General features: G+C 42.0%; 1 long non-coding RNA gene across 2 annotated transcripts; it reads right to left on the bottom strand.

The window, feature by feature from the left end:
* Positions 1–14,452: 14,452 nt before the first annotated feature.
* Positions 14,453–76,973, bottom strand: LOC123362720. 2 transcript variants are annotated; one of them, XR_006576534.1, is made up of 6 exons: positions 76,682–76,973; positions 66,741–66,891; positions 27,803–27,863; positions 24,560–24,646; positions 18,625–18,748; positions 14,453–15,394 (listed from the first exon to the last, which is right to left on the bottom strand). It is a non-coding gene; the product is annotated as an uncharacterized LOC123362720 (long non-coding RNA). The 2 variants fall into 2 exon arrangements; XR_006576535.1 differs by lacking the exons at positions 27,803–27,863; positions 66,741–66,891; positions 76,682–76,973 and adding an exon at positions 26,256–26,559.
* Positions 76,974–144,179: the final 67,206 nt, after the last annotated feature.

A 144,179-nucleotide genomic window follows, 5' to 3' on the forward strand; every position in this document is an offset into this window, starting at 1 on the left:
GATGGTCCCTGCCCCTGAGTGTTTACAATCTACTGATTATGGTTTGCTAGGGAATATTTTACATACTAAAGATAAAATATCAACAGTGTAAGTTTGAATGATTCAGAACAATCAGGCTATGAATAGTGTCACCTTTGGTATCAGCAGGATTTTATCACTGTTATCATCCTCCTTCCCCTCACCCTCCTTATGTTGTCATGTTCCCATGTTGTATCTTGTATCAGTGTTGCCAGCTCTTGAGATTTTTATCATGAGTCCTGCAAAATCAGGTGTTTGTCTTAAAGACCCCGCTTCTGGAGTCCTGTGACTACGTATAACTCTAGCTTGCTTTTTTTTTTAAAGTAAGGCTGTTTATATATGGGAATGTTTACCAATTATATCAATATAGGCATCCCACTGTAACCCACCTCCCTCTTATGAACGCTATTATTGTGGTATGAGTGCCTTTTTTTGGTTTAGGTTAATCCCCTTACCAAGTGACATAAACTAAACCAAAAATATTTACTTTTATACTGGAATAAGTGGCCACATGGGGCTATACCTGTGTAACTATATCAATTTAAATGTGTTCCCGAGATAGTAAAATGATGATTAAAAAGGCATGGAAATACCTAGTGCCAGCCTTGGAAATGAAAAATGGATTCTCAGGGGTCAAATCCTCGCCCAGTGCACAGACTGTGTGGGCCTTGGTCCTCCCCAAAATTGTGTGAATCTGTGTATGGGAAGATTGTTCATACTTTGACTGCATCCTCTCCCTGGCCCTTCACAGACTGTGTGTCACCCTGGGACTGTAAGTTCTTTAGAGCAGAGCTCATACCTTTCTGTAAGCTTGAATGGTGTCTAGCACCCTGGGATTGCGAGGGCCTTCCGCCTTAGTGTGACCTATGGCTGCTGTTGCAATCAATAGAATTATTAAATAAAACAACAACAATAGTGAAAGGAACTGATTCTTTACATCTAACTCACCGGAGAGCAAAAGGGAAGTAAGACTATCAGCATGCCAGCCCTTACTTCTTGCATAACTTTCCTATGCTGTTCACCACTGAGTGAAATTTACTCAAGTGCAGAGGGCTCACAGTAGGTGCTATGCACCACTTGAATCATAATTAACCCCTTAGCATGGGGTTTGAATGGTGCAAGTACTATGTTTTAGGAGTGAATTTTTCCTAGTAGTGACTATTATTATTGTTTCTATAGCAGGAGTGCCAAGAGGCCCCATTGTACAGTCCTGCACATGAACTGATGTTAGAAGTTTTAAAACATACTGAACCAGAGCCTCAGCCGGTGTAAATCGGCATAGTCCCATTGACTTCGATCTGACCCACTGCTTTATGAGTGGTATAATGATGTAATCTGACTGATAACCGACGAAAATCAAGACCCAGGATATGTATAAAGCAGGGACCATCTTTGTTCTGTGTTTATTCAGTGCCTAGCAGAATGGGGTCCTGGACTACGTTAATATAATGATAAATAATAATATTAATGAATGACCTAACTGGAATTTAACAAATTACATTACATTTATCATATTCTACAGATTCTCCAATGGATGAAAACGTTCATTTATTTTATGTCAGAAGGCACAAATAAGAACATGGGACCATAAGATTGGCCATACTGGGTCAGACCAATGGTCCATCTAGCTCAGTATCCTGTCTTCTGACAGTGGCCAGTGCCAGCTGCTTCAGAGGGAATGAACAGAATAGAACAGTTTTGAATGATCCATCCCCTGTCGTCCAGTCCCAGCATCTGACAGTCAGATGTTTAGGGACATCCAGAGCATGGGGTTGCGTCCCTGACCATCATGTCTAATAGCCATTAGTGGGTATTTCTTCCATGAATGTATCTACTTCTTTCTTGAGCCCCGTAATACTTTTGGCCTTCATAACGTTCCATGACAAGTTCCACAGGTTGACTGTGCGTTGTGTGAAGAAATACTTCCTTTTGTTTGTTTTAAACCTGCTGCCTATTAATTTCATTGGGTGACCCATGATTCCTGTGTTATGTGAAGGGGTAAATAACGCTATTCACTTTCTCCACAGCATACATTTTATAAACCTCTATCATATCCCCCCCTTAGTTGTCCCACTCTTAGTTGTCCCAAAACGGTCCCACTCTTTTTAATCTCTCCTCATATGGAAGCTGTTCCTTATCTCTATAATTTTTGTTACCATTCTCTGTACCCTTTCCAATTCTAATCTATCTTTTTTTGAGATGAGATGACCAGAACTGCATGCAGTATTCAAGGCGTGGGCGTACCAGGGCTTTATATAGTGGCATTATGCTATTTTAAATGTTATGATTAAGTATATTTCCTTGGAGAAAATGTAAGCAAAAGTACTGAGAAAAATCCTACAGGGTTACTGATCTGAGTAGTCCTGTTGTCATTAATGGTGCTGCATGTGTGAGTACCAAAAATACTTTCAAAAGATACTTCAGATCTAATAAGGAGCAGTTTCATGGCTTTAGTCATGAGACAAAATTACCTTTTTGCAGCCTTTGCATTGCAGAGAACAGCTCTAATAAACAGATTCAACAACATTTTATTCCTATTCATAACAAGTTAGCAAAAACAAAAATTTAAGGTAAAGTGTTTACTTGTATTACAGTACATATATCAACATATAATCGGTTTGCAATTCAATCTAATGATAGTCTGCCACCCTTTCATTTTTTTATGCTCGACTCCTAGCAAACATTAAAGGGTGCAAAATTATCAATCCAGGTGTTTCATTTAGTATTGCACTTTTATAGCACTGATTCTAGTAATTCAAACTTGTTTAGGGAACTTCTAGACCATATATTTTGTGCCAGACTAAATAGGCACAGTTAATATAAAGAACATTATGCACTAAATAACGCTTTGATAAACTCAGCACCTTTTTCTATTTCAGAATTCCCCCACACTTTATCCTCCACTGAGCACTAAAATGGCTTTATTTTTAAAACCCGTCTAAACAAATAGCTTATGGCTCTAAGTCATCATGGTCCCTCAGGTTATTGCAAAGGCCCAACGAACAACCCATTTGATGGTGTGCTGGCAAAGCGGTAGGCAGGGAGTTATTCACATGACTCCTGCTACCAGTAATGATACAGTAATTCTTCTCCGTGCACTGCCTAAAGCAAAAGCTTGCTCCGTGTATTTTATAATTATTGTCATTAAATGTGATTTGGTGTGTCTAGGTGTTATGTTTGGGTGCGAACGATTCCTCTAGCAATAATAATTGCTGGAATTAAAATGTCAAAGCTGCCATTTAATTTGGTGTTTTCAATTATATAAATTAATTTTTGATTTGACATTCTGTAACTATCCATATTAATTAATGGGAAAAGATGCTAAGATTAACTTGTTTCAGTGATGAATCATGAAAGACGACATTTCAACAATAACTTTTTATTACCAATCAATATTTTCCTCTCCTTCCACTTTATGTCTCATCATTGTCACTTGCTTTAAACTTTTTAAACCCACTTTGGGGCTTCTGCAAAAGACACCAATGTAAAGTTGTGGCTGGCTGAGAAGAAAGAAATATTTTCTGATCTCTTATTCAGGAACTGAAGCCTTTCTGTAACTGAGATGGAGAACAATGTACTGCTTGTTGGGTAATCATTTAACCCACAGATGTTTACTGGCTAATCTAGACTCATGAGGCCAGATTCTCTGCTGGATCCATGGCGTGCAGAAGCACAGTAGTGAGAGAGAGAGAGAGAGAGAGGCCACCAAGGAGCTAGGGTTGGTTCTGTGTTGTCCCCAGCCTGAGCATAATATAGAGCAGCCTGGAGGCTGGTTATGGCCCACAAGGTGCTGTCTGCCAGCCAGGGATTTCCTGGGCTTAGTAGCACTTTCATGACACCCCCTTGCACACTCAATACACCCACTTATGTGCTGGGGGGTTGCAGGAGGATGAATAGGAGCCAGCTAGGGACTCCCCTCACTGAGGGAATCCCAAGTCAAGAAGTTCAGACAGCTTTCTTACTTCTTTGTGCCTCCAAAGCAGCACCCTAGGGGATGGAACAGGGAGAAGAAAACTGGCCCAGAATCTATAGGATTGTGAGACGTTTTAGTATGGGACTAAGAGAAGGACTAAAGCGAGACCTATGAAATCTTACCAATCGATGTGACGGGTAAACACACTGTACAGACATTGTGAAACTGTATTTATTTTATGTTTTACGTCAGCAGAAGGCTCAATGGTGAGACTTTAGCATTTACCCTCAGGCAAAAGCCCTCTCCCATCGAGTGTGCCATCACTTCTGGAACTACAGTACCGCCTCCTCATAGAGACAACAAGGCTTAGGTAGCTAAATGCTGTCTTACCTATGGGTTCAGTCACAACAAGCACCTGAGTGTTTGCAGGGAAAACTCTGATCTATCTATTTATGAATTGCTGCCTTATCATCACCTCTTCTCATGCCAATGCACACCCTGTGGCTATTGGCCAAGTCATTGGGCCTTCATGTGCCAAGATGTGGAAAGTTAATTTCAACACTTTGAGAATAACAACAGTGCTTAAACCTTTTGCTCTTCAAAGTGCGCCTCAAACATTAGCTAATTAGTTAAGCCTCAAAACACCCCTCTGCATTATTATCCCCATTTAGCAGAGGGAGAAATTGAGTCAGGGAGGTGAAGTGACTTGCCCAAGGCTATAGAAGAAGTTGACATCAGAGCTATCATGATGGCGAATTCCTGGCTATGAAGCTGTCAGGGCTATCATCGGGAATTCCTGGGTCCTTCTGTCAGGGCATGGAGCCGTGTGGAGACTTTCTGTGGCTGCTACTGCAAACTTGAAGCTGCAAGAACCCATGCTGCTCTGGCAGCAGCGCTCTGCAGGAGGCAGTGGTTGGTGGATCTGCACAGAAGGGGATCCACAGGCCCCTAGCCTCCAATCCTCTGTGCATAGCAGCACATAGGGAGTATCTAGTGAGCTAAGCTTTGCAATGTGCCAAGGTCTAAGCTTTGGTTTGGGCTCCCCAAAACTTGCTTCCCCCATCCCATGCAATGGACTTACTGATCTGGCTTTGCTTGGAGGCCTCTGTAGTTCCAAGGGAGAGCAGAGGCAGAGGGCAACGAATTTTCCTCTTTAAGCATCTATGCAGACATCAAACTGATTCAGCTAATTACAGTTCATAATTATACTTATCCTAGTAGTCCTACATTTAATAGGATTCAGCGATGATAATTCCTTATAGTGTGCAAAGAAAATTAGAGACTATTGCTCAAGTTCCATAAAAAGTTTGGGATGATAATCTCACACAAATGAATAAAATCATAAAAATAAACTGCCTTAACTTCTTTGGCTCTATGTATCCTGACAAACTACACAGTATTACCAGATATCCAAGATGAAAGAGACCTAGGGTTTCAGTAAAAACTAACAGTAGTTAAAAAAAAATCCAGGTATGCAGTGGATGTTTATAAAGGGTCACAATAGTGAAAGAAGCAAAGAATCCTGTGGCACCTTATAGACTAACAGATGTTTTGCAGCATGAGCTTTCGTGGGTGAATACCCACTTCTTCTTGCATCCGAAGAAGTAGGTATTCACCCACGAAAGCTCATGCTGCAAAACGTCTGTTAGTCTATAAGGTGCCACAGGATTCTTTGCTGCTTTTACAGATCCAGACTAACACGGCTACCCCTCTGATACCTGAATAGTGAAAGAATTGTTCTCAGGTTAATACAATAATGTGGTATGAAATTGGACTCTAGGGATGAAGAATAAAATTGAATATTTCTTTGTGGGAAATCTCTCATTTCTAAGTGATTATGAGAACCATTTCTGAGTTATACCAAGAGGAAAGGTTAAATATAGTAAAATAGCCCCCCAAATGCATGAGACAAACACACAGAGCTCATCTAGGTACAAAACAAAAATTAAAGGAAAATTACTTCTTTTTCAGTGTTCAAATGTTAAAAAACCCCCACCCTGTGTAATGATATATGCTATTCATTTAAAATGGCAATAAAGATTTCTTTAAATCAAAATGGAAGCCTGGTGTGAACAATCAATGATGTGAATGTCTTTCAGTGTATTGTTAAGAACTGATTTAAGAACAGCCAGGGGGAGCCATTTGTAGTACACAAGTTTTATTGGTCTAACAAAACTCCTGAGCTATGCTATGTATTTGTGAGTGGCATCTGCTGGCACCTTATCTGTTAACTAGCTATTTACATATATATAGAAAGAGCACTCCTGTAACAAATAGAACATTCCTCTGTCACTGGCTAGGTAGTGAATGCACATCAACAATGGGAGAAGAAAAGCAGAAATTGTTGGTTAACTAAGTGAACCCATGTACACTCTACTCATTGGGCCAAACACAGTTGCATTCTCGACCTTTTGCGCTGCTCTGGCTGTGCGAAAGGGCTGGATCTAACCAGCTGAGAAATTGCCTCACATGAGGAAGCTCTCAGCTGGTGTGGACCTCTGTATCTTGCGCCTGGCATCACCCCCCTCACCTGGCCATAGCATAAGGTGGTGTGTTGGGTGTAGGGAGGCACGTTGAAGGGATGTGGCTGTAGCTTGCTGCCCTCTGGTGGTCTCCAGCTGGCATTCCATCTCCTGGGGACTATTGTCACTTAGCATAGATTAGAAAAGCCTGGAGCTGCACTGTTTATCCTACGCTAGTGCCAGTGCAGAATGAGGCCAGAGAATCAGGGCGCCATTTTCTGAGTTGAGCAGAAACTTGGTCACAGATCATCTGGATCAGTCACCCTGCTCCATGTGAAAGCAGCCACAGTCTAACTGACCCTCATCAGAGACTTCCACTGTGTCTGCAGAGATACATTACCCAAAAGGCATCCAACCGCCTCGCTGTCATCTGACTCAGGAGGCAAGTATAACCACTTTGCCCCTGTGTGCTTCATCCATGCCTTTAAAATGTTTAGGTAGTTGCTAGGACCCAGATCAAGTGGGTCTCTCTAATTGTTAAGGGTCATATCCTACAGCCTGTGGAACAACTAACAAAGGCTCTACGGGCAGCACAGACAATGTGGGGGTTGCTGTGCACTGTGAAGATATATCCAGGGGTAGCTCTTTCCATGCCACCCAGCAGGCACTTTGGGATGGCAGAGCAGTGCATAGGAAATAGGCTAGTAGGACTGTAAATAGGGATGTCCACGGGCCAACCCCTGCCCAACACAGGCTCAGGAAATACAACACTGTGGTAATGTAGGCTGCAGAGCTCATCCACTGGATGCTGTCCCCTTGTGGCCCTACAGAAAGTGCTCTGGTAAAACCCAGAGTAAATGGGATTTGCACAGATGTCAGGGTTTGCACATAGAAAATATGTTTCCTTCTGGTATCCATTGTGAGACTGGGTTAGCTGAATTAAGAGCTGCTGCTAGTTCCAGCAGCAGTTACCTACGGTACTATACAAATAGAGACTTTAGCTGATATAAAATGACTGTAGCAGGTACATATACATTACCGCTACACTTGTGACTGTACGCAGTTGCCTGTGTTGTTCTGCCATAACTCCCCACCCCTTGACCACATCTGAAGCCCTGAAGCACATACCTGCAGGAGACTGCACAGCACAAAAGCTAGCAAGGATGACGGGTGTAGATATGAGCATGCCTCCATGGTGGCATGGCCCTGTACCTCTTCTACAGTGCAGTGTGGATGGGGCCAAGTGGCATGTACCAGGTCGTGGGTATCAACAGTCCTCCAGGGCCATTCCCACAATGCATTGATCCCTTTGCTGCTTGGCCTTTGCCCAAAGGTAAAAAGGTCCCTGGCCCCCTCCCCACCATTGTCAGTAGTGGTAGTGACCTGTGCAGAGCACCTCAGAGCAGCTCTACTGTGAACTCTGTTCATGAGCACATCAATCATGGATCATGTTCCAAGAGCTGCTGCCTGGTCTGTGGAGCACGCCAAGGTGCTGATCAATGTCAATGTATGGTCAGCGAACCCCATCCTGCACAACATACAGCTGAGCTGGGACATTTCAGGCAGGCTGGAGCAGGTGGGCATTCCAGTGTCAGGAGTGGATGAAGCACCTGACGCTCCTGTGCTGGAGGCTGAAGGACTCCAACAATCACTCCAGGATGGGACCTAGCATATGCCTATGCTACAATGAGCTGGACTGGGCGCTCTTCAGGCCAGTGTGTATGGAGCCTGAAGTGTTTCATGAACCCCCCACTTTTTCAAGCCTGTACGTCTCATCCTACAACTGGACACCAATGAGGGGCAGGGCCAGGAGGCAGCAGGGACCTCAGAGGAAGTCCTGGAGGAAGCCCCAGGAAACCCTGAGAAAGAGCAACATCTGCTTCTGCATCTCTGCCCGGCAGACACGGTTGGGGAAACCACTCCCAGTGGAGCCTGAGGAGGACCCCAGGCTGCTGTAGGAACCAGACCCCACAGCTGGTATGTTACAATACCCTCCCACACTCACCAGAAATATCCCCTCTTGCTCTGGTAATACATGCCTGAAGCTGGCAGCCAACCCTGACATGGTCCCTGAGCAAGACATGGCTGTAAAACAATGTCTTTATTTCAGAGTGGTAGCCGTGTTAGTCTGTATCAGCAAAAAGAACGAGGAGTATTTGTGGCACCTTAGAGACTAACAATGAAATCCCAAGAACCACTGGGTGGGGAAATAACAGTTTTATGACACTCATGGTTGTGCAATGACCCAACATCACCCTTCTCCCACTCCCAGGTTTTTCCTTCCCCCACCAATGGGAGCCACATGGAAGAGGGTTTGGGGTACTTGGTTGCTTGTGTGACAGCAGGGAAGGTCCAAGGTCCAGGAAGGGAAAGGAAATCATTTAGTTGTCCAAGGAAAGTCAGAGCAGTCCATTCTTGCTGTGATCATTTCAAACATTAATTACCGTTCCCTGTCCCTGGTGTCTGTCCTCTCCTTGCACAGAGCCACTCTGCAGAAGCCAGGAGAAGCAGGGGTGGGTGGAGCATCCACTTTGGAGGTTGCACAAACACAATGCTGTGTCTCTCAGCTGTGGAGGGGCAACAGGCTTATAGAGTTAATCCAAAAGTTCAGGGAAGAAAATACACTTGTGGTATGACTGGTTCCCTGTCCCTTTCAGTGCTGTTTCCTGGGCACAGGGGCCAGACCTTTTGGTGAGGCGGGGAATCTAGGCAGTGGGTGGACATTTTCTGTGGATCTCTGTTCCTCTTCCATAGGAACGCCATCTCCTAGCATAGAATACTCAGAGACTTTAAGGCCACAAGGGACCACTGTGATCATCTGGTCTGAGCTCCTGCACATTGCAGGCCACCGAACCTCTCCCACCCACTCCTGTAATAGACCCCTAACCTCTGGCTAAGTTACTGAAGTCCTCAAATCATGATTTAAAGACTTCAGGTTTTAGAGAATCCACCATTTACTCTAGTTTAAATCAGCAAGTGACCCCCATGCTGCAGAGGAAGGCAAAAAAACAACAACCCGGGGTCTCTGCCAATGTTACCCAGGGGAAAATTCCTTCACAACCCCAAATACGATGACAGTTGAACCTGGGCATGTCAGGACGACCCAGCAGCCAGACACCTGGGAAAGAATTCTCTGTCGTAACTCAGGGCCCTCCCCATCTAAAGCCCCATTTCCAGCTGTTGGGGATTTTTACAATTAGCAGTTGCAGATGGGTCACATGCCATTGTAGGCAATCTCGTCGTACCATCCCTGCCAAAACCGTATCAAGCTCAGTCTTGAAACAAGTTAGTTTTTTGCCCTTATTGCTCCCCTTGGAAGGCTGTTCCAGAACTTCACTCCTCTGATGGTTAGAAACCTTCATCTAATTTCAAGGCTAAACTTGTCGATGGCCAGTTTATAGCCATTTGTTCTTGTGTCCACATTGAGGCTTAACTTAAATAACTCCTCTCCCTCCCTGGTGTTTATCCTTCTGATGTATTCATAGCAAACAATCATATCTCCCCTTCATTTGGTTAGGCTAAACAAGCCAAGCACCTCGAGTCTTCTCTCATAAAGTAGATTTTCCATTCCTCTGACCATCCTAGTAGCTGTTCCCTACACCTGTTCCAGTTTGAATGCATCTTTCTTAAACATGCAAGACCAGAACTGCACACAGTATTCCAGATGAGAGCTCACTATCTCTACTGGAAATACCTTGCCTGATGCATCCTAAGATTGCATTAGCCTTTTTTACAACCGTATCACATTGGCATCTAATCGTCATTCTGTGCTCACCCAATACACCCAGGTCTTTCTCCTCTTTTGCTTCCATCTGATACGTCCCCAGTTTATCGCTGTGATGCAGTAGGGAGTGGGGTGGATTGGCCTGGAATGTTTAGTTTTACTGGGACTATCTGCATGGGGGATGGGAGAGCAGGGGATGACTTTAGGTGAGGGATGGTACCTGAGCCTGTAACCTGAGCCAGGAAGTGGGAGTGGGGGGATTCGACACCGGGCAAAGGGAGAGGGGGAGAGAAAGAGGGGGAGAGAGCCTGCTGGAGGGGTTTTTGGTTTCAGTTTTGGGCTGGCTGGGCAGAGACAGGGAACCCCAAGTCTGGGATCTAAGATCCTTGCCCCGCAGAGGGACCTGACTGAGGGGTCCTGGTTGTACCTACAAGCCCTGTTTGGGACTGTGTTCCTGTCATCTAATAAACCTTCTGTTTTACTGGCTGGCGGAGAGTCATGGTGAATGGCAGGAAGTGGGCGGTGCAGGGCCCTGAATCCCCCATACTCTGTGACAGTCGCAAAAAGTCTTTAGTCCTTGAATCCATGAGTTTGCACTGTGCACTATTAAATTTAATCCCATCTCTATTACTACAGTTTTCAAGGTCATCCAGATCTTCTTCTATGATGTTTTGGTCTGCCTCCGTGTTGGCAATACCTCCCACCTTTGTGTCCTTCACACATTTTATTAGCACACACCTACTTTTGTGCCAAGGTCACTAATAAAAATGTTAAATACGATTGGTCACAAAACCAATCCCCAAGGAATTCCATTAGTAATCTCCCTCCAGCCTGACGGTTCACATTCCAGTATGATCCGCTGAAGTCTCCTCTTTAACCTGTTCCTTATCCACCTTTTAATTCTCATATTAATCCCTATCTTCTCCAATTTAACTACTGATTTCCCATATGGAGTTATATCAATTGCTTTTCTGATATCCAGGCAGATTAGATCTACTGCATTTCTTTTGTTTAAAAAATCAGTTATTTTCTCAAAGAGATCCAGTTGGCCTGGCATGATTTACCTTTTGTAAAACCATGTTGTATTTAATCCCAGTTACCATTTACTTCTATGTTCTGTGACAGACCCAGGCCAGTGGGGTACAGGAGTCTGGTCGAGGGCAAATATACTGGTCACTGGATGAGTAGTTTTCTGTTCCCTGAGTGACCAGAGCAGGGGCTGCACTAGAGTAATCAGGAACTTGCTAGAACCAATTCAGGCAGACAGGCTGATTAGATCACCTGCAGCCAATCAAGGCAGGCTAATCAGGGCACCTGGGTTTAAAAAGGAGCTCACTCCAGTCAGGCCAGGAGGAGCCAGAGGAGAGGAAGTGTGTGTGAGGAGCTGGGAGCAAGAGGCGTAAGGAGCTGGGAGTGAGAGGGTGTGCTGCTGGAGGACTAAGGAGTACAAGCGTTATCAGACAGCAGGAGGAAGGTCCTGTGGTGAGGATAAAGAAGGTGTTTGGAGGAGGCCATGGGGAAGTAGCCCAGGGAGTTGTAGCTGTCATGCAGCTGTTACAGGAGGCACTATAGACAGCTGCAATCCACAGGGCCCTGCGCTGGAACCCGGAGTAGAGGGCGAGCCCGGGTTCCCCCCAAACCTCCCAACTCCTGATCAGACACAGGAGAAGTTGACCCAGACTGTGGGGAAGATCACTGAGGTGAGCAAATCTGCCAAATAAGCGCAGGACCCACCAAGGTAGAGGAGGAACTTTGTCACAGTTCTTAACTACTTTCTCTTTCAGAATTTGTTCCAAGACGTTGCATACAATTGAAGTCAAACTAGCGTGTCTATAGTTTCCTGAATCACGTTTTTCCCTTTCTTAAAAGTCGGTACTATATTAGCAGTGCTCCAGTCATAGGGTACAAACCCAAAGTTTACGGATTCATTAAAAATCCTTGCTACTGGGCTTGCAATTTCATGTGCCCATTCCTCTAACATTCTTGGATGGAGATTATCCAGCCTCCCCACAGCCCTCACCATTTGGCCCCATTAAGCTATTTGAGTTTCACTTCCACCTTGGATGTGGTAGTTTCTACTTCCATTTTCTCATTTCAGTTAACCACCCCGCCACTACCCCTAAGTTCTTCATTTCCATAGGTGCTGAGTTCTGATGGTGCCAGTGGGTGCTTGACCCCCACCTGCCCTTGGCTCAGCCCCAACTCCACCCCTGTCATGCCCCCTCCTGCCCCTGCCCCAGACCCATTCCAACCCCTTCCCTAAAGTCCTCACCCCGGCCCTGCCTCTTCCTCGCCTCCTCCCCTGAGTGCGCCATGTTCCCACTCCTCCCTTCTCCCTCCTGGAGCTTGTTATGCTGAGAAACAGCTGTTTTGCGGTGGCAAGCGCTGGGAGGTAGGTGGTGGAGCGGGGACGTGGCACACTCAGGGGAGGAGAGGCGGGGACAGGAGGGAGATAAGGTGGGGCAGGGAGGGGAGCTTGGCTGCCAGTGGGTGCAGAGCACCCACTAATTTTTCCCCATGGGTGCTCCAGCCCTAGAGCACCCATGGAGTCGGTGCCTACGCTCATTGCCCTTATTAAAAACTAAGGCAGAGTATTCATTTAGGTGTTGAGCTATGTCTAGATTATTCTTAATCTCCCCCCGGCTCCATCCTCAGTGTTTAGTGGTCCCACTTCTTCTTTTCTTGCTTTCTTTTTATTTATATTGCCGCAGAACCTTTTACCATTGGTTATAATTTCCTTTGCAAGGTCCAACTCTGCTTGGCTTTTGGCAGTTCTCACTTTATCCCTACAGTTTCTGACCTCCAAGAGGTAGATTTCCTTGCTGAGCCATCCCATCTTCTATTTCTTGTCGGTGTTTCGCTTTCTCTTTATAACCTGTTGGAGAGGCTTGTTCATCCAGTTTGGTCTGCAACCCTTCCCTAAGAATTTTTTTCTCTTGTTTGGGATGCCAGCTTCAAATAGCTTCTACAACTTTGACATAAAGTAATTCCAAGCCTCCTCCACATTCAGATCCAGTCCAATCCACCTCCCTAATTCTCTTAATTTTTAAAAGATTTTTAAAGTCTTCCCTTTTGAAACATTTTAAGAACAGCACTGCAGGTATCACACCATTTTTATCCTCAGCTCCTTCTTCATTGGCTGCACAAGTAGTCTGGAAGAAGGAGGCTGTAACAGTAGCATTCCTGGGATGCTAAAAGTACCAATATTGTGGGCTTTGGAAGCATATATTACATTATATGGGGGATATTTCCCTCAAAGGAGAAATGAGATATGATAGCCTTGTCTTTGACTTGCCACGACATTCTGAGGTTGACAGGGAAACTGTTCTGCCAGTAGAGCAGAAACAGCACCTCAGAGATAACAGAGGCTGATGGAGAAGGACCTTGGCAGACTTGCTGATTGTCATTGGCAGAAGAACTCAGGAGGAGTTTGAGTTCTTTAGGGCAAGGGAAGATTGGACTCTTAGGCTGGATGAGGCACTGCTGAACTGGTTCATGGATCCTCAAAGGGAACAGGACCATACACTCGTGCAGTCACAGGTACAATGGTGGCAGAACGTTTTGGGGGCCTGCCCACTGTCATGGCCACTGCTTCTCTCCAGGAACAGGCAATACCTCCTCCTCTTCTTCCTCCCACTGCTCATCCTCCTCCAGCTGCTGCCCAGGCTGCTGCAGTGGCAGTGAATCCACCCATCCCATTCCGCCAAAGGGGAGGAACATGCTGGACACCAGGCATATCATCCACTGACCCAAAACCCTTTTCAAGGGAAACCCCCAGAGCATGCAGAAGGGGAATGAGGAGACCTACCCAGCCCCTGTAGCTCAGCCTGCGTTTGGCCCCAAACTCCATGCAAGAGATATCCCCATTTCTCCCCCTGAACAACATTCCACAGCCATTCCCTGCTTGTCAGGGCAAAGGAGAGGGAAAGGGCCAGAGATAGTAATGTTTGCCCACCTTTTCAGGGAATTTGAGCAGGTATTTTGTTGATTTGTTCCTGTTGCAAATGGTTTTAGCTCTACAGTCAATGTATGTCTGTAAATAAAAGTTACTGTTTGCTTCACTTGTGTGTTCACTTTGCATTCTGAGTACAATCAATTTGGTATTTTCTACACATTTGGGATGGGTCAGCAGGATTCATATTTGGGATGGGTCAGCAGGATTCATAGTACATGATTGTGAGTTCTGTAAATGTGCTGTGACAAAGAAAAGCAATGAATTCTGCCCCCCCTCCATAACCAGCCATGAATTTCCTACTGTTTTTGTTTTTAAAAAATAGATTCCATGACAATAAAGTAAGCTGTGAAACAACTGTTGCTGTCAAAAGCACCAGAATGCAAAGCAGAAGTTATCAGAAATGTCCTTATGGCTTTTTTAACAACTTATTTGACAATATAGACAAAGGAAACAAAAGGAAATGAGCAGTGACCAGAGCTTTTACGGTCCCTTCTTCCCTCACCCCCACCAAAAGTCACCACTCGCAACCATGGGAGTACTCATGGATAGCACCTGATAAGTTCTGTGAGCAGTGGTGTCAGAAAGCATTGTGAAGAAGGAATTATGAAGCACCCTCCAAAACCTTGCAGAACTGTTTTTAAATTACTTTAACAATGCTTAAGTGCATCCATAAAGCACCCTGAAACAGAGCTGTTAACATATAACAAAAGCATTGCTCAATAATGGCGTTAAACTGTACAGACACTTTCCACAGTACAAAACCGTGGCCAAAGGTGTTAACCTTGAGGCCCCCTCAGCCACTTGTTTGCTTTCAGTTGGTACTTTAATATCAGCTGCAGGGGATCAAATCCTACTGTGGTATGTCACAACACAAGCATGTGACGATGCACAATTGAGCCTTTGCAGTAGCACCATAGTGTCCCATGTCACCTTCTGGCTCCACGCTGATTCACAATGTGCGACCAAATGGCATCATGAATTTCCCTTGCCCACTGGGAACCAGGAGCAGCGTGCATGTGGTGGGATCCATCTGCCTGTACAGGCATTGAAGAACAGATCTGTTCTGGACTGATTTGCTTTAGCTTCACATATGTTGTGCAAGGCACAGAAAACCACAATAATGTGAACTGCACTGGCTACGTTGACATCCAGACAGGTCTACAGGCATCACCAACAAGTTTTCAGATGCCCAAAAGTGGACTCCACTACTATTTGGCAGATGCTCAATCTATATTTGAATTCTCGTTTTCTTGGATTGGCAATGTTGGGGTATGGCTTCATGGGCCATGTTAGGAGCCGGTATGCAGGGTCTTCCAAACTAACTGTGGAGACAGAAACACCATACAGAACCACATCAGTTGTGGAGAAACTAGTCCTTTCTGCTCACCTGTGGTACAGACCCAACACCTTGGCATCAAAAACCTTTCCTGTGTGTCCAACATTAGTGGAACTGACCCCTGTGTGCCATGAAGCCTCGGAGAATTAGTGAATAGTAACTTTTTGGTTCACTTATTCACTTGCCCCTTCCGGTGGGCAAAGCACTGGGATGTGTGTTCCATCAGTTGCCCCTCCACATTTTGGAAACCCCATCTTCTGAAATCCCACTATAATTTCAGAGATGTCAGTTATGGCAACCCCCCATGGCAGTATTGACAGCATTGCAAACCTGTGCAACCATAACCTCGACAATTGACTTCCCATCCCTGAACTGGTTTTCAACTGACTGGTAGCTGCCAGGTGTTGCCAGCTTCCAAAAGGGCAATAGCCAACTGCTGGTATAAGTTTCCAAAAAAAAGTGGTCTGGTCTGGAGGGTTGGTGCAAGCTACTCACACAACTCCATGAAGGTCTGCTTTCTCATTTGTAAAGTTATCATCCCAGGTTACTAAGGAGACGTGGTCCCACCACACCAAGCTGGTTCTATGGGACCTGAAGTTCCAGTCGACCCATGAGCATGCCATTGCAATCTAGGCATTCAACACATCTATTCCATGGGACCCCAGTGGATTTTCATTCACCCTCTTGGTAGATTATCTTTGGCGTCTCAAACTTTTCTGAACCCATTCTGTCCTGTATCCAGTACTGGTTCATAGGAACATTTGTTCCACACGGAGTAGCAGGAGCAGAACCACATCATCATGGACTTGATCCATGTCTTGAAAGCAGTTTGACAGAAGGAGGAACTGACCAGGAGCTGCTGTTGCCAAACATGTGAAGGCAGCATAATGTACCAGGAGCACTCACCCAGGCAGATTCTAGAGTGTCTCCTGTGAGTCTGCAATACTCTCCCTGAAATGGGAGTACTATTGTTTGTACCAAAAAGGGGCAGTGCAGACATGGTTAAATGCCTGTGCACATCGTAGACCCATGCCCAGCACAGTATATGTGGACACTCAGTGCATGTGCGGGGTACAGGCATTAGCAGCATATGGCCAAATACTCAGGGACATGTGCAAGTGTAAACGTAGCCATAGTACTGGGGAAAGTTAGTATTTTCAAAACAGACATACAGTGGGTCCATGTGTCTCCAGACACGGAGAGATTTTTCTACATTTTTTAATGTTATAGTGGAGCTATATGAAGTTCAATATGTTCATACTTTAAAAGAATAGTTCATGTTACTGGCAAAACCAAACTGACCTGGGAGTTTCCTTTGTTGGGAATTAAAGGACCTCACAAAATTATTGCCAGCTGGACATCTTCATGGTACTAGTGTGTTTTGCTATAATGATAAAATATAGTAAAGGCTTCTAACATGGATTTGGCAAGCTCTCTGAAGGGAAAAAAAGGTTCCCATTTGCAGATTTATCTTTTAAGCAAAAGCATAAAATTTAGCCATCATTTACCCTCAGTGTTGTCTGATAGTGTTTCCTGGAATGAACACTGACAGTTCCATGATTAAATGAACGGTGTGTATTCTTGTTACTCAAGGGTTAAAATAGGCCCCATAAATAAATTATGGATGCATTTTTAGAGCACTTTGCTAAGAACAAGAATGGCAGAAAATATCACAGGGCTGTCAAATCAGATTAAAGCCCATGTGCTCTGAGTAATCTGTGGGGAAAAGTAACAAACTGTATTTTTGTCACGTATTAAACATATTTTTCTAAAAAGCTGATTGGCTGAATGTATGAAAAAGTCCACAATTCTTTTCTCTCCCTCTCTCTCTGATAGGCCTAGCTTTAAAGTACTACTTACAAAATATCTTCAGTGAGCCATGTATCCCATATAGGTGAAAAGAATCCATTAATGGCTATAAGAGTAAGGAGAGCACTATTTTAAATGTAAGCATGTGCATAAAAAACCACACAATCTATGTAAACTACATCAGTAAAGTTTTCTACCCAATAGCTCAAGCTTGCCACTCATGATGTCTTGAAAACTGTCTTTACATCCTCTGCTGATGGCTCCATGGCATATGCTTGGGCAACTGAACTGGGGTCAGAGGCAACAGTGCACTTCAGATTTAAAGAAGATACAATGTTTGAATGTGATGGACAAGCAAAGCTCAACAGTGATCGAGAAAATGAGATAATTGAGAATCCTTGATGGACTATCACCTAAGATAGGGACTCTTGGAAGTCAGGAAATCTAAGGACTTGGTGAACACTGAGTGATATAGATGCCTGATGGCCTAGTCGAGATCAGACAGAGGAGCTGGAGATTCAAGGAAGGGAAAGGAAAAGGTTTTGGTTGGATTGGGAGGAAGTATGGAAGGAGAGAGTGAAGTGTCAGATAAGTTGGGGGAGAAACAAAAAGGAGAACTCAAAGCTAACTTTGGATAAGCATCTGAACATTGGGTGATTTCTGAACCTTCAGTATCCTCAAAGAAGCATTGAAAACAAGGGGCTCGTCTGAACAAGAACTCCAGATACAGGTCACACCATAAAGGGCCAATTCTAAGGTAAATCCTGAGTAGCTGTTAACTTCAGGGGAATTGCTTTGGATTTTCATTGACAGGAGTGAGAGCAGAATTTGTCATATATGTATAGTGGATACAACAAAAACTTCTGATCCAAACTCTCAAAAGATTTGAAATTCTTGTCTGAATCTGAACTTTCCCACAGTTTAGAGTGTTTGAATTCAGCCTATTATGTGGTGAATTTGTAACCTGATCTGAGGTTTTGGTTTGAGTCCATTACTATAAGAATAAAACCAAAACTCTTAAAGGAACTAGAGAAAATCACGTAGCTCTAAAAGGTATCTTCCAAATAATGAGCCTGTATGTTGGCAATGACTTGCTTCCTTGTTGGTAAAGAAATGAATCCTAACATTTTGGAAAAGTCAAAAATTGAAAAACCCTAATGTTAGTTTATCTTGTAAACTGAAGCATTTCCTGAAGAAAAAGCCAGTAAATAGCTTTCAAAAACTGAAGTATTCTGTATATCACTAGCTATAATAAAACTCCTTTTCCTTAAAGTCACTGTTCTAGTATAGTGCTTAAATTATATCTCATTTTGTTGCGTTGGCCTCAATCTTGCCAACACTTGTGCGTGTGATAAATGAAACACATACCTGACAAAAGTCCTAGTGATTTCACCCAACGTTACTTACCTATATAAATGTTAGTGGGATCAGAGCCATCACCTGTAACTTTGCAGTACTTTAAATACACTGTCCACGGATTCTCCCAGTTTAAGATATAAATCTTGTTGCATATGAAGTTCAGATTCCAGTGCTGCGTAATTCAAAGATCAACATAAATATCTGAAGCACGAAGGTGAATAGAAATGTCAGTGGTTCCAAGATGAAACCTGATGTCATGGTATATGGATCATTTAGGCCCCCATCCAACAGAGCACTTAAGTAAGTGTGTGCTTGAAGTTAAAGACATACTTAAATGCTCTGCTGGATTGGGAAACAAGTAAGGTTACTGTGCTGCTTTCTATAATTAGATATAGACTTGAATCAAATTTTGTTTTCAACTCAAAAGGACAGTAGCCATTACATCTTCCTCTCCTGTACGTTGAGATTTATAATTAAAAGCTTGCATGTTTTCACATACTAAAAATCTACTACCAGTTCAAATAATCCCAGTAAACAATTATTTTATATAACCATAAATATAAAAGTTTCCACAGCACATAGAATCATATGCTTAAATACCAAAAATATGAACACAAAAAGGAGACTCTGAAATGCAAACAAATAAAAACAATCATTAACAATGGCAACCAGTACAGTAAATGGCTGAGAATACTCAGCATTAACAGTGAAAAACATGAATTAACTAACATCTCTTTCACACAGGTTAAAAATCCCGCCTTAAAGTAAAATTTTAATTATTTCAGCTGGCATTTTTCAGGTTATTTAAGACAAATCCACAACACACAAACAAATTCTTCAAGTAATTTCACTTGCAAACTTGTTAAAAATTTAAAAAATGTACAATCTCATAATCACCAGGAAGAAATGGAAAAAATATTGAAGTAAATGCTAGTGCACAAATACAGCAGTGGCACAGAGAAACGTGCACATTTTACTTAGAATGGGTAGCTAAGGTTAATTCAGTAATCGCCAGTATTCCTTTCCTTGTACTTACTAGAGGAAACACCCAGAATGCTGTACTGACTAAGGTCAAATGTTGAACTATAATCACCGCCAAAGAAATTTATCAGCTATGAAAAAGGTAATAGCTTGGCATGAAAATACAGACGACAATTCTAATTAGAGATGGATGAAGCCCAATTCTGAACTTCTTCAGCATTCAAATTTGAGTTGACTATCTTGCAAGAATAGGCCACATTAGGACAGCAGCAGCCATGAGTTAAGAAGCAGAAAGTCACATCCTCACATGCCATCTAAATAACATCAGAACAATGTAACATTGGGCTGTTAAGAAAGTGCTCCCAACCTAACAGCACCCGCCATCACCAGATAAAGAAACAGATCTTAAGATGTTTACAGAAAACTTTGCTTGATAGAATTCTGTTTGGCAAGGAACCACTTATCAACAAATGTGATTGTGAAACCTATACTGCTTTATTGTTTTGCCTTTATGGTCCCTACTTCTCTGTTATTTATCTGTGTGGTTTCTGTCTGATTCTTTAATTGTTTCTGTCCATTGCATAACTAATCTTGCAACATTTAAATCAACTAAGGTGGTGGAGTATGATGGGTTAAAGAATTGTTTCGTGATGGGCTAGGGCTAGGTGAAAAATACTGTTTTGTAGTACTTTGGTTTAAAATTATTGGTTAAGGTCTAGCTAAGCAGGACTCACATTTTACTATATAAATTGGGATCCAAACGAAGTTCTTTGGAACCTAACTCCAGGACAGAGCCCAAGATCAGAGCTGCCAAACCTCAATATGCTGTCAACTATACCGTGCAGAAGCTGGAGTCCCTAGATGATCTAATCTTGACTGGCCACCAAGAAAAGTTCATCTGCCTTATTGGGAGTGGTGAGCACTGTATTCTTAGCATATGTATTCTGTTTGGGTAACTGTTAATAAACAGAGATTAAGGATATTACTGTACAAGGCTCTTTCCCTGGCAGAAGGCCCCGCAAACCCACAGAAGATTATGCCCTGAGCCCTAGGAACTGGGTAAGGATGGGGACTGAAATCAACCAGGTTACGCCCAGAGCCCTAGGAACTGGGATGGGGTGGGGTGCCTAAATTAACCAGGTTACGCCTTAAACCCACAGAAGGGTAAAGGTGGGTGCCATAGAGTGTGTGGGTAACAAACTACTCACAGTACATAAGATTAAGCGTGTGCGTGCATTTCTGCAGGCTTCAGAGGTTCCAAGGCCAGAAGGGACCACTGTGATCATCTTGTCTGCTCTCCTGTGTAACACAGTCCACCAGACTCTTCCTGTTTGAACTAGAGCAAATCTTTTAGGAGAACATCCCATTTTGATTTTAAAATGTCCATTGATGGAGAATCCATCACAGCCCTCAGTAATTTTTTCCCCAGTGGTTAATTATCCTCATTGTTAAAAATTATTTCCAGTCTGAATTTGTCTAACTTCAACTGCCAAACATTGGATCTTGTTTTACCTTTGTCTGTTAGATTGAAGAGCCCATTGTCAATTTTTTGTTCCCTATGTGGGGACTGATTGGTCACCTGTTAAACTTCTTTTTGTTTAGCTGAATACATTGAGATGCTTGAGATTATCAGGCAGATTGTTCTGATCATTTAATCACTCTTGTGGTTCTTTTCTGAATCTAGGGCTTGTCTAAATGAGGAAATTTATTGGCATGGTTCTGCTGCTATTAGGGCTGGTTGGGAATTTTTTGACAGAACATTTTTTCCATCTGAAAATGTTGATTTGTTGAAACCAAAATTTTGCAGAAATGTACTGGTTTTAATGAAACTTTCATTTTCAAAAGATTCTGTTTTTTGTTCCTATGCAAAATGAAAATAATTTTCAAATCCCTGACATTTTTAATGAAACAGAATTGTATTCCAGCCAGCCCTAGCCATTATACTTACACCACTATAGGAGTGTCAACATCGGGGAGTTATACTGATACAACTAGAGTAGAATAATTATGCAGGTAAATTTTCCTATGTAGCCAAGCCTTTAAATATTATGGTGATTGGTGCCATAGAAAAATAAATAGATTCTGCCCAACTACTTGCATTCGAGGCTGGAAACATTATAAGACGAATATATTTTATTTCTACTAGTGATACAGCACTGAACCACTCTCCCGCAGCATGATGGTTTTTAGCTACTCAGTTCTGACAGAGCAAGTTAGAGAGCTCTGCATCCCAGTCTGAATCTGGCGCTGATTTTTTTAGTGCTAGAGCTGTTCAAAGTCTTGATCTGAAATGGTATTTTTCCCAAATGAATGTTTTTGTGAACATTTTGCTTTTTTGAAAAAAAAAATCACCACTGTAATGGGGGAAGGGCAGAAAAAAAGATTGTTTTCCCCAGTTTTTCACTGAAAACATGATTTTTTTTAATGGGAAATGTAAAAATATTTTGTTTCTATTTTCCATTGGAAATAATGGACATTTTTCAGCCAGGCCGAATTCACACTCTTTAAAATGCATATATCATGCTATAGATGAGCTTGGTGCTTTACATAATGAGTAAAGATATGACTGTTGCCCTTAAAAGCTTTCCACAAGAAATGATATTAAGTGGGATGGGGGGAACCAAGGGAGTGAGGATGGATGCCAAGGACAATGCTTAGGGTATTGTTTAGACTGAAAGCTCTTTGGGGCAGGGACTACCTTTTTGTGCTGTGTTTGTACAGTACCTAGCACAGTGGGGTTCTGGTCCATGTCTAAGGCACAATGGCAATACAAATAACAATGGCTAGCTTCTTGGCTGGCATAGATTGACCCAGTGCCCTCCACAGCAGAAAGCATAAGCACCTACAGCTTCACTACAGAGCCAGGGCTTCTATCAGTGGGGGCTGGAACAACTCATACCCTAAGTGGTTTGGCTCAGAGGGAGGACTTGAAACCCACATTTACCAGTGGGTTACACTTGAACAGCACAGTAAGCCTCAGGTTAAATTCCTAGCTTTTTGTTGTTGTCTGTAATTTATAGGGAATTAAAAGGCTGCTGTTTGAGGGAATTATAAAAAAAGGTGGGGTTTTAGCAGATTTGAAGGATAAGAGAGAGGCTGGATGGCATACATGGGGCAACTTCCCCAAATTTTATGGGTGCTTGGATTCCGAGTTTTAGTTTGGGCCCATCTCTATTTCTGTCAATCGTTTCTAGCATTTTTGCATCAGTAACAAAAGGCGTTGGTGAGGAAGACATCAACATTAGTGATCTGCACCTCAGGAACATTCTTTTAAAAATATTAATATGCAAAGTCAGTTGAGATAAGGTTTTCAAAAGAGATTACTGATTTTGTTGCCTCATTTTTTGCATGCCCATCTCAGACACCGTAAAAGGGGCTTGATTTTAAGATTCCTGTAGGTGAGTCAAGTCAGTTACCGAAAAAGTGAGGCACTTTTGAGAGTCTTATCCTAAAGTAGGATTTTGGGAACATGCTAGGAATGAAATATGGTATTTGTGCATAGCTGTCATTTAAGACGGAAGCAGATGTATAGTGATGTAGCACTGCAAAGTAATGACTAAAGGCTACGTATACCATTTACTACCACATGGAATGTTGTACCAGCTAAAGTGTGAGTCACATTTATGTGCATGTGATTGTAGCTGGCATACTAAAGATATGAGGCCTAATGACACTACAGATAATGGAGATCCTCTTTTTAGCAAAGAGTTAGGGGCCTGTGATTTTTCAGGCGTTCTGATGCCTGGCACAAATCATTGTGACCTTCCTCAGGGTGCAATCTGGACAGCCATGTCCCTTTCCTGCCTGAGATGCCTTTTACACTGCTTTGCTGGTGAATAGCAAACCCCTCCAGGCTCTGCTCACTCACTGCCATAAGCATGTAAATTTGCTCCCAGCTGAGTGCATGAATGCTATGCTCAGCCATCCATGAATTACATACAGGGTGACACCTGCATATTCCCAGTCCCAGCCTTGCTCCCCAGAAATATGCATCTTATACTGTTCAGTACCCTCCTGGACAGTCTAAGCTCATAGATAGTCTGTCATTCCAACATTGGGAATGATTATGCATCAGCCTTTGTTATCTCAAGTAGAGGTTTCCCAAACACTTCAATCAAACACACTGGTTTAGATAAAACTATAAAACAAGTTTGTTAAGTAGAGAAAGATAGATTTTAAGTGATTACAATTGGTAAGGCAAAAAACTCAGAATTGGTTACAAAAATATAAAAGGATAAACACACAAGCTAATTCCTAAACTTTAACAAGGTAACAGGCTTAAAAGCAAAAAAGTTTGTCTCTTCATGAACTGCAATACATTTCACAGGCTACGTCCCTTTCCAGCCTGGCAGCACTCCCCCCTTTTGTTCAATTCTTTGAGCGTTGTTGTTGTCATGAGCTGAGAAATGGAAGGAGGAGAGACATGGCTAGGGACATTTCTCTCCCCCCCCACCCCCGGCCTCCTTTTACTCCCAACTCTTTGTGCTGGAAAAAAATCATTTCTGGGTCATGGGGGCAGGCAGTTCCATGGCATATGTGAGCTCCAAACTGTCCTTCAGATGAATTGTAAATTTCTTGTTTACCTTCCCCCCTTTTGGAAGATGGCTGCTTAACTGCGTGATAGCCCACTTGACTTTGTTGACACTTGTCTAGGGTTGCCAGTGTATCTTTGTCCCTGAAAACTTGCTTTGTGGGTGTTACCCAGAAATACAACATATTTCAGTAACAATCATATAGCAAAATCTCATAATTGTACATGTAGTGTTGTTACACACATTTCAACAGGATAATAATAGTCAGCAGATTATGAGTTTTCAAATGATACCTTACAAGGCATACTTTGTACAAAGTATAACATAATCATACAAAAGTAGTGAACATGGGGTACAGGGTGTCACATGGGGTACAAGGTGTCACAATCATCACACCATAAGGATGCATATTAGGATTGATTTTTATTCATTTTCTGTTTCAATGGTCTTGAAAAAAACAGAATGCTTACCAGAATTCACTGATGATTCAAAAAAACTAAGAGCAATGCAATTCAAAGTGACTTGGGAGCACGCCCAGACAGGTGCAATTTCTGCAACTGGAGAGAGAGAAATGTAATGAAATGAGGACATAGACATAAGGGAAAAAAGAAGGAATAAATTAAGGAAATGGTCGTTTGTTACTGAAAATGCTGTAAAAATGTTTTGCAAGCTGGAAAGGGCTCCAAAAAGCTCTAAAAGAGTGCTTATCATGAATTTAAAGAAAGGTAATAAAATGCCGGTATTCACAGACAGCGGCATAGGATAAGCATTTGAAAATTTCTTGGACCTCTGAGACCTTCAACAGAATACAGGTGGTTTGAAGAAAAGTGTCACCTGTCTACAACTGCAGATTTAATATGCTGCTGAAATAAATTTAATATTAGAGCTGGTTGAAAATTTTTTATCCAAATTCTTTTTCAAAGGAAAATTACTATTTGACTAAATAGATTTTTTTTGCAAAAAAAAAACCAAACTTTTTTTTCCAAAAAATTCTGGGTGTTCTCTGCCTGGAAATGTTTGGTTTTCAGTTTTTCACTGATAATCTGTAAAAAGTCAAAGACAATTTTAGGTAAAAACAAAAAAAATGTAGAAATCATTTCCCAAGCAGCTTTAATTTTTGATATCTAGATCTAATCTATATCTATCTATTCCTATAAAATAACTTGTGGATTAAGTGTTTACAGAGATCAGTACTCTATCCTGGTGCTCAGCTCCATCCTCTCTCTACTCCGCTGGTAGTGCAAAGGGGATAAAAAGCTGCCTTAACAGGGCAGCTAGGGATTCCCTTGATGATATAGGAGGAATCACAAGGTGGCAGACAGACAGCAATGTCTCCGCCCCCCAAGAGTAGGAGGCATTCATAGACAGAATGGGAATGGAACCAGAGCACATTATACTCCAATGATTCCCAACTAGTGGACTAGTCCCTGGAAGACTTCTCTAGGACCCATAATTTACAGCAGGCATTAGCGTCAAAAATCAGGGGAGTGGAAAGACGGTTTAAGGTTTTACTGGACTCAGGGATATGGCTCATAGAGTTGAAAAAGGCAGTAATTAGGGAGATACAATTAATATTAAAAACAATGGGGAAGGACTGCAATCCAAAATAGGGAAAGAATAGGTTAAAGAACATTTAGATAACATAGATGTATTCAAGTTGGCAGGGCCTGATTAAATTCTCCCTCGAGTATTAAGGAATGAGCTGAAGTAATGCTGGAAACATTAGTGATAATCTTTGAGAGCTCATGAGGATGGATGAAGTCCCAGAGGACTGGAGAAGGGTAAACATAACACCTATCTTTAAAAAGGGAACAAAGGGGACCCAGGGACTTGCAGGCCAATTAGCCTAACTTTGATACCTGGAAAGCTACTGGAACAAATTATTAAACAAACTATTTGTAAGCTCCTGGAGGATAATAGGGTTATAGGTAACGGCCAATGTAGATTTGTCAAGAAGAAACCATGCCAAAACCAACCTACTTTTTTTCTTTCACAGAGTTACTGTACTAATGGATAGGGGGAAAGCTGTTGATGTGATACATCTTGATTTAAATAAGGCTTTTGGTACAATCCCACATGACCTTCTCATAAGCAAACTAGGGAAATGTGGTGTAGATTAAATTAGCATAAAGTGCAGGCACAGTTGGTTGAAAAGACCGTACTCACAGAGTCAACCTGGAATGATATATCTACTGGGGTCTCACAGGGGTCAGTCCTGGGTCCCGTACTATTCCATATTTTCATTAATGTCTTGGATAATAGAGTGAAGAGTATGCTTATAAAATTTGCAGATGACACCAAGTTGAGAGGTGTTGCTAGCACTTTGGAGGACAAGATCAGAATTCAAAACAAGCTTGATACATCAGAGTATAGATCTGAAACCAAGAGGATTAAAATTAATAAAAAGGCAAGTGCAAAATACTACACTTAAGAAGGAAAAATCAAATGCACAACTACAAAATGGGGAATAATTGGCGAGATGATAGTACTGATGGAAAGGATCTGGGGGTTATGGTGGATCACAAATTGAATATGAGTCAACCATGTTGCAAAAAAAGTCTAATATAACTCTGTGGTGTATTAACAGGAATGTTTTATATATGACACTGGAGCTAGTTGTCCCAGTCAATTCAGCAGTGGTGAGGGCTTAGCTGGAGTACTGTGTCCAATTCTGGGTGCCAGACCTCAAGGAAGATGTGGACAAATTGGAGACAATCCAGAGGACAGTAACAAAAATGATAAAAAGTTTAGAAAATGTGCCCTATGGGGAACAGTTTAAAAAACTGGGCATGGTTAGCCGTGAGAAAAGAAAACTGAGGGGGGACCTGATAGTTTTAAAATATGTTAAGGATTGTTATAGATTCATAAATTCTAAGGCCAGAAGGGACCATTATAATTATCTAGTCTGACCTCCTGCATAACACAGGCCATAGAACTCCCCCAACATACTTTCTAGCGCAGATCTTTTAGAAAAACATCCAATCTTCATTTAAAAATTGGGAGTGATGGAGAATCCTTGCAAATTGTTCCAATGGATAAATTACTCTCCTCACTGTTAAAAACGTATGCCTTATTTCCATTATAAAGAAGATGGTGATCAACTGTTCTCCATGTCCGCGGAAGGTAGGGCAAGAAGTAATGGGCTTAACCTGAAGCATTGGAGATATAGGTTAAATATTAGCAAAATTTTCCTAGCTATAAGAATAGTTAAGCACTGGAATAGTCTTCCAAGGGAGGTTGTGGAATCTCTGTCATTTGAGTTTTTTACAAACAGGTTAGACAAACGCCTATCAGGAATAGTCTAGCTTTCCTGGGTCCTGCCTTAGCACAGTGGGCTGGACTAGATGACCTTTGGAGGTCCCTTTCAGCTGTACATTTCTATGATTCTATGCTATCTTGCCTCTTCTGCATGTTCTATTCTTCAGTGCCTCACAGCAACAAGACTCTTGCCTCAGTTCTGGTATCCTGCAGCAACAAAAGCAACAGTGAGATTCTAATTTTCCAGGCAGGTTATTCTTTTCTAGGCCACTCTGCCCAGACTCCAATCAGAGAGATATAGTGGCTGGCTTTGTCTGGGGGCTTTTCTGGAACTTACAAATTACCACATCATATCAGACAAAATTACCACATCGGATCAGACCTATCTAGTCAGGTATCCTACAGCATCTAGTACCGGATACTTCAGAAGAAGACATAAAACTTGCAAAGTGTACCTCATTATGTAATACTATATCACAATGTCTTCTTGATCCCAACTGGAGGTCATCTTTTGCCCTGAAGCATAAGAGAGAGAGAGAGAGAGTTGCACATGCCTTTTTCAGAAAGACCTTTTCTTCTTAAGTCTGCTCAGCCCTCATCAACTGCCACTCCTTAGTTTACTTTTAGTCTTCTAAGATGCTTTCCCATTATGGCATTCCCATTTGCAATCATCTCAGCAGAAGGCATGCATGCTTGACTTGGACAGGGTCATTTCCCTCTTCTCTACTGAATGATAAGCTCATCTCTGGCAACCAGGATGAACTGCAAAGATAGCTCAACCAGGTCAGGCAATGATACTCATAGGAGATTACATTTTTAAATGGCTTTCTTACCATTTTTACCTAAGGAAGAGAATTTACAGTCAAATTATTACGAATCTGAACACTAATGATGACCTTTTACCACCCCTCTAAAAAAGAGAAAGAAATACTAAAATTTGAGCTGGATCGTTTAATACATAATAAACTGTATATTCAAAAAGCAACACGGATACAAAATTCAAAGTAATCTTCTTTTCAACCCATATTCCCAGCATGTAGACCAATGCATGTAACATTTATATCAATGTAAAAATATTTTACAACTAATAAAGTCTTTAGGGGGACGAATCAGAGCTCTTTGACCCCAATCAGCTGCAACTCTATTGAATGTAACTCAGCCTCACTTTACCTGACACCTCTGAACTTGGCCCATTGAGTCTGCATATAAGGGGGACGATATTCATGTATCCTACTTGTTAAAGCTCAGCAGAAAGGAGCACAGCAGGAAAAGTAAACAGGAGAATGTAATAACATCTACATTAAAGTAGGTCACCCTTGAGCACAAAGACTGCAGCTGATCCTAGCCCCTGTGTTGGCACACTTTTTACAATAAAGAGAACACCATCTACTGAACTCACCTATGATCCCTGGGAAATTGGAATGGGTTGTTAATTTGTCATATTGAGTTTTTCCATCCCTAATGTTTATGCTATTTAAAGCTTGCTTCCTCTTTGTATTAGAGTGATCTCATAAATAAGACTGTAGGAACTTCAAGGGAAGATAAATGTTTCTTTTACTCAAACTGTGATAGAGATCCACCTGGATATTATACTGTATTATATCTGGGTGGATCTCTATCACAGTATATATAATTATTATTTATGTATAAATAATACATACTATTGTATTACAATATATATATAATATTGATTGATTGATATATAATATATAATTGATCAATTGATGATTGTTCAATTGTTCTGAAGATTTCAAAAATTTATTTCTTTATTGTTGCAGATATAGTGTCTTTTTGTTGAAAGAAATTTTTGAAGTCTTCAGAACAATTGAACAATCATCAATTGATCAATTCAGTCTAGCATGGATTTTTTAAAATTTGTGAATCACTTCAGTGCTGGTAAAAGCAGTTGTATTCATAGCCCTGTAAACTGATTTTCCTCTACTTGCAAAAAGAACAGATCCAGTATTAGCAAGAGACAATGCAAACTTCCCCTCATGGCTTCAACAGCGTTCTTGCCAAGACCAAGTTGGGGTGAAAGGGTGGTTTTGGCATCTCTGGGGAGATTTCAAGTGACAGCTCACATGCAGGTCCGCCGACAGCAATTCCGGGCCCCAGGGGCAAACAGTCAATGGGCCCCCAAGCCCGGCATGGCATCACCACATGAGCGCAGAGCTGGACCACGTGCGGGAGCTGGTGCACGCACGCACAGGCCGCACCCACATGGATGTGGTCCGCCTGACATTTGGGTGGTGCTGTGCCTGCACTGGCAGGTGCCCAGCGAGCTGCTGGCTGTGCTGCTGGACGTGCTGTTCCGGTACGGCCAGGGCTTCAACATGGCCGCCCCGCTGCCTTCGCTGCCTCCGGTACCACCCCACATGTGCCTTGAAGCCCTGCGGCCTACTCGGGTGATTTAAAAGGGTCCAGGGCTCCTGGCCACTGATACTGCGGCAGCAGTGGCAGCCAGGGCCCCCTGGATCCTTTTAAGTCGCCCAGGCCCCTGGGCAATTACCTCTGTTGCCCGCCCTGTCGGCAGGCCTGCTCACATGTGATGTAGATACATATTCACTAGGAACTGGATCAAAACTGCTAACTCACTCTACATAGACTAATGAACAGCCCTCAGACAGTAACAATACTTTGGTTCAGATCAGTTTGGGCTGGCTTCAAGCTGGTTACTTGGAGTGACAGACTCCATAGCCAATTATCACCCCCGTGAGCTATCCAGTCCCACGTTAAACTAGTTATGAAAGAACAGAATAATCCAATTCATTAGATAGTCAGTGAGTTTACTATCATCATGTATGATTTGAGATTATGCAGCATACATGATGCATGAAAAGATGTGTTGGAATGTCACCCCCCATGCTTGAATACATTTGTCTGCAAATGCTTCAGTGATTTATAATGACCAATGTAATGAAATCCCAGGAGCCCCTCATTATCAACAAATAATCTTAATAAATGACCTGAATTTTATTGAACTTTGTTGACTGAATTCCAGAGCTATGGTCCATTAACAATAGCTTAAAGAGAGGAGGGGGACAGCTATGATGTATAGACATTGATGAAGGCACAATCTACCTATCACATTCATTCATTCAGAGATAATCCTATTAGGGAATGTAGTAAATCTGCAAAATGCACTTTCTAGTTTGAAAGTGAGGTATTAAAAAGATCAAGAGGGACAATTCACACTGGGGGAAAAATTCTGTGCAGAGATTTTAACATAGTGGGATCTAACTACCAAAGTCTCCTGATTTATTCTTTTAACTCTCTCCTTTTCAGAAAATATGAGTTACATTTTCATTATGGGATTGATTCTCCATTGCATCGAAACTCTGCTCTTAAGCACTGGGGAGTCAGGTGCAGCTCCTTGGTTCTTAGTCATCCAATGCTCAAGACTCAGGGGAACACCTTTAAGTTATGCCACTGATACAAGATTTCTCTGGGACCTCTTGCCAGTGGAGAAGCAGGAGTACTGGAGTCTTGCGCTGCTATGCCCCCTCCCATCTCTACTGCTTCCTGGCCCCTGCTGCCAACATGCTCCTTCCCTGCCCTTCCCTTCCAGAGAGGGCGTTCCGGTGCTGGAGGTGGTGAAGCCAGTGGCAGAGTGGTCACAGGAGGCAGCAGAGTCACTTCTGACACTTTTACACTGGCAGAGATTTCCCCTTACACAGGGAGCATTCTCCAGAGGCAAGCTACCGCTGCTGTAGGTTTATATGGCACAGAATGAATAGAGAATCCAGTCCTCTATAACGCTCCATACATGATATTGCTGGATTTGTGTAATACCCACTGCGATACACATAGAGTGTTACTGCTTTTAAAAGGTCATTTGCAATCTCATGTATTTATAGGGGATTTGGGTGCACCGAAGATGAGTTTATACTGCCAGCAATGTGGTCTTGCTGAGCTGTTTCCTCTCTTCATCCCACTTCCACACCCACATCTATGGCACTCCCTATGCATGGTATAACCTCCTGATCTCAGCTCACCAAGCCAGCACCCTCTCTTCATTCAAGTCCATCCTAATAATTAACTTCTTCCACAACAACAATTCCCACCACCACCGCCACCACCACCAAACACATCTTCCAAGAGCCAGAGCCAACAGCCACTGAACTCAATGGCTGCGTGTCCATTAACTTCAGTTTGAGCACTGGCTCCAGCCCCACGTTAGTCACTCCTGGGTTTCCAACTCTGTCCTGTCTTCTTGTGCCGGTCTCATAGCTTGAAAGCACCTTAGGGCAGGGATAGTCTTCACTTTGTGCCTTGTACATCACTCAACATACTCTCCGTGCTTAACAATTAATAAACTAATGACAATAAGATGATATAATACAAGTCTACTGCTTTATTCTCTTAACTTTTATTTGTCCTTTTCGGGAACTTTTGTATCATGCCTTTCACATTATATTTTTAGTTCCAAGACATCATAAAAGGTTAAGTTTACAATAATCCATAATTATGGGAAACCAAGGTACCTATGCCAGAGTAACAAGATTAATACCTTTTTGACAGAATTTAATAATATGGTTTTATAATATTTAATTTTGTTCCTAAAATCTCTCTCAGTGGGAAACTTTTTTTTTTACTTACCTAAACATTATTGCTTTAAAACAATTTAATTCATATTTCCTGGCACAAAGCATTTATTATGCAGGCTTGTTGGGAACTGATTTTTATAGGATCGTGAAAGGATTAACTTCAACTTAATTTGGACATTCAACCAATTTTGACAAGTATAGTTCTCTGAACCTGGGCTAATAACAAAATCCTTAATTCATTCTCCTCTTTTAAATGCCCCGAGTACTTTAAAATATTGATTTATATGTTGCTTTGGTTAACACAAAATGTTGTTGCTCTTGTTTTCACTCATGAAATGAAGAACCCAACAATCAGTGGAGCTGATGACATTTTCCACTCTCCTTGGGCCAAATTACACCCAACTGGGGTGAAAATCAGTGAGACTATAACCCCTTGCCTCATATAACAGAGTCCAGTCTATTAGCCAAAAGTTTAACATAATATTCCTGCCAAACCTTTTAATCATTGCACTGTGGGGCAGAAAACACCAATTTGTTACTGTGTAAAACTATACGTGTGCTCTCCTATGAAGTTATCTCTAGTGCAGCAAAATCTGTATCCATTATGATGCACACCAGTGAGCCTGCAAAGCACTATCTAAAAGAAAAGAGAGACCTATGTCTCTTCACAATTCTCATATGGGACAGACAATTTTATTTCAGTTCAGACCCAGCCCAGTTTTGTAGTGATGAGCATGTTGGTACCATTTGATGGTTGTTTGGTGGCTCATGTGGAATGACTGGGGTGGTCTCATTCCAGTAGATCACTCATTGGTACCTCTGATAGGATTCTCAGGAGAGATTCTCAAGAATGAAAGGGGTATAAAGGCTGAAATTGCCTAACCTGATAGAAGGGTAGGGGTCTGACTAATCTGTGGGACAAGGAAGAGACAGTTCCCACTGAATCTGACTGTGCATAAATACTACATGCATCACCCAACATACTGTAAAAATCTGAACAAATCCAGTAAGTGTGCAGTTTATATATCAATGGGATTTATAACTCTACTTTTAGTTACAGAAAATCATTGGCAGGTGCAAAACAACGGATGTCAATCAGAATTACAAATAAAACCACAAACCAAAACGCAGTATTTTGCAGACCATACCTAGTGCTGGTCTACCCCTCTCTATATTAATCCAGCATATAGTTAATATTGTTCAAGATAAAGAAGAAAAAGGGATTGGGCAAAAGAAAATAAATTTACATCAGATTGTCCAGTGATCAATGATCAAACAGTAGAATTTTCACTAGCAATAAAAATAACCTGCAATCCTTCACTACTGCTTACCTGTCAAGATGGCATTGTCTGTTCCAGAGACTTTCACTCCACTTTTCTTGCAGTTATTTTCTAATCAACGTCTATAGAGCAGTGACAGATAATCTTCCATTAGGTCACTGTACTTCCACATTCTAAACTAACAGAAACTGTGATAAAATGGATGATCCAAGTCACTATGCAGCTACTGTGGTCACCATTCATAAGCTTTGCAAGTAGATAACGTTAACACAGCATTTACTTGCAGTGATATCATTTTAAAGATTTTAGTGACATCCACTGTACATAGTCACATGTTCCAACAATCTCATGCAGAGTTCCAAGCCTGTGGGTGCTGGACTGCAGGAATTAGAGAGACAGAGGAGTTTGTGAATCAACAGGACGAGAAAGAGGTAAGCTAGAAAAATAAATCAGTGTAAGCGAGGAAAAATAATTGGCCCTTTATCAGAATGTATCTGAACATGTTTGGCTAGAAATTTTATGAGAGAAAACTTTAATAAGAGCATTTGTCTAAGTAGGGTGCAAAAATACAAAAACAAGTTTACCAAACTTTTTTCCAACCCAATAAAATATTTGACTGAGGTCCAAATTTTGGTTGCAGCTTTAGATCACTTCTGTTTTAATGCAATCCTGTTCACACATTCCTTAGAGCAATCACACATTTCTCTTGTAACATAATTTTAACAGAAGTGATACTGATCAACATGAGATTCTTGGCAATGCTTGGCACTTCTTAAAGCCTGTATGGGCACGCAAGGAGGGGATTCCTTCTGCTCATATTTGAGAAACACCTTTATACATATTTAGCCAACCCTTCATAAACTTTTTGCATATTTTGAAGGCTTTGATTAACAAATAGGCTTCTGAAAACGGTCCTGCCTGGATGCCCTGCAACACTGTAAAAATGAAGGTATGGGATGCCAACAAAAGTGAAAAACTGATTAATAAAATCCTTGCAGATATGGGTAGGTGATTTAACAAGCGAAGAGCAGAAGCATCTCATTATAGCTGTCCAGAGAATTATGCCGTGTGTACATCTGTGCTTTCTTTTCAAGTGGGTTTAACTTTCAAGTAGCAGTATATTAATGTTATTATTAAAACTGTGCACAGGCCTCTTCCAAAGCCAATATATATTTTAATTATGGCCACTTCTTTTTAAGCTTTCCATTGTATTTTAACATCTTTGCTTCTTGGCTTACTACTAAGTAGTGTGAAGGTCAGGGCTTAATGTAGACTTGCAGTAAATTACACTTCTTCAATTGCACTTTCAATACAGCTCCGTCGAAAGTCTTCTAGGAAAACTGCCATTCCCACTAATGACACATTTCATATGCTGCCTAGTCTCATTCTCACTAGGGTCCATTCAAGGCTCGCATTCAGAAAATGACTCAATTAGTGCAGACTTACAGATGCTTCTGCGGGAGATTTGTGAGGAAAAATACCAGTAGATAAATTTATGTCTTTCTTCAGCTCAGGCGAGTTCAGCTATGATTGTGCAAAGTGATGTCACTTAATTCATAGGTTTTTTTTTCAAAGCAGGCAGCAGGTGAATAATAAAGGTTCATCTCAGCAATGCAAAAATTGGAACATTCTCATTAAGGTGGTTCAAACTTGAATATATTTGCAAATATCTTTGCAAATAAAAGGGCACTGATTTGTGAGGTCGTATTGTTTATTCAATGCCAGTTTTCACACAACTATTGTGTGAAAATGCTAGTGAATCCCAAACGTTTCATGAATATTGGTGGAACTTATGATCATCTATCCCAAAATTCATACCAGAAAAGTGTTATTTGTTATTCTCTAGTTTGAAAAGGTTACGTCATCCAGTCTGGGAGCAGAAATAATATGTAACTTAGAAGATAGACCACACAGCATCCATAATGAATGGTGGATACTAGAAGTGAACAACCCAACCAATCCATAGTCTAAAAAATGTTGACCAAAACTATCTGACAAAAATGTATATTGATGAATAAAACTGATCAGTTCACAGACTATTCACTAGTCAAAAATGGGGCTAAATTTGTAATGAGTATAGTTCATTGTGAATAATTCAACCACATCTTTTTGCCATAATGAAGTCAGCATTTTCCCATAATTGCCACACAGTGGTATGTGACATCTTATCATTTTCCCCTATGCAGTACTTTGAATAAGTATTAACTGTGTGGCGTGCATTGGTAAATGTTTACATTTTAATAGTAACCACTACAGAGTACCTGTTCATGGTAAATTGCAAAACAATTCAAATACACAGCACCTATGTAGTGAGCTACTATAGTTGGTATAAACATTGAGCGAAACCCTTGGCTGGTGTAAATTGGCATAGTTCTGTTGACTTCAGTGGAGCTGCATCAATTAACACGATTTGAGGATCTGTCTCAAAAGCAACCTTGGAATTCCCCAAGCAATTAATATGAAGGGGCAATTTAAATATAGCAGATTAGGGTCATGGGAGTAAGTGAAGAGCATCAGACTGAATAAAAATGACACTCTTCCCAAACTTCACATAAAACTCTAAGTGAACCAACCCTTTTATTGAGTTGTGCAATAGCTTGGTTCCAAATTCCCATCCCCAAACTCTTATTTTTCACTTTTATCCATGTCTTGTGTTTGACCACGAAGTGGGAGCACGGATATATGAAAACGCCGCTCTAATAGTATCCTCTGTTTCTTTTGCAAAGCAGGAGCTCCTGGAAATCAATCCAGTTTTCCAGACTCTATTTGTATGAGTAGTCTGAACTTGTGTGATAGTTTTCAAACCACACCAATCACCCATCATGAATAAGCAAAATCTCCCCATTCATATGTAAAATTCACATTTTGATACTGATTGAAGCTCTGTTTAGAGTAGCTCCCGTTGGTTCAGTCCTGCAACGATATTAGTGAGAGCCTCCTCTTAGATATCTATACACAAACGCAAGGAGTATGAGGAATAAGCAGGGAGAACTGGAAATATTAGCACATAAATTAAATTATGATGTAACTGGTATCACAGAGACTCAGAGGGATAAATCTCATGATTTAAATATTGGTATAGGGGGTATAGCTCATTCAGAAAGGACAGGCAGGGGGGAAAGACAGGAGGTGTTGCACAGTACATCAAAATATATACCCTGGTACTAAGGTCCAGAAGGAGGTAAGAGGCAGACCAGTTGAAAGTCTCTGGGTAAAGATAAAAAGGGGAGGGGGATGACATCATGATAGGGGTCTATTTTAGACCACCAAATCAGGAAGAGTCGGTGGATGAGGCATTTCTAAACCAAATAACCAAAAACATCCAAAACCCATGATGTGGGACTTTAGCTACCCAAACGTCTGTTAGAAAAGTACTAGACAAAATACAAAATTTACAGTAAGTTCTTGGAATGAATGGGGGACAACATTTTGTTTTAGAAGGTGGCGGATGTAACCAGGGGGACAGCCATTTTAGATTTGATTCTGACCAACAGTGAGGAATTAGTTGTAAATCTGAAGATGGGAAGCAGTTTGAGTGAAAGTGATCATGAAATGCTAGATTTCCTGATTCTAGGGAAAGAAAGGAGTGAGAGCAGCTGATAAGGAAAATGGACTTCAGGAAAACAGCAAAGAATCCTGTGGCACCTTATAGACTAACAGACGTTTTGCAGCATGAGCTTTCGTGGGTGAATACCCACTTCTTCGGATGCAAGCAGTGGAAATTTCCAGGGGCAGGTGTGTATATATAAGCAAGCAAGAAGCAAGCTAGAGATAACGAGGTTAGCTCAATCAGGGAGGATGAGGCCCTGTTCCAGCAGCTGAGGTGTGAAAACCAAGGGAGGAGAAACTGGTTCTGTAATTGGCAAGCCATTCACAGTCTTTGTTTAGTCCTAAGCTGATGGTGTTAAATTTGCAGATGAACTGGAGCTCAGCAGTTTCTCTTTGAAGTCTGGTCCTAAAGTTTTTTTGCTGTAGGATGGCCACCTTAAAATCTGCTATTGTGTGGCCAGGGAGGTTGAAGTGTTCCTACCTGTAGGAGAAGAAATCTTGCCAAACCAACCTAATTTCTTTCTTTGTCAGGGTTACTGACCTATTGGATAGGGGTGAAGACATGATATATCTTGATTTTAGTAAGGCTTTTGACACAGTCCCACATGACATTCTCATAAGCAAACTTGTAAATGTTGTCTAGATGAAATTAGTATAAGGTGGGTGCACAACTGGTTGAAAGACAGTACTCAAAAAGTAGTTTTCAAAGGTTTGATGTCAGTCTGGGAGCATGTATTTAGTGAAGAACCACAGGGATCCTTCCTGGGTCTGGTCTTATTCAATATTTTCATTAATGACTTCAGTAACGGAGTGGAGATCAAGATTATAAAATTTACAGATGACACCAAGAAGAGGTTGCTAGCACTTTGGAGGATAGGATTAGAATTCAAAATGAGCCTGATATATCAGAACTGGTCCGAAATCAACAAAATGAAAATTGAATACAGACAAGTGCAAAGTACAACAGTGAGGAAAGGAAAAATCAAATGCACAACTACAAAAATGGGGATGAGCTGGCTATACGGTAGTACTGCTAAAAAGGATCTGGGGTTATAGTAGATCACAATGGAATACAAGTCAGCAATGTGATGCAGTTGTAGAAGATTCTAATATCCTTCTGGGATGTACTAACTGGCGTGTCTTACATATGACACTGGAGATAATTCTTGCACTCTATTCACCACTGGTGAGGACTCAGCTAGAGTACTGTGTCCAATTCTGGGCACCATATTTTAAGAAGATGTGGACAAATTGGAGAGAGTTCAGAGGATAGCAATAAAAATTATAAAAGGTTTAGAAAATATGACCTTTGAGGAAAGGTTTGAAAAAGTGGGTATGTTGAGCCTTGAGAACAGAAGGCTGGGGGGGGGACCTGATAATAGCCTTTAAATATACTAAGGGCTGGTGTAAAGAGAATGCTGATCATTTTTTGTCCAGGTCCACTGAAAGTAGGAAAAAAGTAATGGGCTTACTCTGCAGCAGGGCAGATTTAGGTTAGACATTAGGAAAACCTTTCTAACTATAAGGGTAGTTAAAATCAGGAATAGGCTTCCAAAGGAGGTCGTGGAACCTCCATCACTGAAGGTTTTTAAGAACATCTGTCGGGGATGGTCTACATTTTCTTGGTCCTGTCTTAATGCAGGGGGCTAAAACTTGATGATCTTTTGAGGTCCCTTCCAGCCTTACATGTCTATGTTTCTGTATGGATGTGAATTCCATCCACCTAGTGCAGAAAAAGCTGCTGGAATTTGAAGCAGCAGAAGGAAAGAAGGAAAACAGGTGGCTTCCACATATTCAAGAACTTGGGGTGAAATCTCATCCCCACTGCCGTCAATAGGCATTAGGCCATTGACTTCAATGGGACCATGATTTTGTCATTTGCTCATCCTGCCCATAATAATTATAAAGGGTGTATCCATCACAAAAGGAGCCCTCTCCCCATGCCAACTTGAAACCTATTTCAAAAGACTTATTGACGAACATGGAGCCTGATTCACCACAATTTTTCATCTTATTTACAGCTGTACAAAATGGGTAGATGAGTTCCAGATAAAAATGATAGCATGTCACACCTACGTTGCACAGGTGCAAATGCAGTGAATCAGGCCCATGTTATCTTGTTCAGCAGCTATTAATCCGTTTGGATTAAATAAAGTGTGAGTAACCTTAATGATTTCATGCTTATAGAGCTTTATAGATCCCCCACATGTCCTGTCCCTATTACAAAAATAAAATTATATTCAAAACATTACGAAACTTTGCATCCAAACTACCAAAAAATGATCCAATTTAGCTATTCCTTGTGGATGTTTTTTTTTTAAATTGGTGATGGGTTAAGATCCGTTAAGTTCATAACTATGGAACAATGCAGCCAATTTGTTTGAATGATCTTGTTGATTCCTCACAAATCAAGCAACTTATATGATCAGACAGATGACTGGATAAAGAGTTCATTTATATCACTGGAAAATTGGTTGAGTGACTCAAATCTAAATATGCTGCAGAGCTCTCGTTGTTTGTAAAAATCAATTCAATATCTAGTTGCATGTACTGGGAGACACATATCTGTGATCTTTATATTCCCACCAGACTTATACTGTCAATATTAATGTCCAATCAGTGCTATTTTCACCCTTTGTTCTGCTATTAAAAATGAACTGAACTTAGGCATTAAAGTAAACATATTATTAAACCAAGATGCTTCTACTAAGTATTAAACTTTGACAAAAAGTTAGGACTATTAAAAAAACCAGGTCCTTGGTATTTTTTATTTACTGATGCATCTATTTTACTGACCCAAGTTAGTATTGTAAGGGAATAAGAAGCAGACATCAGAGTGCATCATAAAAGTTTGACATGGGATATTGAAAGAGGCATAGAATATAATTCCTATAACTGAAGATGACTGAACAATTAATTACACATAATATTTATTACTAACTGATGCCCAGATCCTGAAAGTTAGACACTTAAAAACCTTTGAGCACCTGGGCCTTAGCCCCTCTTTTGGGTCCTTATCTTGCAACATGTAACATGAGGGCAGACATCAGTGGGGCTCTGATGGGTTCAGCACTCTACTTGCATACTAGAGAGGAAAGGCAGCCCAGTGGGTCTGACAATAAGAAGGGATTGCTCAGGAGATCTAAGTTCAAGTCTGTGCTCTGCCATGATTTTACAGATGGCAAACCAAAACGGAAAGATTAAGTGATTTGCCTAAAGCCACCGAGGATGGTGTCAGAGATCATATCAATGGACTGAACTCAGAAATCCCTGGCTCAGTCCTGTGGACAAGCCAGTAGCTCAGCTGTTATAGAAAGGTTCCTCATATCAAAATCACCAACATTTCCAAATAACAATTTGGACAATTAAGAGTTAATTTCAACACTGCACAGGGTTGTGGCCAACAACAATGGCAAATAGTGCAGTAAAAATCCCTGGACAAATAACCATGAATATGAAAACTTGTGAAATGTTCAGGATTCACGGCTGGTTTCATGAACACTGAAGTTATCCAAATACTCATGAATACAATCCCAGCGGCCTATCACAATGAAGTGGATTCTGCCCCTGGAGTCACAAAAACATTTGTGAAGCAGGTTTTGTTTGTTTGCTTACACTGTTTGATCAGTCCTACTTGTAACATACTTTAAGTTAGGTTAGCCTGTCCATAGGACTAGCCTGTCATACGAAGTGTAAATTAGAAGTGTCCACAGGGAGTCAGGCCCTCAGCTGTGCCAGCTGAGTACTTCCGACGCCCTAACAAGCCAGCCAGGCTGCCTGATGGACCGCCCTGCCTGATTAGCTGAGGAAGCTAACAGTCCAGTTCTTGAACCTAGCAGTAGCAGTAGCTCAGTGCACACACCCAGGGACTCTCTGCCTCCCTGTGCTTGTCTCTCCAAGCTCTGCTCTTGTTTTGCTCCTCCACACTTCCAACCCAGATCCTGCCCTGAACCCAGCCTTGTTCCCATCCTGTTCCAGCCTTACTCCTGCCTTCCCTGGTTCCTGGTAATCTGGTGCCAATCCTTAGCTCTGACTCAGATGCTGCCTCAACCTTTGGCTCTGGCATTTGGACTCTGACCACTAGATGTGACTCCAGCTCCAACTGCCTATGACCTGGTCCGCTGACACAGGCGGCATACAGTCAGAATTCATGGGTGACAGCCAAATTGCATGCAGTATATGTGGTTTAGTGAAGAAAACCCAAGAATTCTGGTTCTAAACTCACAGGTACCTATTACAATCTCATATAGCTATACTAGCATTAACATTTACAGCTTGTGTGGGGGTCAGACACTGGAAGTAATACAACCATACACCTCTCAAGAGGGCTAACATCTAGTCCAGCAGAGGGCAATGGTGATAATTGGGCCTACAGATGTATCTTAATTGTGAGCTCAACTATAAAATGTGAGTGTAAATTCAAAAGATGCTATTGTAACCTATGATGACAAACTTTGATGGGACAAGGTACGAAAGGGAGACAGAAAGACTGAATTAGTACAAACAAAAAGGCCTCCTGATATAATTAAAGGACTTTGTTAAGATCTTGCCTGGCAAACAAGACAGTGTGAGACTGAAAATCTCCAAAATTAGTGTGGCAGAAACCAGGCCTAACTGGTGGAAAAAATAATGAGGGGATGGTCTATTCCACCCATCACTCCCTTTTGGGGTTGTTAAAGAAAGAGACTTTGGGAGAAAAACTGACTACTGGAGCTCACCATCGTGGTGACCAGACCAGACAGAGGGAGCCAGATGACAGCACCACCTCCAATGGTTTCAGCTAATGCCTGAACACCACCTGGGATGTGATACTTTGTCTCTCTCTCCCCACACCCACATGTCCTTTTCCTCCCCCAGCTTATTTCTTCTCTTTCCTATCCCTTTTTCCTTCTGTCTAATCTTTTCTCTCCCCTTTCATATGTTTGTCTTGTTTGGTCTCCTTAAGAAATGGGATCAGACTTTAACAAGAGCAGCAACAACAGTTCTACCCCATCTCAACTAACTTCTTCTCTTCCCCACCAAAAGGATAGTTATTACCATCTTTGATACCATCTAAGGGACTCTCAAACAAGAGGGTGGTGGGGGGAGGTTCCTTCTAAAAACTCTCTCCAGCAAGGTAAAAGGAAACAAGGGATGTTATTAAAATGAAAGCCTTACTTAATCATTTGCATTTCAAATGTTTTAACTGGTTTTCCTTCTTTTCTGTATCTTCAATAAAAGGATAAAAGATTTTTAAGGGTTTGTTTGCCAGGGTACTAAGCAAATTAAGGTCTGATTGACAAACCTTGAACCTTGTTTTAATACTGTTTAATGTTAGACAGTGACTGGGTGATGTTGACACCTTTGACCATTTATTCCATCTAAATTAATACAATAAACCCCACAGATTCTCTTTACTAGAGTGGGAGGAGGATCTCCATGGAGAACCCACAGCATCCAATCATTATGCCCCACGCTAAGCTAATATCATCAGTCAGTGTTTGTGATCCTGGCCTGATGCTGGGCATCTCAAAGATTAATACAGCCTGAAGAGAAACCAGAACAAGGACCGCAAACTCACCCTGACATTGGGCGGATACTTTATGAACATTTTGCACACACCCCCTAAAACAATGAAAGAGACCTGATTATCCCAATCCTGACTGAATCATTCCCAAAGTGGTGTAAAGACCAACTTGAATTCCCTGCCTCTACTAACGAAAGAGCACAGCGACGAGTTCTCTCTGCTTCATATCAGCGTAAGGCCCTAAGGACTAGCACTGACGTCGCCCTGACATTAGAACTCACAGACATCAAAAAACAAAAACAGCACGTAGTAGAGTGAAATAAACATTCCATAATTGCTAATGTTTCCTTTTAGATAAGTAAAAAGCCTGAGCACATTAAATAAAAAAAAAAAGATTTAATTTCTAGTTTAAATACAGCTGCAGTAATTCTTATGCACCACACAGCTGTTCAGAGACCTGGCAGCTGTCCATATCTTATGTGTCCTATCATGCATTTTCCAGTATTGTCTTCTTGACACATAAAGAACTTTCTTTAAATGTTTGGAAAAGAGTTTATTCATATTCAGGTAGACTCTGCTGCACAGTTAATGTATCTGTAGCTCAACACCAATGGCTTTTGCACCTGTCAAACCTCTTTAATAACCCGCCTATGACTATGTTGTTTTTATAGAGGAAGATAATTTGTTTTTGCCACTTCTCTTTCTGATACAGTCCTGCCATGCTGACAGCAGACTCCAAATTGTACACTTGTTTGTTAGACGCAACACAAATATCACAGATAACACATGTTTCTATTGTGAAAACAATTAGGATGACAAATGTAAAGACAAACACCAACAGATGCATCAGTCCTCATGCCAGTGTATACTGGGCAAATAAAACAAGTTATTTCTGCCAATACATAATGTCATTCTGGGACTAGAATATCGGCTGATACAGAAAAACTGGGAATGATTGAAGAATATCTCAAGCAGTCAATTTGACAATTTTTGTAAATAAGCTTCAATTTTTTCATGCCAACGGTCATTAAAAAGCAGATACATGAATAAATAAAAATTGATGTTACCACAACACTGTTGTTCAGACTGCACAGAAAACATTTTATAACAATAAAATCATATTTTGCATTTCTACAATGCTGTTCTTGCAAAGCCCTTTGAGTGCTTTATAAATATTAATTAATAAACCCTCAAAAGACCCTTGTGGGGTACAATTAGTGGGAACATTCTCATTTTACAGGTGGGGAAACTGAGGCACGGAGCAGTTAAGTGAATTCTCCAAAGTCACACAGAAAGTCTGTGACTGAGGTAGGAATAGAATTAACACCTTCTGCTTCCCAGCCCTCTGCTTTACCGTCTAGACAATACGCCCTCTCATATTTTATACTCTAGAATTACTAGAGTGAATGCACAGCAGAAAAGAATGATGAAAGTGTATTTTAGTGTTAGGCAATATGGTTTTAGGTAACTTTACCTCCTTTACTATTATTACATGTAAAATTGAATCAAGGGATCATGAAGATTGTATAGTTAAGCATTCATTAATTCAGGAAATACCAACATTAAGTTTAAGCATACAATCAGAGTTCTGCCCCCTTGTGCACATACATTACAGTACGGTTTTCAATTATATTGTTCAATTTTTTCTACAGCCATACATACAAAATGGTAGCATATGGTAATCCCTCTCCCCCCACCACCCCATTCTTGTACACTTAAACTAATGTAATTGTCCTACAATTCCAGTATATTAATTTAAGACTTTTTATATGATGATTTCTCTCCTCTCTAGGATATGTATTTAAATAGCTTTCTTAGTGGTTTGTGTACTTTCACTATTACTGTGTTGTGATACTTCAACTGTGGATTGTTGTCTAAGTAGAGTTGCTGGAATACACCAAATAGTAACTACAAATGTTATACCTGAGTATATATGGATGTAGAAAAAATATATTAGTTGAGAAATAGCATGACATTATAGACTATATTGTAATGCTTATGCAGAAGGGGGGCAAAGTTAAGGTTATTCTTTGAGACTTAACTTTTAATCCAAGTCTTCTGAGTGTTTAGCTCTCAAATCTTGAGTCTCTTAACAGAACTTTTAATTTCCTAAATGTTTTGTTGTTTTAAAGAGAAAAAAAGAGGGAGGGGAGCAATTCAAGAGAAGGATCCTCACTTTCTTTGATTTGAAAGTGTTGATGGGTTCCAAAAATTGCAAATAGAGGGTAAGATCCACTGGTACATTGTGACTGCTCTGTGCCATGCCCACAGAGCAGATAGCTGTAAATCTAGCTTACCTGCCCAAAGGGTGCAAGTCCCATAACACAGAACTGTTGGGCTAGATCCCTGACGGAACGATGTCACTCTTGAAGGAGGCCACTGGAACCAGGTCATCCAACTTGAAAAATGTGTCTAGGCCCATTCAGGGAACCCAAAGGATGTAAGGAGATCAGTGTGTGCTTAGCTACTGACACAAGTGCGCTGCTCATCCTTTCTTAGAGCAGATTTAACGAGCGAAGCAACCATCTCCATGGCACAGGCTCTGGCTGTGATTTTTCAAATGCACAAGTTGGTAAATGGAAACCCGATTCCTTCCAGAAGAAAGCTGCACACTCTCTCTCACTCAGATATATTTCCACGAACTTTTCAGCTTCAGCCATTTCATCTTGAGTCCTGTTCGGGTCGCACTCCGTAAGAGTTGTTAAATAAAAGGAATTATGAAGGCTTCTTCGTGGAAGTCATGGGGACAGAAGTTGGCCCGAGGCAACTTTAAAATCACAGCCATTTCAGACCAGCGAGGTCACAATAATTTGTGTATCCCGGGAAATAATTTTTTCACTCACGCTCAGAAATGGCTACATCACAATTGCTCAAACTTTCAGACACATTTTATCCTTGAGCAGTGACTAGGATGGAAAATTTCCACCCAAAAGGTGAATGTTCCACAAAATTATAATTGCCTGAAATTATATCATGGCGATGTTTTTGTAACCTTAACTAACGGTCACTTCCAAATGTCTCACTATTAAGCTTTGCCTGATATTCAACCAATATTTTCCTTTTCTTAATATTTAACTGATTGTTCCCATACATTACTCCTTAGGCCATTTTAAGCATTTCCTCTCCCTTCCTTGGTACTTACACCCTCCACATACTTATAGACATTTATCATGTCCCCCTTTAGCTATACATATTTAGCTCTTTTAATCTTTCATCATAAATCAATCACTCCGTTGCTTAATCATTTATCTTACTCTTCTCCAAAATTCTCTCCACTGTATCTCTCTCTTTCTAGCAGCGTAAGGTGCTCAGAATAGAATTCAGTATTCTAATTGCATGATCAGAAACAGAGGCATGATCAATCTCCTTGCTTTGTGATGCGAGGTGGCTAAACTAAGTAGAATTTTTAAAACATCATATTGGCCCATGCACCATAGTTGTGGTTTGCAGCTATCAGCCAGTGATTTCGTTTTTGCCTAAAAAAAGTAGTGTCAGTGCAAGTGCTAGTGTCAAATTTCAGAGATGGGTCAAACCACTCGGTCCAAAACCCTACAAAATTTGGGAGAATCCAGATCCAGATCAAAACGTCACAGCTCAGACCGATCACTCAAATTTGTTTTTGAATGCAAGGGATTTTAATTTTATAACTAGCTGAAAAAAAGACTGCACAGTCAGACAGTCATTCTCAGACCAGAACGACATGTTTGTTCTTGTTACCTTGTACAATGCTGCTGGCCGCCCTAGGGTGCTATGGCTCACCCTAGCCAGAATCCAATCTTGTGTAGGGGCTACTGAAGTAGCTCTCACGCTCCTCTGCTGATGGAGACTCCCTCCACTTACAAAATGATGCACCAAAGGCAAATTATGCATCAGAATTGTACAGGTCCAAACTCTGAATCTTCAGCCATGGGATTTGGGACCCCAGAGCCATCCAAAATTTTGTAAAACAAGATGATTTACACTGTACTGTAAATGAATGTAAAATTGCCACCGAACTCCCACCCCCTGCAGCGGTCCTGATATTTGCCCCTTAACATCTGGTCACCCTAGCCCCACTGTAAAAGCTATCATTTTGCATTTTGCTGTAATGTTCTAATAGGGAAAGCAAATAAAACTAATGAACAAAGGGTAGGAATTAATGGTAAATTTTCAGAATGGAGAGGGGTAACTAGTGGTGTTCCCCAAGGGTCAGTCCTCGGACCAGTCCTATTCAACTTATTCATAGATGATCTGGAGAAAGGGGTAAACAGCGAGGCGGCAAAGTTTACAGATGATACTAAACTGCTCAAGATAGTTAAGACCAAAGCAGATTGTGATGAACTTCAAAAAGATCTCACAAAACTAAGTGATTGAGCAACAAAATGGCAAATGAAATTTAATGTGGATAAATGTAAAGTAATGCACATTAGAAAAAATAATCCCAACTATACATACAATATGATGGGGGCTAATTTAGCTACAATGAGTCAGGGAAAAGCTCTTGGAGTCATCGTGGATAGTTCTCTGAAGATGTCCACGCAGTGTGTAGAGGCGGTCAAAAAAGCAAACAGGATGTTAGGAATCATTAAAAAGGGGATAGAGAATAAGATTGAGAATCTATTATTGCCCTTGTATAAATCAATGGTATGCCCATCTCGAATACTGCGTACAGATGTGGTCTCCTCATCTCAAAAAAGATATACTGGCACTAGAAAAGGTTCAGAAAAGGGCAACTAAAATGATTAGGGGTTTGGAGAGGGTCCCATATGAGGGGAGATTAAAGAGGCTAGGACTCTTCAGCTTGGAAAAGAGGAGACTAAGGGGTGATATGATCAAGGTATATAAAATCATGAATGATGTGGAGAAAGTGGATAAGGAAAAGTTATTTACTTATTCCCATAATACAAGAACTAGGGGTCACCAAATGAAATTAATAGGCAGCAGGTTTAAAACAAATAAAAGGAAGTTCTTCACGCAGCGCACAATCAACTTGTGGAACTCCTTATCTGAGGAGTTTGTGAAGGCTAGGACTATAACAGTGTTTAAAAGAGAACTGGATAAATTCATAGTGGTTAAGTCCATAAATGGCTATTAGCCAGGATGGGTAAGGAATGGTGTCCCTAGCCTCTGTTTGTCAGAGGGTGGAGATGGATGGCAGGAGAGAGATCACTTGATCATTGCCTGTTAAGTTCACTCCCTCTGGGGCACCTGGCATTGGCCACTGTCGGTAGACAGGATACTGGGCTAGATGGACCTTTGGTCTGACCCAGTACGGCCGTTCTTATGTTCTTACGTATTTCTTATGAGCCTGTTGTCCCACTCTGCTGCTTTAGTATGAGGCCTGAAGTGTTCATACCTCTTCCCCCATTTTTTGGTGGGGAAGGTTAAAGAGGTTGGTTCATCAGTATTCTCTTTATAATATGTTCTGTCATCTAAAGTGGGTTTCTGAACATACACAGAAGTTTTTATAAACCGGATTCATGCAGGGAGAAGCCATGCAGACTCAGTAGCAATAGGGCCTAGCATTTGGAAAGTTGCTATCAGCAAAACTCTAGTGCAGAATACAAAGAGAGACTAAACTGGAGAATTTGAACCCAAATATCAAGTCTGACAGAGGAGCTACTCCTGGTGGTTTATGTAAGCAAGGCAATTTTTTTCTCCTTCAAAGGCAAAACAGAAGCCAGGATACTCTATTTATAATTTGGGGGATTTTTGAAATCATAACTCTTGCATTATAAAATGCCTTAAGCCCTCAGACACAGCTATCAAACGCAGTAATATCCGGTGTCATATAACAAGCACCTTCTATATTTTAACAAACATCATCAAAGGGCTCAAGTCTAATTTATGTTAGTTATAAGAATGTGCTGATAATCTTTATGATGGGTGAATTTGCTTATCAAGAATAGGACACCAAAGAATTTCATAACTGTAGATTATTTTCTGTTACTACTTTCATAATGATCTTCTAGGTCCTAGTTCAGGAAAGCATCCTGAATCAGGAAAGCATTTAAGCATATGCTTAACTTTAATTTTTGGCATAAGTCATTGAGGTCAATTGGGACTAAATGTTGATTTTTACAGCACAATAGGTCTTTTCAGAGATTTTTGTGGACATGTATCAAGCTATACCCTCCCCCGTTCCCTGAAATACTTTATGTAGTCTGTGCTGTAGTTGGTTTTCCAAACTGTTGCTTACCCCAGAGATATTAGAATGCCTCTAGAAACTTCCATCCAAAAGGTATCCAATCACTGGGGCCCTGATTCAGATAAACACGTAATCATATGCTTAAGCCTATCCCTGTTCAGGAAAGCACTTACGCATGTAAATAAGTTTAAACATGTGCAAGTACCAATAGCAAGGTACGTATTCCTTCCTGTACTTTTGGATCAAAATATTTAAACAGGCCTCAACCTGCCCTATAGTTTTGTGGGCACAAGTTTGGGTCCACCATTAGTTGCAAGCTCAATAGATTATCTGCACAGTTGGTAGGATCCAGCCCACTAACTACCCCAAATGTCTCTGAAAAGGAGGGGGATGATCATGTCCTATCATCTGTGCCCACAATTCACTGTGGGGTGCAAATATGTAAATATAACTAAGTTCAGGTCCAAAACTGAGCCTCTAATTTTCAGACAGCCTATCTATATCAGGCTCTTGAAGTAGAAGAGATTCTGCACTAAGTGAAAATTCTGCAGTGTAGCAACTGTTGACTTTTTAAGGCTATGTCTACAGTAGCGCTTTTGACGGTATAACTTATGTCGCTCATGGGTGTGAAAAAACACCCCTCTGAGTGACATAAGTTACACCAACAGACGTGTGGACAAAGCTATGCTGGCAGGAGACACTCTCCCGACAACACAGCTATCATCACTCGTTGTGGGGTGATTTAATTATGTCCATGGGAGAGCTCTCTTACAGCATCACAGCTGCTTCGGTACAGCTGTGCCATTGTAATGTCTCTAGTATCGACATGGCCAGAGTGTAAGTATTGCACTCCAATGTACAATAATGTTAAGTTCCACACAAGCTGAGGTTAATTTCGACATAAACTGTGTTTAATATAAACCTTTAGAATCCATTTATGAAATAGTCTCATATTCTGAAATTTTCCCCTGCTACATTAAATTGTTGGAGGATGTGAAATATTTGGAGCACCTTGACAAGATCTGATGTAGTGTCATTCATATGCAATTTACCTATCCTTTATTTCCGTAGAGACCTGGATTTCAGGAGTGCTGAGTACCTACAATTCCCATTGGCTTCAACCTCTGACAATCAGGATACTTTTAGTAACTTAAAATCGAAGCAGGAAGATGGTACAAATCCACACACATACGACTGGCAGGCTAGCCAAGTGTATGCCTACTGTAAATACTATTAATTGGAAACTGGCTTCCTGAGAAGAGATGAGCTGCATAAAGAAGCAAGCTGTGACAGTGTCTGTCACTTGACAGACTGCATGCTAAGGAATATAACACTTACCTGTAGCTGGGGAAAAACTATTTCAATTTGGCTTGTTGTTTGCCTGGGATCCTTTACTGCTTGTTTCTGTTGGACACCTTCCTGTCTGTTACACTGATGGTTAGAAAGCATAGTTTGATTTTTGGGTCACTAGAATGCTCTATTTCTAATAACCTCTCGGAAGGTTATGGATTTCAGTAAAATTCTGGCAAACTCGCAGGTAGTTTTCAAGCTGTCTCTCATATGCAAAGGGAATCTTGATGTGATGGTTAAGGCAGATTTATAGCAATGGCAGCAGCAGCAGTGGCAGCACCTATTTAAGTATGTGTGAAAAGAAGAATCTGTCATTTTTTTATTGCATGGAACTGAAATGACATCTACAGAATGCTGATAAATTCAGGGCTGATTTCTCTCTTTCAACATCTACATTAATTCAGGGGTTTTTTTTAGGAGTAGCAGGAGTTTTAAGTACAGGTAGCAAATACATCTGTTCTTTTAATGCTGCTTCTCGCTATATTGTCACTTCTAGACCAGTTTCACTAATGGGAAGAACTGAGGCTTCCTCCTGGCCCTTTCCTGATGCATCTGTCTCAGATTTTTGGACTGCACATCTGCTCAATGAATACTTGCATGCAATAGGTAAAAGGCTTAGTGACTCACAAAAAGAGTTGGTTTGTACCACCCTAGGGCAGGTCTTCAACAAGAGCTGAGGATTCACTCTAATGACATGCCAGTTTTTTATGAGTCTTTCTCTCTTGTGCCTGAGATATTTGTCTCCTACACAAAAAGTTTCTCTTTCCTGGCTAATCAACCTGCTAGAACTACCACACACTATGCTGGGTTAAATTTTACACCAGTATAAATCTAGAGTGCTCCACTGAAGTCACTGAAGACATTTGGTCCATTTATTCTTCACTTTAAAAGGGGCTAGATCCTTAGCTGGTGTAAATCAGTGTAAATGATCTGATCTATAACCTCAGTGGCTTGGCTCCTAGGTAAGACTGTGTTTTAATGAAAACAGAAACCATTCTGTAATTAGATGATGCACCAATTATCTCTGATACAATCATTATCCGCCATCATTTTAGCCTCTCTTGAAGATGAACTCTATGATGTTTACATGTTTTGTACTTTACCAAAACTCCCTTAGCAGCTTTTACTTGGAGTACATTCATTCCATTTTTCTGCCACATTCTTGTGCTCTGGTTCACTTCCTATCTTGACCCCGACACTGAGATCAGAATGTACCCTTAAAAGGGATGACAGCATTATATTACTCCCCAAAAAACATTTCTAGACAACTATGGTGATAACCATTAAAATCTTTGCAAATAACATTTTGCCTGATTAGCATTGCCTTGATATTCCCTCCACTGATTATAGGAGATAATTAGTAGTTTGCTTTATACATGTTGGTATACCGTGATAATCAGGAAGGGAGATTGCATACTGACAGGTAACCATCTTAAACACTCAGTGGAAGACTCTTCCTGAGAACAGATCTGTGCACTGATCTCATATAGCGTGATAAGCTCTAAATACACATTTTCTTTAATGATCTGCATAGAATTCGGATAGCCTTGTTTAGCCCTTCCTCCTCCTCACTGTGTCAGAGATATGGAATTCATTAGATTTCAATAATTTATTGCATGATATTATGCTTTCCTCCTGTTCCTGCCATTTTGAGGAAAAGTAGCCAATACATGGATTAAAGGTTTGTGAGGTGCTCAGATACACTGGTGATGGGAGCCAGGCAAATACCTAAGCTAGAAGTGGCCTTTTTCTCTTCTCACTTACACCAGTGTAAAACTGGAGGAACTCAGTGGGCTTCCACTCACTTAAGAACATAAGAACGGCTATACTGGGTCATTAGCTATCCTCCAGTCATTTGGTACAGAAGCTGATTTAAATGATAGGTTACAAACCACAGTTAGTTCTTGCACTAAATGTTTAGTGCCTCAGTGACTTTAATGGAGTTTCCCCCGATTTACATAGGTATACGTGAGGATCAGACCCTATATATAACTGATACTACGGAATAACTGACACAGAATCCCCATTTTTTAACATTTGTTGTGTATTGTAACAAGGAATAGATATAAGACAAAATTAACATATATAGTCTTGTTAATTGCAAAGGGCCTGATTCCGGAACCCTTATTCATTCATGTTGAGTAGAATTCGTTGGCACTAGTCCTATTCAATTTGCCCTCCATGCCAAATTGAAAAAATTCTACCCTCCTTCATGGGCTACTTGTTATCTACAAATGAATTGTGTCCAGTCCCACTGGATGTTCAATGCCTGTTGCATCAAGCAAATTGAGGACACTCAGCACCTCAGCAGGATTGGACTGTATATTAGAGCTAAGCATTATTAACTAAGATATCAATTTTATTTCCCCAAGATGGCAAAAACAGTTTGAGCACACACTAAATTAGTCAACTGCCAAATTAATTCTCTTTAAGTGCAATTGTCTGATGAAAAATTGTCTGATGATCATGTCTGATGAAAAATTGGTGCAGTCTGATGTCCAGATGGAGGGAAGTGAACCACTCAAAAACCAGAACATTTTTGGGTAAAAGCACTGAAAATCAAAAAATTTCAGCCTGAAAAATGAAATATTTTTTATTTTCATTTTTTTTGGTTAAAAAAAATCCCCCAGAAATAGTTCAGTTTTCATATAAATTTTATGCAGGAAAAAAGCCATTTTCCAAGCAGCTCTAGTCTATTCACATGTACCAAATCCTCAGACCTCCTTATTGTACTTTATAATATTGATTTTTTCAAAACATCTCTTTAAATGTCATGGTATTTCTTACAAAACCAGCTCTAATATTATTGAAAGAGGCCTCTAATGACACTGGGAAGAAAAAGAAAGACCATCAATGCCAATCATGGGGAAAATTATGCTTTCAAGCAACAACCACCTGGATGAATTCCTTGTCTCCTAAGGCCTTGTCTACACTACAAGACTATTTCGAATCAACTTAGTTCGAATTTGTGGATTCGACCTTATGAAGTCGAATTTGTGTATCCATACTAAATACACTAATTCGAATTTCTGAGTCCACATTCACGGGGCCAGCGTCGACTTTGGAAGCGGTGCACTGTGGGAAGCTATCCCACAGTTCCCGCACTCCCCGCTGCCCATTGGAATGCTGGGTAGAGCTCGCAATGCCTGCTGGGGGAAAAATGTGTCGAGGGTGGTTTTGGGTAACTGTCATCATTCAACCGTCACTCACAAACGCCCTCCCTCCCTGAAAGCGCCGGCGGGAAATCTGTTCGCGCACTTTTCTGGTCGGTTACAGCGCGGACGCCACAGCACTGCGAGCATGGAGCCCACTGCGATCATCGCTGCACTTATGGCCGTTGTCAACTCCTCGCACCTTATCGTCCACCTGTGCAACAGTCAGCTACTGAGAAATCGGGCGAGGAGGCTCCGGCAGCGCGGTGAGGAGAGTGGCGCAGACCTCTCAGAAAGCAGGGTACGCCGGGCAGTGGAGATCATGGTGGCAATGGGTCAAGTTCATGCTGTGGAACGGCGATTCTGGGCCCGGGAAACAAGCACGGACTGGTGGGACCGCATAGTGCTGCAGGTCTGGGATGACACAGAGTGGCTGCGAAACTTCAGGATGCGTAAGGGCACTTTCCTTGAACTCTGTGACTTGCTGGCCCCTGCCCTGAAGCGCCAGGACACCCGGATGCGAGCAGCCCTGAGTGTGCAGAAGCGAGTGGCCATAGCCCTCTGGAAACTTGCCACGCCAGACAGCTACCGGTCAGTAGCGAACCACTTTGGCGTGGGCAAATCTACCGTGGGGGTTGCTGTGATGCAAGTAGCCCACGCAATCGTTGAGCAACTGCTCTCAAAGGTAGTGAACCTGGGAAACGTTCAGGTCATCATAGACGGCTTCGCCGCGATGGGATTCCCAAACTGCGGTGGGGCTATAGATGGGACTCACATCCCTATCCTGGCACCGGCCCACCAGGCCAGCGAGTACATTAACCGAAAGGGCTACTTTTCCATGGTGCTGCAAGGACTAGTGGACCATAGGGGACGTTTTACCAACATCAACGTCGGGTGGGCGGGCAAGGTTCATGACGCGCGTGTGTTCAGGAGCTCTGGTCTCTTTAGACTCCTCCAGGCAGGTACTTTCTTCCCGGACCACAAAATAACGGTTGGGGATGTGCAGATGCCTACAGTGATCCTCGGGGACCCAGCCTACCCGCTAATGCCCTGGCTCATGAAGCCCTATACAGGCGCCCTGGACAGTGAGAAGGAACTCTTCAACTACCGGCTAAGCAAGTGCAGAATGGTGGTGGAGTGTGCTTTCGGACGTCTCAAGGGGAGATGGCGGAGCTTACTCACTCGCTCGGACATCAGCGAAAAGAATATCCCCGTAGTTATTGCTGCTTGCTGTGTGCTGCACAATCTGTGTGAGAGCAAGGGCGAGGCCTTTTTGTCCGGATGGGAGGTTGAGGCAAATCGCCTGGCTGCAGTTTACGCTCAGCCAGACACCCGTGCCGAGAGAATATCCCAGCGGGAAGCGCTCTGTATCCGGGAGGCTTTGAAAGCAAGTTTCCTCGGAGATCAGGGTAACCTATGACTCTCCACTTGCTTTCAAGAGAAACTGACCCTAGGCCTGTGTCAGTTTGTGTCGATTTGGATCTGCGGCTACATGCCTTGTTCTCCAAGTTTCCCCCACTTCCAAAGCACGTTTTTAAGCAAAGTAATTGTTACACTCATTATTAATAAATCTTTCTTTTACTTTGCATTTCTGTTCTGGTGTTGAGACATGGACGCATACTGTGCTGGGCACGGTGTGCACTGACGTACAGAGCGCTTCCTCCATAGAGGACTGACATCCTCCTGCTCCTACATAGGTCTCTGGGGTGGGGGACGGATGACAGTGGTTCTGCATGAAGGGGAGGGTTTGCAGGAAGGGGCGAGTGGTGCCTTCTTTGCATAGGGGTTTGGATGACGGCAGTGGGCTGCGGGTTTCTGCGTGGGAAGGGGTGATGGGTGTGGGAGAAGGGTGACTATCTGTCCGTGGATGAGGGCTCTTGTTGGGGCTCAGGGCAGCGGATAGGCTCGTGGATCCGTTGCAAGTGCATCGTAAGGGCAGCCTGCCTTCACAGTAATGGCGTGACAGGCGCTAGGACCCTGGACAATTATACACATTACGAAATGAACAGGGGCAGCATACACAACACAGAATGACCCTGGTGCCTACTGACTGCAGTGTGTGTGTGCCCCGCAGTTGATCCTTTCCCCAAGTCTGTACCCTGGTACTGTAGGCTATACCGTGCAAGTATGAAACCCCTGTCCACCCCATACACCGAAAAATCCTCTGACAGGAAAGACATGACGGAAACAGTGATTAACAGCAAACAGCTTTTATTAATCTAATAAACAGTGGGGGGATGAACCTTGGATTTGGGACTGGCTGAGCCTATAAGGGAAGCACTTCTACAAATTTCTAACGTGAGAAGTGCGGGGTACACGGCCGCTCTGCTCTGGTTCAGTGACAGTTCTCACGTCCTCTACCACCCCTCCGTCTTGTACTTTTGGGTGAGGGGGGGCCAGGACTTCTTGGCTGGTGAGGGCGATTGCAGAGACACTGCAGGGGGGCCCTGTCCTCCAGCCTGCGGTCCTGCAGGACATCAACAAGGCGACGAAGCGTGTCCGTTTGTTCCTTCATGAGACCAAGTAGCGTTTGGGTGGTCTGCTGGTCTTCCTGCCGCCACCTATCCTCACGTTCCATGAGTGTGCGATGCTGCTCACATAGGGTCTCCCTCCAGTGTTTCTGCTCTGCAGCCTCTGCTCGGGAGCAGACCATCAGTTCAGCGAACATGTCGTCCCTAGTCTTCTTCTTTCGCCGTCTAATCATTGCCAGTCTCTGCGAGGGGGATGCCGGGGCAGTCCGGGAAGGACCCGAAGCTGTGTGATGGGGAAAGTTAGTGATTTCCTTGTACAGATACATTTTCGCGAACAGTGAACACCGTCTAGTCAATTTCCATGAAGAAGACCGTACCGGACAACAAGTGTCACGTGGTCTCCAGAGAAGCACAACATTTTGGCCTACGCTCTGATTGGCTGCGCCATTGCACAGGAGAGCGGAGAAGTCGGGAGAGAGAGCAGAATCCCTCTAGCAGAGAGTCCTGGTAAGCCTTACAGTACATTATGCTTATCAGTTAACGGATAGCTGTGCCGTCGTGCTAACGGCAATCTGGAAATCAGATACTATGACCCTTTTGCAGCCACTCCCGACACTGCAGGGGAAAGATCAATGTATGCTTTTCCTGTGTGGCCTACAGCACGTGGCTGCTAAGCGCGGGGCTTTGTTATGCAAAGTATAAGTAAACCATTAAGAACAGTAACTATTCGCTAATTGCCCTAATTAGATGCAGCACTTCAGTAACGAGATTACCCTGAGGCGTGTCTCTCGAGTGCAGAAAGAAAGGATGTTAAGGGAAGCACTTCACCGACCGGGACCCTACGCGGCCATGCTGGTAGAGGTGATGGTTCCCCTGTATCTGAGGATGTCGTGGCGTGGAAGAGTGAGCTTCACCGGAGGACCAAATAGGGCACCTCTTCCTCGAAACCTCCTGCGGAGGGTATTTGAGGAACTGTTTGAAGCATTTGTGGAATTGTCCATGGAGGACTATTGTTCCATCCCAATCTGTGTAGACCTACTGTTCGTTTAGTTTCCCTTTAAAAACTTTTAGATATAGTATTTATAGATAGAATTTATATTTTTGGTATACATGTTTTCGAGCAAATAAATATTTTCTTGTTTATACGACTTACCGCCTGATCCTTCCCCTGACTCTGAGTCCGGGTTCACGGCCGGTGAGGGTTGGTAGGGGATCTCTGTGAGGGTGAGGAACAGATCCTGGCTGTCAGGGAAAGCGGCATTGTGTTCGCTGTCGCCTGCGCCTTCCTCCACGGACCCTTCGTCGTCTTGCCCATCGGCGAACATCGAGTAGGAACTGTCCTGGCTCACTATGCCATCCACTGAGTCCACGGTCAGTGGTGGGACAGTGGTGGCAGACCCACCGAGAATGGCATGCAGTGCCTCGTAGAAGCGGCATGTCTGGGGCTGTGCTCCGGAGCGTCCGTTTGCCGCTCTGACTTTTTGATAGCCTTGCCTCAGGTCCTTGACTTTCACGCGGCACTGCATCGCATCCCGGCTGTATCCTTTCTGTGTCATGGCTTGGGAGACCTTCTCGAAGGTCTTTGCATTACGCTTGTTGGAGCGCAGCTCCGACAGCACAGACTCCTCGCCCCACACAGCGATCAGATCCTGGACTTCCCGGTCTGTCCATGCTGGGGATCTCTTTCTATTCTTGCATTGGGCTGACTCCTCTGCTGGAGAGCTCTGCATCGTTGCAGGTGCCGCGGAGCTCGCCCTGATGTCAAAGCAAGAAATGAGATTCTAACTGTCCAGACAGGAAAAGGATTTCAAATTTTCCCGGGTCATTTCCTCTGTGGCTGCCAGAACATCCAAGCTCGGACTGCTGTCCAGAGCGTCAACAGAGTGGTGCACTGTGGGATAGCTCCCGGAGCTACTAAGTTCGATTTGCATCCACACCTAGCCTAATTCGAGCTAGCAAGTGCGAATTTAGCGTTACTCCACCTGTCGGGGTGGAGTACCAAATTCGAACTAAGGAGCCCCCTAGTTCGAATTAAATGGCTTCCTGGTGTGGACGGTTGAGCGATTAGTTCGAATTAACGCTGCTAAATTCGATTTAAGATCCTAGTGTAGACCAGGCCTAAGAGCTTTGACTGGTTAGTATAGCTTAGGCCACATATTTGACCCACTATGAGTTTCCAACATCTCTTCTCTTCCCAACAACACATCTCTACTTATTCTTTCTATTTATATCCTCTCTATATATTTCAATTGCTTCTTCTCTTCCTTTGCTCCTCTCTTCTCTTCTTTCTTATTGCTACTTTATGATATTCACTTCTGTCTTCACTCAAGATGGTCAAATAGAATAGCCAAACAAAAAAACCAAAACCTGTTCTAGTCTCAATGGTTCCTGAAGTCACGTCATTCAAATGGCAGGCAGATGTTGTTCATCCCCTCCATTTTCATTTACTTTAGCATAAATGTTTTAGTCCTTAGACAGTTCTAACAGGAAGTGCAGTATTTATTCCTCATTATCCCATGCTCTCCTGTTTAAGAAGTTTTAGCCATGCAATGAGGGAATGGAAGTACTCTGTGATTCAGGTGACCAGTCCATAACATCAACACTAAATATTCTCACCAAATCATTCATGAAAAAATTAAGAGTCTGACATGTATTCGTTGAGCCTTCTGGCAAATATGAATAATGAGTATGTTTGCAGAAATTAGGATTGGTTTGCAAATGATTCACTAACCATAAGGGGGCTACATTTATAATATAATATAATTCAAATTGAATAGTTCATCAACTCCATTCCTAACTTCCCATTGTGCTAGGTGCTGTATAAACAACTGACATGAAGATAGTCCCCACCCCAGAAAGCTCACCACCTATGTTTATGACCAGATGTAGCAGTAGCAGTAATATCAGCTTGTCACTGGCCTATGTGACATGCTGTACCTCAAAATAGCACCCTGTAACTCCCATATTCATTATTCATATATGATTGTGATACTTCATACAAAGCATGCCATGTAAGGTATCATATGAAAGGTCATAATCTGCTGAAACCCATTGCTCTGTCCAAGTATGTATATCATTAATGTGTATGAAGTTATGAGATTTTGCTGCATGGTTGTTACTGAAATGTGCTGTCAGTTTTCTAGTGACATTCAAAGGATGTGATCCCCACCCAGGAGGGTGTCCAATGACCCAGTAATCAGCAGGGGAGTTGTAATCAAGGGATTTGCAATTCAATGAGGGCTGCCCAAGCACCATACAATGGGGTCCGCTCAACTCTCTGACTCAGGGTATGTCTACAATATGAAATTAGGTCAATTTTATAGAAGTGCCTTTTTAGAAATTGATTTTATACAGTCGATTGCATATGTCCACACTAAACGCATTAAGTCAGCGGAGTGCATCCTCACTACCGTGGCTAGCAATGACTTACGAAGTGGTGCACTGTGGGAAGCTATCCCACAGTTCCCGCAGTCTCTGCTGCACATTGGAATTCTGGGTTAAGCTCCCAATGCCTGATGGGGCAAAAACATTGTCACGGGTGGTTTGAGGTACATGTTGTCAGTCGCCACTCCCTCCATGAAAGCAACGGCAGACAATCGTTTTGCGCCTTTTTTCCTGCGTTACCCGTGCAGACGCCATAGCATGGCAAGCATGGAACCCACTCAGCTCACCATCGCTGCTGCTGTTGCATCAGAGAGGCTTTGAAAACTGGCCAGGCTTTGGTGTGACAGTTGTGTGTGTTTCTCCTTGATGAAAACCCACTCTCTTTGTTGATTTTAATTCCCTGTAAGCCAACCACCCTCCCCCCTTCAAAATAAAGTAACTATTGTTTTGAAACCATGCATTCTTTCTTTAATAATTACAAAAAATAAGATAAGAGAGACGGTAGGGGTGGGGAAGGAAGGAAGGACAAGGCCACATTGCTTATTGTAGCCACACTAAAAATCAAACTGTTTGAATGACAGCCTTCTGTTGCGTGGGCCATCCTCTGGAGTGGAGTGGCTGGGTGACCGGAGCCTCCCCCACCACGTTCTTGGGCATCTGGGTGAGGAGGCTATGGAACATGGGGAGGAGGGTAGGCGGTTATACAGTGGATGCAGCGGAGGTCTGTGTTCTTGTTGGCTTTCCTGCAGCTCCAACAGACGCTTCATCATGTCCGTTTGCTCCCCCATTAGCCTCAGCATTGCATCCTGCCGCTGCTCTTTGCACTCAATTCTTTCCTGGCCTCTGCCACTGAATTAAGCTGTGTCCGATCAGTGCGGGAGGACTGCATGAGCTCGGAAAACATGTCATCGCAAGTGCATTTTTTTCCGCCTTCTAATCTGCGATAACCTCAGGGACAGAGATGATAGGGGGAGCGTAGAAACATTCTACGCTCTACGATTCTGGGGGCACTGCATGGTCACCTATGCTGCTGAGTTCACCACGCTGATCAAACAGGAAATGAAATTCAAAAGTTCCTGGGACTAGTGTACCTAGCTAGTGCATCGGAATTCAAAGTGCTGTCCAGATCAGTCACAATGGAGCATTCTGGGATAGCTCCCGGACGCCAATACTGTCAATTTGCGTCCACACTACCTTAACTTTGACCCAGCAAAGTCGATTTTAGCGCTACTCCCCTCGCCAGAGAGGAGTTCAGAAGTTGATTTTAAGAGCCCTTTAGGTCGACGGAACGGGGTTGGTTGTGTGGACGCATTCATTTTTAAATTGACCTAACATGCTAAATTCGACCTAACCCCATAGTGTAGACCAGGGCTCAGTTGCACAAGACCAAACGAAGGGGATTACTCAACTTGGTGACTCAGCAAATCCCACTAGGACATGTCTGGGCAAGTGTATTCTAGGCACATGGACTAAGGATATAAAATAAGAAACAGTGGCAGCCTGCCTTTGCCTTTCTCCTCCCCCACCTACGCTGGCAGGAACAAGAACACTGAGAATACGACAACTTCACCTGAGGAGACTGGTCCAGGTTTAAGAGGGAAACCTGTGTATTATGAACTGTAACATCCAGTGGGGTGAGAAAACTGGTGAACTAAATACTGCCTAGTGTAATAAGGATTGAGATTTAGATTGTGCTCTTAGCTTTCGCTTTCTTTGGTAACTATCTCTGACCTTCTATGCCTACCACTTAAAATCTGTCTTTCTGTAGTTAATAAATCTGTTTTATACTTTACCTAAAACTATGTATTTTAGTTGAAGTGCTTGGGAAACCTCAGCTCATGTTGGTGCATGTCCTCTCTACATTGCAGGAGGGGCAGACTGGGTAATAAACTTACACTGGTCAGGCTTCTGACCGGGGCAAAACGATACAGCTCTGGGGTGTAAGACTGGGGAGCGGGGGGTGGGGGGGAGGAATTGGCTGGTGCCTTTCTTTGTGTGATTTGTGAGTGGCTTTGGGAGCATTCATGTAAGCTAGCTGGGTGTGGGCTCCACATGCTGTTGTGCTGAGTGATAACAGCACCTGGAGGGATTTGCTGCTTGTCACTAGCAGAGCATTGTGAGAGACAACCCAGGCTGCAGAGTTAAGGGGGCACAGCGGTACTCCAGTTCCAGGTTGCACCGCGGGGAACCTGTCACACCTAGCTATATATGTTCTCATTCAAAACACCTCAGTGCACTTGGAGGGTAAATTGCATAGTCACAAAAATGATCAACTTTGTCAGCTGGTGGCTACCTCTGCATATGAAAGTGACTTGAAATATTCTGAATCAGTGAACCACAACCCTATGGGTAGCCAATATGCTGACAAAATTATTGCTTTTCCAAGGTGCTGATTTAAGAGGCAATTTTCCTGCCTGTTTTGTGTTTACTAGGCAGGCTTTTAAATATGGGCATAGCTCAGGGCCAAGGCAAGGGTCTGACTTGGCTCTCTGTACATAAATACAGGTGAGTCACTGGATGTGCCTGTGCACAGCTTGAAAGAAAAATACCTGAAGTGATCACTATGACTGCCAGGAACTAGTGCCAGAATATTCTCAGTGTCCTTTGCTCTTCCTTGGCTCATCCTCATTCACTAACACAGTGCCAAGTTAGAGTCTACCCGTCAGCTCATTTCATTGGCTGGCTCTGTGCTACAATAGGCATATTTTTAAATGAAAGATGGTTTACACACACGTAGACACATACACACACACAGTGATTGCTGCAGGATCATCACCAGAATTACAGTTCTTAAGAAAACTTTCAAATAGATTTTAGGCCTGGTTATCACACATCCCGAGACAGTGCTTCCAAAAGCTCTGTGGTGATCTGTCTATGCTGACAACTGCATGCCCATGAGCTTTCCTGCTTTTGGCTTATTACACAGTGAATCTGGGGATCTTACTTCAGTGTTTGCATAACTGCTGCATGGAACCTTTTCTGGTGTTTGAATTAATTTAAATTAAAGATGAGACTGACAGCAACATGCCAAGGATTCCTACAGGTTATATAGGTAAGATATCCTTGTTAAAGGTGAAATTCACCCAGTGCTGAAAACCTGCACAAAGATGCAAAATCTGATCTCAGTTACTCTGGTGTAAAAGTGGAGTAATGCCACTGAACTCGGTGGAGTTATTCTAGATTCACACTGAAGTAACTGACACCAGAATTTGACTTACAGCCTTGTACAAGACTTAAATGCCACCTAAGGCTGTAAGCCAAATTCTGGTGTCAGTTACTCCAGTGTGAATCTAGAAGTGGTGTACGCAGGCCCTTTACGCTAAAGTGTATTTTACTCTTGAGGAACTAAACACGTTTCCAAAGATGGTGTTACATGCAGTAACCTTCAAGCAGTGTGCAATTGGAACTTAACTGGAAAAAGCTGCACTTCTTTGCAAAGTATTTTCCTCCTCTGTATAGACAGATTGCCACAGGGAATACATGCTACTGTTACAGCCAAAGCTACTGTTATAGCCAAAGGATGTACAAGTTGCTGTGGAAGTGGGTTGCCAAAGAGTGTACAAGCTACCGTTCAAAGTTACAGTTGAAGGGGCATTCTGAGCTTTAATGTGTATGATATTCTTACCCCATCAATTAAATGTGTTTTTTTTCCAGATGGCTGAGGCGGTTCTTAATGGGACGTGGCGCCTATTCCAGTGCATGCCCTTAAAAAAAGTTTCTTTTTAACTTTTTACTCTTATGCAAGGTATTAATGGTATTCATGGTATTCCCCATTCTAAATACTATTGGAAATACCTGTTCATACAAGTAATAGCTTTACCTAACAGAAAAAAGGTAGTGGGAAAGGGTGCCCACCGTACGGCTAAGACACTATTGTGAATATCTCCCAGGTCAGTAATGGCTGTTCAATGGCCTACTGTATATGAACTATATTCATACACATTGCTGGGTCCTGAATTAACTGTAATTAGGCTGGACGCACACTTGAACGCCGCAGTGAACATACCTGCTCAGTGTGCAGTGGTGGTACAAAAATAAAAAATAAGTAAAATAAAATAAATAGCATGAGCAAAATGTTAGAATGGATAAAGAACGAGATTAAAAAATAACACTGAATATTAGGTTGAAAGTTTAACATCAAAACACTTTGGGGGAAACAAAAAATGTCATGCTTAGTATCTGCTTTCCTTGAAAAATTTCAGTTTTTCACTGAAAAATTCAAGACCCCAAAACCGAAAAATTTTCCATGTATAAATTTTTGTTTTTCAACTATATATATATGTATATATATTCCTGTCCCTCTCCCTCAACACACATTTTGGGGATTATCTCTATAGGAATGTTATGATTCCATTATATAATGTATGGTCTCACTCTCTCAATTTATAGTTTCTTACATAGTACTCCATCACCATAGCATCTGAGCACCTCTGGCATACCTTCACCTGGAACTTGTTCAATTCTAGTCAAGTCTATATTGAAAAGATTGGGACAATTTACAGCAGAAACTAAGTGCCTAAGATAGAAAAAAAGAAGTGACTTGACAGAGGTATATAAAATAATAAATGATTTGGGGGAGGTAAAATGAGTGTGCCTATTTACCTTCTGAGGAACATGGGAACACCCAATGAAATTTTAAGTAAACCAATTTAAAACCAGAAAAAGGAAATTCTTACACAATGCACAATTAACCAATTGTCACAAGATTTTGTGGCATCCAAGAGCTTAGCAAGATTCAAGAAAGGATGGGCTATTTATATGGATAGCAAGAAAATCCATTACATTAGGTAACATAAAATAATATTTGCAATTACTGTATCCTGTTATGGGAAGGCGGTAAAGATGCCTATTTTGTTGTATGCAAAGATCTGTGCAAGTTCAGCTGTTGACCCTGTCATCGGTCATTGTATGTGGGGGGAGGAAGCGGGAAAGAGTGCATATACCCCAAGCCTATACTGGATTTCTGGATGTACAGCAACATTTGCCTAATCCTCAGAAACAAGCCAGAACTTGCAGGTGGAAAACTGATATTTTTCTTCACAATTTGTTTAGAATTTGCTCCCTATATTGCAGGTACAAAGTTACATCCCTTTTATTTGTTGAAATGAAATCACCTCTAACTTTCTCTTTTATGTCTTCCACTTTTACATGATGTTTCTTCTGGCAATTTCAGTCAACTTTCTTTACCTCATTCTACATTCTGACTTTGCCAATATTTTTGTACTGCTGACTTTTGCACATATCCTCAGGAGTTTTTCTGATGATTCTGTGAACAGTAGACCCTGGATGTTTACCAACTCCTACCTTATTTATCATACCTGGCTCATTTCCTAGGACAAAGTGAAAACAGCGTCTGTTCTTGTTGATTGCTAAACAAACCATGTAAGGAAAAAGTCCTTTAGTATGTCTAGGAACATAGCCTCTTCCTTGGGGACCCCACAGCTGCTGTCAAAGCCAGCACCTGCAAAATGACTGCTGTTTGAGCTTTTGTACAAGGCCCTCTACCTACATGTACATTTTTGATTAACATTTTCCATGTTGCCCAAAGTTCTGCCAACTTCACTTTCCTGAGATTGCCTTTAATCTTTCCTGGGTTTTCCCCTACATTCTCTTTGCTGCAGTAGGTAACTGCACATATTTCTTATTTTATAGTTTCACTCCCCCATAGAACCACATCTGTACCAGACTGTCAGTTTAAGTATATACATTGTGTAAACTCATCAGGGCAGAACAGCTGATATCCCTAGAACAAGAGGCTCCTGCTCCTGATGAGAGTCTTTGAGTACTACCACTACGCACATACTCTGAACCCTACTGTGAATATCCACCATCTGGCATAGACTGCATAATGATAGGTATCATGTTACTCATACACAATTGGCTATGCTAATTGTCAATAGATGTGTTAAAGACTGAGCATGCCCAGTGTGAAAGAGGACTGCAATTTTCAAAGCTGCCTAAGTGATTTGGATATCCAGCTCTCATTAAAATCCCACCCTGGCTGTTCCCAGAAGACTTAACAGAGAGCTCACGTCGATAATGGAAGTGCTGTGCCTTGTCTCCAACTGGCCTGCCCTTGAGTGCTTCTCGAATATTACAGCCTGCATTACCCTAATCACATCATCTAGCTCTGTATATAGCTCTGCCTGGCAGTGTTGCCTTTCATAGTGTTCACATTCAGTATATAGCAAGGAAAATCAGTTTCTATTTTTTATATCTGCTAAAAATTTTCATTTCCTCATTTACAATTTTTTCCATTTTTTTCCTCTTTTAAAACTTGTATTACTTTATCAGAGCTGCTATCCCTCCTTAGTGATTTGAATGGTCTCCTCTACATATGTCTTACCCCATCCACTAGTTTAAAAGTGAACATTATATTCTAGGGTAAAAGATAATTATCACTTATTTATGTAAATGAATATCATTTATTTTGAATTGCAAAATTACACCCTTGAAGGGAGTTGGCTATCCATAAAGCCTACCTTGTCTAAACTCCACTGTCTGATGCTATGTGGCCATTTAAGTCTTCCTCATTTGCACCATAACCATTTGAAATTCACAGACTTTAAGCTTAAATAACCTAAAATCCAAGGGAAAAAATCTGAACTGATTTTTACACCCATGAAGTCACTCCCTTCAAGTCACCCATAGAAAAGTTGGAGGGAGAAGTGTCTTGTTGGGTGGCCAGAATTGAATGAAGAGGTGAACAGGGAGAAGAGAGACCTTAAAAGGTTTAAATCAATGTCTGAACTTCTGAGGCATTTCCTGAAGTAAAATTATCATCTAAATCTTTAAAAAAGAGTATTTGCCAGCTTTTCTTTAAAGGCCTAACTCTTCTCATCGCTCAAATAAAGAGTAAGAAGCAGGTATCCTGTACAATCAGTTTTAGGTATTGACTTTGGGGTTTTGTACGGTAGGCCAGAACTTGGACCTATGTTTATTTTTTAAAACAATGTGCCCACATTTACCCCCATTTTAGTCCTTTCAATACATTTGTTCACACAATGTCTCACAGTTCCAAGTCATCACAAACTTTTATTCTGCAACTATTTGCTATTGCTTTCTCAGTTGTAGACTTTATTCTCAATACCTGCAATGTATCTCTAACAATACCTGGAATCATTTTTTTTTTTTGGTCTGTCTGCACCATGTGATTAAGAATGGAGGGAAAAGGATATGTTATTTTTTTTAAACCTAGTACATAATGTATTTTTCCTAGTTTCACAGAAGAACAAAGCCATTCATTTTTGGAAATAGAGAGATTTACCTTAAAATGCAGAAGCCTCAAATTTTTTTGAAGTTTGGTTCAGCTCAGCCAAGGCTACAAGAATTCCAATGCTACAAGAATTCCAAGAATTCCAATTCCAGGCAATTTAACTTTTTTTCCCTCTTCCCGTCCCTATCCACATTCCCCTTTCGTTTTGGTTTTCTATCTGCTTATATAGCCCCATCACTGTAGTACCTGAGCCTCACAAAAAATATTCATGAATATATTCTCTGACATTTATGGAAATATTAGAATCCCCACTAAACAGATGGGGAACTGAGGCACAGAGAGATTATGATACTTGGCCAAAGTCACACAGGACATCTGAAGAAGTGGGTTTTTTACCCCTGAAAGTTTATGCCCAAATAAATGTTAGTCTTTAAGGTGCCACCGGACTCCTCATTGTTTTTACAGGACATATGGGCAGATCTGGGAAGTGAGATTCCAAGTTCCCATCAAGTGCCTTACCCACAAGACCATTCTTCTGCACCACCATTTTCTAGAAACCCAGCTTCCACTTCCCAGTTCTTCAACTCCTAACAGATCTTTTGATCCTTCCAGTCACTGTCTCTAAGCTCCAAAGGTAGGGGCACACTCCATGTGATCAAAATCCCCATTACACAGTCTAAGGTGTGAAGTCTTCCCTATTTTAGTCATCTCTGACCTGATGAGAGAATCATGTGATATAACAGCATAGTTTCCTAATGTGGTTTCTCTTGTGCAAGCTTATTAAAGAAAAACATGAGTGGTTTAAACATACCGTTCATAACCGTTAATTTAACATTCTATCTTCCATATGTAGTATCCACATGAGCAGTTGCTCTGTCTACTGCATTCTCTCTGCTCCAGAAGGTTTAGTGCCCTTTCCAGTAAGAGACATCTTAGGTGCAGTAGAAATTCAGGAAGAGTGCCTGCAGTTGATATGAATAGCCCATGAGTCCTAGAACATGATTTAGAGACACTTTGAAAAGTATCCTTATATAGCGAGGGAACTTATCAGGGGTTGGTAGTGTTGGAAGTCGCATCCCAGTTCAAGAATAGGGTCCAGCACAGCAGCCCAACCCATCCCTAGCCCACTGGTTGGACGTCTGGGCGTAGACTTAGCACATAGGTGCTCAAATGCCATCTTGTTGGGCACAGGATAGCTGCACAGATAGGAAAGTATATGGAAGCCTAGACTGAGCTTCCAGTATCATGCAAATTTGAATTAGGCACCCTAAAGGTCACCTAAGTTGGATAACTGGGCCTACAGTTTGTTCAGTTTAAACAAAAAGCTCAAAGACTGGCACTTTGAGTCCAATGCTGCTGCTGTTTACCATTCGTTTTCTTTTTTAAAACTGGGGATTCAGGGGCAAATTCACCTTTGGGGTAAATAGGCATAACTTCTCCATAGTCAATGCCCCAAATGGACCAAAATCTCTGGGCCGGTGAAGCTTAATATTTTGTTTTTTGCAACTTTTCTATTACATGAGTTCATGAGGGGTGAGGAGTGGAAAAACCAAGCAGTTTTGACCTCTACTATTATCTTTCAGGGCAGTTAACCACAATTGAAGTAGGTTAGTTATATAATACTTTGGGTTGGTTCATGAAAAAAAAAATCACACAGCTGTTTTGGGTTTTTCTCTTGTGCGCTCTGATGCACAAATTAAGCCACAATTCATTGACGGGAATCCTGAGTTATGACAAGCTGAATTACAGCATGCAAATATTTGCATAGTGCTGCATGCCCATTTAAACATGGACTTCAGGAGTGGCTTTTTCTTGAACACAAACATTTTAAGCATAATACAAGAGCAAAATGTAAGCTATTCCTCATTCATGGTGATGTAAATGGACAGACTGAGAAAGGGAATCAAATGATTGTGTTGAGAGGCCTCAATATGACATAACTTTGGGGAAGAATTTTCAAAGGTAAGTGAATCGCCCAACTCCCTTTGAAAGTCTCCCCATAAAAGACAATATTTGTACTGAAGCTGTGTCATCAACGGCAAGGATGCAACCTAAATTCATGAGATTCTTAAATAAGTCTAGAAGTGCAGTAGCAGGGTCAGGGCCGGTTTTACGCCGATTCCACCAATTCCCCAGAATTAGGCCCTGCGCTGAAGAGAGCCCCACGCCTAAGGGGGCCCCGCTCTGGGGGTCTTTGGCGGGGGGGGGGTCTGCTTCAGGGGTCTTCGGCTGCATTTTGGTGGCAGGGGGTCCTTCAGTGCCATGGAAGCCCCAGAGCAGACCCCCCCGCCGCCGCCGAAATGCCACCAAAGCCCCGGACTGCCACCGAGTATTCCAATCGGGCCCCGTGGGTCACAAAGCCGGCCCAGAGCAGGGTTAGCATTGCCCATAGCAATGAGGAAGGGACCAAGTGAAATGTTTAGTAAACAACCGGAGTCAAGCATGTCAAGAGAAAAGGCAAAGGGTAAAATTTTCAAGAGTTCTTAAATGCCATTTTCAAAAGTAACTTGGGACCAGATTTACAATGGTATTTAGGTGCCTAAAGATGATGTTAGGCATCTAAAGGGATTCACTAAGCAGGGTAGGCACTTAAGTCCCATTGAGATGAGGCACCTCACTGCTCTTTGTGCCTTTGAAAACTTAGGCTCCTATATCACCCAGGGACTCTTGACATTTTTATCTCAAACTGTTTATAGAGTATGAGCACTTGGCAGTCTGAGTCTGCTCATTATAATTATTTATTAATCCAATTACACAAGGGTTAAATGGGTTTAAGTCCACATTAGCCGTTTGCAGCAGTTTAACTAGATCAAGTTAAAATCAATTTAGTTAAACCAGTACAACTTTTCTCCAAGGCCTAAGCCACCCAACCTCTCTGCTTTAGCTTCCCTAGCCATAAAATGTGGAGAATAATATTTACATACCTTGCAATGGTATTGTGAAGGTTAATGTCTCTAGGGTGCATTGAAAATGTAAGGCAATATAATAAGTGCTAAACAGTATTAATACATGATGGCAATGTACAGCCCATGTCACTAATGTTCCTCATTTATTAATTCTAAGCACCTGCAGGCCAATGATATTTTGAACAGCTGTTGTAATATTAGCCACACTGGAGAATTCTGAACATACTGAGACTTTTCAGGCCAGCTTTGATGGCCCATATTCAAGCAAAGTTTTAAATGGGTGTTCTGCAGTCAAAGGAACTGTCCTTCTTCAGGCTTTTATCCTCATGAATTGGTAGAGCGTGCACATTCTTGCTAGTTCCTTTTGGCTCAGGCCCCCTCATGCTGATTATCTCCCTTGTTATATGCCGAGTAAACCATTGAGAAAAATGCAGTTGTCGGATAACTGACTCAGAGGAGGCTCCATTGTGCTTGTTCGTAGCAAATGACAAAAATCCCATGTAAATGGCATGCAAGGTATAGATGACTAAAGTCCTTTACATTTTTAAATAATGACTTATGTTTCCCAGCCATTAACCTAATTATTGCTGGAAATGCCTGGCCAAAACATTCTTTGTGGTGGGTAATTAAATAATTCAGATTCATGAAGCACGTGATATCATTTTTTGAAGAAAAACAATTCCTACTGTATAATATTTCCGAAGGTTAGCTGCTTATCATTCAGTTAGGGGGCTGTTATGCTTAGCATCTTTAGGTCTAGACCAGGGGTAGGCAACCTATGGCACACGTGCCAAAGGCGACACGCAAGCTGATTTTCAGTGGCACTCACACTGCCTGGGGCCTGCCCACCGGTCCGGGGGGCTCTGCATTTTAATTTAATTTTAAATGAAGCTTCTTAAACATTTTAAAAACATTATTTACTTTACATACAACAGTGGTTCTCAAACTTTTGTACTGGTGACCCCTTTCACATACCAAGCCTCTGAATGCGACCCCCCCCTTATAAATGAAAAACACTTTTTAATATATTTAACACCATTATAAATGCTGGAGACAAAGTGGGGTTTGGGGTGGAGGCTGACAGCTCACGACCCCCCATGTAATAACTTCGCGACCCCCCCTTGAGGGGTCCCGACCCTCAGTTGAGAACCCCTGACATACAACAATAGTTTACCATAGTTATATATTATAGACTTATAGGAAAGAGACCTACTAAAAAAGGTTAAAATTTATTACTGGCACGCGAAACCTGAAATTAGAGTGAATAAATGAAGCCTCGGCACACCACGACCCCTGGTCTAGACTGTTACTTATGACCTCTGGCTATGCAGGATAGCGTCAGAGTCAGAACTTTCCTGACAGTGCTAGCTGGGCTGTTTACATGATCGATAAACTCCTCCCCAGAGCAATGGGTAAGGAAAGGCAGGGAGAGCCAGGGAATGGACAGAATCTTGACTACACTCTTTTTTGACTAGCCAGCACAGCTGAGCCTGTACAGGGTGGTGGGTGGAGGGGTAGTGAATTACTGCTGGTGGTTTACTTTGCCCTGTAGCAGGGCAGAAGCAGGAAGAATGGGGCAGGAAACAAGCAGGGGCAGTCTTTTGACTCAAGGGCATGCCTTACTCAGAGCTGTGCCTAAAGGCAGGGCTAAGGTTTAATCAAAGTGTTTTGCACTGTCCCCTCTGTACTAGTTTGGTCAAATTAATGCCCAGTTCCCATTAACTTAAAAACTATTCTTTTAAAGTTCTTCCTGTAGTTATTTTTGTATCATCCAAGTGAAAGTTATATGTTAGTAGAAGCGTTAACCTCATCAACCCTAGAAGCCACATCTCTGATACTTTTTGCAGTGAGAGAGAATTCACAATAATATGGCTAAGATATATTTTAAAGAATGCTTCAGGATTGAATGGTTCAGGGGACTGGTAATAGGATCCACAAAGCCTGCAAGCTCTGGGTTATCATTTTAAATATGGCCGTGGTCAGTTGTGGTTGAAAGTCATTTTTCTTTGACATCTCTTTCTGGTATACTGTGTTGGAAAAGAGCTGATAGCCTGGCCACATCCAAAGCCCAAAGCCACCGTCATACCTAGGCCATCTCAGGAACGGCAATGAACAGAATGGACATAAAGACAAGGAAAAGACCAAAAAATCTGCTTTATGATCCAGGGATGAATTCAGTGTAAGTGGGGGCTTGCAGATGAATTAGTGCTTGAATGGGGTTCATTGGCATTGAAATATCACAAGCTGCTCTTACTGAGCTATTTCTGTTGCACCTTTGACCTTGGTATCTATGCACCAAATAAAATTCCTGGAATTCAAGAGATCTGAGTTCAATTCCCAACTCCTCTGCAACCGTCCTGTGTAACCTTGGGCAAGTCACTGCATTTCTCTATGCTTCATCTGTAAGATGGGAATAAAATGAATCTCTCTTTGCCACCCTTTGTCTGTCCTGTCTAGTTATACTATAACTTCTTAGGGGCAGGGACTGCTTCTGACTATGTGGATGTACAGGATGTAAACCCAATGGGCCCCTGACCTCAGTATGGGCCTCTAAGTGCTTCATTTATAAAACTGCATGAATTAATAAAACAATAACTACTGTTCATGGTCCATGTTGTGCCATCAATATTCTCAGAGCTCCCCAATGAGTTCAACAGAGTGTTCTGTTTAACAATCAATGCCAGGACACAGCTTACTATTTCTGAGTCCTCTTTTGAATGCATAGTAGCACCGGATCGCTCTCCTGTTTGCAGAAGCATGACTTTGCCTAGTTCTCTGGCCAAACCCATCACTATTTTGTATCTGTACACACAGTACTTTATCGTGTGAAAATTTGCTCCATCCAAACAATGTGAATTAAAGGCAAAGCATGTCTAGAGAATTCCTTCTTTGTAATAAGTTATCCATTAAATACCACTTGAGCTTTTCTTGTTTTAAAGCATATGTCAACATGATCTCAAATACTTTTTATAAAGTGTGAGTAGTAAGTCATTAAAAAATGACAAAAATGTCTTTAATCTATAAAAACTATTTTAATCAACTAAGATCTTTTTCAACACAACAAAATAAACACAGTCCAGACTGGGCTATCTACTGTAAAGTCATCCCAGTGTGAGCTGAAGATTAGATTGTCAGTAGCACCAGTGACACGCCTTAGAGGCTGAAGGCATATTTTCATCACTTTTGTACACAATCCCAGTTTCATTTTAAATATTTATAAATGTGAAATATTTATGTTTGTATGTCCTCGGGGGAAAATGTTTGTACTTTCTGAAACATGATAGGACCCAGAAGCTGGAAATAAAGTCCTCGTTAGCAATTAATCAAAGGTAACAGTTACCCAATACCCTTCCTTACCACCCATTCACAATTTCCCTCATTTTATCAAGATTACAAAGACAGGAAGTCTGGAGAAGGGCAGAAGTTAAGCAAGAGGAGACTCCTATGAAAGTGTATTGTAAACATCCAGTGTTACAAATGGTGTTCCATATATCTACCATGGCACTAGCTGTATTTAGCACACTCATTTGTACATTTTAGGGATGAAAGGGTTAAACACTTTCACTTTTCTACTGAGGTCAGTCCAAGCAGCAGAGTTCTGAACTAGAATTGGCTCTAAACGTCTCCAACATCTGGGGATGGAACGGATTCATTGTTCTGATCTGGCCCATCTCTCTACTCTTTACAGAAGCAATGCCACTAGCTCAAGGCCAGTCAAGAAAAGACAAATCAGCTTTCCCAATTCATTTTGAGCATTTGCTAATTGATTTGTCTAGCAATGGGGTAGAAGCTCCTAGACCAGGGGTCGGCAACCTTTCAGAAGTGGTGTGCCGAGTCTTCATTTATTCATTCTAATTTAAGGTTTCGCGTGCCAGTAATACATGTTAACGTTTTTAGAAGGTCTCCTTCTATAAGTCTATAATATATAACTAAACTATTGTTGTCTGTAAAGTAAATAAGGTTTTTAAAATGTTTAAGAAGCTTCATTTAAAATTAAATTAAAATGCAGAGCCCCCTAGACCAGTGGCCAGGACCCGGGCAGTGTGAGTGCCACTGAAAATCAGCTTGTGTGCCGCCTTCAGCACCCATGCCATAGGTTGCCTACCCCTGTCCTAGACATATTTCCTTTTCCGTTGTACCCAAGGATGGATTGCTTTCTATAAATAGGGCTCTACCAAATTCCTGGCCATGAAAAACGCATCACAGACCATGAAAACCGGTCTCCCCCTGAGAAATCTGGTCTTGTGTGCTTATACTTCAGTCAGAAACATTCATTTTGTCTCCTTCCAGACAGTCATCATGGAATCACTATGCAATCATAGCATTAATGCACCTAGTTTTGCAGATGTAGAGATGCAAAAAAATAGCACCAAAATATTTTTTAAAACTCAAACATTTCTGCAATTGCTTTTTTTGTAATATATGTGGCATATAGAGAACCCATAGTAATAATGTAGTAGAAAGGTTTTATTGGCATTCATTTGGGATGACATGTATAATTCTCTTGTGGCTTAATTCCAACAAGACTTTTTAACTGAGGAAGGCGGGACTTGTCATTAAATCACCGGAACGGGAATCAGCAGGTCTGGATTAAATACCCAGTTCTGCCCCAGTTTTTCTGTGTGACTTTGGACAAATCACTTAGGCCTCAGTTAGGCATGTGCCTAACTTTAAGCACATGTTTAATTGACTTCAAGGATGTTGAAAGAAGTACTGCTTATGTGCTTTGCTGAACTGGTGTCTTAATCTGTGTTTCAGTTCCTCATCAATAAAAAGAGATAGGAGATTCACTCTCTGCTACCTTTTGTCTGCCTGATCTATTTAAGATATCCCAAACTGAGCCTTACTCATACTGAGTGATACCTTACTCCTTATATTCTGATTTCAGTAGGACTATTTGAGGAGTAAGGTAATACTCAACATTATGAAGGGTATTACAACCTGACCCTGGATTGTAAATTTTTGGGGGAGTAATTGACTCGTAGTTTGACTAGACACAGCACACAAGGGGAGCTCTCTCTCTCTCAGTCACAACACAAATAATCCATACATTCTGCTTTTCTCTTCTCTACTTACCTCACTTTAAAAATGAAAATTTTCTCCACCTCGTCAACATTCTTCTTACACCAGAAAAGCTTACTATAAAGGATGACTGCCAGATCTCCACTATAATTCAGTAGCTAGGCCTCCATGTGCTGACCCGCACAGTGGAGCAACTGCATCAAACAATGTCCCATCTGTTTTTAGGGTTTCTCTAATTCAAGCTGATCTGTGTTTTATATGATGAGACCACAAGATAAAACAAGACTTGGAATAAAAGTGTATTGTAATTATGAGCATGGTTTACAATGTGTGTTTGACCTCCATTCATGTTCCATATTTTATTTTATGACAATTACCAAATACTACCTTTTTATGATGTTTCCTTTCATGCCTCTTAGAACTGAACAGAAGAGACCTAAAGGAGGATTTCTATTATTTAGCTGTATAAATGGAGCTGAAAATCTCCCTGTGATACTTCCCCATGTAAATATTTGCTGAGCTTCAGTGATCAGGCTGCTTAATAATGGGCAGCTTATATTTTCATTCAGATGAATTTCAAAGCTGAATTTCAGATACCTCTATCATTTTACGATGTTTTTCTAGGGTCTCTAATTTAGAGTCATGGCAGTTTTGTCCATCAAATTAGTCTAGTCTAATGTGAGGATTGATCTTTTTACTCAGTACCCAACATGTACTTCATATTTTACCAACTTAAAAATAATTAAAAAGGCTCCTTCTTGTTATCAATTACTGTAGATGCCAATACTGCAGTTTTAACTGAATAGTTTTTATTTAGGAACATTATTGAATTGACTTCACTAGAACTATGACAATTGAATAATTCTTGCAGGATCAGGTCCATAGACTGAAGATCATTCTCCTAAAGGCCAAATCAAGACCCAAGTTGAACGGCACTGCAAGGAAGAAAATGGCCATCAGGCCCCTCCTTGCTCCAGCTACACAAATCATGGGTAGTGGCATGAGAGGGAGCAGGCTGTGCACAGCTGCTATGTCTTGCAGGTGGGCAGAAGGGCAAGGACCGGGTGGAGCCCTGGCTCTGCCTCCCATCCAGTGCTGTAACTGCACCAGTGCCCATGGCACAGCATACACTGCCCCCGGTATAGACTTGGTGCAGTTTACTCCCTCCCTGGGGCAGCAGGCTGAGCAGGGGGGAGACTGCATCACTAACAGCTCCACGGGCAGCATAACATGGTGCCCCTTACCCCAAGCAAATTGTGAATTCACAATCTAGCCGTAAGAAATCAGAGGGGCCATATTGTAGCTTTTGCATTTTATACCAGTCAAATAACGATCTCCTTCCCCAGGGCAATAGTCTCACTGATTTGAGTAGGACTGCTGGCTAGCGAACAAGGCTAGGTTTGGCCCATAGTCTGGAGAGAGCCTTAATTTTTCAGTGGCAATATTGTCAGTGTGTGCGGGTTAGGGGGATTACACACATACAAACAAATACAATTCTCTATCAGTATATAGGGCTTGATTCTCATTTACAGAGTAAAGGGGTCTTAGTGTAAATTGGAATCAAGTCCATACTGTAAAAAACACATTATATATGTGGTCATGTAATTTTTTATATTATGAGACGTATTTATTTTTCTATATAGACCATCTACATTGTGTTAAACATTTTTTATACAACAGGTTGCTCAATTATAACTCGCTTGTCACTAAGGATTTGCTTTATATATATGGGCTATTTCAGTATACTTTGCTGATAATATTTTTGATAAAATGTGACTAGTCGGTAGTTATAATATCGTCAGCAATTATATTTGTTCAAATTACTTATTCACATACGAGTTATCAAGGTCCGTTCATAGAAAGTAAAAAGCTTTTTTTTAAAAAAAATGGTATTAAAATAATCACCTTTGGGCTGGAAAAACTATTTACAAGTATCTCCTTTTTCAAAAAACAAATCTTTCAAAACTACTCAGCCCCTAATTTCATTATAAATTGGACTTGTACAAATCCTTACAAGTATGGTTGCCCTTTGACAGTTCTTCCTGCTTCAGTCTTAGAACAGCAATGGGAACAGGACTCTTGATCACAGCAGGAATGCATTTATGATCATGCATTGCTCAAGTCTGTTTTTATTTCTCGTTTTATGTAAAATGCTGCAGTAATCCCTTTAGAATTCCCCTCAGCTTAAATCTCAGAGACTGTTCAAGACTGCCTCTTAATGTCTCAAGAGCACTTCAGCTCACATAAGCCTCATATTCAACAGGTAAAGCCCACTTTGTTCTATAGAGATGGCTAGAAATAATGTAAAATTAAAGATTTAATCTTTGTGGTAACTCAGACTGTCCTTAGTCCTACACAAAGAAGCTAAAAGTCTGCTAACTTTTAAGTAAGTAGAAAATTCTTTGATTGACAGTGGTCTGGTGTATTGATCCCAAAAAGTATGCTGCTACAAATTTTATTACAACAATTGGGTAAGAAGACTTACTGCACACTTTGAAAATGCAAGGGGATTCATTTCACTATTAGCAGATTTTTGCTATTATAAACCCTAATTGACAGGATTTAACGGCTATTAAAGTTGAGACCAAACGTTTTGCACAAATTAAGTATTTTTTAAAGCTAAATTAGACTGAAGTAGTGAAAGGAGCTTGGGTGCTTGAGGGTTCAGATGATTGGCAATTATATTAAATTGAATATAGCCCGTACAATCTCCTTCTCATTAGGAGTTTCACACAGGAGCTTATCCCATCCTAGTCTTCGAAAGGTTGTTTCCTCAATTGGCATCGAGACACTATACAAGAGACTTTACCAATTAATAAATTACCTGGTAGCTTGGGGACGTCCTATATGTTCACATTGTTAACAGTCAGACTGGAACTTGTATAATTCATTAGCAGCAGCTCTGTTAGGTGATTTAAAGAGCCTAAACTGAACCTTCCTCTGAGTATGCTGGACTTAGATTGTCTGAGCTGGCAGTTACTTTTCGCATGTTCTATATGAAGGTACACAGTGAATTTGCCAAGACAACGAGAACAAAGTGCAGAGTTGACTCCAAAGAACAGTGCTGGTTGAATATTATAATTTCTATCCTGTGGGAAATTCCTTTTTTTTTTAACACATTTGTTGCCATCCAGAATTGGGACAAATGTCAAAATATCACCACTTCTCAGAGTGCAAAGTTCTGAAAAAAAAATCAGTTTGGAAATGTCAAAATGAAATGTTTCATTTTTGGTCAGTCAACATTAATCCGTTTCCTTCTGAGCGGCTGCAATGCATCATGGTCGATGTAGTTTGGACAATTTGTGTCAATCACAGTATGCTTGGCCATTTTTTATTACTTTGGTCCTGATTTTGAAAGGTATCTAGGTCTTACTCCACTCAGTGAGTAAGTAAGACTTAAAACTTACTTTATGTCACTTAAAACTTGCAATGCTGAGGAGAGCAATGCCAAAACACCTTTTAAAATCTGGGCCTTTGTCTAGCAGTGTGCATTCCCTTTCATGTTGCAACGGAAATGTATTATAGATCTCTCCAGTGCTTTTAGGCTTGTCACAGGTCTTTGTATAATGGCACAGAAGGACTAATCTGATTTTAGTAGTCTATTTTAAAATTATGGGATGGAAGCAGCCATGTTAAATCTATCTCCCCGTAGAAAGTTTGTTGCTGACCTGAAACTGGTGTGTTTTAATTCGTGTCTAATTAAGTGTTAACCTTAATAGGTAGGTCACCTTATCTGTCTGTACCAGTTTTCTCATTTGTAAACTGAATATAAAAGATACCCCCTTTACAAAGATGTGAGGATTACCACAGATTAATTTTGTCTATCTTCTGATTAATCATTCTTTAGAAGTGTCAAGTAGTATAGCCTTTCTGTGCTTGCTGTACCTACCACACTATATTCAGAGATGGACCCAAGCTGTGAAGTTCAGATCCATATCAGGACCCAAAATTTCTTAAATTTAGGCATGTTTGGATCAGAGGTTTGGAAAATTCTGATCGGGGGGGGGGTTGGATAATCTCACTTGTAATTTCAGTATATTTATAAATTCCTGATTATATATCTGGATACAAGATAAAATGGCAAAATCAACAATCAAATGCAGCCCTTAGGTATGTAAGAGCTGCACTTGTATAGGAACTCTGGTATCAGAGGGTCAGGAGTTCTCTCTCAGTATTGTGTTATAAACAGAATTGGTAGTAGGGATGGTTAATTATTTGAGGTTCTGCTTCTGAAGAGACCTGTTTTCTTCCTGCATGTGTTTAGAAGGCTATTTTCTTTTCTAAATTTGATTTCCAATGTCCCCTTTTTTGATCAATTATTTAATGAATTGAAGAATGTCAGAGTCACTAATGCCCTAAAATGGATGTTGCAAAAAGGTCTCAAAAATCAACACAGCCCACTCAGACCTTGTGACTCAAAAAGCCCTGCTTTTTTTGAGGGACGGGGGAGGAAGGAGGTTGCAATAGTTAGAAGCTACATTCAAATCAATGTGCCTGAATTTTTGCCTCTCACATGCTCAAATTTCTTTATTCATACCTTTGATTTCTGTTGAAGTCCTATGATGTGGAATAATGATGAACAGCAATTTCACCACTGGAGACCATGATTTTAAAATTCAGCTCAAACTGAAGTTAGCTAAATTTGGCCATGTCATTTCACTGCTATTGATCCAAGTCTGCAGGAGGGAAAGAAATAACACCATCACCTACAGGAGAACTGCTGAAGCTGTAAAATGTAAAAAAGAAAAAAAAATTACTTTGCAGCTTTTAGTGATTCAATTAATTAACCCTTTAAAATGACAAGCTACCAAACAGCATCAATTTATTATAATGTGATAAAACAATAAAGGCCCTTGTCATGAAGGTGTTTAAGCATCTCCTGTGGGATTTATGGGTGCCTTTATAGTCTACTGAGCTCTCAGTGAGAGCTGAAGGTACTCAGCACGTCACAAGATCAGGCCCTCTGTCAGTACAGTGTTGGAGTTTAAAGAACTTGCTGAAAGGGTCCAACCTCAGACCATTTCTTTTGGTAGATGTAGAGGCCCAGAATGGTGCCAGGATAAACAGAGGCATGTATTTATTGACAGGAAAGGCAAAGTAGAGGCAGTGCATGTTTCCCCTCCAATATGGAGGACCAGCATAAAGAGCTAGTGCCCATTCCATGCCTGGCTATTGTTTGTTCCATCATGTCATAGGCTCGCCTTGTCAAAATGGACCTTCTTACTGAGAACTTTTACACACTCACCAATAGAAGGTAAAATGATGCTCATTAAAGCTCATGGCGGGGACTCAGACAGACAGAATATGACCTACAGACCTCAATTCCAATGAGGAGTCAGGGCGGATAGAACTCAGTTGCATTTAACAAAAAATAACTTACACAATCTTGACCGTGTTAAGACACATTCCCTAAGGAGTTTACAATCTAAACATAAGCCCCAAACTACCCATGTAGTCAGTACTGCTCTTTAAGGGTGATATCCTGATGCCATTCGAGTCAATGGGTGTTTTACCACTGACTTCAGTAGAGCCTGGATTTCTTTCTAACTCTTTACGTCTATCCTAAATGCCTGCAGAATTATTACCGTCTATCGTTGGGTAATTTTAGAATTAGCTGGGGAGTCAAAATATTCTTTGTGCTCCAGCTAAAATTTTTAACCAAGTCAAAGAAAAAAACCTCCTGCCTAATAGAAGTTTCTGTTCTCCCCCCACCCCGCTTCAGAGAAACCCATTACATTTTGACATGACAAAAGATATCTACCAATTGCTCATATCAAGCAATGATGAGACAAACAAAATGATTCATGTAGCATATGACGGCAGAGAAAAGATTGCAGAACTGCATCCTCATAGCAATGTGGGGAAGGCTTCAAACCAACCCCAGATGAAAATGAGCAGTGCATGTAAATTACTTTGTCTAAATGGATTTTCATTAGAAATGGAACTCTAAGGAGTTCAAAAATCACTAATGTTCATTGGCAGGAGCCAAACGGCTGAGTCAACATCACTTTCAGTCTTTAGTGCCTCTTCTCTATAATGCTGAACCACTGAAATAGTCTGATCAAACTTGGCACGGTACCCAGTGCACCGTGCCAGATCAGTTAATCATAGACTGACTCATCCTTGGGCTATGACAAATGGTAGATCAGCCTATATTCCTCTGGGTTCAGTACCTTGTGAGACTTGTACATTACCAGTAGGGGCAGAATAATACAGGGTGGCTCTACCATATGCAGTATCTATTTCCTTTCCCCCCCCCCCCGCCCCGTCTGTCATTTGAGCCCCAAATGCTAATTATTTTAGACATTCCATAAAGGAGAGGAGCTCAACACTCATTATGATGACAAATCTTAAAAAACAATCATGTTTTTCTCTAACAAATTAATAGTGATCAGGATTTTGGAATAGTCTCCGATAGCTATATTTCTTTACTGGGGTAAATTCTTTCTTTGGTTGTAATGTTGTAGTACCGGTGTTGGTTCCAGGATATGGGAGAAACATGGAGGGTGAGGCAATATCTTTTATTAGACCAACTTCTGCCAGTGAAAGAGACAAGCTTGCACAGAGTTCTTCAGGTGATGTGAAGAAGAGCTCTGTGGCACTCAAGAGTTTGCCTCTTTCACCAGCAGAAGTATCAGAGGGGTAGCCGTGTTAGTCTGGATCTGTAAAAGCAACAAAGAATCCTGTGGCACCTTATAGACTAACAGACGTTTTGCAGCATGAGCTTTTGTGGGTGAATACCCACTTCTTCAGATGCAAGTCACCAGCAGAAGTTCATCCAGTACAAGATATTTCCTCTGCCACCTTGCCTCTGGATTCTTTCTGTAACCCCTGGCCTTTCACTCAGTGATATGGACTTTTTGCTTTAAGATATTTCACTTTAATTTGCCCTAAAAGCATGACTTTGGACATGATTGGCAAGTAGCAGTATATGCTATTATTCCAGTCAAATTTCAAGGCAGTTTACTTTGTAGTGGTATTCTGTTATCACACTAACACACACAACCAGACCTGGATAGTCAATGCTTTAAAAAAACAACAACCCTTTGTGTGCACATAATGTGTTTTAACGATTGTAATGTATCGTTAAATTATTCATCTGGTGAACTATTTGTTCAAAATATAAACTACCAGATTTGCTAACTGATTTGGATTAAGTCAGGGTGCACACAACTAAATACGGGTACATCCATCCAGGTTACACTGGGCACAGACCTGCTGTCATTCTGGCTTCCTCTAACAATATATCCTCTCACCCTGGACTGCTGGCAGCGCGTGCAAGTTGGAGTCTCAACTCCCAGCAGCCATCTGCCCACACTTTCCTCAGGTTAGACCTTAAGAGGAAAATTCTGGTACCTCTCCTCCTCTGGTCTTATGCTGTCAGCAAGTGGCTGGTAGGCAGCCATCAATTATGTGCTGAGTTCCTGCTGCTCACTGACTGATGGTGTCTGTTCCAAGGACCCTGCCTTAGTCTACCCTTAATGTAGTTTACTGTTGCAAATTATGTACCTGTTGCCCTCCTTGGTTAGAAGATTTCCGTTGCAAATTATGTACCTGTTGCCCTCCTTGGTTAGAAGTTTTCCACAACAGGTGTCTAACTCAAAATTAATACCACAAATAGTAAAGAATCTAAAAAAATTTGAAGGGTACATCCCGGTAGACAGGGCCAGCTTTAGGAAGTGTGGGGCCCGATTCGAATAGTTTAGATGGGGCCCCGGCAGGGATGACTCACCTGGCAGCACTCCGGGTCTTCGATCTGGGTCTTCCGCGGCACTGAAGGACCTGCTGCCTAATGTTGCCAAAGACCTGGAGTGAGTGAAGGACCCGCCGCTGAAGTGCCGCTGAAGACCCGGAGCACCACCAAGTGAGTAAAAATTAAAAAGGCGCCTAAGTTAGGCGCTCTTCTTTAGGGCGCGGGGTCCTCTTAGGCACGTGGCCCAATTCAGGGGAATCGGCCTAAAGCTGGCCCTGCCAGTAGATCCCAAATGAAATTAAGTTTGATTAAGTCAGAACACACCAGGAAACTTGGCAATCTAGTTCTTAGCCAGTAAAAGTCCAGGTCTGGTGCAACCAGAGGACAGTGCCTACCACTGCATCTTGGACCATGATTAGTGCTCCTAGGTGCTATGGTAATACAAATAATAAGAAGAAAGGATTGAAGGGAATTTGCAGTGCTGTATAGGAATGTCTGCTTGGCACCTGCTAGTCAGCAAAAGCAATACCTTGTTAGTTTGCAATATCAATCCTTCACAGCACTAGAGCTTGCCAAATTAATTAAATATAAAGATTTGGCATAAAAATATTGTGACTCCCATTATGTAGTTTGGGGAAAGGGTATGGAAGCTAAGGGGGGGGGGACTGTAACGAGGTACTCACTGCACCCCTCTGGATTCGGCTCCTTGGCCCCTCTCCTCCATGAATCAGGGGCACTTCAGTATGGTGCAACACCTGTGTTCTTTATTCGTGATCAGCTCCCCACCACCAGTTTCCAACTATATACAGGCTTTACAACTGCTTGGCCTACCACAGGCCTGGCCAGCAACAGACTAGGAAGAGACTCCTACTCCCTCTGAGCCTGACCTCTTAATCTCCGCCCCACCCCCCTTCTCTCACGTCCTTCCAGCCTTATAGCGCCTGCTAATGAAGAGGGCAGGTGTGGTCAGTTACCAGGCAAACATAGGGCGGTTCACCCAGCCCCAATCCATTCTCCCTGTTTGGGGCTGGAGATGCAGGAGCTGATTAAGGGCTTCTGTGGCGGCACCCTACCAAAGGGAGGACGTGAGGGTATCTTGCAGTTCAGGAAGATCTAAGATCTTTTTAAGAATGCAGGCATAACTCTAAAGTCATCGTCACTGGACCAGATTCTGCTTTAACTTTAACTCTGTGAAACTCCACTGACTGCAGCAGAGTAATGCAGAGCATAAGTCAGGGCAGAATACTGGCCACTAAGTAAAGGGTTGTTACTAATGATGCCTCCCTGAAGCAGTGAAATAGTGTTCAGGATGAATGCTGAGTTTCAGATCTGTTAGGCACAAAGATGTCATGTCTCACAAAAGCGAGTAACTAGACACACTTTACCTAGTAAGTCAGTCAGGAAAGATTGGGGTGGGGGTGGGGGGCCTTAAAAACAGTAATTTCACAAGTGTTCACCCAATATTATACACAGACACCATCAGCTGACACTTTTGTCCAGTGAATAATACTTAGTACTTTCCATATCATTTTTCACCCTCAAAGCACTTCCTAAATATTAACTAATTCATTTCTTTTTAAGATGCCAAACAATTATAAGAATTCATATATTTCACAGATATTTTTTGCTCTTTCCAGAGTAAAGGAAAAGATACTGGCTTCTAATTAGATTTTGGTAAAGACACCACTGCTTTTCCCCTCTCCTCATCTCTGTTTTCAGTCTCATTCTATTTCCAGGAATCTCTCTTGTTCCCAGTCAAGAGTGTCTGCACCTGGTGGAATTATGGCTTTTAGTTGCCTTTTAAAATATAGATAAAGAATTGTTGCCAAAATTAATTCTCCTCATTTGTCTCAAGCAATTTTAAATGTCATATCCTCTCCTTCAGCTAACAGAGCATTAGCCCCTTTATCAGTTAGCAAGCCAGGAGTCTGTTTATTCCTGAATTAAGGTCAATGTAATATCTTCCTTTGCCTTTCTTTTAGGTGTCTACATAGAGTTTCCTTGTTTTGTGCTAATACACAGTCTCTCAAGCATTTATTAATTGAAGGAATTCTAATCTCCTGTTTCAGTCAATGTTTCAGCAAGTTGTTGAAACATGGTAGCTCATTCCAGGTTTTTCATACCTTGACAGAATGCCTAAAGAACACATAATGATAATGTATATTATATTTCATTGACATTGCTGCAATTATTACTGGATGTGGCAAGTTAAAAGCAGATTTTATAAAGTAACAACACAAAACATGCATTGCTATCATTGTCTGGCCGGAAAATGAAGCTCAGAATGGATATACGTGCGGGTGTATTTGTAGTCTTTAAAAAAGTATCTGCTGAAAACTGCTGGATCAAGTTAAATGAGAAAGGAAATAGCTGCATCTCAGTGTATAAAGGTCATCACACTTATCAGACAGTTACAGAGAGTTGAGATGGAACAGCTTGTTGGGACATCTGTCTCCGAGCCTGATATTGCAGGATAGTCCCCGTAGTGCACTTTACGGTGTCACGGCTAGTCTAGTCTTAAATGACCTAAACAATGAAATTCAATCCAATCAAAAGAAAATGATGGCAAACTAAGAAAGGGACAGTCTCCCTATGTCCAGTTTTGCCCTTTTCTTCTAGCCTATCTGCATTCTCCTTGGTGAATAGATCATTCAATTACAGAACTTGCAGGCAGATACCATATTCTCCATCAGTTGTCATTACCAAAGTATCTATATATGTACTAAGATGTAAGGGAGATTCCCACACTTGAGCCATTCATTTTAGGTGACAAATCAGAGGAACTGTCCCAGATTGACATGTCAGAAGAGGAGGTTTTGGGACAAACTGATGAATTAAACAGAAGTAAGTTGTCAGGACCAGATGGTATTCACCCAAGAGTTCTGAAGGAACTCAAATATGAAATAGCACAACTCTTAACTGTGGCATGCAACATATTGCTTAAATCAGACTCTATACCAGATGTCTCAAGGATAGCTAACGTTAACACCTATTTTTTAAAAAGGACCCAAAGGCAACCTTGACAATTACAGGTCAGTGCACTTAACTTCAGTACAAGGCAAATTGGTTGCAACTATAATAAAGAACAGAATTATCAGACACATAGATGAACATGATTTGTTGGGGAAGAGTCAGCAAGGCTTTTGTAAAGAGAAATCATGCCTCACCAATCTATTAGAGTTCTTTAAGGAAGTCAACAAGCATGTGGACAAGGGTGATATAGTGGATACAATGTACTTTGAATTTCAGAAAGCCTTTGACAAGATTCCACACCAAAGACTCTTATGTAAAATAAGCGGTCATGGGATAAGAGGGAAGGTTCTCTCACGGATAAGTAACTGGTTAAAAGATAGGAAACAAACGATAGGAATAAATGGTCAGTTTTCACAATGGAGAGGGGAAAATAGCAGAGTCCCCCAAGGATCTGCACTGGGACCTATGATGTTCAACATATCCACAAATGATCTGGAAAAGGGGGTGAATGGTGAGGTGGCAAAAATAGCAGATGGCACAAAATTACTCAAGATAGTTATGTTTAAAGCTGACTGCAAAAAGTTACAAAGGGAGTTCAATAAACTGGGTGACTGGCAGAGGAAATTCAATGCTGATAAATGCAAAGTAATGCATATTGGAAAATATAATCCCAGCTATACATAGAACATGATGGGATCTAAATTAGCTGTTACCACTCAGGAAAGAGATCTTGGAGTTATTACAGATTGTTCTCTGAAAACATCCACTCAATGTGCAGCAGCAATAAAAAAAAACTAACAGAATGTTAGGAACCATTAGGAAGCAGATAGATAATAAGACAGAAAATACTATAATGCCCCTATATAAATCCAAGGTATGCCCACACCTTGAATACTGGATACAGTTCCAGTTGCTCCATCTCAAAAAAGATATATTAGAATTGGAAAAAATACAAAGAAGGGCAACAAAAATGGTTACAGGTGGCCCAGAGGATTCCGGGGGCCCGGGGTCTTCGGCGGCGGGGGGGCCCTTCCGTTCCGGGACCCGCCGCCAAAGTGCCCCGAAGACCCGCGGCGGGAGCCCCCCGCCGCCGAATTACCGCCGAAGCGGGACCCGCCGCCGAAGCGCAGCCCGGTCTTCGGCGGTAATTCGGTGGCGGGGGGGGGTCCCCGCCGCGAGCCTTCGGGGCACTTCGGCGGTGGGTCCCGGAACAGAAGGGGCCCCCCGCCGCCGAAGACTGGGCTGCGCTGCGGCGGCGGCGGCGGGTCCCGCTTCCCCCGCCCCGGCCCCAGCCTCAGCCTCAGCCTCTTACCCGAGCGCGTCTCCGGCGGGGCCTGAGCTCCGTCCCGCTCAGAGCCGCGTGGTGAGGGGGCGGGGCTGGGAGCTGCACGCCGAGCGGAGGCAGCTGCCCCGCCCCCTCCCCACGCCGCTCTGAGCAGGGCGGGGCTCAGGCCCCGTTGGAGCTCCCAGCCCCGCCCCTGACCACGCGGCTCGGATCGGGGCGGGACTCAGGGGCCCCGGCGGAGACTCGGCGCTTGATGCGCTGAGGCTCCAGGAGAGGGGCGGAGGCGGGAGCCTCCGCTCTTCTCTTGGGGGCTCCTGCGGAGCCCGGGGCCCGGGGCAAATTGCCCCCTTTGCCCCCCCCCTCTGGGTAGCCCTGGTTACAGGTATGGAACAGCTTCCATATCAGGAGAGATTAAAAAGACTTGGACTGTTCATCTTGGAAAAGAGATGACTAAGTGGGGATATGATAGAGGTCTATAAAATCATAAATGGTATGGAGAAGGTGAATAAGGACGGACCCCTTCACATAGCACAAGAATCAGAAATTAATAGGCAGCAGGTTTAAAACATACATAAGGAAGTATTTTTCACACAATGCACAGACAATCTGTGGACTCACTGCCAGAGGACGTTGTGAAGGCCAAAATTATAACTGGGTTCAAAAAAGAATTTAAAAAAATCATGGAGGATAGGTCCATCAAGGGCTCTTAGCCAAGATGGTCAAGGATGCAACCCCATGCTCTGGGTGTCCATAAACCTCTGACTGCCAGAAGCTGGGACTGGACAACAGGAGATGGAACACTTGATAATTGCCCCATTCTGTTTATTCCCTCTTAAGCATCTGGCACTGGCCACTGTTGGAAGACAGGATACTGGGCTAGATGGACCATTGGTCTGACCCAGTATGGCCACTCTTATGTAGTTCTTTAGTCCCTAATTCAGCAAAGGAATTTAACATGTGCTGAAATCCATCTCTGGTCAGCAAAACATTTTACTGTGTGCTTAAAGTTTAGTGCCTGAGTAAGGTTAAGTACATGGTTTGCTGAGTAGGGATGGACTGCTGTATCAGAACATTAGATATATTTTAAATGCTACTCCATCCAATATAGTCTAAATTATTAGAGTGAATTCAGAAAAAAGAAAACAAAACCCACTATTTGTCTTAATCATTCTGGTATGTAAACATCCACTCCCTTGAGATAGTAGATTCTCCCATCAATCTTGGAAGCGCAGGTATCAGCAACCATGCTGAATTTTATAAGGACTATAGAAACTGCTACATTGAAAGAAGCACTTAGCTTAGAAACACTTGCAGGAGAGATCATTGTCTTGCTAGTGCATCCTCCAGTGAGCCACTGTTTACTTTTCTGGAATTTTAGAAGGACGAGAAGTTTGAAAAGGAAGAGCTTTTTCAAAAGAAAAAGAAGTGATAAAATTACAAACAAGAAAAGAGAAGAGGATTTTAAATGGGAAAGGGATTTGAAGAAAAAAGAGGGGGGAGAAGGCTTTCAAGGGGAAACCATTTAAAAGCTGTACATGTTTTTCCCAAAGAAGCCATTTACAGAACAAAAAACTCACTGAGAAACCACAGATTAAAACAGCTCATTTGAGACATGAGACAACTTACGTAAAAGAAACAGGTTCAAAGCCATAGGTGCTTTTCCATAAAGCTATTTCAAACATCTGCACACAAGGGAAAAGCCATTTGAATGCTGGAGACAGTTCAGGGCACTTTGGCTCACTCTCATACACTGGTTTCTCCCTCTGATGTTACCAGGTTGGTGCTCTCCTTACTTCTTTAGAGTTCTCTTCCCAACACGCACCATTATGGTGCTGTTTTCCTCTGCCCTCCAACCTTCCCAAAAGGTTTTCAGGAGGAGACTGCACCCAGACTAACATAAATCAAAACACAGACATAAGCTGTAAAGGCAAACAGTGCCCAAGAAAAGTGCAGCTTCCTCTTCCCCCTTCTCTGAGGATGGTTTTTCAAAGTGACTGGCTAGAAGGAGGCTGCCTTGTGAAGCAAGCAAGCACTGCGCAGGGGGTTGGCTGGGGCAGCCAGGCAGAGAGCAGTGCAGCTAAGTGATTCAGAAGGGTGGGGGGGAATGGCAGGACATGGTATTTTAAAAGTTCTGTGCTGTTGAGAAGGTTATTAGTTATTTGTCTGTTTCTCTTTGCTTGTCTTGTCTAGTTACACTACAAGCTCTTCTCATGGGCTGCGGAGCCAGGGGGAGAGGGGTTATCCAGGTCTGACTACTTTTTGGCAAGTCATAATGCCACTCACTCAGATTTGGAGGGTTGGGTGTAGGCTTATGGGCCAGAGGGGATTAGGCTGCGGTGTGGGGGGAGGCCATGCCTGAGACAGAAAGAGGGTCAGGTGTAGTGCGGCAAATCTATGCCTGCCCCTCTTTAATGGCGTTGCGCAGTCCCTGCTTCTATTCTATTTGTGTGTAGCGCCTAGCATAATGAGGCCCAAGCCCAGACAGGGGCTTTACATTTCAAATCAATTAATTGTGATCAAAGCCATTTCCGAATTAAGGTTACACTTAAAAGAAATCCAAACATGTTAAGATAAGACAGACCCATCTAACTCTTTCTTGGTCACTGAAAGGCCCAAAGGCTACATACTTTAGTTGATGAGGGGACAGTTCCCATTGACATCTGTGCCTTGGCATAGGACCTGTCTGTCTTGTCTATCTGCTTTCACGGCTGGCTATCGCTTGCTACCTTTCACTGGGATCTCAAATGACCAGGACTCACTTATGGGTTTTGTCCTTCATGGCATTTTCTTTCACTTTGGTTGCTCTGTTTGGGAGTACGAGAATAATTCTATATAAATTCCCTCTGACATGCCTGTGTCAGGTTTGATTAGAGTTTAAAAGACTCTTTCCAATACCTATATTTTAATTATGGAGGTAGTGACACAATGCTGAGTTCTGTTTTGCACTGAAGCAGGGATTCAACTTCTTTTCTTTGTATGTAAAATACAGAATATCCTCCCTAATTTTGCAGCACTTACTCCATTTTCTGATAATTCCCAGGAACATTAGTTTATGAGCTAAAACTAAGTTAAAAACTGGATTCTTTAAGAAATTTAGAGTCTAAGTTAGTCTTTGCAGTGAATAAACTTAACAATGGAATAAACACAGATTCTTCTAACATTCCATATAGTCAAAATTAACTGAAATCTTGTGCATAGCCATCTGAGTAGAAATTAGGTTTAATTAAGCTTATTAATTACTGTTGTATCTAACTGTTATGGTTATATAGGTTACTGGCAGGCTCAGGTCAATGTTTCACATAACTCTGAAGTTGGGCCATTGTGACACCAAATGTAATTCAACCAATCACCACCCTTCCTTTCCAGCTAATTTGCATGCAACCATTCTATTTCTTCTTATGATTTTATGGTCTGAGGAAGACATGTATCAAGAGTTCTCATTGGTAGATTACTTGGTGAAACTCTCATTGCTCTTTGCAGATTCCATGGCTGCATAATACCACTACCTTGGGTATCAGTGTTGAATAACTAGGAAATTCAGAATTAAGGTTATACTTACAAGAAGTCCAAACATGTTAAGGTAAGAAATGCACACAGTTAAGGCACCAAAATAACCTTATCTCTGCTCTTTAGTGACACAATGGGAGGGAAAAAAATTTACAAAAAAATCTAGTATGTCCTTAAACAGGGACGGCTTTAGGACATGCAGGGCCTGATTCAAGAGAGCTGCCGCCGAAATGCCGCTGAAGACAGCGGCAGCGATTGAGCTGCCGCCGAAGATAGCGTCGGCAATTCGGCAGCAGCTCAATTGGTTGCCGCTATTTCCGGCAGCACTTTGGCGGAGGGAGCGGGGCCCCTCCTCCGGACGCTGTGGGGCCCTCTTAGGCACGGGGCTCAATTCCTGGGAATCAGAGGAATCGCCCTAAAACCAGCCCTGTCCTTAAAAAATCAATTGCATCTAATCTTGGACCACAAATGTTAAAATGTCTCAATCATAAGCATATAGTTATTGCATAGTGTCTCTACAGGGCACAGTTAAGGTTGCTTGGGTTAATAGCTTTGGGGTTTTAGTTAATTACAACCTCCCATCCGTCACATTTTACAGATGTCAGGATAGAGATGTTAGTTATGTTAAACATGAATATTTTCCCTTCTTTTAAAAGTAGAACAGCAGAAGGCCTTCACAATGAGATCTCATATCACATAAGACTCCGCTGACTTCACAATTTGTTACAAACATGAAATTGCATCCAGTGATGTGCTACCATATTTTGATAAGAGATGCACAGAAAAATCCCTTCCTCCTTAACCTGAGATAAAACCTACTTACCAGGTGTCTGTATGTGCATATGCACACTGCCAAAGAGGATCAGTACAAGGGACTACTGAACCTCTGTTTCATCATTTAAACAAAAATTCTTGTGGGGGAGTGTCAGGGATTTCTCCCCATCAGATCATCTCTTTTGGATGCTACATGGAAAATGCACTCATACAAGTCCTATCCTTCCAGCAGGAGCATTCAGTGTCAGTCTAACAATGACAGGTTTTCAGCCCACCAGCCAACATCTCCTTTCTATGTCTCCCGTCTTCAGAGTTCAAAGTGAAACAAACAGTCCAAGGACAGCAAGAGCTTAAACTCCAGAAGAGGCAATGGAGGAAGCCTGTCAGTTCTACCCAGAATATTTAGCCTCTGGATGGGCCAGGCTATCATCTACTGGATCTCCAGCACAGGTTACAGGATAGAGTCTCTGCCCCGTTTTTAGCCAGGGGATTTGTTCCCTGTCAGTGGAAGGAGCAGCTCTGAGTGCTAGCAACCACTTTCTGAAGACATATTTTTAAGAAGCTCTGTTAGAAACCAGAATGACTGAGGTTTGCATAGCTTTATTTTTAACTTCTCACAAGTGCCACAGGTGGCTTTTCAAAGCTATTCTTCGACTGCACTTGTTCCTTCTAAAGACTCAGGGTGCATCCTTCACTGGTTGCAAATGGGTGGAGAGGGAGGAATGGCAGAAAGAAAGAAAGTCACTTAAGACCTATTCCCTCTTCCATTATCAATAAGTAATGCAGCTAGCATGTGGCACTGTAAGAAAGAGAGCTTTATTAAACAAGCTGTCTCTCAATGGACAGTGCAGTTTGGTCCTTCACCAACATGGGTCCCTCCTGAAACCTGATCTTCTTTATCCAGTTCCACACATCACATTACACCCACCATCTTATACACCACTATCTGGCTCAAAGTATGTATTTCCAGTTAACCTGCAACTGCATGAGTGGTAACTGATTTTGCCACAAATTTGGGATATTTACTTAAATTTGGGGGCACAAACTTCTACAACCATGCTCTTTTCTCGCCATTACATGCCAACACAAAATTTGAGCATGCAGAGCATGTCAGGAGTGTGCGCGCAATAAGGTGACATTTGTGCAAGAGGCAGGTCAAAACCTGTTGTGTGCAAAAGCAGAAGGGCTTTGCACACCAGACTGATACAGCAGAAAGAAAGAAAGAATTATTTTATGCTGCTTAGCAAGGTAAAAAATATCTCTCAATTTTTCTTCTAGTACAGAACTTGGTAACAGTTTCAAAATGATTTCAGTAGCTAATCCATCCACAAGTAATTTGATTTGCAAGAAATGGAGAACAAAGAGAGTGCTTTTAAATAAATCTTAATTAATTGTACACACAAATATCTTCAATGGCTGTGGTCTTGCAATGCTGTTAGATGGCTCATTATGTTGAAAGTGTAATTCCATATTTAAATAGATAAACACACATCCAAATGCCTGCCCAGGAGTTTGTGTGCTGAAGTCATGGAGCAGAACAATTTATTGGCCCTTTAGTGCCACCAGTTTAAAACGTAATGTGCGCAAATGGCATTGCACTTCTAATGAGATGTCCATTTAAAGGCACAATGCTCATTTTCTTAACATGTGAAATACTGGTATAATTTTGGTAAGTTTAACCACTGAGAGAGAAATGTTTGCAACATACTTGTAAATTGCCTCTATCGTCTATTTTTTTTTTAAAGTGTAACATACTGCAGGCCATTTTGGTATGCAAAAGCCAGCTTTGTTCTACACGTAGAACATTTATAACCAAACTGCATCTGCTTTAAAACAAATAGCTGTTTCCCCTAATTTCTAATAAGTCATCACACATTGTATATTTTAATCATAGGAGGCCTACGGATTTCAGAATACTGTTCCCCTCAGACTAGCATTTCCTCTGGAGTTACTGTGTGCTAATTGTAGTCAAGATTGTGCCTCCCTTTCTCCTGCTGAAAAGTTCCTTACTCCATGTGTAGTCCCATTGAGACCAAACTGACTCCCTACAGAATAAGGGGCTTTGGACCATGAGTAAACTGAGCAGGGATTGGCCCAATATAGCTAAGTATTTAAAACAATGTACACAACAACATACTGGGTAAGATCCTCACCTCCGCTCCAGTCCCTTTACATCAAGTAAAAGGGCTGGAGAAGCCTAAAGCCCTAAAAGCCCCATATCCAGCTGGAGAAGGAGGATTCCTCCAGTACAGGCAATGCAGATGACAGCTGTAAGGCTGCCTCTCAAGGAATCCCTCAGAGATTGTGGCATAGAGGGTGCATTGGGCTGGGAGCAGCATGTCAGGGATGGGGCCCCAGCATACAGCATTGTAAAGATTCCAGGCAGTGCTGTGGCCCATAGAGAAATACAAGGGAGGCTGGTATAACAGGGAGGCTGTCTAAGGGCATGGCTACACTTGCAAATGTAGAGCACTTTGAGTTAAACCAGCCTTCATAGAGCACAGTAGGGAAAGTGCTTCAGTCTGTCCACACTGACAGCTGCAAGTGCACTGGCGTGGCCACATCTGCGGCACTTGCAGTGGCCACAGAGAGCAGTGCATTGTGGTAGCTATCCCAGCATGCAAGTGGCTGCAACGTGCTTTTCAAATGGGGGGGGTGGAGTGTGACAAGGAGTGTGTTGTGTGTATGTGGGGGGAGAGAGAATGGGTTTTGGGGGGGCTGAGAGCATGTCAGCATGCTGTCTTGTAAGTTCAGACAGCAGCAGATACCCCTCCCCACCCCCGCCTCTCTCTCTCTCACACACACAGCATTCCACAGTAATGGTTTGCTTTGATATCCGCATTCCTGCTGTGATTCCAAAACAATGACAAGAGTGGCCACTTGACTTAAAGGGATTATGGGACGTTTCTGGAGGCCAATCAGAGTGCAGTAATGCAACACCTCGTTCACGCTGACGCCCGGGCATTTCACCCAAGGTGCACCAAGCGTTATGCTTCTCACCGAGGTGGATTACCAGGAGTGCTCTAGCCACAGTCAGAACGCTCTAAGTGCCTTGCCAATGTGGACAGGTCGTGCGTTAGGGCGCCTGGGGCTGCTTTAATGCGCTCTAACTTGCAAGTGTAATCAAGCCCTAAGTTACAATAAGGGAGGAGGGTCTCTCCAGCCCTGGTGCAGCTCAGGTTCAGGAGGGCTCAAAAGGAGTTTAAAGCTAACATAGCACCTCCCCTGTCCTTTGGCTTCAAGTTCTATGCTGCACCTATTAGCAGCACAGTACTGAATCTCACCCTCCGCATCCATAGGTCTGTTGTACCTTAAGACTGAAATGGTGTCTGCAGCATTTTCTAGTTATCTGTGAGGACTTTTTGAAAATAGAACCCACAAGTAGACTTGGGCAGAGAAAGCTAATTCCATTTCTCAAAGGATGTTGATATTTTGAAATCTGGCTTAGTTTCCATTAGGAATGAAAACCAAACATTTTGAAGTTCTCTGCAAGAGGTAACAGAGCTCTGGATCCGGGTTCCATCTCTGGCAGGCTGCCCATGAGCCACAGACCCTGGATGTCTGGGCTGCCCAGCAACCCACCAGGAGACCTTCCAAGGAGCCAGGTGGGCGAGCTGGCAGGAAACCAAGCAGATATCTCTAGGACCTTTGGGCAAATTTGAACCATCCCTGCAGAACTTTTCAATTTAACCAAATTGGAAAATCCCCATGAAACACTGCTCTGTGGGAATCTTTCCCACCAACTCTCCTCACAACCTCCACACAATATAGACACACATACATATAGGCTCCTTTAGCAACATCTGTCAGTATGAGGAAACAGTTATGACAGAAAAGAAGGAGTTAAAACCATGTTATTAAAATGAAGTATTACAATTGTCTATAGCATCTTTGACCTTTCTGATTGGCTTCTGCTACTGATGACAGATTAGACTGCTCAAATGTTTGTCCAGGTGTCAGTTTCCACAAAATTGAAAAAATAATGGGTGCATCTATCTATTTAACCTTGGTTTCTAAGCATTTCTATGTAGGTATTTGCAAGGATAATAATGTACAGAAACCATCCCAAACAAACGAAAGTAAATCTTTGTCTGAAACATCCATTTCAGTGTGTTGTCAACAGCATGAGCGACATTAAGTACAATATTTTTGGCACAAAATACTTCCTGTTTCAATTTTTAATCCTTTTTAAACATTATTCTTCTTTAGTTAAACATCTGTTTTAGACTTATAAGAGCTGATTCTATAGTATTATATTCAATGCCTATTATACTCTGAAGTGGAAAAAGCTTCAGAAGGAACGTTAGAATAGCTATTATGACAGTAGCACTTTGTTATGGAGTAGCTTTTGTAAAAAAAATTAACTCTGGGGCTTTGACAGATAATTATGGACTCACATTACACTGCGGAATATTATATAAAAATTAGAATAAGTAAAGTCTCTTTCACATTTCAAACAAATGTCAACTATATTTGCTTCAGTTAATTGACTCTCTGATTTAATTTAAGCGGGTACTGTTCTCTTACACATAAATTGTGCACTCTTTTGGTTTCCCACAATATTTGTATTGAAAAATTATTGCATATCTTGCTTTCATCTGTTATTTGGCTTTTGAGAATAAGTGTTTGGAAATGATAGAACATATTGTAGCTTGTTTGATTTTGTCAGCTAGCTGCAAAAAGAGCTTACATTTTGATGCCTCAGGCTGAATCCATATTTCTCTTAACATGACTTTAAATTACTAAGAATTTCAAGATTAAGTTTACCAAATATTGAACACATGTGAAATATGTTAGCAATTTTTCAAACACATCTTTTAGCACATAAGAGAAATGTTTTTTCAAAATTATAATCAATTTGGTAGTAACCAAATGTTGTGTTTGATAAAGCGATTTGCTGCACCTCTCTCTATGGCTACTAAATTGGCTTAAACTTTTAAAAGTGACCAGGAGCCTAATTTGAGCCACCTTTAAGAGGCCTGATTTGCAGAGGGTGGGTGCTCAGCACTTTCTGAAAATCAGACCATTTTAAGGAGTCTTGAGTTGGCCACACCAAAAATGGAGACACCTAAAATGACTAGTCACTTTTGAAAATTAAAGCCTATGTGGCCATTACAAAGGATGAAAACCCAGAGAAAGCTATTATACATCCAGGGTTCTGAGCACCTGTAAAAGACAATGGCAAGGGGTTTCTACAGCCTCATACAGAAGTAATATGGTAGAGATGGGAACGAGGAGAGAAAATAGGTGGCTAATGCAAGGAAGTTATAAGGAGGACTCACGCTCGGGTCATTTCTACCTCACTGCCATGGTGGGAGCAATCTATAGAGTGATGCCAGGTAAATGATAGGAGTGACCTCTTGGAACAGTCTCTGTGTCAAGGACAAAGAACTTGGTGTATGGTGTATTTTAGAACACGTGCTCCAGCATTTATTTTCCGTGTTAGGAACCTAATGGCCAGAATCTGGATGCAACAATGCAGAGGGGTCTCTCTAGATGTTGTCATTACAGGCTTTTGCTATATGCTAGTAGGCTTATATTCCCAGTTGGCATAATAACATCTCCACAGTCCTTCAATGACATCCCAATATTTCGAGTTGGCCTCTTTCCAATTTCATTTCATATCGATGCCATTCGTAACCACTGCTGGTATGAAAAATTTAAATCCCACCCGCAAATACTATATACTAACTGCACTTTACATTTTATTGGAGGAAAAGTGGAATTATTGAACAATGGAGGTTCAATGTGAACAGGTGACATTTATTTATATTTCTTGTCACCTGTTCCGATTCACCCACTGCTACTTTCAAGCCACATTTACAAAAGAATAAAGAACACCACTATATTTCAGTCAACTGACATCATAGAATTTCACTGCCAAATCAAAACCCACACTTAAATATGCCCCTAACAGAAAACAGAGATAAAGTGGTTAGCTTTTTATTTCTATATGAAGCTTGTTCATTGTAGCAGGTAGAGATGATAACAATTTCCCGTTCAAAAACAGGATGGCGATAACGCTGCCCTAAAGAGCATCCATTGATATTAAAATATAAAGAGTGGCTATTGCACATATTCAGCTATTATTTTTCAAAAACCTTGTATGAAGGTTTTAGTTTTCTTTTGCTTTTTAACTAGATACCTGTTTATAGAAGTAACTGCAATGGTTTACTGGGCAAAGAATACGCATATATATTATTCATAAATATTACATTCACATTTGGTGGACTAGCAATAGAATATAGAGCCTCTCGCCTAGGGATGCACTTACTGAATAATACCTTTGCTGAATACCATGACTAATGGTACCACTACAAATTAATTTTGGGTAATATTTGGCTATCTTCTGGAACCAGATTCCCACTGTCAGGTCTTTCTTCCCCACCATCTCTTATCTTTGGCTCTCTTCTAGAAGTCCAGAGTAGCCTCTCAGCCATGTGCAACACCTCCTCCAATGTATTTGGTGAAAAGCCAGCTAGTCTCATCCTCTCCAATCTCTAGTTTTCTCACAAGCTAGTAACAAAATCTGTTGTCATAGAGGGCCCTATCCATAGAAGAAGCTTCAAGGATGTTGGCTACATGACAACACCCTCTTTCTGGAGCAGCAGTTCTGCTGATATTCAGATTTGTGTTAAAAATATTAGGACAGCCCAATTCCAACTTCAGCTGAATCCAAATACGCAGCCCTATAATCCACTGTCAGCCCTGCAGTGATCAGAAATAATTATTATTGTTTATACCTCGTGTATACCTTGTGTATTTTCTTGTAATCATCCAGGTCTTGATCCTAGCACAGGTGAGAAGCGTTGCATGTATAAGCACAACATTAAAAGTGGTGAGCAGGAACAGGCACGCAGGGGAACACAATCCTATATTAATGAGAGCACTGCTCCACAATCACCTAGTCACTCCTGCCTAATAACAGGTGAGGGGACCATATAGCAGAATGCCTCATGAGCAAGATGGGGATTCAGCACAAGCCATTCTCTCTTCACAGAGGCCCATTCTATGCTCACACCCAAATCTGTTTACTCTGTGCACTTGCATGAAAGGGAGAAGACTTGAAACTTACTATTGCTCAGCATGGAGGTCTACACCTCACACTTAAACCTGATATGTGTCAACACATTCTTATTTGTATTACATTATTGTCTAGAGGCCTCAATCCAGAGCCAGGCTCCCTTGTGCCAGATGCTGTACAGAGACATAGGGTACATCTAACCCAGTGACTATCTGAAGGATTGAACTTGTTTCTTAAAAATATATCCAAAGGCTTGGAAGTAATATCAGTATTGCTAGGTTAGCTAACATTCATCCAGTTGAAACTTCGGTATTATGGATCCAGAGTCACTAGTGCACAGACAAATTATACACAGACATATTCCTGTCTGTAAATGTATGTAACCCCTTGAGGTTTACAGAGCATGGCCCTTTTAAAACCTCATCCCGAGGCAGAGGAAGTGATGGTTATTCCAGAGGGATGGGAGTGAAGACATTGAGAGCAACAGGGGCATGTGAGTATCTGTAGCTCCAGAGAAGAGGGCCTACAGTGAGCAGGCCCTCACCTAGCAAAGCAGCCAAGAACCAGCCCAAAGCCCAGGAGGCACAGAGTGGCTGACCAGGGAAGCCCTAGGACTGGAGCCAGGAGGAACAACATGCCAGGGAGAAATTGTAACTTCATGTAACCCTGTTTTACTGCTCCATCATCTCCCCCTGTTGTTTTTCTCCATTCAGCCCTCTGTAAATAAATATTTTCCTATCCTATATCCATTGTACTATTCCAGAGAGAGAGAGCAAGAGAGAGAGAGTGTGTGTGTGTGTGTGTGTGTGTGTGTGTGTGTTTGTTTACTCCAGGGGATTTGGAACAGGTGCCCCTGGGGTGGAAGAGAGTTTCCCTGCTGCTTTCCTGTGTATGCCTTTTCTTGGCCAGAGCTGCCTCCCAAAGCAGACTCCATCTTGCCCATATGCTCAGGGTCTAAATGTTCACCATATTTGGGGTGGGAAGGAATTTTCCCCCAGGTCAGATTGGCAGAGACCCTGGGAGGGGGTTCACCTTCCTCTGCAGCATAGGGCAGGGGTCACTTGGAGGTTTAAACAGGTGTAGATAGTGGATTCTCTGTAACTTAAGCCTTTAAATCATGATTTGAGGACTTCAGTAACTCAGCCATAGCTTAGAGGTCCATTACAATAGTGGGTGGGTGAGATTCTGCAATGTGCCAAAGGTCAGACTAAATGATCATAATGGTTCCTTCTAACCTTAAAGTCTGAGTCCAGAACATAAGCTAGATCTTGACCATATCAAATGAAGTAGCGCTTGAATGACCTGTGGATGTGATGCACTATTCTGGTCCATCAGTAATATACAACATGCTCTAAAAAGTGTGACCCTATTCATGTCAAAGAGTTAATGTTGTGATTTGTTGAAGCTTTATCAGAGAACACTAATTTCATGAACTTGACTTGTCAATCTAATAATGTTTTGTCTGCTGTTCCAAAGGGAGGTGGAGCCAAAAGGCATGGCTGAAACATGAAGTCCGACAAAAGCAGACAAGAACGCTCCAGCTGCTGCCACTATCTGTTTGCTGTAAAGTTTTGGTTCATTAGACTTGAAATGTTTCATTAACAGAATGCTTTTGGTATGCAATAAACAAACTGTAAGTGCCCTTGCATGTAATAGAACTGTTAGAAAAGAGCATGGTTTATTCCTGTTTTTAAAATATTTAGAAAGTGAACAACAAAATTAAGTGATGTGATTACAAGCTCCTAAAAATATGTTTTCATTTCTTGCTCTTACCGTGGCATGGTTTTGTTTGTGGAGCAAAAGTACAATTATCGCTACCTTTTGGGTTCATTTTCTAAATGTTTTAAATATAGGAAAAATATATAAATAGTTGCTGGTACTTTAAGTGCTTAAAGTTAATTTAGGGCCAAACCCTCTTTATTCATTTCATCTGAACTAATTTTTGCCTACCCCTAGCTGAGGCAGTGTATAGGGGCCAAAGTCTGTAGCTGTCATTCTGACAAAATTCTCGCTGAAGGCAGTTTTTGCAGTACATGTACATAAACATAGATTTATGCAAACCAAACTGAAGACAATGTGAGTTTTTCCAGAGTAAGGACTGGCTATTTTGCAGGAGCAAATCAATTCAGATCAAATAAATAAAGTCAACCTGAATCTTAACCCAGAACTCAAACAGTGTCTTATTAGAGTATCAGAGGGGTAGCCGTGTTAGTCTGGTTTTGTAGAAGCAGCAAAGAATCCTGTGGCAGTGGGTATTCACCCACGAAAGCTCATGCTGCAAAACTTCTGTTAGTCTATAAGGTGCCACAGGATTCTTTGCTGCTGTCTTATTAGAGGTTAGAGAAAATTTGTTTAACTGTCCCCAGGGCATTTTATTAGCTCATAAGTTGGCATATTTCTGCACAAGTTGAGCGTCGGTTCAGGGCACTGAAGAAGTGAAAAATATCATAAGACCTGCTGTTGTTTCTAGTCCTGGAAGCACTGAAGCTCTGATGTGAAAACCTGCTTTCCCACCATTTTAGGCTACATTTTGTAGTGGAAAAGATTCAGTTTATCATCCAAACTTGGGTTATTATCCACACTGGCTTTGGAAGTTTGTCCCTCTAGTGTTTCAATCTTCCTCATGTCTTTTTAATGAAATGACACATTTTAAGATGGCTAGCGCCTTAACCTTCAGAGACCAGGGTTCAATTCCCTGCACCATCAAACACGTTCTGTGTTCCTTTGGGCAAGTCACTTAGTCTCTCTGTTCCTCAGTTTCTCAGCTGTAAAATGGTGTTAATAGCACTTCCCTACCTCACAGGGGGAATACATTCGAGACTGGGACATGCTCAGATACTACAGTAAAGGGGGTCACATAACTAAAGGTGGTGAAAAATTTTGGATGAATCCTTTATTTACTGAAAAATACAGTTCAGGTCAACAAAAACAATTTACAAATTTAGCAAATAGTTTCAGCCAAAAAATGATTTTTTTTAAAGCCAAAAGATTGTTTCTATATTTACAAAGTGAAACATTTCAACTTTTCATTTTGAAATGTTTTGTTTTGAAATTTAACCGGATGTATTTAAAAACAATTTTTAAAAGAATAAAAATACCTGGAATCTAAACAAGAAAAAACATTTCATTTTGGGTTGAACAAAATGTTTTGTTTGACACCTCTTGCTCCCCAATACATTTTTTTTGTTTCAGTGAGAAAAACCAAACAATTTTTGTTTTGAGTTGAATCAAAATTATATATTTTTTTTATTTTTTCAATTTGACAACTGAAAAAAAATGGGAAAAAAATAATGATTTCCTCAGCTAACCATAAAAGTAGATCTTGGACCAGTTCTGCAGCCCTTACAGCTCAGCTGAGCTCCCAATTTCTTCAATGATAATTTTGGGTGCAGAAAGGCTGCAGAATCAAGTCCCCTATTAGTAACTTTTTTTTTTGCAGTACATAAACTTGGATTTTAGCAAATCAAAACCTATGAGGCAATTTTTGCCCTCGCATGTGCAGGTTCCTCTGAAGTAATGTATCTCTGAGGATAGAATTTGATCCTAAATCTTTACTAGAACAACAGCACTTTATTTGCATATCTCATGTGATTATTAAATGTAACTCAGAATAAGCTGTTTGATTTTCTTTCATCATGAGCCAAACATTAGGCTTTGAAAGGAATTTTTTTAAACTCCAATAATATAAAGGCACATGGCAATCAAAAGTTACAACTCTAGCTTAAATAAGTCAGACATAGACGTATTTATGACTAATATTCTGTGAGTATCCTAGCTTCGGACACTTTAAAGCTTGAATCCCTTGCTCTGGATAAATACAGGGATATCAGTATTTACAAATGCATGTGGACTCATTTTTAGGTAAAGTCCAGTCCCTTTAGCTTTTTTTCTTTAAATAGCCAACATAACAAGCCACACCAGGCCGTCAGCACCTGAAGCAAGTAAAAGCAATTCCTTTATGAACTCCCCGCCAGATATTTGCTTTGCCAGGCTCTTGGAAATAAAAAAAGCTGCTAGTGAATAACCTAAAGCAGTGTGTCCCAGTGAAAAGCATCACACATGAAAGAGATAAAGAAATGAACTCAATGTTGTTTTTTCCTGATGAAAAAGCAGATTGAATCTTAGGGCTTTTTAAAAACCAGAGCACAGGTGATCATCATTTGTTCTGTCAAAAGCATTTTCAATGACATGACTGGAACAATGCAACTGTGATTGCAAAGATCAGCATGGATTGAAAGATACCCACAGTATTTATCAAAAGGATATTTATAGTGCTGCTCATGAAGTTCACTTTTCTAAACCGACATACAAATACCAGGACAGATTCGAAATCAGTGACTCTCTGCTGGGTTCTGAATTTGCCATGCTAATTAGCACCGCCAAGGGCTCTCACGAATGGAGGCTGAACAAGCTGGTTCAAAAGTTATCATAATGAAGTCAAATCCAAATGCTGAAAAGGCAAATTGAGATAGTTATCATTGTGAACTTGGATGTGAAGCACCACAGATTTTGGAGGGCAGCCATATCTTTGATCTTGCACAAATTGTTAGCAATCAACAACCTTGCCTCCCAATAGCTCAGAGGATTACATGTTTTACAGCTATTTCCAGGTTGGACAGAAGATGATTTATAGTGTAAAATGACAGAGAGGACTTTTCCAAAACTTCATGTAACCAGCTAAGGAAAAAAAAAGATTTAACAGAATTTAGAGAAATTCTCATGGCAGCCAATTCACAACTTGTGACAGTATTTCATATTTTTAAAATTGGTTATTCTGGCAGAAAATCTCAAGCATCCAAGCATAGGAATGAGCCTACCTGATGCTAAGCAACAAGACCAGCTTCTGGGAAAATGGATGGAAGCAGCCATCTTGGTGCCTCCCTTATCTATGCAGACATTGACTAGTGCAGGGATTGTGTGATGTGGCAACATGCTACTGAAGAAGCCAGGAGTTCAAGGGAAGAAGAGTATCCTAATGGTAAACTCATTCTCTAAAGCCTAATGTGGGGAGAGAGAGGGGGAAAACAGATGCAGGGCACACACTGAAGAGTTAGTTCTACTCTGTAGATGTGCGGACTCACCCCTGCGGCGCCTCCTGCTGGTCTCTCAGGGAATTAGCTCTTTTTCCAGCTCCGGAGCGCCCTCTGCAGGCCAGTGATCCGCTGCCTCTTGGCCCCCGTGTCCCTCCCAGGACCCGGTGCCCTTTTATCTGGGGTGCTGCCCCTGGCAGTAACCCCTTTCTCTCAGGGTCTCCTCTACCCAGGTAACCCCCACCCACTATCCCCACCTCACCTCAGTATCAGGCTACTGCCGGTCATCGTCTAGCCCCCACGCCCTGGGGCAGACTGCAGTATCAGCCTACTCATCACTGGCAAGGTTGGGTTTGGACCTGCTGCCTTGGCCTACCCCTGGGCTGCCCTCTGCAACCCCCAATACCTGTGGCCTTGTGCTAGGCCGCAGCCTGGGGCTTTCCAGGCTGGAGCTCCCCAGTTCCTCAGCCTTTCCCCAGCCCTGCTCCACTTAGGTACTCTGTCTCTAGCTCCCTGCAGTCAGGCCCTTCTCTCTCTGAATGCAGAGAGAGACTGACTGGGCTCCTGGTTCACTGCCTCTTATAGGGGCCAGCTGGGCCTGATTGGGACATGGCCACAACTGAGCCTGCTTTCCCCCAATCAGCCCAGGCTTCTTGCCCCAGCCACAGCCCTCTCCTGGGCTGTTTTAAGCCCTGAAGGGCAGGAGCGAGTAACCACCCCGCTACATACCCATTATTGATTCACTAGCAGGACACCTGCCTAGCCTAGAACTAGGCCAAAGTGGGACTTAGGGCTTGTCTTCACTGCAAAATTCACTTGAGTTATAGCTCAAGCATTGCCCCTAACTCAAGTCCTGTCAGCACACAAAATCCCTTAACTCTGGTGGTACTTTTAACACAAGTTGGCTGGCCTGTCAGAGGGTACAGGCTACAGCTCAAATTAACACAACTTGTCAGCTACTAACACAACCACTCTGTGGTGGGGATGCAGGCTAGCTCAACTCGAGTGCTGCTAGTCCTCCAAAGCCTTCCCACAATTCCCCTCATTTACCCAGAAAGAACAAAGTATCCCACAATTCAGTGGGAAACAAAGCACAGAGTGGTTGAACTTCCTGGAGTGTAAAGAACCATGATATATCTTAGTGCCATACATGAGTGAGTACAATGCCAGTGTGGACACAGCCACTCAAGTATTATTTTGCAGTGTGGCTACTCTCCCTCAAGATGGGCTAATGCAAGAGGAGTAGCAAGATAAATCTGCAGTGAAGACAAACCCTTAAAGGCTGCATAGGCCTTGTGCTGGCCTTCTTCCTGGGTTGAATTTCACCCACAGTGAATGAAAATGTTTCTGAATACATTAGCATATTTTCTCCCAGAAAAAGCCAAGTTATAGGTCATTACTATGATGAGCTGGGCCACAGAAACCCCCTTGGGACTGCCATGTGATGTGCTGAGACTACCTCTGAGCCTGTTTTCCCTGGCAGCTTGGAACTTCAGTACCTTGTCTTGTTGAGCCAGACATGCTAGCCTGCTGCAAACACAGACCCAGGTCTGAACCAAGTCCCCTAGAAGCCGCAGGCTCAACTGAAAACAGCTTAAGAATGCTCCTGTCTCTAGCACCCAGATATCTCAGTTCCCAATGGGATCCAAACCCCAAATAAATCCTTTTTACTCTGTATAAAGCTTATACAGGGTAAAATCATAAATTGCCTGCCCTCTATAACACTGATAGAGAGATATGCACAGATGTTTCCTCCCCTAGGAATTAATTGCTTGCTTTGGGTTAATTAATAAGCAAAAAGTGATTTTATTAAATATAAAAAGTAGGATTTAAGTGGTTCCAAGTAATAACAGACAGAACAAAGTAAATTACCAAGCAAAGTAAAACAAAAACACGCAAGTCTAAGCCTAATACAGTAGGAAACTAAATACAGATGAAATCTCACCCTCAGAGATGTTCCAATAAGCTTCTTTCATAGACTAGACTCCTTTCTAGTCTGGGCCCAATCCTTTCCCCTGGTACAGTCCTTGTTCCAGCTCAGGTGGTAGCTAGGGGATTTCTCATGACTGCAGCCTCCCTTTGTTCTGATCCACCCCCTTATATATATTTTGCACAAAGGGGGAATCCTTTGTCCCTCTCTGGGTTCCCACCCCTTCTTCTAAATGGAAAAGCACCAGGTTAAAGATGGATTCCAATTTAGGTGACATGATCACATGTCACTGTAAGAATTCATTACCCACTTGCAAGAACACACATATACAGAAAGACGTACAAGTAAACAGAGCCATTTACAACCAATTGTCCTGGTTAATGGGAGCCATCAAGATTCCAAGCCACCATTAATGGCCCACACTTTGCATAATTACAATAGGACCTCAGAGTTATGGTTCATATTTCTAGTTTCACATACAAGAATGATACATTTATACAAATAGGACGATTACACTCAGTAGATTATAAGCTTTGTAATGATACCTTACAAGAGACCTTTTGCATGAAGCATATTCCAGTTACGTTATATTCTCATTAGCATATTTTCATAAAATCATATAGAATGCAACGTCACAATTGCTATAGTAGACAATAATGGGATAGGACATTATTCCCTGGCTCACATTTAAGATCAAGTCCTTCTTCCCTTATTCACTGGGACTACTCTTACAAGTCAAATGAGCAGAAAACTAAGGTGGCAGCTATAGCACAAAACTTTGGAGTATGTTAATTTTATTTTAAAGACACGCTGTATAAAATTCCAATGAAATTTTTAATAAGTGATCACATTAGAACATGATCAGGAGTGCATACTCCATAAAATGAGAAATCAGTCACTAGCTATATTACCTTTTCTTGGTTATAATCCACTTGCTGTAAGACTGAGAAAGCAGAATACCTGAAGTGTCCTGCTGCTGCTTTTCTCTAAGCAAATAGTCCTCTATTGTACTCCTGGATGTGGGAGCCTTTTTCATACTTCAGTCCCAGCTTCAGGGACAACTTTATATATTTTTTCTGAACCATGATAGAAAAGGATAAACCTATTTGGATACAATTACTGTCTATAACCTTTAGTAAAAGCCTGTTGTTCTCATGACATTTCATCACAGTTTTGGAGGCTCAAGAGATTCACGTAGGATTCAGTGAGCCATCTCTCTGAAGGACACTGGAGTTCAGAAAGGTGGATTTAAAACAATTCGGAGAAAGAGTAGGCAAGGTCCCATGGAAAGACCAATGTGGAAGAAAAGGAGTTGAAGAGGGCTGGCAGTTCCTAAAAAATGTAATACTAGAAGCTCAACATCAAACTATTCCAATGTAGAGGAAAAATAAGAAGAGCCACAGGAGGCCAATGTGGCTGCTTAAGGAGTTTTGTAGCTATCTAAAAACGCAAAGAAATCCATACTGGAAATGGAAGGAGGGGCATGTTACCAGGGAAGTATACATGGGAATAGCGTGAGCGTGTAGGGACAAAATCAGGAAAGCCAAGGCAAAGAATGAGTTACAGCTGGAAAGAAATATTAGAGACAACAAGAAGGGGTCCTTCAAATACGTCAGACAAAAAAGAAAGATCAAGGATGGCGTGGGTCAGCTGCTCAATGAAGAAAATGAGGTGGTAATGGAAGGTGATATGAAGGCAGAGCAGCTCAGTGCCTACTTTGCTTTAGTCTTCTCACAAAAAATAACAGTGACAAGACGACTAGCAAAGTTACCATAGACAATAAAAGGGAAGGGATGCAGACTGGGATAAGTAAAGAACACATCAGAGATCTTCTATCCAATTTGAATGAATTGGTACTGCTGGTACTGAAGGAATTAGCTGATGAAATCTCGGAGCCACTGGCAATAATATTTACAAACTCATGGATGACAGGAGATGTCCCAGAAGACTGGAGGAAAGCTAACGTCAGTTTTGTCTACACTAAGGGGGGAGAGCAATCTAAGTTATGCGACTTCAGCTACGTGAATAACATAGCTGAAGTCAACGTACTTAGATCTACTTACCACGGGGTCCTCACTACGCAATGTTGATGGGAGACACTCTCCTGTTGACTCCCCTTGAGCATCTCATTCAGGTGGAGTACAGGAGTCAACGGGAGAGTGATCTGCGGTCGATTTAGCGGGTCTTCACTAGATCTGCTAAATCGACCGCCGATGCATCGATCACCACGCGTCGATCCCCCGGTAAGTGTAGACAAACCCCTAGTGCCCATCTTTAAAAAGGGGGGAAAGGAAGAGCTGGGAGCTATACATCAGTAAGCCTGACTGATACCTGGGAAGCTAATAGAGGAATGTATAAAACATTCAATTTGTGACTAACTGGAGGATGAAGGGGTAATCCCTAGCAATCAGCATGGATTTACCAAGAACAAATCATGCCAAACTAGCTTGATTTCCTTCTTTGACAGGGTAACTGATTTGGTGGATATGGGGAAATGTAGTGGACATAATATACCTGTACTTCAGCAAGGCTTTTGCACAGTCCCACATGACATTCTGATAAGCAAGCTGGAGAAATGTGGGCTCAACAGAACTACCATTAAGTAGTACATAGTTGGTTAAACAACCACAAAGAGTAACTATTAATGGAATGATGTCGGATTGGAGGGAGGTCTCAAGTGGGGTTCAACAGGGATCTGTTCTGGATCCAGTGTTGTTTTACATCTTTATTAATGACTTTAATGTAGGAATAGAGAACATACTGATCAAATATGACACAAAGCTAGAGGGGGTTGCCAATACTTTGGAGAAGAAACCAAAATTTAGAGGGATCTTGATAAATTGGAGAACTGGGCTATAGACAACAAAATGAAAATTCAACAAAGACAAATGTAAGGTTCTACAATTAGGGAAGAAAAACCAAATGCACCAATACAGAATTTGGGATAACTGGCTTGGCAGCAGCACTGCTGAGAAGGATCTGGGAGTTATGGTGGATCACAACCTCAACATGAGTCAGCAATGTGATGTTGTTGCAAAAAAAGCAAATGGAATTGTAGGTTGCATTAACAGAGGCATAGCATTCAAGCCATGGGAGGTGATAGTACTGCTCTGGTTGGTGCTGGTTAGGCCTCAACTGGAACACTATGTCCAATTTTGGTGACCAATGTATAGAAGGGATGTAGAGAAGCTGGAAAGGATCCAGAGCTTAGTGACAAAGATGATCAAAGGGATGGAATGCAAGCCATATGATAAAGGTTGAAGAAACTGGATATATTTAGTTTGGAAAAGAGGAGATTATGGGGGGATATGATAGCAGTCTTCAGATACTCGAAAGGCTGCCATAAAAAAGATGGAGAAAAGTTGATCTCTTTCACCACAAAGGGCAGGACAACAGGCAATGGGTTCAAACTACAACATAGTAGATTTAGTTTAAATCTCAGGGAAAACTTCCTAACTGTAAGAACAGTAGAACAATGGAACAGACTGCCTCAGGAGGTTGTGCAAACTTCTTCACTGGAGATTTTCAAAAGGAGGCTGGATAGCCACCTGTCGTGGATAGTTTGACACAACAAATCCTGCATCTTGGCAGGGGGTTAGATTAGATGACCCTTGTGGTTCCTTCTAACCCTATGATTCTATCTGAAAATATGAGTGTTTTTGAGGATTTGCTATTATAAATCTTCCTGTTGAGTGGAGTATGTGCCAGGTACATTTCTGGAGAAATCTCACACAGGAGAATGATTTGATCAGCATCCCAATCGGATACAGCACACTCGGTGTGTTTGAGCTGGGGAACTAATGGATGGAGGATACTATATCTGGCCAACAAAAAATATACATACTTTTTCCTGGTCTACAAGAACTACTCTCACATTGATTTTTTCTCATTAGGGTCCTGTGCAGAAGTTTGGCCGATGCAGCCAAAACACTTATTGGATCATTCTCTGGTAATAATAGATATGGCTTTTTCTGATAATGTACAGGCTAATCATAAAAAAAAGATAGCCTTGAAACAAAAGCTTTTTACAAAATACAGATTTTTATCAACTCTGTCATAGTTGAGGTTAAATATTTTATGGAGCTAAATAAAAACCTCAGACTTCTCCACTTTCACATTACAGGATGCAGTAAAAGCCTCTTTTGAGAGCCTGAGTCTGTAAGATGCTGAATGTCTCCCACGAGGTGCTGATACTCTTAGCCTCGCAGTGACTTCTCCAGTAGGAAGCAAGAGCACTCAGCACCTTGTCGGATCAGGCCCTTAAGAGGCTAGATAATTTGGCAGACTGCTTCAAAATGGAAAGTGCTACACAAATAATATAATATTTCAAAAGCAAGATTATTATTCCATTAGAGAAAAAGGCTCTGCTGAGGACCCACTGATGTTCAATTTCCCAAGGAAACTTAGGCCCAAATTCAGCAAAGGCACTTAAACCAGTGCTTAAATATATGCATGAGCTTAAGACCATCCCTACTCAGCAAAGCACTTAAGCACATGCTTAAATTCCACTGACATCTGTGGGATTTAAACACAAGATGAAATGCTTTGTTGAATCAGAGCCTTGAATATCTCAGGCCAAAACGGCATCGAAACCATGTAGCACTAAGCCATGCAAATGGCATAATTGAGCTAGTAAGCTCATTCTATGGCAGTTAAACAAGGAAGACTCACGGCAGATCATTCTAGTAACTAAGAAAGTGGCTGAACTATTTAACGGAGATGCAATTGAGACTAATATCTTCACAACTCATTCCCTGCCATTTTTTAAGTGCCCTTTTGAAAATTAAAGCTCTGGGGCAGGGTCACAAAACCATTATCTCTCTTGCAGACATTGAGAGGATTATCTAATAATGGGAGAAATCTATTAGACTTGGTGGAAGCAAGAACTAGCTGAAATAAATCAAGTGATAATGATAAATTCAGTTCTCTAATTATAGGTCACCCCAATAGCACATGGAATTTTACAGGGTGTTTCCTGGCAGCTTTTTCCTATGTCTTGTTGGAAGTATTCAGTCATATCCTCAATTCAATCACTCCTCTTGTACTCATGCATCATTACCTTAATTTTTAGTAAGGGTGGGATCCTTTGAGGCGGTGATTATATTCCTCCATATCTAATGAACACAGGTACAGATATAAGTTACTTTTTATAACTACCGACAGTAAGAGGCAGGCCTGCTGACAGCAATTTCGGGCGCCCTGGCCAGGAGTGTCCCTAGGGGGAGCCAGGCCCAGGGCAGAAGTGATGAATCTATCACTTCTGGGACTGACCATGCTGGCCAATCACGCCAGCCCACGGGGCCCCCCAAAATGGGGGCCTGGAGTGGTCACGCGCGCCTAGGAGCCCTGCAGCCTGCACGGGCAATTTAAAAGGCACTGGCGCTCCCAGCCACTGCTACTGTGGTAGTGGTAGCAGCTGGGGGCCCCCGAGCCCTTTTAAATCACCCAGGGCCTTGGGCAGTTGCTGAAATTCCACTTTGCCCTACCCCCATTGGCAGGCCTGCTAAGAGGGTGCACTTCCCCCCACTGATTGGTGCTCCAATCACTATACATAATGTACAATGAATCAGAGAAACTTCTGGTAGGTGTCAGAACATTCTCCTTATCTTCGAAGATTCGTTCATTACCTGTTTCCATTCTTCAACAGCAGGGGTTATGCCTGCAATCCCTACTCAGGCAAAACTCCTCCTATCATCAGTAGGAATTCTGGTACATATGGACTGAAGGATTGGGACATGAAATAATATGTGGAGGGACAGGATCAGAAGATTGGTGATATGAGGTACTACCTTTCACGGCTAAGTTACAAATTCAGATACAAGCAATGTATATATGTTATGTGAAGAGTTGAGAACACAGAGCAGGGCTCAATAATATTTAACTGATGTTAAATGCTACCTCCAGGAGCTCCAAAATCCTATTGTTGCAATTATTGATTCTCTGTCTCCACGCAGCAGACCTCAGTACATTGTGTACTGAAGAAATGTTCTGGTAATGACATCCTGAAATATATCAAAGCAACTGGGGAAACTAAGAAATGGGCATGACTCAGCACAAATTTGCATGAAAATCATTGCAAACATCTAAATAAACTTAAAGGAAGCACCAGAGTGATAAAAGGATCCTAAAAAGGTTAAAATGAATCATAGAATCATAGAATCTCAGGGTTGGAAGGGACCTCAGGAGGTCATCTAGTCCAACCCCCTGTTCAAAGCAGGACCAAACCCAACTAAATCATCCCAGCCAGGGCTTTGTCAAGCCTGACCTTAAAAACCTCTAAGGAAGGAGATTCCACCTCCCTAGGTAACTCATTCCAGTTCTTCACCACCCTACTAGTGAAAAAGTTTTTCCTAATGTCCAACCTAAACCTCCCCCTCTGCAACTTGAGACCATTACTCCTTGTTCTGTCATCTTCTACCACTGAGAACAGTCTAGATCCATCCTCTTTGGAACCCCCTTTCAGGTAGTTGAAAGCAGCTATCAAATCCCCCCTCATTCTTCTCTTCTGCAGACTAAACAATCCCAGTTCCCTCAGCCTCTCCTCATAAGTCATGTGCTCCAGCCCCCTAATCATTTTTGTTGCCCTCCGCTGGACTCTCTCCAATTTGTCCACATCCTTCTTGTAGTGTGGGGCCCAAAACTGGACACAGTACTCCAAATGAGGCCTCACCAGTGCTGAGTAGAGGGGAATGATCACATCCCTCGATCTGCTGGAAATGCCCCATCTTATACAACCCAAAATGCCATTAGCCTTCTTGGCAACAAGGGCACACTGTTGACTCATATTCAGCTTTTTGTCCACTGTAACCCCTAGGTCCTTTTCTGTAGAACTGCTGCCCAGCCATTCGGTCCCTAGTCTGTAGCAGTGCATGGGATTCTTCCGTCCTAAGTGCAGGACTCTGCACTTGTCCTTGTTGAACCTCATCATATTTCTTTTGGCCCAATCCTCTAATTTGTCTAGGTCCCTCTGTATCCTATCCCTACCCTCCAGCGTATCAACCACTCCTCCCAGTTTAGTGTCATCTGCAAACTTGCTAAGGGTGCAGTCCACACCATCCTCCAGATCGCTAATGAAGATATTGAATAAAACCGGCCCCAGCACCGACCCTTGGGGCACTCCACTTGATACCGGCTGCCAACTAGACATGGAACCATTGATCACTACCCGTTGAGCCCGACCATCTAGCTGGTTTTCTATCCACCTTACCGTCCATTCATCCAGCCCATACTTCTTTAACTTGCTGGCAAGAATACTGTGGGAGACTGTATCAAAAGCTTTGCTAAAGTCCAGAAATAGCACATCCACTGCTTTCCCCTCATCCACAGAGCCGGTTATCTCATCATAGAAGGCAATTAGGTTAGTCAGGCATGACTTGCCCTTGGTGAATCCATGCTGACTGTTCCTGATCACTTTCCCCTCCTTTAAGTGGTTCAGGATTGATTCCTTGAGGACCTGTTCCATGATTTTTCCAGGGACTGAGGTGAGACTGACTGGCCTGTAGTTCCCTGGATCTTCCTTCTTCCCTTTTTTAAAGATGGGCACTACATTAGCTTTTTTCCAGTCATCCGGGACCTCCCCCAATCGCCATGATTTTTCAAAGATAATGGCCAATGGCTTTGCAATCTCATCGGCCAACTCCTTTAGCACCCTCGGATGCAGCGTATCCGGCCCCATGGACTTGTGCTCGTCCAGCTTTCCTAAATAGCCCCGAACTACTTCTTTCTCCACAGAGAGCTGGTCACCTCCTTTAAGTGGTTCAGGATTGATTCCTTGAGGACCTGTTCCATGATTTTTCCAGGGACTGAGGTGAGACTGACTGGCCTGTAGTTCCCTGGATCTTCCTTCTTCCCTTTTTTAAAGATGGGCACTACATTAGCCTTTTTCCAGTCATCCGGGACCTCCACGATCGCAATGATTTTTCAAAGATAATGGCCAATGGCTCTGCAATCTCATCGGCCAACTCCTTTAGCACCCTCGGATGCAGCGCATCCGGCCCCATGGACTTGTGCTCGTCCAGCTTTCCTAAATAGCCCCAAACTACTTCTTTCTCCACAGAGAGCTGGTCACCTCCTCCCCATACCGTGCTGCAGAGTGCAGCTGTCTGGGAGCTGACCTTGTCTGTGAAGAAAGAGGCAAAAAAAGCATTGAGTACACTAGCTTTCTCCACATCCTCTGTCACTAGGTTCCCTCCCTCATTCAGCAAGGGGCCCACACTTTCCTTGACTTTCTTCCTGTTGCTAACATACCTAAAGAAACCCTTCTTGTTACTCCTAACATCTCCGGCTAGCTGCAACTCCAAGTGTGATTTGGCCTTCCTAATTTCACACCTGCATGCCTGAGCAATACTTTTATACTCCTCCCTGGTTATCTGTCCAATCTTCCACTTCCTCACATGGTGAGGGTCAAATTTCCAGTCAACCTCACGTTGCTCTTTGCCCACTTTTGCATGCCCAATTGATGGCACCCACTTATTTCAGACCAAACCCTGCCCCAGCCTCCCTCCCTGGGTGCAGGGATCCTCACCAACAGATGAACTAGTGCAATTCTGAAGCACTGGGGCTACAGATTTGGGGCGTTCGAGATATAGTAGAAGCCACAAGGCAGCTTTGCTACCATTCTCAGGCCTTTGAAAGCAGGATTCAGCCTCTCACCCCAACTCCTAGTGCACAATTCTGGTACGTGGTGCTGTGCATTTGGGAATGGATTTAACCTCTTGTGCAGCTGAAAGCTTTTTTGCACCTGCAGAACAGGAGTTCAGTGACCAGCTACTCCAATTTGAACATTCAAGTGGATATTGCAGGGACAAAGAATTTGCACCCAATTTATGGATGCAAATAGTTGTGCATACAGAGTTTGGACAGCTAAAAATGTGGCCCCTACAAGTCACATTTCTTTTTACACAATATGCTTTTTAGTTTGAAAAAAATACATATTGTATAATATTACATTCCTTTCTTACAGTGAGGCAGATTTAGTAAGCATCCTTGAACATAACTGTACAGCATATCTGAGAATTGTAGGAAAGATAAAACTAAACCTTTAACAGAAACCTTTTCCATTTAACCAGAAAGGAAACAGTATAAACTCCACATTTCCACACTCACACATTACTGTAGACATAAAAATATTCCCAGGGGATTACGCAGTCAGAAATCACTTACTCAGGGGGATATGAATGATGACTTCAATAGAAGATGGACATAAATTTTAATTAGTTGGTTATTTGATCTTATGTTGTTAGTGATGGTTGATCTCAAAAGGGAATTAACTATGCTTAACACTGAAATTGCTTAGAACCAAAACACACTGCAAGGTAAGTTAGATTCCACTAAATTAAAGAAACTTTGGACCAATTGAAGAAACAATAAAATAAATACAGCAATTACATTTAACCAAACAAAAAATGCAGGAGAGATCAGATTGACTATGGGTATAACCAAGTTTATCCCTGGCTTAATCAGACCTGCCGTGCATTGTCAAGCAGAACAGTGAGAAATTTCAGTGTTCTCTGGAACACTTTCTAATGATAAGGCAATTTAGGAACAGAAAAAGGTCACCTGGACCATGTTGGGTGCAGATTTTTGTTTTAGTTTCCTTCTTATTCACCTCATATATCACAAATAAATAATGGTGTCTCTTGCATCTATTTGCACACTTTATTTCACTTCTTTTCCCAAGTAATTTCTTCCAATACATGTGTTAGAGCTGTTTCACACAATGGGTAAGCACTCATAGTTAACAGACCAAATCCTGCCCTTTTATCCCTGTGCAAATCAATAGGGTTACCTGCATGTAGCTGAAGGCAGAATTAGGTCATATATCTACCAAGTTTTTAGATCCCCTGCCAATATGAAAATAAATCTTTTATCAGTTCTATCAATATCATTCATTGTTTTGAGATTGATTCTCCTCTTATTCCTGATTTACATCTTTTGTACATTGCGCCATTGAATTTCAGGTAATTATACTAGCATTATGTGATGTGAGATGAGAATTAGACCTTTCAAAAATATCCATGACACTGCACATCACAGCCAAAACCATTTTCTAAAACAATCCTTATACAAGTTCACATGATTATTTTTACACTTTAGGTAAACAAACGTTTAACAAGGAAAATCCAAAAAAGCAGTATGAACAATTGGCAAGTAATGAAGACCTTCAAAGTATGATTAATTATAAAGAATAACTAAGGATTTACTTGGAAATTTGGAGATAGTCAAATCAGCAGGTGCAGTGAACCACTGACAAATGTGTCATAGGAGGACAGGCATGGACATAGACTATTTACCTTACCTGACACTTAGATCATGCCCATCCTCTCTTTAAACTTCTTCCCTGGTTTTCTCTTGCCTTCCATAGCAAATGGAATCACGTACACATTCTAGCTCATGTAGACTTTTCTGCTTACATCCTTTTTCCCTTCACTCTCCCCAAGTAGCAAGACCATCCAGCTCCCCTTCAGAACCTTTTCCCATGCCCACTGCATAGCCATGCCTAGAACCTGCTCCCTGACCTGCACCACCATCCCTCCATCCTCCTCCTTCAAGTTCCTCTTTCAAACACATTTTTACCATAAGACCTAAAAAGGTTAGTCCTCCTCTCAAATACGTGTGAACAAAATAGAGTCTATATAATCCAGAGAGGCCGGGGGGGGAGACCTGTGAAAAACAATCATAAAACTAATAAGAGTCATACTAAATGCCACTGTTCAATCACTTTATTTTTTTATCACATCCCCTCTCCCATCTTTCAGCAGTGTACTTCCTGACCTAGGTCCTGATCCTGCAAATACAAACACTTTAAGTCTGTGGGATGACGTACCTGCTTGAAGTTTGCATACGTGTTTGCAGGACTGGAGTCTTGCAGTGCAAACTCTTGAGGGCAGGGATGTTGTCTTTATAAAAATCTGCAAAGAAGCTAGTACATTGTTGGCACTACATGTACACACACACATATGCTCGTATAAATAAATTAGTAGTAATGATAATTAATAACAGTGGAGAACTAGGAATGCATTAGAGGAAAACAAAATGTGCTACCAATCTCCACTTAAAATAATTGAGATATAACCTGGCTATTATAGTTTAGTATGTAAAACTTCAATCCCTAATAAAATAATAGAACAAATGTTAAGAGAAAAAAAATCTGAGAGCATATGGAGGATAATAGAAACATTATAAATAAATAAATAGGATGAGTTTATACAAGACAAAGTTTTAAAAAGAATACACCATGCCAAATGAACTTGATTGCTAGTTTTGGTCAAATTAATGAATGATCATATTTTACATCTATTTATATTGCTCAGAGCCTTTCATCTTGAAAGAGTCCAAAGTTCTTCACTAATTCATACAGAAAGCACCAACGAAGTGCATTTATATCTGACCTGGAAATTATCTAACTGTCTCACAGCATGAAGTGGAATGGAAAGAGGTAAATTTTAGAAAAAGGATAGCAAGGAAACCTACTCCTCTGGCAAAAATTGCCATGATGTCTTTAGGGCAAGATTTTCAAAGAAAGGTACATACACAATAGTATGTGTGCCTAACTTTGGATAATCAAGCCCTTAATATTCATGCAGGCCAGTTAGGACCTGTGTTTTTAAGGTCTCATCCAAAAGATAATCTTTCTATGAAAATGGTATAAGTCGTATCATCACTTGAGACATTGAAAACTGGATGAGGCATTGAAGAACATACTTGAGATATAATCCTCTACTGGCAGTGAAACAGATGAGATGGCCCAATGGATTTTTCCATCTCTAATTGTTATGTTGTAGTTGTAATTCAACTTGTGTCATTTGCCTGAAGAGAAGAAGACATCACACACACACACACACATCCTGCTCCAGGGAGAGGAGAAGAATACAGTATTTCAGTGGATACAATATTTCAGCTACTATTATTCCTATTGAGTTCCTCTCAGATTAGTGTTGTCAGGAAAGGTTTATCATTTGTGTTCCCACTTCTTCAGTAATATTGTGGTATTAAATTTATCCTACAAAAGGTATTTGTTTAAGACATTTCTTTTCCACTGTTACTCAGACAATGAGTGTATGCACAGAGTTTCTAGAAGTCTGCACCAAAAACAACTTTTAAGCCCAGAATCACATTTCCTCCTCCATCCTGCCTTAATTCCTCTATTGAAACTTTTTGCTGACTAGCTGAAAGGGCCGTTCACTCACTTTGCAAAACCCAATATGTGATTTATTCCCACATTTCAAAGGAAGAATGGGAAGCTTTTAAATCTCTACAAAGGAACCAAGAAATAGTGATCAAGCTCAGCTGACAAGGGGACAGATGTAGGAGTGATGAGAGAATTCTGAAAGACTCCTTAAAATTTGGATCAGTGAAGACAAGTGTCATCAAGGAACAGAATTTTTATTCTCCCCAGAGCAGCACTATTTGTCTGAACATAAATGTGACAACGCTTCTATTGCCTTTTAGTCATCAAAAAGCACATAAAAATTCCAGACCAGGGGGAGGCGGTAGAGAGAGGCAAACACTACAATGGGAGGCTGTCCAAATTTTAACATTACAACACCCACATCCAAAATGTCTAAACAACAAATGGAATCTCAAACCATCTCAATTACTTTATTATGCAGATTTCCTTTGCAGTTTCCAGTTCTAGAATTCTTTACCAACTCCCTGTACATGTTACTACTTGTGCTACAAGCCTGTCTATGTTTTCTTCTAGTACTGTAATGTCTATGTTATGGTACACTCACCATTAGAGAACCCCCTTGCATCAGGATATGTTGCAGGAATTGGCATCTCTTGCACTACATGGCATCTCTTGCACTACTGTGTGTAATTCAGTCATCTGGATGAGAAGAGTCTAAGACCAACTCCTTTCAAGGCAACAATAGCCCAAACTATTAGTAAGAGTCTCTTATCAAATCTACCCTTCCCTGTGTTCCATCTTGAATCTCCTTCTTCTGCCACTCCAGAGTCTTCTCCCTTAGCCCTGATGCCTCCCAGTCTCGCCTTCTGGCTGAGAAGCAACAAATTAGGTACATCTATTGCACCTGTAATGTAATTAATTGATTACTAACCCCTTTCCAACCCACGATGTGGTTTCACCTCACCACAATCTATATTGTTACAACAATTTCTCATACAACCCTTCCAAATTCTTGCAGAATGATTTTCTAATTGCATTGTCAAAATATGAAATACACAGATGGATTCTCTGTTATCTTCTTTATTAGCAATCTTGAGACACATTTTGGTTCTTCACACTTTTGAAGACGAATTTCATTATGCAAGGTTCTTCATTAAACACTACTGGGCCCTATCTTGCCATAGAATTTTAAGCAGAATCTTCAACCAATTTCACTGAAGAGTTCCATTTAGATGCACTTACAAACTGAGGGCATGACATGGCCCACTGAGATATAACCCCTGATCTTGCAATCTGAGTAGTGCAGGCGGACTCCTGTGGATGTGCCAGGTCTCATTGACTTCATTAGGACTCTGTGCAGGTACAAGATCCTGCAGATCAGAATGCAGGATCAGGGCCAAAACAGACAGGTATAGGGCCCAACACTTTAGATCTAACTCATCATTACCCTACTCTTGCATAATCATTTACACGAGTGCAACAGGGGTGTAAAACACTACCAACAATCACTGTTACCTAACCTGGAACATATGGGTATGGTCCTGGTGTAGAAATGGTTGAGAACCTGATGGGTACATATACACTGCAGCTAGGAGGTATAATTCCCAGCTTGGCTACACAGAAATGAACTAGCTTTGATCAAGCTAATATGATAAAAACAGCTGTGTGGCCACAATGGCTCGGGCAGGGCTTGAGCTAGCTGCCTCAGCATGTACCTAGGATCTTGGACCTAAGCTCAACGCGAGCTGGGAATTTGTCCTCCCAGCTGCAGTGTAGATGTATCCATCAATTCTCAACCTTTTCTATTCCAGGAACATCTCCAGGACAGCAGAGAGGTCATGACTCCCAGAGCAGGGCAAGAGTAAATTAGCATTGGGCATAACGATGGCTAAGTAGTAGGTATGGAAGTATTCTCAGTAATGAGTTTTTTCCAGACTATGGGCTCATCGACAGTCTTACTTTGTAATGGGCCAACAAATAATTTATAGGGTGTTCTATTTCAGCTAAAAAAAAAGTCTGTTCTTCAGGCACTGGCATTTTCTGCTATAAACATTTTCTGCAGATACTGAGCTTACAATTTGTTTACTTGAGGCTTGGGAAAATATAGATAAATATTACCATAAGCTTTCTGAGAGTTAAGTTTACATATACTGTAGAACTGGAAGCAGTTGTTGTCAATACATTTTTGCTACATTTGCCCATGGAAAGTATTAGTTGATCTACTTATTTTAAAAGTAATTTACATCCATTATTTCTAGTAATGAACAAATGGCATTGCTCTCCACCAGAAGCTGGCCAGGTTTAGGAAAATCATGCAATATGAAGATATGGCCAGCTTTCTTTCGTACTAAAATAAGCTAACCCTACAATAAACAGTTGTTCTGTACAATGTCAAAATACAGAAGTTCTCTGTTGCCCTGTCTCCCTTATTATTATTTTTGTTATTCTATTATGGTAAGTGTCTATAGATCCCAAATGAAATCAGTTTGTTTTGGTTTTTTGAGGATAATGGAAAACCAATTTTAAAACTGCACAGGTATGTATTTGCTCTGGAAATTCTTGTACATCCATCCAATTAGGGAACAGAAAACATACTGGGTCACTTATCTGGTCATTCACAACTAAGCAACACAGTCCCAATTTTGAATAGCCACAACCAAACTGTACTTTAAAAAAGAAAATTGTTGAATGAAATTGAGTAATTAATAAATTTAAGAAACTCACAAAAAAGAGACTAAATTCATTGATTAAAAGTGTCACTGCAAATGTTTTGGGGACTAGACTGTGCTTGCAGCATGTGGCTTTTAATAAGGAGCCCGGGGTGGCACTGTGCTATAGAGAAGCACAATCCTTTTGCTCCTCTGTTGTGTTGGGGAAAGCACAGGTAGGAGAAACTCACTTCATTCTGTGGAAGGCTGTGGTATACTCCTCCTCCTTGCAACCTGCTGTTTCTGCTGGCTACCACATCAGAGTAGGATGAGGGTGGCTCCACCCACTTGCTCTTAGGGGAGCATAGCCCCAGCTCTCACTGGGGCTGCAACTTACATTGCCTTAACAGAGATATGAAAAGGCATGAGAGCATGTTTTTCCCTACTCCCCATGTCAGTAATAGCAAGCAACATTAAACAGAACAGAATTCTTAAAACACCAGGCAAGAGAAAATAAGAGAGATCTTTCAGTTACATAAAGGAAAGAGTCTTTTTTTCCCCCCCAAGTGTGATTGGAAGAAGACAGACAGGTAGAATGAGAAAAATACAGACAGAGACACAGAATATACCCATTAAAGTATCTGCATGGAATGCTTTATAAGCTTGCTGGTTAGTTGTGAGATTCCCAAGAGCAGGGATCTATAGAGGATTCTTACCTTTGGAAAAGAACAAAAACACAGAATAAAGGCCTTAATCTTATAACCCTCAATCTAGCCAACTAAATCCCCAATTAGCAATTCAAACAGATTAATATAGTCTTTCCCTCCATTAAGTGTACCCGACACTATGCTGTTAAGCATTTTAAAGTTATATTTTCATGTGTGCTGTCTTTCTCACCAAAGTTAGCATATTTATAGTTCAGGCAGATCCTGACGATGATTCCTTTCAGAGCATCCTAATTTCCCAGAGACTGGAAAAAGGATTCTGTTTTTAAAGTCCTCTCTCAATCTTCTAGCTAAACCCTGCCAGTGTCTATCCCTGGCTCCCGCTAGCCTTTATATGTGTTTTCTCTAAATAATCTTCTGTTTTGGGGTCCTCACACGAAGGGGTCTATTATAGCTTTGCTTTGTGTACACAGCTCCCATTAATATCAATAGCAAGTATGTGCATGGAATCAGGGAAGAGGGCAAGTGAGTGTTTTTAGAGTGAATCCTCTCCCCCTTCTTTCCTGCTTGCTGCAGAATGCATTTTTATCTCTTTAAATCTCAAGGAGTGCCATGATAGAATCTGCCCTTCATTACGTTCTCCTGGGGAGAGGTTGAAATAAGGGCCCATTCCAATTCAGAAGCAGAGTAACAGTGTTCTAGCAGGTCTGAGAAAAAGTCTCATACAACTAGCTAGATCTTCCATAGTTTTCAGGGAACTGTGACGGACCTTGGAGTACTCAGGACTGTGAGTCACCTTGATACCCCCTGCTCTAGTGATAGGGAATCTTGTCGATGGTGGACGGATGTTAGCACCATAACACCACCAGCCTTTCAGCCACTGGAATACTCTCCTCCAGGCTGTCTTTGCCTTTCAGGTTAACAAGAGGTGCACCCCTGTTCCCGGTCCCTTTGAAGCATTTCCCTGTAACATCCAGCCCCTGAAACTGGCTACTCATAGAAACCCCAGATTCTCAGCTCCCAAAGGAACAGTTGTACTCCAGTTTACCAGTTTTATCTTAAACCACCATTTCTGTGTAACACACAGTACTTGTAACAAAATAAAAGGCTTATTTAAGAAAGAATAGAGATTCCACTAGAAATGACAGTGACAGAAACAAAATGTTACAGTACAAAACAGAATAATAAAAGGTGAACTAGGGCTTATGCTTATTAATGGATTCCTTTCCTATCTAATAAAGTAAGCTTCCCCCACAACATTCAGTCTGTTGCAGAGCTGGCTGGCTTTCCCAGGATCCAGTCTTTCATGAAAAACAACCCCATTCAACAAGATGACTCCTCAGTGAATGGATCCAGAGTGTCTCTCCCCACTCTCTGTTATACTGAAATAGTATTTTATCTTTATTCATAAACAAGGCAATCCCCAGTCTGTTAGAATGTTCCTTGTTTACCTCCATGTGGTTTTGATTGTTTACAGTTGTCTTTGATGGTTTTCCATTGACTGCTCTGTCATGGGGCAATTGTAGACAACTGAATCTTGCATTACCTTTGCCGGCTAACCAGAGAGGAGTGGCAACTTCCTCCTGCATAAATAGGCTATCACCGAGTAATATTACTCCCCGGTGACTCCCTTTAACCTTAAGACTATAAGGCCATAACTTCAATATAGTTATGTTATTTCCTTAAATATTACCTGTACTCACATCACACCATGATTATTTACATAAATAAGTTGCAAGCTTTCAATGGAGACCTTACACGTGACTTTTCATGGACGAATACCCTGTAAGCAATGTTTTTGATATAGTGAATTTGTCAAGACTGAGACAAGAATTGTTTGCAAAGAACAGGGGGCCCTCTGCCAAGAGGTCTTTGTGTCACCGTCCCCCCACCAAAATCAGCGTACAACAATCAATGCCAAGTTTCCAGGCTTTTTGACTTACCAGTCTGAGCCTGTAAGGAGCTGAGACCCCTCCACTCCTACTGAGGTCAATGGAATCTTGCAAGTGCCCCAAAACCCGATTATGATGGGTTGGATCACAGAAACCCTCTTGGCAGCTGCCAACTGATGTGCCAAGACTACTTCTGCCCTTGCTTTCCCTGCCAGCTCAGGACTCCAGCACCCTGTGTTGCTGAGCCAGACACTCCCGTCTGCGCCAACAAAGACCCAGGGTCTGAATTACTTGCCCCAAAGCTGCAGGTTTACCTGAAAAGTGTGCTTGTCTTTAGCACTCAGATGCCCAACCCCCCAATGGGGTCTAAACCCAAATAAATCCGTTTTACCCTGCATAAAGCTTATGCAGGGTAAACTCATAAATTTTTCGCCCTGTATAACGCTGATAGAGAGATATGCACAGTTGTTTGCTCCCCCAGGTATTAATACATACTCTGAGTTAATTAATAAGTAAAAAGTGATTTTATTAAATACAGAAAGTAGGATTTAAGTGGTTCCAAGTAGTAACAGACAGAACAAAGTAAGTCACCAATCAAAATAAAATAAAACGTGCAAATCTATGTCTAATCAAACTGAATACAGATAATCTCACCCTCAGAGATGCTTCAGTAAGTTTATTCTCAGACTGGACACCTTCCAGGCCTGGGCACAATTCTTTCCCCTGGTACAGCTCTTGTTCCAGCTCAGGTGGTAGCTAGGGGATTCTTCATGATGGCTCCTCTCCCCATTTGCTCTCTTCCACCGCTTTATATATCTTTTGCATAAGGCGGGAATCCTTTTGTCCCTCTCTGAGTTCCCCCCTCCCGCCCCGTCCTTCTCAATGAAAGACATCAGGTTAAAGATGGATTCCAGTTCAGGTGACATGATCACATGTCACTGCAAGACTTCATTACCCACTTGCCAGCACACAGGTATACAAGGGCTTGGCTACACTTACAAGTTGCAGCGCTGGGAGTTACAGCGCTGGTCATGCAGCTGTGTAGGGCCAGCGCTGGAGTGTGGCCACACTGACAGCTACCAGCGCTGCAGTGTGGCCACACTTGCAGCACTTTCCAGCGCTGTATTGAGAGGTGCATTGTGGGCAGCTATCCCACAGAGCACCTCGTCCCGTTTTGGCGCCGTTTTGGCGCTGAGTATTGTGGGAAGGGGAAGGAAGTGTGCGGGTCATTCCGCTTCCTGTTTGCCAGCGCCCCGTGGTGCATCGCTTCACATCCCAGCATTCACTCTTTCCAGCAGCGTTTGGCGCCATTGTGAGTGTCTTTCTGTTACTCTCTGTGTGAATCGCGATTTCTGTGGCAAATGGAGCCCGATCTGCTGAGGACTCTGCTGATGAGTGTCACCAGCACAACACGTTTGGCAGTCCAGCTATTCCTTCAGCTCCAAAGTGACAGTGAGGATTCCGACGATGATATCAATATGGATTTGCCTGCCGCGTGTGACACTAAAGTGCTTGCGGGCATTTACGGAAATGCTCAGCACCGTTGAACGCCGCTTTTGGGCTCGGGAAACAAGCACTGAGTGGTGGGATCACATCGTCATGGAAGTCTGGGATGACGAGCAGTGGCTGCAGAACTTTCGTATGAGAAAAGCCACTTTCATGGGACTGTGTGCTGAGCTCGCCCCACTCTGCGGCGCAAGGACACAAGATTGAGAGCTGCCCTGACGGTGGAAAAGCGAGTGGCTATTGCAATCTGGAAGCTGGCAACTCCAGACAGCTACCGGTCGGTCGGGACCAGTTTGGTTGTGGGAAAGTCGACCGTGGGAATCGTTTTGATGCAAGTTTGCAAGGCAATTAATCGCATCCTGCTAAGAAAGACCGTGACTCTGGGGAGCGTGCAGGACATTGTGGATGGCTTTGCACACATGGGTTTCCCTAACTGTGGAGGGGCGATAGATGGGACGCATATTCCTATTCTGGCCCCCCCCACCTGGCATCAGAGTACGTTAATCGGAAGGGGTATTTCTCTATGGTTCTCCAGGCGCTTGTGGATCACCGCGGGCGTTTCATTGACATTTACACAGGCTGGCCTGGAAAGGTGCATGATGCACGCATCTTTCGGAACAGTGGCCTGTTCAGGAAGATGCAGGCAGGGACTTTTTTCCCAGACAGGAAGATCACAGTAGGGGATGTCGAAATGCCCACTGTGATCCTTGGAGACCCCGCGTACCCGTTACTGCCTTGGCTCATGAAACCCTATACAGGGAAGCTTGACAGGAGCAAGGACCGGTTCAACTACAGGCTGAGCCGGTGCAGAATGACTGTGGAGTGTGCTTTTGGGCGTTTAAAAGCCCGCTGGCGTTGCTTGTATGGGAAGCTAGACTTGGGGGAAAGCAGCATCCCCGCGGTTATATGCGCTTGCTGTACCCTCCATAATATTTGTGAAGGGAGGGTGAAACATTCAGTGAGGCATGGACCACCGAGGTTCAAGTCCTGGAGGCTGAATATGCACAGCCAGAGAGCAGGGCGAATAGAGAGGCCCAGCACCGGGCTACAGGGATTAGGGATGCCTTGAGGGAAAGAATTTGAGGCTGAAAGCCAACAATAATGTTTGCTGCCTTGCATGGGAGTGAATTGCACTGCTTACACTGTTATGCTATTATCCATAATAATAATATGATTTGTAGTGCCTCTTTCTTTACTGGGCTAAGGTATCTTTCACTATCTGCTATAATAAAGACTGTTTTCAAAGCCAAGAATTGTTTTATTGAAAAGAAAAAAACTTCCTTGACAGACAGACAGACACACAACCATTTCATGAACACAAGAGGGCAAGGGTGTGGGTTGGTGAACTGTTACAGTCACAAGTTTGCATATGCCCTGTCTGGATTGCTGTTTAATGAATCCTGCACTTCAGGGTTCATATACTGCATGGTGATGGGGGTTGAATGCAGAGGGTAAGGGTGGTGGTAGGTATCAGGGCTGGTTGGGGAACGTACAGGTGTTGGAGGCAGCTGGTGGTGGTAAGAACCTGGATGCTGGGGAAAGGTGGTTTGAGCTGACATTGGGGCACAAGGCACAAAGGACGGGGCGGTAGTGCTCTGCTTGCATGGCAACGAGTGACTCTATAGACTCCGCTTGGCGCTCCAGGATGCTTAGCAGCCGCTCCGTGGTTTTCCTCTTGGCCACTGCATTTCTCTTGCGTGTCCTGCTTTCTTTCTCTCGCCAATCCTTCAAGTCCTTACTCTCTCGAGCAGACTGATTAAGAACAGTTTTCAGCATGTCTTCTTTGCTCTTTCGGGATTTTTTCTCAAATTTTGAAGCCTCTGTGATGTTGAACATTCTGGGCAGTCCAGTAGTCAAGGTCACTGTAGAAACAGAAATGACAACATTTAACACGGGCAGCATTGTATCCACTATCTCCAGACATGAATTTGTTACACTGAGGGAGTGAGTTCTTATTTAAGCATTCTTTTACCCACACGCCATAACACTACAGAAGCCACGACATGGTGAGTGAGCAGTGCTTATATGGGGAGAAGTGGGGCTTGGGTGTAAGAGGGGAGCTGGGTTGCTTCGGGTAATCTGGAGTGCTAGAGGGGTTGAGTGAAATGAGATGCAGATGCAGGGGTGATCTTATCTCCCTATCTCTTCACTAAAGAGTCTCCCAACATTTTTCACAGGACTTAATCCTGGAAAGATGTTTCCCTACTGCGAGTCACTAGGGAACAGCGGGGGCTCTTTTAGAGCAATGTGGATTCCGCCCGGGACCCTATGCGGCTTGCCTGTGTTCAGAAATGGTCCCCCCACCACTGGCAGAAGAGTGGCGGCGAGCGTCACCGTCACTGGGACAAGGGACACAGTGGCTCTGCCTATAAACCTGCGCAGGCATATTGCCCACGCTCTGGATGAAGCTTTTGCTGAGATAACTGAGGCAGATTACCGCGACGTGATAGACCACATCAACGGGCTATTCCACATCTAGAGGCTGGCATGCATGCATCCATAACCCCCCCTCCTCTCCAGAAACATTTCACCCAGAAAATAAAAGCCGCTTACCGGTAACACGCTCCTCTGCTTGTCCTTCTGCAACTGCTGGCTGCTGCGATTGCGTGCTTTCCTCCTGGCTTGAGAAGAGCTCCTGGCTGCATGCCTCCAGGGAATCTGCGGTTTCTTCCCCCATGCCAGGAGCTTCACTCGCGGTTTCCTCCCCCCCCCACGCCTCCGCCTCCGCCGCCGCCTCCGCCTCCCCCTCCGGTCCCCCAGCCTGCTCAGAAGTGTCCATCGGTATCCTGGGATTGGCAGTGGGGTCACCCCCAAGTATCTCATCCATCTCCCTGTAAAAACGGCAGGTCGTGGGATCGTCGATTCCCCTCTCGGGCTTTGTAATAGGCACTCCGCAGCTCTTTAATTTTCACCCTGCATTGTACTGCGTCCCGATCATGGCCCCGATCCAGCATGGCCCTTGATATCTGCTCAAAGATATCGTAATTCCTACGGCCGGAGCGCAGCTGTGCCTGAACAGATGCCTCACCCCAAACACTGATGAGGGCCTGCAAGTCACCGGTGCTCCCTGCTGGGGCTCGGTTTGCCGCGTGGAGGCATGGTCACCTGTAACTGATTAAAACTGATTGCACTCCACACCTGGCTGCAGCAAACAGGAAGGAGATTTTTAAATTTCCCGGGGCATTTACAGGGCGGGTCACCTGAGGCAAGAGCAGTAGAGTGCAAACTGATGTGCAGAGTGGCTGAACAGGAATTCTGGGATAACTACTTATTCCCTGGAGGACAGGTAAAGCGCTGGTGAGTGTCCACACCTGCTGGGCAGCGCTGGATCACCAGCGCTGCACTCCTTATACCCCTGCCGGGATGGGTTTTCAGCCAGCGCTGCAACCAGGGAGTTGCAGCGCTGGTTGTGCCCTGCAAGTGTGGACGGGGTGTTGTTGCAGCGCTGGAAAGCCTCCACCAGCGCTGCAACTTGTAAGTGTAGCCAAGCCCCTACAAGAAGACTTACAGGTAAAACACAGCCATTTGCAGACAATGGTCCTCCTAGTTAATGGGAGTCATCAAGATTCCAAACCACCATTAATGGCACACACTTTACATAATTACAATAGGCCCTCAGAGTTATATTTCATATTTCTAGTTTCAGATACAAGAATGATACATTTATACAAATAGGATGAACACACTCAGTAGATTATAAGCTTTGTAATGATACCTTACAAGAGACCTTTTGCATGAAGCATATTCCAGTTACGTTATATTCACTTATTATTAATTTTTTATAAAACCATATAGACTGCACAACGTCACACCAATCTCATATTTTTGCCATCTCATCTCTATCATTTGATCTTCCACTGCATTGACACAACTTTCTGCTTCCTCTAGTCTTTACCTGAAGCTGTTCAGCTCCTCTCTTATAAATGTTTTATTTTAAACAATATACCATATAAACTCTTATTTATCCTTGTACCATTTATACTAAATTAGGTTACTGGGGTGGAGTGGAGTCCTAAAAAGAAAAAGCATTTAGTGGCTGGGTTTCTTTTCCATACGTAGAGTGCTCTTTGTGTACAACTGTAATTCCTGTCAATGAAGCCATGTGACAGCTGTGCAGGCTTTTGTGTTGAGCAGCATTATGGCAGTTCCAGATGCGCCTTCTGTGTTTTAGACAGGTGGTTCACCGGAAGAAGAAAAAGGTTACAAATTATTTTAAAAAGCAGATTTGATATAAAATGATTCTTTTCATAAATCTAGTCCTACACTGTAGAACTAAAAAAAATTATCTTGACAGAGTTAAAGCTTTTTGTTACAGAGTAAAATGCAGGCAGAACATTCACATGTTCACAGTTTTCATCCTGTTGTCAGTGAAAATGACTAAAATATTAAAGCCCAAAATAGGGTTTTATAATGAAAGCATAAACACCCTTAAGTATACGGCACCATTACAGCCTGAATTACTCTAATTAGCAGCATTCTTCATTATCTGCTTTATGCCTAATCTTCAGCAACACATCACAACTACTTCTGTCCAGTGTGCAGAAAGACTGCATACACAAGTGTGCTTACAATTTGTCCAGACAACATGTTGGGTCTAATAGGAATAGTTAACCACAACGTGAATAGTAAAAACATGGCTGTTTTGGCTGGTTAGTCTCTCAAAAATGGAAACATTTTTTTCAACCAAAAATGGATTTTCAACCAAAATCACTTTTGTGAATTATTTTCATTTTGGTTGAAATTTATCTTTTGTTTTTGTTTTTTTGTTTTAGGTTTTTGGTTTTAAAAAAACTGGGATTTGGTTTGAAAATGAAACCAAAACAATGCAAAAAAAAGCCTTTGTGAAATTTTGGAATAAAAAGAACATTTAAAAAATTTCCTGAGGAAAAATAATTGAAGTTTTTCAATCAGTACTAATCTCAAGCTTTAACATAAAAGATTCAGCCTTATTGACCCAGATAGGGTACTGCTTCTCCAATTCAAAGCTCAGTAAAGTTTTTTGCAAGTACCAGAGTTGACAACATTCATAATTTTATCGTGAGTCCCACAACATTTCATGTAAAGCCTCAGTTGCTGGAGTTAGGAGCCTGTATGAGAATCTCAGCTTTTATTTTTTATTTTTTTTAAAGTATGTTTCTAGGTCTCATGAGTTGAGGGAAAAAGCTGAAAAACATGACCCCCATGCAGCTAAAGCTACTAAAACCGGGCAGCAAATAAAAAGAACCCACCATTTATTTTTTATTATTGTAGTTATTTTTAAATCTCATGATTTTTGAATGGTCAAGTTTGGCAATAATGAAGTACTAAGAAAAATTTTTAGGGAAAATGAATTCTGTGAGAACAACAAGAAGAAGCAGCAGATCCGTTTGCATAGGGAACTGGAGTTTAGTGTGATCTGTTGTGTTCAGTAGATCAACAGACCTTCAGGGCACTGATACAAGCTAGCAGGACAATCAGGTAGATTGAACAAGGAGGATTGGGAGGAGACAAAGTCCTCCCCAGATATAACTTATATTTTTCCCTTTCTTCTTGTGTTTACAAGTGGCTGAAACCTTTCCAACTTCACTTTCAACAACAACAAAACCCACACTAGCAGGCAGAGACCAACACTTACAATGAAAACAGGGGACTGGCATGGAAATGGAATGCAACCTCAGCTATGTGAAACCCTAATACAACCTGAACTGTGGTGATTTTAGGGAAAGAAAGCCACTGAAACTATTTTGTAGTTCTACTGTACATGAGGCTGCACATTAGCAGGGAGGAAAGCAACCTGAAAAAGACAGGAGGATAATTGCATTCAGTTAACAAACAGGTGAACAATGATGATTTTAAAACGGAAACCAAACACTTTCAAAGAAGTCAGGCACACAAGCTCGGGGCTGACAACCTCACACTGATATTATTGCAGCCAATGCCTTGTGGGTAACATTTTCACCAATATGAGCTGATATTTTCCAAAACGACGCCAATAACAGGATTCCTGAAAGATCAAGCACACACTTCAACTTGTTCAGCCTATTTGCTCACTGCAGGAATACTCTTCTTGTGGCCAGTGCGCTGTCAGCATGCATTCAAGGTAAAACCTGATCTTTCTACGTCAGAAAACAGTAATGTCCTCTGCCGAGAGTTGAGTTCTGTGCTCAGTAGTACAGCCAACTCTCACCCATATGCTGGAAGGTTGAATGCTTTTTAAGCAACAAGTGCCTTGCAGTGAACATGCCTTTTCCACTCTGAAGGCCACGACCGTAGGGGCCCATTTACTACCTGGGGTGGCCTTTACTACTCACAGAAGTCAATGAGACTAATTCATACTGCACCCAGACCCTGCTTTTTCCAATTATTGATAACTGGTCTCCTGCTTTTTTCTGAATCAAAATTGTTTTGCTCCCCTTTTTGTAATGCTTATATTCAATGCAGCATTTGGAAAATGTTTAGCAAGGTTCATCTTTTTTTTCCAGGGAAATTTGTACTCTTCTAATGCCATTTTTATAATCCCCATGAGAACCCATTTTTCATCAATATATTTTGCTAACATAGTCAATAAGGACTTACGCTGCAAATACCAACGTAATAAATGATAGCATTCGGCGACATAGATATTATAATTTTATGCAAAAATATTTTAATGAATGATTGTATTAAGAAGAAAAGAATGCTCTTAATCCTATCATATCTCTAGCTATACCTTTTAAAAGCCAGATTTATGTTACAGCCAGCTGAAATTTATATCAGTTATACATGTACCAACCTCTAACAAAGGATAGAACACAAAGAAGATCATACAATAGTAAAACATGAGGAAGACTGTACAAATGAGAACACCACGGTGCCCAAAGGTGGTATAAATAACCAGACGAGATGAAGGCCTGGTCTACACTACAACTTTAGGTCGAATTTAGCAGCATTACCTCGATTTAACCCTGGACGCATCCACATGACGAAGCCCTTTTTTTCGACTTAAAGGGCTCTTTAAATGGATTTCTTTACTCCACCTCTGACGAGGGGATTAGCATTGAAATCGGCCTTGCTGGGTCGAATTTGAGGTAGTGAGGATGCAATTTCGGTGATATTGGCCTCCAGGAGCTATCCCAGAGTGCTCCATTGTGACTGCTCTGGACAGCGCTCTCAACTCAGATGCACTGGCCAAGTAGACAGGAAAAGGCCTGCGAACTTTTGAATTTCATTTCCTGTTTGGCCAGTGGGGCGAGCTGATCAGCACAGGTGACCATGCGGAGTTCATGCAGAGCTCATCAGCATGATGTGCACATTGGCCGGCCTGTACTTTGTGAGAAGTCTATGACCATGTCTATGTCCTCATCACTCTCATCACCATGCTGCCGTCACCTCCTCGCCTGGTTTTGCGTGAACCAATTGTCTGCTCTGATGGAGGGAGGGACGACTGACGACATGGCTTACAGGGAATTAAAATCAACAAAAGGGGTGGCTTTGCATCAAGGAGAAACACAAACAACTGTCACACAGAATGGCCCCCTCAAGCACTGAACTCAAAACCCTGGATTTAGCAGGCTGTTGATTTCACAAAACAAATCAGGTCAATTTCTTGTTTTGATCCACTCCATCTATCTTTTACATCTTAGGCTGGCAGCACACAGTGCAGTACGAGTGCTAGCCATCTTTATCTCCTGGGTGCTCGGCAGAAGATGGGAATGACCTGGCTGAGTCACTCCCATGTCTGCCCAGGCACATCGACCGACCTCACCGAGGTCGGTTAAAAGAGCACCCAGGAATACGAAGACAATGGCTACCAATTGTAATGCACCGTCTGCTGTCAAAAGGCAATGAGCTGCTGCTGCTGTGTAGCAATGCAGTCCCACATCTTCCAGCACCCAGGAGATGTATGGTGACAGTGAGCTGAGCGGGCTCCATGCTTGCCATGGTATGGCGTATGCTCAGGTAATCCAGGAAAAAAGGCGCAAAACGATTGCCTGCCGTTGCTTTCACGGAGGAAGGGAGGGAGGGAGAGGGGGGCCTGACGACATGTACCCAGAACCATCCGTGACACTGTTTTTGCCCCATCAGGCATTGGGATCTCAATCCAGAATTCCAAAGGGAAGTGGAGATTGCGGGAACTGTGGGATAGCTACCCACAGCTACCCACAGTGCAACGCTCCAGAAATTGATGCTAGCCTTGGTACTGTGGATGCAGTCTGCTGACTTAATGCACTTAGAGCATTTTGTGTGGGGACACACACAATCAACTGTATAAAAACGATTTCTAAAAAACCGACTTCTATAAATTATACCTAATTTCATAGTCTAGACATACCCGAAGAAACTGGTGAAAAGCTTTCATGAAACATGGGCAAAAATTGTCATCAATTAATGTGTTTTTTAATTTTTCTACATTTATTTTCCCTCTCCGCCCCCCCTGTTAAAATGTGATTAAATGTCTTATTTACTTATACCCATTTCTGAAGCACTCATCACTAAGGCTATGAGTTGGTCATAGAAGTCATAGATTCTGTGACTTTACGTGACCTCTGAGACTTCAGCCCTGGGTGGCAGAGCTCTGGCTGTCAGTACAGAGGCAGGGCTCCAGCTGTCAGCCTGGTTGGGAGAGGGACTCCAGCCAGAGGGCAGAGGGGCTCCAGCTTCTGTGATTTACTGTTTATAGCCCATGTCCTGTCCATATAGCTGTGACAAAACCTTAGCCTTATCACTGTAACACCTGCATGTGGCTATGGACAACTTGAACTCCTGTATATTTTCAGATTTTTATTTACAGTGAATATAATTTTAAAGCTAAAGAAAATTAGGAAAAATTAGGAAAATTAGAAAGTTTAATAAACTTGCTTGAGTGGTCCCAGGGGCCTGGGAGTCAGAAAACATCGATTCTAGTGAGGCTTAAACACCAATGTGCTGTGTGACCATGAGCAAGTCACTCAACCTCCCTGTGACGCACTTTCCCTGTCCGCCAAATAATGGTAATTAAGTTATTTGATAGGAGCATCGCAAGGCCTAACTAAATGTTTGCAAAGGAGTATAAAAATGCATGGAACCACCATGACATTTGCAAGCCATCCCTATTCACTCTGTATGTTATAGGTCTTCCCCCCACCCTGTGTCTATTTTGTCTAATATGGAAGTAAGCTCTCTGGGGGAGGGACTGTCCTTTATTTTATATTTTTACAGTACGCAGCACAAAAGGGCCTCATTCTCTGTTGACCCCAAGCACTAGTGTAACAATAACAATGATAAAGTAATTGTAATGCCAGGTAGTGGCAGAGGTAAAAAATATAACTCAGGAGTTCAGATCTCTATGCCCTGGGCTCAAACACCTAGGCTATGCTACCTCTAGGTAGGCTCTTCCTAGTTGAATTTTTATAGGCCTCTTTAATCATTCACCCTGACTCCTCTTAGCTAACATTTCATGGGCCTCTTCTGCTTGGATTTGGCAGAAGTTCCATGAACTCCAACTTTCATCATGAATATTTTGCCCAGCAGTAGTGACCAGCTTTCTTGGAGAGGCTGATGGGGACCTGCTGTGCCTCACTCACCTGGAGACAACAGGCTCCTGGAAGGTGCAAGCACTATTTCAGGCACTGGAGCTGATTCTTGTGATTTGAGGCATGAGGCCAACTGCAAAGAGCTGCTCCCCTAAAACTAAATCATGTGGCTCCCCTTATAAAGAGCAACTCCTCAGTTTCAGACACTGAGGTTGCACCTCTCAAAGAGCAGCATTCCCCCTTGATCTGAAACACCAAGGCCCCAGCCAATGCATAACTTTCCACAGAGAAACCTACCTCCACTGCACAGCTATGCTGTTAGCACCTCAGAACCAGATTTATCCTTGATTCCTTGGCTAAAGGACAGACCTTTACAACCACTCTGGAAGCTGAGCCTGCTTTTGAACTTTAAATCATTTAAAGTAGGGGGAAAGTCACTGTGTGTGGAAAAGAACAAGATTTCAATTCTTTTTTCTGTGGAGAAGTTATAAAGTAGTGTTAAAAAACCTGGTATTTTTAAAGTCAGACTACTTTTTTTGACTACCAGGAAGAACCCCAAGACAGAAAGGAGAGCTAAGTGTCATTGCCTATAAATAGCTGTGGCTCAGAGCAAACAATCACAAAGCCAATAACTTTGCTCCTTATACAAGTAGTTACTTTTTAACTCCTGCAAAAGCAGCTACTGAAAAAAAAAGAAAAAGAAAAGAAGAGAAAAAAAACCCACAACCCTGTGACCTGATATTATCGCCTTAATGAAATATATATTTTATGTACAAATTGTTGAACTGAACATATTGTATCATATTTTTTCCCTTTGGCCAGGAACAGACATTTGTTACTTTAAGAAGTTTCCCTGGCAATATACTTAAATTATATTTAAAGGTCTCACAACTTGTATTTGTGGTTTTCAGAAGAAATAATTTTTTAGAAGAGCTGCCTTTTTTGGCATAAAGTAATTGGAAAGTACCATAGATAGCTCAATAAAACACATCAAAAGCAACTTTCTATGGCTTGTTTTGACATGTCCACTTGTGGGTTGTGTCAACTTTAACTAAACATCAGTTTTTCCCTCAGACAGAACAAACCATTAAAATATTCAACAGAAAAGGCAAATAGAAATAACTGTGTTTGCCTATTTTCAAATAAAAGGAGATACAGAAAGGCGTGGTGACTGCTGCTGAAAGTGCATTTTTCTGATTCATATATTTGCTGTAACTATTTGCATAGGATTTAAATGTCTAAGAAAAATGTCTCAACCATTTTAAAGAGAATGCTGCATTTGAAAAACTTGAAAATGCTAATCTAGTTTCATATTTACCAAGGTCTGTTTACTATATGTGTGATCAATTCACTAAATGACAGAAAACTTTGGTAAATATTGTTTTGATGTTGAGACTCCGTGACCTGTTTATAGAGGAATGGCAATCTTATCTGCTCTAGAACCGGTCCTAAAGGGGCACACTGTACTGATTTCAGTTGAGATTTTATCTTCTTGCCTCTTTTTCTCTCCCCCTCCTACGAACAGTGAATTCTAAGTTACTTCCTTGTCAAGGCCGCTTATCAGGACTAGATTTACACTTGATACCATTTTCTAAACTGGTGGCAGATCGTTTATATGTTGAGGGGGAAATGCAGCACTGTTTTCATCTGAAGGAAAAGCAATTCTCAAGAAAACTTACGGTGGTTAGCAAGCCAATATCCTGGTAGATAAAATCATTCCATAATTCAACAAATCTGGGAAACTGGCAACCAAAATGACAACCATTTTAAGATAGACCTATGCATTTTCTGTGTGCCATGGATAATCTGGGGCACATTATTCTCTGTTGATGCCATACTTGTAAATGTATGATGGGAGAACTTTCCTTAAGGAGGAAATTTCACTACAAGTATCGTAGCGAATCAGCCTACATTAGCACATATATCTATTCATAAGCCATACTGCCCCCTTTTCAATAAGTGCTATAAATGGCGGTCTGTATATTACATGGGCAAAATACACCATAGGCCTAAAATAGGACTTCTTTATTCTTTATTATACATTAGCACTGTTTCAGGGTCACGAGGCAATCAGGAAGGGAAGTGGGTTTTAGGTAATCAGAGTGAGAAGCTACGGAGAGGCAATCTATTCTAAAAGAGCTGGCTTTCCTAATTAAACCACACTGGGACACAGTGGGACAGAATGAAAAAGGAGTGAATTTGGCCCAAAGAAACTCGGTTTGATCCTGAACAAAAGAATGGAGGTTATCAGATACATTACTTGTTGTGTAAAGGTCCCACCCACTCCTGCTGTCATTGGATGACTGGGATCAGGGAAGACTAAATGATTGGCGGCCCCCTGCAGAGGCAGGAAGGAGAAAGGGAGGTTGTTTCTGCCCATTGCTAGCTTGTGGCCATTTTGGCTTGCTCCAGCCCCACCCTTACTTAGATCTCTTAGGAGGCTGGGGGTTATGTTGATCACCAAATTTTAGTTGAACTCTGGAAGAGATTTTTTCCCATATGACAAACTGACAAAGACTGTGTGGGTCTCTTCACCATCCATCTTGCATCCTGAAGGTCTGGTTTGGGGATTTAAGTATGTTTGTCACAACTTTGGCAGGCTCCAATGCAGCTGGTGTGCTAAGAAAGGGTCTGATGTGAGTTCCCAGTAACCCAATAGACTGCTTGGGCATAGGCCCTGAGCACAACACTGCACAGTGTGGGGATGCATCTCCAGGTCCCGCACAGTGTGGGACTACCTTCATCTCATCTCTCCTACTTCCAGCGTGGAGAAGGGGAAATGGGCTGGAATTCCAGATTCTTGCCAGGGTCCCTAAGCAGGCCTGGGACACAGAGGGAACTTGCCCTCAGACCCATCCTCAGGTTTGTAGAACTCAGGGCCATTGGTGCTCACTTAAATTCTGCACTGGTAGAGCCTTGTGGGTAGTTTGGGAGGGGTTCCCCATTGGCCAATAATTTAATAAAGTTGCAGCCTCCACATTTAACTGTACTCTGGCACATGTCTCACATTGCTTCTGGGTCCACGTCAATGTATAGTGTGGGTTACACACTAGGAGAAAAGCAATATACAAATCAAAGGAGTAGGTCAAAACATGAGGAGACAGACTTAGAAGTAGCACAGATGAGAGGAGGCTGTTTGACTCCCAGACACCTAAAGGAAAGCAGAATTCCTATTTGATTATCCTATGGTGATCTTCTACCCATTCCCACTATCTAGCCAAGGTTCATATTAGCTGACATAGTGACATGATTTGGCACTGCTGCCCAGAATTGACCATAGCACTTCATGTACCTCTACCAGCCTTCTCGAGTGATCCACCTGGTGGAGCCAGGAGGAGCACAGAGAAGATAAGTTGATTTGATGAGGCAGGTGAAGGCAGGAGGCCTCTCTCTCTTTAATATGATTGACTCATGCTACTAGACCTCAGTTACTGAGTTTGGAAAATAGACTAAGCAGGAGAGGAAAACTTTATTTTTTAATAATTTGATTAAGTTGTGGTTGATTTAAGATGCTTCTGACAAGAAAAGCATTTAAGAGCTCTGATACTACAGTCACACCAAGTAGCAATGGGATAAAGGTTAAGGTTAAGGCACTTAGCTTACAAAATACTGTAGACCCAAAATCAATCAAGAGGCAACAAGTCTTGCTTAACACCTCTCTCCATATTCCTAACACTGTAGTGCTACAAAATGCAAACTCAGATTCCCTTCTGTATTGTACAATTAATTCCAAGGATAGCAAGGGTGCTCTTTTCTGACAGTGCTATAGATATACTGTCCCTCTTGACTTCTGAACCCTATTCTAAGGAATCAGAGAAACCCTCTGTTAATCAATTGCAATTTTAAACTAATTTAGATAAGAACTTGGAGGCAGGGTTCAAGAGTAATTATCTTCATTTCCCACATTTCTTGCAAAACACAGTGCAATTCCTCTCTGCTGCTTATTACTCCACATTTTATTCACAGTATGTTCCATTTCACCCACTATAAGCCATTTATTACACATACTGATTTCTCAGGATAATAGGTATTTTTTTAGATTTGGTAGGATAGTCTCTGAGGTCACATGTTTACAGATCTAAGTCCTTCACTCCCTCAGGATGTCTCATATTTCCTCTTGAAATTCATGTTTCTTCAGCAAACCTTCTAGGGTGCTACATTCAGAGGCTTTTTACTGTAAATGGGATATTATGGTTTGTTAACTTATTGATACTGAAGAAGAATGTTCTTCTTTGACTTTGAGTTCCTTTGACTTTCACTGGGACTTGTGCTCCTAAGGTGCTTTTGAAAATCCCACCCATAGTCAAAATTTTCTTCACCCATTTCAGTCCCTACCTTGTTCCTTTAAGTGTTCCAGGGGTAGCTGCATGTTAGACTATGAGCCTTTTCCCAGTGAAGCAAGTGGCAAAACTCTTATAAACTTCAATAAGGGTAAGATTAATCTAAAAGCCCGATTTTCTCAACCCCCTTAGGCAGAAGTAAGGTCAGAGGTCTAATTCCAACTTCCTCATTCTGAAACTACATCACAGTGGAATAAATCTTGCTCAGGTCCTTCCCAGCAAGTGCCACTGCCTAGCTTGACTCAGAAAGAGCCTAAAGATTACTGTAACCCTAACAAGTACAGAATCCCTTCACCCTTACAAAGAATTAGTATATATTCATACCCTGCTAATTAACTCAGATAATAAGTGTTAGACAACCTTTCAAATTCTGCTAGTCCACTCACCAAGGGTTTTGATTTATGAGATTATAGAACACATTTTTTTCATTATTGCAAACATCATGGTAAGTAAGGATGGACAAAGAGATTTTGATCTTGAGTTGCTAAATTTGCAGGACTGGGTAACAGGTGGAATCTTTTCCCCTCAGTACTAATTTGATCATGTTTCTGAAACAATTGACAAGAAGTTCCAGATCTGGTTTGTTATTTACTTTTTAACTACAGTGATCAATTGGAATCCAACTGGGTTTACAGTGCAACTTAAATTATTCAAACCATGGATACTCACAATTCCCTCTGACCTCAAACAGGGTCAGATCTCCTGTTGTCTATTAGTTACAATGACAAGTCTCCAAATGGGCAGAAACCTTGATTATCCAACCTATCCCTTATGATATTTGGATAACTGAGCTCATGCACTCTCGAAAGTTGTTGAAATATCACCATTCTGCATAATTTATCATTAGTGTTTAGGCAAATAGGGTTTAGGATTGGTTATAAATTAGAACTGTATCCTTGATTATACAAATATTATGCAAAAATCCAGTTGTTACAATTGTTACATAAATAATCCTTCTTGTGATAAATTTTAAATGGTAAGTATAATATGTCTTCCTAAAAGCGCTCCTCAATTTACTAATAGTCAGCACAAAAAAAGTGTAACACTGGAATAAACCATAAGAGAATCAGTACATTCATAATGTAAAATACATCCAGTATCTATATACTTAGAGCTCATTCCTACACCATCTTGAGAACCCTGGCCCCAACCCAGCAAAACACTTAAACACTGACTAATCAGTGGGACTACTTATGTACTTAAAGTTACGCACATGCTGAAGTGCTTTGCCGGCTCAGCATCTCAGTGCTCAGCGCATTGCTGGATGATAGCCCTAGTCCACAGCCTTATATCTATCCAGATATATATATAGCACAATATCTGCACACATATATAAGTATGACATCCAGGAGATCTTTGAATTTTGTTGGACCGTCTATCTCCCCTGTAGCAGAATCTTCCTTCTGTATCACAGAGCAGTGCTTTTTCCTTTACAAACACAAGGAGGCAAGAGTGGGAGTGAGGTTGGGAGTCTCCCTTGTTCAAATTGGCAAGGAATGTATTGGATTTAAATCTTTACAGAGCTGTGCCAGTTTCAGCAGTGTGCTACTCTAGTGTTACCGCAGTGTAACTGTGTTCATTACCTAATTATTTTAAACCCAATTCACATTCAGAAAATAATCAGTAAGGGAATTAATTATTCAATTATTACTCCTGACCACGGCTTGATTCAGAATGTTGATCCTCCAAAGGCTACTAACCTGACTCTCCAGTCAATTTAGACATGAGCATAATGCTGATTACACAACTTGAATTAGTTAGGAAAGTACATGAGTCTATTTTACAACAAGCAAAATATATTGAACCTCCCAATGGCTTAAAGTTAAAATCAGCAATAGACATCAACCTTCTGGACAGTTGCAGCCACTGGATATAGGAACTTTCAAACAAATCGTATGATTCCTCATATTCAAGAAATTAAATGGCTGGCTCATTTTATTCAGATTAGTTTAATTTGTAAATTAATTTCAGACAAAGTCAATACCCCACTGAGTAATACATCAAGCTAGAGATGGCTAGAAGACAAGCAACTGCTTCTCTGACCCCAAACAAACAATGTGGCCCCAGTAAGGAAAAAGTTCACCAGTGGAGGGTGCGGCAGAGGAAAATGTCTCCCAGATATTCACTCAGTCACTCAGACTGGCCCCACACACTCAGGAACTACTTCACTAACCTTTCACACCACACATATTGACCCAGCATTTCCTGGACCTTTCCTACAGTATATATCTAGCTTTTTCATTGGCTTCCTCCTCTATAGTACCTGAGTGTCTCAAAAGCATTTAAAAGGAGAGTAACAATAATAATCTCTCTCCTTTTCCCAGGCTGCAAGGTAAAGAGCTGGATTTATTTGTAGGGTTTGTTTTGGTTTTTAATTTATCTCGGTGTGTGAAAAGCTTACTGGGAGAAAGCTACCGTGAAGAAAAGAACTTCTGCATGTAGTTCTGAACACCACAAGGCTCATGGTCATTCTTATCTCTGAGCCACTTGTGCAGTTTGGATCCGGCTTCTGTGAAAGTTCCGTTTCCCATGTTCACAAGCCCCCACTGGCGGTCAATCCTTGTCCTGTCTCCAGTGGAAGGTAGCTGTTAAACAATTAGGGCCAGTCCCGTGGAGAGCTTTGAATATCAAAACAGAGATCTCAAACGGGACTGAACGGGGAATATTCAATAAGGAACTGGGTCAGGCAGCAGAGCATCACGATGATGTGTTTCTGGCTACTCACAGTGCTAAGCAGCCACTGCTGCATTAATGCACCCACTCATTGCTGCTATACATACTCATGCCACCACAGGTCCCTCCAGATGTCACACATCTGTTCACCCACTTGCACCCCCCTCCGCACAAGTACATCCAGAAACTCACTGCCCCCCCCAAAACACCCATCCACCCACTCATCAGGTCCTCCTCCATAAATTCACACACATACTAACTCAAACGGCTTCCCTTCAACATAAAATCCACCCTCCTTCCCACACTGCCCCCTTCCCGCACCCAGGTACCCACACACCGAACAATTCAATCAGTGTCCGCTACCCCACACTGCTCCCAACTAGAGCGGTTTCCATTCTGTGGAATATTTAATATAATGCATAGTATGTAGCACAGTACATGTAATACTTTAATACTATATACAATATTTAATATAATATATATATGATATATAATATTAAATGTTTTAAGATAAAAGTCATAACAAAATGAGCCAAAACAATATAGTCAGAATGAAAAGTCTGGACATTATCAAAATGAAACGAGGAAGCTGAAACAATTTGTTGCGACTTTTTTCCATCCAAAATGGCCTCAAAATTGACATGTTCCTGCTAAATGTTTACATCTTGAAGAAATTTTTCTATGAAAAACTTGCATCCAAAATGTTTCAACCAATACACAAGCACACGCCTTCCTTCAGCCACTGGTTCCTCTTACACACACCCCTGCATGTCCTCACTCATTGCCCCATTTCCCAATGCTGATTGTCCCCACCCACCCACAAGCATGTAGTCACATGCACCTTATATGTTCAGGCAGCCCACTCCCTCTGTGGGAAGGCCTTAGAGAACCAGGTATCGCATGGGCTGGGTGCGTGTGGGCAGAGCTCCCGGAGACATGCTGATTCAATGCATCCCCATGGCAACATCTGCCTAACTCTGCCCTCCCCCAGCATGACCTCTGAGAGAGGGGTGCAGTGGAAAAATCAAATGCCCTCTTCCAGGGCAAATAGTGCCCGAGCTCACTGGGCCTTGCTGCACTGGCCAAGGTGAATCTGATCTCTAATGTCTATTGCACATTTCACTGCAGAGAGCTGAGGCTGTGAGCTTGTACACGGATTTGAACCAATGTGTCAGACAGATTCTTGCTTCTTCTAACCCTATGTGATTAGCATTTCCAAGGGCAGAACTAGAAGATGCTCCAATAAATATTAAGGTCAAATGCCAGCACCTATCTCAATGAGATAAAATACTCCACTTCCAGGCCCATCTCTAATGTTCTGAGATCACAGAGTCATAGGACCATTAAGGCCATAAGGGACCATTGTGGTCATCTGGTCTGACCTCCTGCACATTGCAGGCCACAGAACCTCACTCACCTACTCCTGTAATAGACCTAGAACCTCTGGCTGAGTTACTGAAGTCCTCAAATCATGGTTTTAAGACTTCAAGTTACAGAGAATCCACCATTTACACTAGTAAACCTGCAAGTGACCCATGCTCCCGCTGCAGAGGAAGGCAAAAAAAAAACCCCAAAAACCCGGGTCTCTGTCAATCTAAGCCAGGGGAAAATTCTCTTCCAATCCCAAATATGGTGATCAGCTGGATCCTGAGCATTTCGGCAAGATCCAGCAGCCAGACACCTGGGAAAGAATTCTCTGTAGCAACTCAGAGCCCTCCCCATCTAGTGCCCCATCACCAGTCACTGGGGATATTTGCTACTAGCAGTTGCAGATCTGCATACAACTGAGGTCAAACGAACAGGCCTGTCATTTCCCAGATCACGTTTTCCCTTTCTTAAAAATAGGTACTATATTAGCCATGCTCCAGTCATAGGGTACGAGCCTCGAGTTTACAGATTCATTAAAAATTCTTGCTATTGGGTTTGTAATCTCATGGGCCAATTGCTTAAATATTCTTGGAGGTCATCTGGGCCCCCTGATTTGGTCCCATGAAGCTGCTTGAGTTTGACTTCCACCTTTGATGTGGTAATTTCTACTTCCATATCCTTATTTCCATTAGCCACCCTGCCACTACCCCAAAGCTTCTCATTACCCTTATTAAAAACTGTGGCAAAGGATTCATTTAGGTGTTGGGCCAGTTTTAGTTCAATTTAGACTTTTGCAAATGATCACCGATTTAATTATAACTAAGTGCAGACCCATAAATAATTCTGGAACGGGACACCTGCCCATGTGTCTACATTATGTGGGTGGGTCTATGATAGCAGGAGCTGGGAACAGGGCCCCAGCATGGGAAAGTCCACCAGCGATAGAGGGTGCTGTAGCATAGTGCAGCCACAACTTAACCGCACCATCTTAAGAGAGTGGCGGGCCTGGGACAAGAGCTGATCAGGAAGTGGACAGCACAGGCTGGGAAATATGGCCAGGGCTGGAGAGGATGTGCTTCCCACCTGCTTCCCCTCCCTGAGCTCTTATGGGTCCCTATTTGTGCATGAAAGCTGCTCCCCCTTCAAAAGCAGAATCTTCAGGAAGGGTAGAAGTAGTAAAAACACTTACCCTTCTTCAGAGCAAAATAACCCCTGGGGCCAAAGTATCACAGAGAGGTGTAATTTATTTGCATGTCTTCGCCCCAGTGAACCTGGCCCGTGCACTGATTTGCCCCGCGTATAAAAGTTCTAGGGACAAACGACAGAGGTTCAAAATGGCTAAGTCTATAATTTTTTTTAAATCAGAAATTCCCTGGTCATCAGTTTTCTAACTCCTAATTCTGTTCCAGGAGAGTTAGCTTTTAGCCCTGTTCACTTATCACACAGAAAAATGAAGGCGATCAATTAAAGTTTCCCCATGCACCCTCTTGGACAGATGGTTGCTCCATTTTAATTAAGAGTATGTATTGGACTGACAGAATTGATGTATCTGACGTGACAGACGTTTTCTGTGTTCATTTAGGTTTTTAATCTTCCGGTCTCTGTAGTATTGCTGGAATTATGCTATTTGCACTGTGCTCTTGGGCAAATGATTCAATACACAGTCAATCGCTCTAATTATTACATTTTTATTATTTGTCGTTGCTGATTTTTGCCATGGTGAATAAGCATTGCAATAGCAATTCACCACCATTACAGAGGTCAAGGTGAGTGGACCTCACTGAGGTCTTTGTGAAAAAGGAGAGAAAATGGGCCAGATTTTTAAAGATTTTTAGCCTCCAAAAGATGTAGATAGGTACGTAGTGCGATTTTCAACTGTGTCTAGACACCTAGCACCCACTGAAATCAATGGGAGTGAGGCACCCATCTCAGATCTTCCACAGGAGTTAGATTTAGGCACTAGGCACCTTTGAAATCCCTTTAGGTGCCAATCTCCACCTTAAGTGACTAAATATTTTGAAAACTCTGACCCAGTGAGTTCTGTTCTTTGATTTACACTCTAGTGGTCTCTTTTTTAAATTAAGTTCAACCATTTGGACCATATAGGTCCATGCTGGTGGAGGAAAAGTCCTCTTTTACCTGGACCAGACCGAGCAGCACCCACCCACGCGTGGAAGTGGTGAAATACTGGGTTTTGTCAGGATACACTGTGGGCATTATGCTAGTCATTCCTTTCTTGGGGGTCTGGGAAGGAATTTTTTCCTCACTGCCAAATTGGCCCAGGTGAAGTAAGTGTGTGTGGGGAAGGGTGTTGCTTTCCCCACAGCAAGTTATGGGGGCTTAGTTGGAGCAAACATGAAACAGGAGTTAGGCTATGATGTTGCACCTCATTATGTAAATGAGGGGTAGATGTCCAGTGCAGGTACTCCATAGGGAAGGGATTCAGTGATCAGATAAAATGGATTGGGAAATTATTTAAAGGTGGCATTCTTTAAAGGAGTGGAAACAGGGGCAGGGATTTCAGGGCTCCTATGACTGGTACAGCAAGGAGCTAACCTTCACTTCTTTAAAATCTTCCCATAACTCTGAGGAACAGTGGATGGTGAGGTCCCAGCAATGGGTTAGCTGGGGACCAGGATAGGTAAGGGGGAGGGGTGATGGAAGTCCCCCAGATATATATAGAAATGCTTATGGAATCACCTGCACTGTACACTTTTATCTGCTGGGTACTCCCAGACATTTAAGAATAAGGTTGCGACCTAATTAAATCACATCCAGTGTCTCCTGTCCTTCTTCTAGCATAGCTGGAGAAATGTACAGGGTTTAATGGAATGAACTGGCTTCCACATCACCTACTTTTACAGAGCAGAATCCATTTTAACAGCATTCTGCTCATGTGCATTAATAGTCCCACAGTCATTGTTTACTTATATGTTACTTCTTATATGCAGTAGCATGCTAATGTCATAGGCAGGCTCAGCAGAATTCAATTTTATGTTTTTAATAATTTCAACAGATAATATCAATGTTTATTTGTAAGCCTTTTTAAAAAAATTTATTGATTTCAATTTTCACAGTAGCAAAAGTTATGGATTTTAAATGATTTCTTTTTGGTTTTTATCTATTTAAATTTTTACAATGGCTGGAAATTATGAACGGTCAAACAATAATTATTTAATGAGAGAAGATGTTGAGGTTCATAAACGTAAAGCTTTATAACCATTACCGCATAAATTGTCAACATCACACGTCAAAATATACGAAGTAACTATCTTTCAATCAGACTCTAAAATGTTCTCAGACAGCACTTTTCTCACCTTGCCTAGCTGTAAATTTTGATTATTATTGATGAAAATATTTTTTCATTGCTTCATGTGTGTATGATGAAATTGATGTTTACCAACATTTACTGAT

This window comes from Mauremys mutica, chromosome 2 (assembly GCF_020497125.1).
Source record: "Mauremys mutica isolate MM-2020 ecotype Southern chromosome 2, ASM2049712v1, whole genome shotgun sequence".
In the NCBI taxonomy this organism is placed as follows: Eukaryota; Metazoa; Chordata; order Testudines; family Geoemydidae; genus Mauremys; species Mauremys mutica.